This window comes from Manacus candei, unplaced genomic scaffold, assembly GCF_025592945.1.
Source record: "Manacus candei isolate 608988 ecotype Guabito, Panama unplaced genomic scaffold, ASM2559294v1 h1tg000057l, whole genome shotgun sequence".
In the NCBI taxonomy this organism is placed as follows: Eukaryota; Metazoa; Chordata; class Aves; order Passeriformes; family Pipridae; genus Manacus; species Manacus candei.
In genome coordinates this window covers 12,308,218-12,440,871 of record NW_026138105.1, presented here as the reverse complement: position 1 = coordinate 12,440,871, position 132,654 = coordinate 12,308,218, and the positions used below count along the sequence as shown (strand labels likewise).

The following is a 132,654-nucleotide window of genomic DNA, read 5'->3' as shown; positions in this document are numbered from 1 at the left end:
CTTGCTGCTCCCCAGCTAGAGCTCTCCCAGGCTCCACTCCAGGTCCCTTCCTGGAGAGGCTGGGACTCCCCAGCTGGCTGTGCCCCCATCCCTTGCAGCACAGGATGGTGTGTAAAGACAGTCAGCCCCAGGCACCATGTTCCTTACAGTCCTGCAAGTCTGGAAGAAGCAGTACCTGAACAGGTGCCACAGGAATTTCAGGGAGACGGGGGTGGGACCATGTCACGCTGTAGCCAAGCACCCCGGATGGCGTGGAGCTTGCAGCCATGGGGAGGAAGCAGAGCTGGCCAGATGCAGCCCTCAGATAAGGTGGTCACACTGCTCCTTGCACAAGCCAAGCTACACAGCACAGCTAAACCCTGGCCTCCAAACCACAGCTCAGCTGCTGCGAGATCAAGATCTACGAGAGGAGGCACTAACATTTGAGAGAAAAGGTAGTGTCCAAGCTGACAACATCTTGTATTCTCTTGCTTAACTTCTTCAAGTCCTTGCCCTGCAGCAGGACCCTGGGGCAGCAATAACCCTCTGTGTGTGAGATCTGCCCGTGGTTAGAGCCTGGTGAAGAGCTGCTGGCACAGCTGACTGCCAAACTCTGTATGTGCCACCTCACTGGCCTCTCGGAGCACTGAACCCCTCACAAACCTTACCTTCCAGCAGGGCATCCCAGCTGCCTCCTTGTGCCACCACTCAAGGAATTTGAGCCCAGCAAAGACCCTCCTGAGGCTCCATCATGGACACTCACCATGGGACCAGCTTGCTGTATTTTCTCCTTGGGCTCTTGCTGACCAGGAAGCCAATAACAGGGTCAGTAACTGCATCCAAGGCTCTTCCAAGGAAAATTATCAAAGAGGCATGGAATGGCTCCAGCCAGGGGGGAAAGGGAAATCACAGCTTGAAAGGAAATTCTAACAAAACGCTGTGAAGCAGCAGCATGATGCAACTCACTCCAGCCAGCATTTCATCTGCATTCCCTGGAGATCCCTCCAAGTGTTGAAATGGCCCAGAAACATCTCCACCACCAATGTTTACATCATGTGATTTTGATCCAGTTTGAATGTCTATTTCCAATAAGCATTCCAAGGGCTTTGAAACACCCACCAAACTCTACCCTTGCCCCAGACTGCTGAGCCCCTTTGCAGATACCCCCATCTCACATGGCCACTCACCTGCGCAACATCCAACAGGAAGATTTGGAGGAAAAACCCCAGGGTGTTGCCTGTCATCTGGTAGGGAATGCCCCAGCAGCAGAGCAAACCTCTGTGCAGAGAGCAGCCCTGGCTTCTCCTGCAGCTGAAACTCCAGGGAATGATCCAACCTGAGAAATGATATGAACCTCTGACTGACAGCTAAACCCCATCTGCTGCTTATCCCTGATTTAAACTCTGAGTCATGTCATAACTCCCCATGACAAACACAGCTGTCATTGGCTGGACATTGCTCCACCTGACACCCACAAACAAGGTGGTCATGGCAGTTGGGGTGCTGTGGGGTGCTTCCCCAACTGCTGGCAATCCCGGTGGTTCAGGGTGCAGTGCTTCCCTCCCTCAGGCTCTGCCTGGATCCCCAGGTCCTGCTCAGTGGTGTTCCATGTTCATAAGCCCGTGGGATCTCTTGCAGAGTGGCTCCAAGGGGCCAGGCAGGCCAGCAGCCTCTCTTCCTGCTCCAGCCCACCATCTGTGGGTGGTGAGGCCCTGGCACAGGTTGTCCAGGGAAGCTGTGGCTGCCCCATCCCTGGAAGTGTCCAAGGCCAGGTTGGCCAGGGCTTGGAACAACCTGGTCTGGTGGAAGGTGTCCCTGCACATGGCAGAGGGATTGGAACAAGAAAAGCTTTAAGATCCCTTCCAACCCAAACCACTCTGTGATTCCATGATCCCACACCCACTCCTCCACCAGCCAAAGCCCCAAGGCAAGTGCTGATCAGTGAGCATCTGTCTCATTTGCTCCTCTTAGGCTTGTCTTGTCACCAAGGTCACACCCCTGGTGTTTCCCCTGTTCTCCTCAAGGCATGTTTGCAGGAGATGAGAGGCTGCTAATGCATGAGACACGGATCTAACTGAGGCACAGTGCTCTGCTGAGCTGCTCTAACACTGTCCTTTTCCCGTTCTACTGAGCCACAATCCAGCGCTTCAAGTTCTGTAACATTAAAAAGTACAAATTGCATTCGGCTTAAAGTGACTGTAATGGAGACAGTGAGGAGAGAGACTGCAAAGGCCAGAGCCCAGGGGATTTCTATAGATCAGCAGGGGAGGCACAAGGAACGTTTCAGTGTGCAGGAAAAGGGCTGATGGCAAAGCCTCTGTTTTATTTGGATGTGGTTTGCTTTAGTAAACACCACACCAAGCCTCAAGTATCTGGCAAGTTCCCAGAAGCAACCTACAGCACTGACTTCCCCACAGCCCCAAAACGAACTTGCTGTCTAGCATGATACACCTCAGCATCAGACAAGACCAGGAGTATCCTGAGGGATACAGGGTGAGGCCACAGAGAGAGTGGACAGCCCGTCCAGGCTCAGCTTTCCACTGGAACAGCACGTGGCCTTGGCTGACACTCTCCTACGAGCAGACTTGTCCCGAGGCCATTCTGTCAGGACAGGGCAACCAGTGGAGGGGTCACAGTGCAGATCAGGGCTGACCTTCTCTCTTAGCACAGGTTGCCGTCGATGATGCTCACGGCTAACAGGCTCATCAGCATCTTGAGTTCCCGGTCACATCATGTATTGGCTTTCCCAATTCCCAAGCAGCTCCAGTGCAGCTCAGAGCGCAGCAGATGGGCTCTGTCCTGCACCCAAAAAATCCACTGCCTCTCTGGAAAAACATGGAAGGCTCCCTTGCCCAGCAGGGCAGATGGCTGTCCCAGGCACCTGGTCCAGACAGGACTGTAAAGGACTGTGAGCTCTTCCAGAAGAGCCCTGCAGAGAGCGAGGAGGGATGAACACTTGGCATGGGGCAGCTGCACGAGAGGCTGGACGGAGGAACAGGCTGCAGTGTCACATGGACAGCTGGGGAACCAGGAAATCAAGTCAAGAAATGCCTCACATTCCCACTTGCCCTCATCTCTGGTGGGGTGAGGGGGCAACCTGCCAGTTCTCTGGCCTGCCTGGGCTGGGGACAGCTCGCTGTGCTGTCAACACCAGTCAAGGTGACAGCTACCCTGGAGGGATGACAGACCTTCATTGCAATGGTACTAGGGAGCCGTGTACAAAATCATGGGCACAATCCCAAAAAGCAGCATTCCAGAAGGCACTGAGTGAGTGTCCCTCGCAGTGATTAGCAATAACTCCTCCACAGCCCATGCCACAGAAAAAGCACTGATGCTGCCATGCCCACCAGGTTGGAGGGTCCAGCTTCTCCCTGCACACCCAGGAGAGCAGAGCACCTACTTTCCCAGTGCCAGCTAAGCTCAGCAGCCTGATCCTGCCTCTCAGCTTCTGGTCTCAGTTTGCTTTTTGCCTTTTACAGCACAGCGAGGGTCAGGTCCCTTGTATTCCAAATTGCAGGCATTCAGTCTAAAAAGCTTTGTCCCACGGGGATGGCTGAGGCATTAGGCTTGCACCACCGAGAAGCACTTACTCACACAACATCTTATTTCCACAGCAGTTCTGTTTCTAAAATTACAAAGGCATTTCTCTGGGCTGTACGGTTTTGTGGTAGCTTTTGTTCCCTTGATGCTCTCAGCAGGTAGGACAGCGCTCTGCACGGCTCTGCCCCTTTCACTTGAAAGTCAGCACCAACCCCACAACGGCAGAGCCTTTCTTTAACAATGTGTTCTCGAGCCTGAGTCATAAACACTTCAAACCACCCCCACAGCCTGCGGCTCGAGCCGGGCAGGCTCCGCGTGGGTGAGCGCGCTCGCGAGGGTGAGCTGCACGTGTGAAACTGCGCTTCTGCATGTGAGAAAGCAGCACCCTGGGACACTGATCTTACCTCTCTGCAGACCACTCTCCCCTGTCGGAGAGCCCCTTGGGTCGGCCTGTGCAGCTCAGTGTCTTTGTCACCGCTCAGAAGTGTGACAGCAGACGTGACCATGTCCTGCAGCAGCACGTGGCAGGGAAGCAGAGCCTTCCTCACCCAGGGTGAGGAAGATGTTGCCTTTGCACATCAAGGAGTGTACTGGAGATATGAGTGGATCAGAGCTGGCTGGAGATTTGACAAGGGAAGGTACAACACCTGCAGGGCCCCAGGAGGAGCTGAGGGAGGGAATGTGACCTGCCCTGCAAGACCCTGTCAGAGCTCACAGGGCAGCAAGTACTTGGGGCAGTAGTTCCCAGACTCTCTACAGTCAAGTGGAGAATCCGCTGCTCTTCAAAGGTCAAGCTGTGTCCAGTGTTTCTTCCCCAGCCCACACTGCTCCCACAGTGAGATCTTATGGATGTGGGGAAGAAGTCCTTTGCCTGAGCTCCAGAGCATAGGAGGTGTGGGATACATTTTCCTTTATTAAGCCAGATCTGCAATTACCAGCCTCGTTCAGTCTGTGAGCTCCTGAGGGATCTCAACAATGCAGACCCCACATGGTACATTTCAGCCTGGTGACAAGAAATGTGCTTTTCAGTCCCCTTTCACAGACCCTTCATAGCCCAGAGCACCCAGCAGTCTCAGCATCACGAACCAAGAATTACTCCTGCATGAAGGGCGGTGGGAGCCCAGTTCCTTGGCGCTGGCAGTGTGGGAGCAGCAGCGTTCCCAAGGCAGCAGCACTCACAGCTCGCAGCCAGCACTGCTATGAACGCTGGGCTAAGCAAAGCAGAGGGAGAAATCGGATTCAGAGGACAGAAAGCACAGGAAAAGGCTGGCAGGGAGTGATGGCACCATCGCTCTGCCCGCTAATGATCTGTTTGGCACGTCTGGTCCCATTGGGCAGCTCTTTAAAAGCAGATCCTGCCTCGATCTCTGACATCTGCAGCAGCCAGGGCACAAGAGGAGAGGCAAAACCCTCTCCTTGCTCCCACTGGGAACGTTAAATCTGTGTTAGTGTCTCTGTACCACCCCTATACCCAAGGTGAAGTGAGCACCCTTTCTGCAAAGTTCATCACAATGTGTCATCTTCAGCTCAGCCTTACCTTGTCCAGTGGGGGTTAATCTAAACCATCCAAATTTCCCCGGCTGAGTCAGAACTTGGTTAATAAGCCACAGTGCAACTGAGTCAGTGGCATCTCTCCTCACTGCTGTTTTACTGACATCCCAGATAACAAATATCACTCACGCTGGACCACAGGCAGTGCAGTGGGATCCAGCATATCTACGCATACACATCTATAAGAAAGCAAAATACATCTCTCCCCACCCAAGGGGAAAGGGCAAACTCAAAAGGAAATATCAAATCCTGATTTATTTTTTTTTTCCTAAACTGTTTTGTAGCCACTCACCACACAATTACATTTGGACTGACACAAGGTACTTTGGAAATTGTACTCAGCACTTAATCTTCCGGCTCTTTGGCACTCATTTACTCCCCAGGTGCACTGAGCTGCATTTTCTGCTCACAGACAGGAAAGCCAAGGGCTGACCAGCAGTCACCTCCCGGGAGTAGCTGAGTAGCTCTGGCTCCCTGGCTAATTCAGTGCACAATTATCTCCGACACAGGGAGGCTTTATTTCTGCCCTGCTCGGCTTTCTTCTGCCCTGCTCGGCTCCTCCCAAAGCCTCTGCCGTGCTCTCAGTGCCTCACAGGAGGCAGCGTCACCCGCTGGGGCTCGGCAGGATGTCACGATTGCTAGAGCAGCATGGGGAGCTCACAGCCCCCCTCTGCATGACAGCAGGGCTCAGCTTGGTGCTGGAAGGGCAGATTTTGGTGAAAAGCACCAATCCTACTGTTAATCACTGCTGCACACTGTGTGACTCGCTGCAAACAGTGAGCTTTCCAGTAACACCATGTGCCAAGGCCTGAAATCTAACCAAGGGCCTGGAGCCAAAGGACGATGCCTCTTCCATCACTAACTGATCTTTTGCCTTCACTTAGTTAAAAGTAGGTTTGGAAAAGAAATGGGAAAGCACTCAGAAGACACAGCAGCTACATCCCTTGTTCTGTTGCAAATATGCAGCAAAAGGCTCAGAGAAAACAAAGCTCTGCAGCTTAAGAAACAAAGTCATGTTGGAGTTTCTGACTGCGAAGGAAAGGTCCCTTCCCCAGCACCCTCTTCTCCACAGCAGAACCATGGCATCTTACCTGCCCAGAGCCCAGGAATGTGTGATACCAACAGCTCCAACCCAAGCCATGCTGGCTGAACAGCTTTCTCAGGGCACTGGGACCTACAGATGGCCTGCTCAGGCAAGGGAGCCCCACTGAAAAAAAAAATTAAAGTAAAAAGAAGTCTAGAGCCAGCAAATGGGAATTTGCAAGTGGCAGCATTTGGATGTGTTCAACCAGCAAGTCCTCCAAAGACTTACCTCTCCTTGACTGCTCTAGGCATGGCCAGAGGCTCTCAGATTCCCTTTAGCACAGCTCCCTTCTCTTGGTGGAACAGGAGTCAGGACTTCGATCGCCACCAAAATGGAGGAGGCAGGAGAGGAGCTCTTGTAGGCCCCATAAGCCATTAAAGAGTTAATTTAAGGAGGAGTCATGAAATGTACCTGACTTGTAGCTGCTGTTGTGCCCACTGGAATTTTTTACTCCCTGTCTCTTGTTGCTGCTTCCATTTATCTGCCAGCTGGGCTACCCGAGTTTTGAGTCAAAAAAAAAGCCAACTAAAACTGACTGCTTTGTACTGTTAACGTTGTTTTACCTGAACAGGCAGCTGAAGGTACAACTACACCTAGAAATGGGTGTTCCTATACCAGGATCACTAAAACACCACATGGCCCTTGGGTAACAGAACCTCCTGAGGAAAACAGAGCACCGAGCATGCAAGAAACATGGACCAGGAAACATCCCACAGCAGAAGCAGCATTAGAGAGGGGGAGGTAAAGTTCCCAGGAAATGGTGTGAATGCTATCAGAAAACACAGGAACTCAACCTTAGCAACAAGGACATGTGAAAAAAGAGGAAACAAAGAACTGCACGCGAAGGAAAAAAATCCCAGGAAGTCCTACAATTACCCATCTGAGGGCGAGAAAACTATTAAAATACAGTAATTGGAGAAAAACAGTAAGATACAGTGAAAGACATGAGCTCCAGATAGGACAGCACAACAGAAATTGAAAAGAAGTGATTTTTCACACGAGATGTGGAGCACTTTCTTAACACTGGGGTGTGAAAGGCCAGGAACACAGGCACAACTTCCTCTTGGGGAAATGATCAGAGAAAAAAAGGAAAATTTTGCAGGGAAACACTTCTCCAGGCAAAGAAGGAGAACAAAGACACTTTTTTATGAGCATAAATGCCAGTTTTAGAAAAGCCCAATCTCAGCTTATGTTAGAACACAGAAATGGAATGACAAAGGAAAGAGATCTTACTAGAGGGAAAGTCAAATAAACTCAGTAACAACCATCAAAAACTACAGGAGTGTCAGAAATAAGGATTTAAGTACTGCAGGGGCACAACACCAAATAGAATCATGGAATCAAGGACTGGTTTGGCTTGGAAGAGACCTTAAAGCTCATCTCGTTCCAAACCCCTGCCATAGGCAAGGACACTTTCCACTAGATCAGGTTGCTCCAAGCCCTGTCCAGCCTGGCCTTGAACATTTCCAGGGATGGGGCTGCACAAGTGACAAGGAAGGTGATTTTCTTTAGCAAATCAAAGCATCTCTTTCCACCATTGCCTTTTTTCTGCTCTGGTGTATTACCCCTTCCCCATTAATTTGCCTGACTGTCATTTTTGCTTTATAGCTTATTTTATATTGGAACACTCCACCAGCTCACAGGAGACAGTGTAATACAGGACATTGCACGTACATCACTCTCAGTTGGTTCCACAGGCTCTTTTGTCAGCTTTGGAAGAAGACAGGTCTGTCCTGGTCACTGATCTTGCAGTCCATCCTGCAGGCAGCGGGACAGAGCTGACCTGCTCAACCAGGAGATAAGCACTGCTCATGACTTACAAAAAACAAGGAGAGAACCAGAGGCAGAAGGAGCCAGCAGCGGTGTCCCAGGGTGCTCCCGGTCACACTAGAGCACAAGGTGCAGTTCCCACAGAGAGCAGGATCTGGCAGAGCTCCTCAGAGGAGCCTTCGAGGTGGAGAGCGGCTTCTCCGCAGCACTGCCACCCTCCGGCTCCAGGGAAAATTCCCTCTTCCTGGCAAAGAAACGCTCCTGAGCCCCTGGATTTATCCCTTTTCCCTCCCAGCAGCAAGGAGAGAACTGGCAGCAAACCTGGATGTGAAAGTTCCCATCAGTGAGCAGAACCTGCACAGCAAAACCTTAGGATCAGCAGCTGGAGGAGTTGCTGTCTGGCTGCCAACACTCCCTGAATTTGTAGGCACCAGTGTGGCCAGTTCATCCAAAGACCACGGACACCAGCTGGCCACCACCTGTGCTCTGATGCCACTGGCTAACAAAGGCAGAAGCAGGAGACAAATAACTGGCACCCTTTCTGTTGGATAAACTTTCTCTCTGGGTCTCGGGGTGCATCCTATCCAGCATTCCAGAAGACATTGTCCCAGGTCCCCAGAATGGCACCTGTGAAGATCCTCGTACAAGAACTCCTCTGAGTAACTTCTCACAAGGCAGCTGTGACTGTTTTGCTCCGAGGGAAACCCCCTTTTCTCAGTTCTCTCTGTACTGGTTCCCACAGGTTACTCACTGATCATAACAAATACCAGCAAGTGACAGGCAGGTGAACCCCAAACTCACCTGTCAGAAAAAATAATCTTTAAAAGTGCTGCTGAGAGGTTAAGCCTCATTTAGCTAAAGACAGCTCAGCACAGGAAGCCTACTCACAGAGCAGCCCGAAGATGAGACACCCTCACAAACATCATCCAAAATCAGAGCCCAGATGGCAGCCAGTTAGAAAGGGTCAAACACTGTTTTCCTATTTTGTGGGCTTTTAATGGCATTTTTCACAATAATTTACAAATTGGTTGTTACACACATTGTATGTCTATTCTGTAAAGAAAAATGTGAGTTAATTCAGCTCTCAGTCGAGAAACTGCTGTAAAAATGACCTTGCCGAGGGCTGGTCTCTGCTCCCGCTGGTTTGTTACTACAGGCAGCCAAGCGAGTTCCTCACGCTGAACCCGCCCAACCTGCCAGCCCCTCCCCTGCACCCAGAGCTCCCTCTGCTCACACCAAGGTGAGGACCTGGAAGCTTCCCAGTGCTGAGGGGGGTGGACTCACAGTGCGGGGCTCAGGATGCGGAGGGAGAGCTCCAGCCCTTGGCAGGGCAGGAGCGTGGCCTCTCCCAGGGACCCTGCTCCCAGGGAGCTGGTGGCTGCAGCCCACGGCTCAGCTCTGGGCTCTGCTTGTAAGCCCAGGATGAGGACAGAAGCAGCACAATATTCTAGCCTCGTGTCTGGGCATAAGGACCCACAGGATTCTGTTCAAGGGAGAGAAAGATATCGAGACCTGAGCCCAAAACACAAACAGAACAGACCAAAGCTGGAGAACTCCAGGTGTTCAGCTATGTTAGTCCTCAGCAGAGGAGAGGAAATACATCAAATACAGCCTTGCGTTTTTCCACCTGAGCTGTTGCCATCATCTCAATAATTCACCTCTTAGGATATAACTTGCTTTCCAGTTAGACTCTGTTTGTCTCTTACTTCCAGTCAGTTCAAGCTGATTCAGCTTTGTACCTTCTTGGAAAGAAGAAGTCAGCAGCAGGGTTTCTCAGAGAAATGCAATACAGCAAATTAAACCTGCAGCCGGTCTGGCCTGCCAGGGAAAGCACAGGCAGAGCAGGTGGGGACTGCAATGAATGCCCCAAGAGTTCAGCTGAGGGAAGGAAAGTCAGGGCTTTCTCTCCGGAAAAGCCTGGGAAGTGTTAAACCTTGCACCTCAGATGCTGGAGTTTTCCCCACACTGAGCTCTTTCACAAAGACTTCCCCCATAAGGCTTTTACAGAAGTGTAACCACTATCCTGACAATCAGATCACCAATTCTCGGATAGTTTATATTTAATGTGCGGAAAAAAAAAGGGAGTACTTTGCAGCAGTCCCTGGAGGGAAGAGCAAAAGGACTGTGGTGAGCAGTAAACAGACAGAAACTGCTCCCTGAAGCTCCCTTCCCCTCGCCTTCCACCTCTCTCTGAGTGCAGTAACTCAATCCACAAAGGTAACTGAACTCTCCTGGGAGAATCTGGGGCACAACAGGCTGCAGCTCCTTTCAAAACGGATTCGTTTCGTTTTATTTATTTTAAAGTCCACTGATCATCATCACAAAAAAAAAAAAAAAACCCATCGGAAATGCAACTAAAGAGAAAAAAAGTCCAACCAAGACCTAAGAACCCAGAGCTACGAGCAGATGTGGGCCCGTGTGGCACCACGCGGGAGGGGACGGCCCCGTGCGCCGCGCCAGGCGTGTGGCCACAGCTGGGGTCCTCTATGTCAACCGCTGAACGATGACAGCGTTGAGCAGGTTGGCTTCCTTCAGGGTCTGGTTCTCGTCAGTCAGCTCTTTATTGGGGAAGGTGGTCATGAGGACGAAACTGGTGGCAGCCATCGCTGGCCGAGCATCTACTATGAAGAGCCGGATGTCACGGATCCTGTCCAAAGGGATCAAACACACAAGGGTGATCCTGTTACTGAACAGCTTCTACAAAGGTGTGCAGCCTGTGCTGCATCTGCTTCCCAGCTCACGTCACAGGCCACAGCCAGACTATATTCTGATTTAACCTGCTCCTCTGTGGGCTCCCGTTTAGTGAAATAACAGCAGCTCAGTGTTCTTTGTCTGTGTTGTCAGGAGGTTATTCGAAACTGAAAGCTTCCAAACCCTTAATGATGAACAGATTTAAAGAACTGTTTGACACTTGCTGCTCTGAGTGATTGAGCTTGTCACACACAGCAGAACCCAGAGGATTTCGGCTCCCCTGAGCAGCCACACAGTGACACGGGATCCACTTCCTGAACTCAGTCATAGACAAAGGCTTTTGTAAGTCTTTGCCCTGGGCTTGACTCTTATAGAAACTGGAGGAATGAACATAAACCTCAAATCAGGGAGGTGAGAAGGACTTTAGGAGAGCAGTCTGAGGAAGCAGTGGGGTATCTAAGCCAGCTCTGCTTGTCCAAGGGAACAGAACTGTGGTAAGAACATCCCTTCGTGCTCCACTCAGCACAGGGAACAGTCCCGTAGAGAAGTCTAAACTGAGGCAGAATAACTGAACAGGTTTCTAATTATCTGTGAGTTTCTAAAGCCCTTAAAAGAGATTCAGTTTTTTATAGGTGACATCAAGGAAAGTGTTGCTGATAACACTGACCCTCCCAGATGTGGTATCACTGGCTATAATCTATCCCTATTTGGAAAGCAAATCCTATCCAACAGTTAACAACTGCCTTAAAACCCCACAATAATTCTATTCCTCCTCATCTATACAGAAGGATCCCCAGAGCTCCCTTTGGCAGGCAACCAGGATTTTAACACCTGCTCCACCTGTGTCCAGTCTGCAGTGCCACGCAGCCCTTCCTGGTGTTTCCTGCTCATACCTGTGACTGTGGTTAAACTTCTGGACCAGTCGCCCACCGTCAGCGAGCCGGATCTGGATGTTGGTGACGGGCTCCGACTCATTGATCGCGATGGCGGAACTGGCTTTGGCTTCGTTCTCTGCCTGCTGGGCTGGTGAGCTGGTGCCCATCACCTGGGGCACGGTGCTGGCAACAGGGGAACACAAGGGGAGCTGTTAAAAACCAAACTCACCTGGCTGCAGGGAGCCAGGATCAGCCAGCCAGCTCATCGCCTGCCAGGCCCAACTACCAGGGCTGCTAGACAGGAGACACCAAGCAAGCTGGAAGTAAGAATTTATTAGTCAGCCAGTCAGCAGGAACTTGTCTAGAAATTCACCTCTACCATCTCCTTTGGTACCATGTCACAGGCCCTTACATCCTCACGGGAACAAGGGCAGTGTGACTTGGAAACACTGCTCCTACGTGTTCTATGGGAGTTCCAAACCAGGGACCCGCCTCCCGCTAGGGAGAGGCTGAGCCACCCCACAGTACATGCCAGTGAGCCTCGTTTCCTTAGAGGAACACCTCCCATCCCACAGGCACCCAGTGCCTTTCCTTCAGAAAGATGAATCAAAAGGCTCCACCTAGCAAGGCTCTCGAGTGACTCTCTCCCATCACACACAGAGCAAAGCAGCGCCGCCGTCTTCTCACCTGCCCAGCTTCTGTCCTTCTCCAGTAAAAGCCTTGAAGACACTTTTAGGTTTCACATACTCCTCATCCCGGTGATCCTCCATATCCAGGTTCACCTGTCCTCCCCGTGCTAACCTGCGCAGCTCGGCCGGGACTTCCCTGCAAAGACAGAGTCCTAAGGCAGCTGCCTGAAGCAGCAAGGCAGGAAAGTGTGGAGAAAAAGCCCCAGACCTTTGGATTTTCAGGAATTGCAGTGTGCCCCTTGCTTAATTAATAGGGCAGACACACACCTCCCCCACTGACACACACAAATTAAAGGCTACTTTTCCCTGTCACCTGGAGTGATGTCATGCATCAGAAATCTCACCCCAAATATGAACACCTCTTTGTTCACTTCACACAAACCCCACACAAACCAAAGCCACTCCCTGTTTACCTGAACCAAATGTTCCATATGAAGAATAATTAATTTCTTACAAGAAAGCTCAGGTGAAATGTGCCAGATTCAGCAGCCTGGATTCCAAAAACACTTGTGTTTCAGAAAACAGATGCTCTTTTTCTTCCCTCTCACTACGTACCCTCTGCGGATATCATCGAGGAACTGGGCATTGGATGGATCCTGGTAGCTCCTCAGCTCTCCACTATCCAGACTGAATCCACTCTTCCAGAGCTTCAGTACAACATGCACCTGCAGCAGCCCCCAAACAACAATCAGCCTCACTGAGCATCTTGGTGACAACAAAAATCGATGCAAAATGAAAAGTTCCTACTGGGCAGAGGAGCTTTCGGGTGCAGAAAACACTCCAGCCAGGTTCCTCTGGGCTGAGGGAAAAAACCCAAAGCACTGGCTATGTATGTAATGGTCAGGTGTCAATTCCTAGAAGGTGGCACCACAGTCCCCTTTTAGGCAAATATGGCTGAAGAGCCAGGAGTGTGCTGGGTGAGGAGCCTAAACCAGGCTCCCACCACGGCCTAGAAGCACGTTTGGCCATAAACCAAGCACGAGGGAACCTCACACTGATGCTGGCAGCTCCACAGCTCTCCAGTGGATAAAGAAAAGTTAATTGCCCAGTGCTCTTCACACATTATTGCACTTCTAAGGAATGCTCATATTCTTAATTAACAGTTCATCAGAAAACTGCTTACCCAAGACCAATCATCTATTTTCTACTCAGAAATCCCACAGGAAGCAGGATTTACCATATTTCTGTCCTTGTGAATTTCTGTCAAGCTTTGTAACTCTCAGGGGTGGCAAGCTCTGTAGCTAGAGCAGAGAAATCCCTTGGGTCACATCTACAGACTTGTGCAGACATACTCACATCCTGAGCAGAGTTCTGCCTCCTCTCTCCTGCCACGTAAGCCGACTCCTCCTCGGGAGTAGCCCCAAGGCGATACCCTCCCCCTGCAAAAGGCTGGAAGAGAGAAGCAGGCAAAGGGTTACAGAACCACACAAACCCAAGAGAGCTGCTCCCCTTCCCCACCACCCCTGTGGATGAACAGGGGCTTCATGGCATCAGCAACATCTATTGCCCTGCAGGCACAGTGACAGCTTCAGCAAGTTCATAAATACGGCACAAGAGAGCGGCTTTTCTTGCTACTGTGACACACAAAATAGAGCTGCACTGAGAGAGGAGTCCAGACTTAGTTGTCAAGGTAATTCCAGGCTCCTCAGTGCCAAACAGCTGGCATGATGGAGCCTTAACTGAAACAGGGAACAGAAGGAAGAACTCAGCCCTCCTCACCTTCGGCTTGCTTGTCTCGCCACCGCCCTTGGTCGTCCGATCGACGGCCACCGCGCCGTGTTCCTTGGCTCCCTTGAACAGATCCTCCACCAGCTCGTTGGGACTCTTCTTCCTCGGAGGGCCCACGATCTGCTGGCCACTTCTCTCCGAGCCACCAGCATAAAACCTAACAGAAAGCACCCGGCCCCTGGTCAGACTGGACCCACTGCCTCTCCAGGACCCAGCGGTTTGACATCAGGATTCACTTGTCCGTATTTGTGCACTCAGTGAAACACCTTGGAATCACAAATACTGGATACTACCAGCGTGTCTCCCACTGCCGCCACCTGCAAGTTCCTGTACTGCAGAGACCTTCTTTTTATGTCAATTACTGTAAGATTACCTGTGGATCAATAGCAATAAAGTGGCCACAAGTCTCAGACCTGGCAAGAGGAACAGCCCAGAGGGACAAGCCCTGTTTTAAACACCAGTACCAGCTCAATCACCCGGCTCAACAAGGCTTCCAGCAAGCCTCTGACCCATCAGAGAAACAACCAACTGGAATTCTGAGGGAAGGCACACAGTCATGCCACACAAAGGACGGATCTCAGCTGGAAGCAATGGATGCACAGTCAGTGAAGTGCAATTAAGCACTTCTGGAAGATTGGGTTTATTAGCTTCCAGATGGCCTGTAACACACACAGAGCGAGCTCCCAGCTGCCTGCAGACCACGGTCCATCCAGGCTGAGCCACCCCTTCAGAGACATCAGTTCCATTCCATTTACTTTGCCTGTCAACCTTAAGGGTATTTAACTACTTACAGCTGACATCGTAGGAGACTTTCCCACTAGTATTCCATGTTCCTGTTTTTCTTTCCACTTCCACATGCCAGTACAGTACCCTTAAGCAGCACTTCAAAAAGAAACCAAACTAAACAACCCAAAACCAAAACCTCAACAAAAATAAAACCGAAAACCTCAAGCAGAAAGAAAACAAATCTCTGCATTATTCCCACATTTCCATTCTCTATGGACATAAATGAGGATCTGGGCTGTTTCCTGTTCTTAACTCAGGGCTTCCATACCCTACTTTAGGCTTTCTCTCAGCGCTGAGAGCTGGTGCTTACACAGCTGAGCACGTGCTTGTGCACAGGCTTTGCACTGACAAACCCCTGTCAAACCGCAGATGCTTCACTACAGGAACTTTATAGAGACACGAACTTGATCTTAAAAAAACTGAACACAAGCAGCAAGTCCTCCCAAAAGGGCCGGGATAAACACCCAGGGTTTGAGTCTCTAGCTAGAAACTTACCGCTGTCCCTCCTCCTCTTCATCATCCTCCTCCTGCGCATGCACAAGGTCTCTGAACGAGGTTACTCGATGGTCACTGCAAAGATCCAGCAAGAAGAATGTTGGGACACAGTCCAAACTAAAACATTCCCAGATAAAACATTCCACACTGAAACAGTCAACACTGAAACAGGCTCCTTCTGCAAGGTGGACTGTTTACCAATGCCTGAACCGAGAGCATTTCTCTTCAAGATACAGCCAGCAACTCCTCTTTAAAACTGGGCAGCATTCCCTGACTTCACAGGGATTTGGTAAGGCAAAACTCACTTCTTATTTTGTAAAATGCTTGACTTGATCAGCTCAGGTCTCACACAAAACCAGAAAATGTTCTTCCTGCAGAGACATGGTCTGCTCAAATGAAAGTATCATGAACTGACTGTCTTTAACCTCAAAAGACTAACCAAGTTTTTCCTGAGCAATGAGCCGAGCTTTCCTAACTGATCTCTGGCTCAGTTGTGCAATAACACCCGTGCTGGTGACGTACAAATGCTCAGGCTTTCACAATTTCTAGAGAGCCAAATGAGGTGAAGCAAATCTAAACACAGAGCTACTCCCGAAAACTAACACACATCAGTGCTTTATAGAGAGTTTGTGTTTTCACAGTTTCCACTGTCAGGTTTCCAGGATGGACCTGGAGCTCACTTCTCACCTGGCTCCAGTGCCTCTGGATATGGAGCTGGGGGTGGGCTGGGGCAGGGTCAGGATGTCCTCATCACCCCCGTCCTCGTAGAAACTGGCGAGGGCAATCTGCAAAGGGAAACCAGCAAAGCTTGTCAGGATGGGAGTAAACACTCCAGAGAAAGAGCAAAACCCACATAAACATCCCAGCTGAACCATCTGCCACGCTGGACCTCTCAAGGCACCTCTCACTAAAGACACTTCATGCCATTTCCCCTTTGCAGGTCCTGGCAAAGACAAGGCCTTGGCAGGCTCTGCTGTTTGGCTGTGTCACGGCAGGGCACTCCCTGCTGCAGGGATGTCACCTTCCCTGCCAGGGAATGCCAGGGCTCTTCTTCTGCAGCACTGACACAAGGGCTATGCCAAAACTACTGCCCTGAAACAGCTGCTTTTGCGCCACCCACAAGCAGAGGTTAACACAGCCAGATCCTTCGAGAAGGACCAGGGACAGGGGCAGGTCAGAGTAGTGGGTGGCTCCTCCACGGTCTGGGGGCTCTGGGGCCGCCGCTGGCAACACCAACAGCACAGCGCTGACAACCTCGCCAGCATTACAGGAGAACCCACACAAACCCGGCACACCCCAGACCCACCGCCCCTCACCGCGCGGGAGAAAACGAACGAGACAACCGAGACGGGCCTCGGCCCCAGCCAGGCCACGGTCCCGCCGCAAGGGCTGAGCCCGGCGACGGGCGGGGGCGAGGCCTGAGCCTGCGGGACGCCGAGCTCCGGCCCAGCGCTGTCCCCCGGCCAACGCCGCGGCGGCGCCAAGCCCCGCAGCGGAGCGAGCGGAGGGCAGCGGCGGAGGTACCTGGAGGTCCCAGCCCGAAGACTCGAGGAAGAACCGCGCTCGCTCCTCCTCGGTGCCGGTCACGGCCACGAACTCCCTCAGCGCCTCCTCCCTGTCCGCCATCTTGCCGCGGTGCAGCGCCCAAACCCCGCCGGGCCGGCCCGCCCCGCCCCCGCGTGCGCCGCCAAACCCGCCCGCCCGGAAACACCCGCGGCGGCGAGCGGGGTCCGGCCCGCGCACAGCGGCCTCTGGCGGCCGGGAGGAGCCGGTGCGCCGGGAACAGGGAACAGGGAACCGGGAACCGGGAACCGGGAACCGGGAACCGGGAACCGGGAACCGGGAACCGGGAACCGGGATGGGCAGCACTGAGCACCGGGAACCGGGAATCGGGAACAGGGATGGGCAGCACTGAGCACCGGGAACCGGGATGGGCAGCACTGAGCACCGGGAACGGACACTGAAAACTGGACACTGAGCCCTGGGAATCAGGCACCGAGTACTGAGCACTGGACTCTGGGAACTGGGCCCTGAGCACTGGGTACTGAGCCGCGGGAACTGGGCACCGGGAGTCAAGCACAGGGAACCAGGCATGGGGGACCAGGATGGGCAGCACTGAGCACCAGGCACCGGGCACTGAGCACTGGGCATGGGGTTGGGCAGCACCAGGCACAAGGCATCAGGCACCCGGCACTGGGATGGGCAGCACCAAACACTGGGATGGGCAGCACCAAGCCCTGGAGGAGGGCAGGTGGATGGGTCACAGACAGGGTTGGGTGCCCAGGACTGACAGCACAGAACAACCCAGGGCATCCTCTGCATCCTGGTGCATTTATTTCCATGCTCACACGACATGGCTGGTGGTGGCCAAGCCCTGGGACCCGCCTTGAGGAACAGTGGGACAGGTCAGCATCCTCAGCGCTTCCTTCTTTGTGCGCTTGAAGAGGAAGAAGAGGAGCCCACTGAGGATTCCCTTCTCCAGCAGCATGCCAAGCCACAGGAGGAGGAGGCTGGATGAAAGGTTCACACCTGCAGTGGGGACAGAGGATGTGAGCAACCAGGTCGCAAGGAAAGGCATTCCTGGCCCCAGAAGGAGCCTTTTCTGGGACTTTGAGCTTTCTCAGGGGGTTACACCATACAGCCACCCTGGCAGGCACCCCACCCAGCTTTGACGCACCACTATTTATCTGGGACCACTTGCTTGGTCCCTTCTGGCTGGCGATCTGGATGGCTGACTGGTTGACAGGGGCCTGATCATCATGTACCACCAGGCAGGTGAACACAGACCCATTCCTCTCCTCTGTTGCTTGCACCTCCACCTGGCTCCTCAGCTCCAACAAGCCCTGGCGCAACAGCGATGGCCGGGAGTCGTTCTGCACCTTCATCTTCATCCCGTTCTCCAGCCAGGAAACAGCCACATTCGCTGGGTAAAAGCCCTTCACGTGGCAGGTGAATTTCACGGTCTTGTTCAGCTCAATGGGGCTCGTCTGGTCAGGGCTCACATCCACACTGGGGGAAACTGGGAAGAGAGGCAGCGCCTGGTGTCTGACATCCCTGGCTCTGCTGCCCACAGGGTGCCCTGTCCCCACCCCATGACCCACTGTACCCACTCCAGGACCCCCAGCCCCACAGGAGCAGGACACCCCAGCACAAGTGCCCCAGCCCTCACCTCTCAGGACTCTGTTGAGCTGGTACATCCCCCGCAGCAGGGTCTCTGACGCAGAGTGCTGCACCTCACAGATGAGCCGTGAGGGGACGTCACCCTCCCCTAGGACCACTGTCACACTGCTGGACATGTTGTAGGATTTCTCCCGCCATTCAGTGACCTGGGGCAGCTGAGATGAGATGGAGGCCCTGTCCTTGAACCATTTCACGCTGATGTCTTTGGGAAAGAACCCTCCAGCCGTGCAGTTGAAAGCCACTGATTGCCCCGGCCCCGGGTGGTGTCTCCCATGGGTCGGTGGTGCAGAGCTGGGCCAGGGGCCCCGGTGCTCCGGCCCTGCACCGAACCGGGGAGGTCGCAGAGCCCGTCCGGTTCCCTGTTCGGAGTCCAGTGCAGCCCCTCGGGGCCGGGCGACCCGGGGGTGATGCCCGTCAGGGGTTATGCCCGTCAGGGGTGATGCCCGACGGGGCTGATGCCCGACGCGAGTGATGCGCGGCTCTGCCGGGCAGGCATCAAAGCGTTAACCACCGCTCGCCTCCGTTTCCTGTCCTGCTTCTCCTTTTCCTTCCCAAAGTTTGGGCAGAGCCCATGGCCGCGGCGGCAGCTCCGCTCCAGTCCGGGCAGCGCAGCCCCGTTCAGCGGCAGCTCTCGGGTGAGTCGGGAGTGGAGCCCCCGAGCCCCCCGCTCCCCTGCCCCGTCCCACACCGGTCATTAATGCGAGCGGGCGCCAAAGATAAGCACCGGGCGGGGGGGTTCCTTCCGCGACCACCTTTTGGTGGCAAAGCGTCCCCGGGGCTGCAGAGCCCAGCTCCGGAGAAGAGCACAGCCGAGTCGAGCCCAGCCGAGCGGGTGCCGAGCACACCGGGGGATTTGGGCAGGAGAGGTCTGGGGGCAGGAGGGGTTTGGGAATGAAGGGGTTTGGGAAAAGGGGAGATTTGGGGACTGGAAGGGTTTTGGGGTGCAAGAGGGATTTGAGGACAAGGAGTGTGGGAGCTGTGCTGGACTCCGGGGCTGCACATCCCTGCCCAGAGCCAGCTCCTGGTTGGCTCCTGGCTGCGAACCCCAATTCCTCATGGAGCCCCAGTAATCCTGACTTGTATGGAACAGAGCCAGGGCGTTAACGTTTAACAGCACTCGGTTGTTTTTCCTGGCAGGAATTCCCCTTGGCTCCCTCTGTACCTCTCTGGCCTCCAGGCACCTGCAGCACCTCCTGCAAATGACACGACAGGGTGTAGATTTATCAAATCATGGAATCACAGAACCATTTAGCTTGGAAAAGATCTCAGAATCCTCAGGTCCAACCATTCCCCCAGCACTGCCAAGGCCATCACTAAACCATGTCCCCAACTGCCACATCTGTATGTCATTTAAATCCCTCCAGGGATGGTAACCCCACCACTGCCCTGGGCAACCTGCTCATTTTTCAGATTTGCCCCTTGTTCATTTTGAACTCGGCTTCCCCTCTCCCAGTGCCTGCACTTTGCCTGTACCACATCCCAGGATATCTCTCAGCTGCTCTGCCTGTGAGCCAGCCCTCGCCTCACCCCATCACTCACCCCCAAACCCTCCTGTTGCTGTGCCCAGGTACAGGTGCTCGGGGGGGTCAGGACTTCAAGCTGCACCAGCCCCAGGACAAGGTGTCGGTGACAGTGGGGAAGATGCTCACCCTGGGCTGCACCGTGTCTGGATCCAGTGAACCTGGTCCTGTGAAGTGGCTGAAGGGCTGGGGCAGTGGGAACAGGACCATCTATGCGGACACGGGCTCTGCTCCCCGTGTGACGAGAGCCGTGAGTAGATCCGACACAGACTTCACCATCCACATCAGGGATGTTCAGCCCGAGGATGTCGGCACCTATTACTGCGTGAAGTTCACCAAGTCCCTGACTGGTGAGGATGAGGTGTTTCAGCGTGGAACTGGCACAGAGGTGTCTGTGCTTGGTGAGTGCAGCCCAGCAGGATGCTGCTCCCAGGGGCCCCATCCCACAGCCCCCACCCTACCTGCAGCAAGGTCCCACACTGCTCTGCACCCACCACCTTCTCCTGCTCTACCTCTGTCTCCACAGAGGCAGCTGTGGTTCCCAGCATGGTGGCTGCAGTTGTGGTGCTCTGCTTCCTCCTTGTCCTCGGCCTCCTCGTCGCCCTTTGCCTGTACAGGAGGAAGCGCCAAGGCAGGGTGGGCAGCCCGTGCCCAGCCGGGCCAGCAGCCGTGGGCAGCTTCCCGCCCACCTCTCTGCAGTGCTGTGCAGGGACCCCCAGCACCCGCAGGTTTGTACCCACCACCTCTTCCTTCTGCACCCTGAGGTGAGCAAACTGCCTTATCCACCTGCTTTATGCTGGTTTTTTTTAACTCTCTGGAGCAATAATTTGCCCCAGAAAAGGTCCTTTACTGTGCTGTGCTGCTTCTCTCTGTGTTTCACAGAAGTGCCTGGTGGGGAGCACCCAGCACCAGGGAGCTCCCTGCAGCCCCTCACTGCGGTGTCTGAGCCCAGCCCAGGAGCACAGACAGCACGTTGTCCCTCTCTGCCTTCAGCATGGGCATCCTGCTGAAATTCGGGAGGGGAATTGAGGGAGGCTGTGCTGGGTGGGAGGGGACCCAGATTCCTTTAGTTCTAATGGTTGTCCTTCCCTCTGCAGTGAAGTTCTGGATGCAGAGAGCTCCCACCTGCCCAGCCAGGTAAGAGCGATCTGTGAATAGGGGGAAGTGCATCCCATTCCAATGCCCCGGCTTGCTGTAACTCTGCAAGTCTCTGGGACCAAGGGGGACCTCGGGTGGGCAGCAGCTGCCTGCATCTGGTCCCAGCACAGTCTGCACTGCAGCACGGGGCCACCTCTGCAGCCGTATCACCACCAGCCTGGCTTGAACCTGGTTCTTGGTGTTGCCCTGTGTGAGGCCAGGAGTTGGACTCGATGATCCCTGTGGGTCCCTTCCAACCCAGGGGATATCCTGTGATTCCGTGAAATAAGGTTGGGGTTATTTTTGCAAGATTTTTGCTGTGGCATCATCCCCCATTTGTGTGCACTTCTGCAGCAGAGCAGCAAGGAGGAGAACGACATCCACTACGCCGACCTGCAGGCCCTGCCCACGGCCCCCCGGCGCGGCAGGAGCGCGGGCACAGCCTGCACGGAGTACGCCAGCCTCAGGGTAGCTGCCAAGTGATGCATGGCACCACGGCCTGTGCGGCCAAGCCGTGGTGGGGAGGAAGCAGGGATGTTTCTGCAGGGCACAGTAAAGAAGAAGTGGAGCTGTTTACGTGGCGCACCCCGGTCTCAGCTCAGCGCGCCATTCTCAGAGCCAAGCTTCCTCCTGTTTATTCCCATCTCAGGGCTGGACCTGCTGTGCCAGGGCTGGGCAGCAGCTCTCCCAGGACCCAGCAGCCATCTCAACCACTGGATCAGACCACGAGGCCAAGCATCTCTGCGCTGTGCAAGGTGTTTGGTGCTGATGACGCCAGGGGGGCCTCATGCTTGCCTGTGCCCACCAGCACAGGCCTCCACTGGCCCTTTCCCAGCTCACAGGTCCATAATTTGTGTTATCTTGTCACCACCCTCATTAAAGCCATCAAACAACCATGCTGTCCAGTTTTACTGTGCTCAGGGCAAGAGCAATAGCGCCAGTCCTGCAGGATCCTGGGGGGATCACATGAGGCCTTCAGAAACCCCCGTGGCGGGAGGGGCTGAGGCCAAAACGGGCTTTCCAGGCAGAGGAACCTGCTGCCACTGCTGCCTGTGACCTCAGAAGCTGCTGCACTTGCTAGTTTTCAGATTTATCTACTTTTTCCCGTGAAATCAGAAAAGAGAAGTGAAACAAGACTGCGCAGCCCCGGGGAGTGTGGCTGGCAGGGAGATCCTCGTGAGGACAGAATTGTCACAGGGGGGAGAAGAGCTACAACGGAAATTTATTTGCATGACTGAATAAGAGTCCCCTCCTCTGGGGACGTGTCCTGGGGACAGTTTGGGGTCAGTTCTTTCTCAGAGACAGTTCGGGAACGCTCAGCACCCTGTGGGCATGGTGATGGGGGGTGGAGTTTGCCAGGGCAGGGATCCAGTGCCTGTCCTCAACCTGGCCCCCTCAGCATGGGGCTATGGGGTGGGAGTGCCAGACCGAAGCTTTCCCCAGTGCTGGATCCTCAGTGGAGCCATGACAATGCCACGGATCATTTCCCAGCCAAGGCAGTGGCTGCTCTGAGCAGGACAAGGGTTGCCCGGGCTCTGCACAGGGACGACACCAAAACTGGCGGAAATCTCACATCAAGGCTGTGAACAGGAATATTTAAAATATGTGGGTGAGACCGAAACCGGGGATAGACCTCGAGGACCAGGGGAAATGAAATTCAAGGGGATTTAGAGCTTTTTAAGTACTGGGCTGGATCAGGAGTGGGGAAATCCAGTTTGATAGGAGCATATGCAAAGCAGGGAGCGAGCAGAGCACGGTGGAGCGCTCTGCACCTAGGAAAGGGCCCAGGTCTGCGGCTTACTGCCCAGGGGAGGGATTTGGTGGTTATTAAAGGAAAATCCTTTAAGCCACCAGCCCGGGGTGTGCCGGCAGTGAAAGCACAAACAAGCGCCCGAGCACGGACACAAGGTAGGAGCTCGCTGGGGAGCACCTCGCTCGGGGGGCAGAGCCTCACTCAGGGGGTAGCACCTTCCTCAGGGGACAACACCTGGCTTGGGGGGCAACACCTCGCTTGGGGGCAGTGTCAGGCACTGCTGGGGTCATGGATTCACTGGGGTGTTTTCCTGGTGCCGCTGGTTGTCACATCCCACTGAGTCACCCGCTGGGTACTTGAGCAAGACGAGAGGGGTGTGTGGGAGGTCGGGAGCTGCCATGGCTGGGGGGCACAGGGCAACGCTGGGGTTTGAGGCTGGCACCCACCAGGCTCCTCCTGCCACAGCCAGGGCTGAGTGAAGGTGGCAGAGGCTTCACTTCAGTATGGAGCTGAGGTGGTGCCTGGATGGGTGGTGGGAGAGGCTTGGTGTCCCAGGGGGGAGACCAAGCTCCAAACAGGTTTTGGACTGTGTCCTGCTGCTGAACCCTGTGCACGGACACCCCAGGGTGGTATTGTGCCAGGTTTAGCTGCGCTTTTCCTCTGCGTGATGTGTGAGCCCAGTGCCAGGACCCCATGGGATGGCAAAGTCAAGAAAAAGGGCTGGGCTGCACTGGGATGTGTGTCTGGGTGGCCAGGGGATGCTCAGGGACTGCTCCGACGGACGTCTGATCTGGGAGGTGGGAATTTTCTCCTGGAGGTGCCAGTGCCAGAGGGCTGTCAGGGCCTGCCAGGGTGGTGCTGTGTGCTGTGCTGTGCTGTGCTGTGCTGTGCTGTGCTGTGCTGTGCTGTGCTGTGCTGGGGAGCCAGTGTGGGAGGCATGGGCTGTGCCAGGAGCCAAGGGGGAGCATGACAGAAAACATGGAATAACAGAGAGCAATTAGTCTGGAGAGAGTGGCTGATGGAGGGGGCTGGTCCTTGCAGCAAGGGGAGGGCAGCAGTAGTTTAATTAATGCTGAGGAAGAGCGTGGTCTCAGCTAGTGTGTGGGCTGGCTGAAACAGGGGGCTGCAGGCATTTCCCTGGTGTCCTGGGGGACAGGAGAGAGCTGACTGCACTCATGGGGAGTGGGACAATTCTTAGCTGTGCTGAAGCCAGGGCTGGGCAAGAAGAAAAAGGGAGAGACAGGGATAAATGCTTCATGCCCTGCCCCGGGACGCTCCGGCTCCACGATGAGCAGAGATCCTCCACGGTGGCAGTGTCTGTCACAGGAATAGGTGCCTGAGGGACATCGTCTCCTGGAGCCAGTGTTGCTCCAACTGGTCCCCTCCAGTGGCTGACAGGGAAGTGGCTCCAGCCAAGGGCCTGGTTTGTGGCTCTCTCTGTCCAAGACACCCTTGCACCCCTGCTCTGTCCCCATCCCCATTTCCATCCCTGTCCTTTCCACCATGTAACTGTGGTGGGCACAAGCCCATCCCCAGGGAGAGACAGGCTGATCCATTTGCACACCAGCATCCCCCAAAAGGCCATGGGTCCAAGAGCATCTGATGTCACAGGAACCCCACAGGGCCCCCACAATGCCACAAGCACCCTGTGATGCCAGGGGAACCCTGTGCTACCAAAAGAACCAGGCAATGCCATGGGGATGGTGTGCCAGGACACAGCAGGGAGCAGCAGAAGGAGCTGAAGGAGCAGCCAGCTGCCTTGAGGGGCTTGGAGAGAAGGGAGAGGGTCTCGGAGACACTTTGATTGTCCCCAAAAAATGCCCCAAGGGTTTCGCTTATGCCCACTGTCATCCCTGGGTTGGGCTCCTGACAGGAGAGGGAACAGGAAGGAGAAGCTCTGGAATGTTGCACGGTCAGAACCTTCTCTCTCCGATTCCAAACCTGTTAGCTCACCCCTTTGCAGCTCCCGGTTTCTCAGGCTTTTCCTTGGAAAGGAACAAAGCCAAAGTAAAACGGTGACATGCTTTACACTGGTCCTGATTTATTTCACGTCTTACTACTGAATCTTATTCCCCGGTTTCACGGTTGTTGTGGATTTTCACCAAAGGGGATGAACAGGTCTGGGATTTGGGGTTGTCATAGGAACTGTTTCAGTGCCACAGCCTCACTGACAGCCTCGTCCCCTCCAGGGTTCCTGATGGAGTGAGGGCCCTCACCAGCCCAGTGGGGGTTTCTCCAGCCCCCCAGGCACAGTCCCAGTGACAGCCAGGGTATGAGGCAGCCACCCCAGAGCACTGGGACACCGGGGTGTTTGGGGAGGAGGTGGACTCCTGGGCACTGCCTGGCCCTGCCCACAAAGCAAACTGGAACCCCCAGACTGCAGTCCAGAGCTCTAAGTTGAGAAGAAGAGGAGGTGTTTGGAAGATGCTGCTTGTCCCTGTGGATTTTCTGGTGTCTAGTAGGAGGCTGTGCCATTGCAGTTATTGATAGTGGGAACCTCTCTGCCAGACCTGGAATCATTTTCATTTAATCCATGGAGCTGAAGGGGCTTGGGGTGGATGGGGGGCTGCCCTCTGACCATTCCTCACCTCTTCTATCACAGGCAGAGGGGGCAGGCAGTGAAAATGAAAATGTCACATCCTTTGTACCCAACACTCCTTTGGCCCGTGCGGTCCTTCACTGTGGGACGCCATGAGGCCAAGACTGGCAGTGATTAAAAAGGGGTTTCCAGGGCCGTGGGACAAACAGGAACATCCAGTGCTTAAGAAAGACTCACTTTGTGCTTTCGATGTTGGACGGGACATTGGTCAGGGACAATCGCCCTCTGGAGCCAGCACGGGGAGGGCGGATCCAGCTGCAATGCTGGGTCTTGCCAGTGCCTGCGTGAGGGTTCCAGGGTGGGCAGGAGGGGCTTTCCTGCCTGCACTGGGGTGCCAAGGGCTCTTCATGCTGGATCAGCTGTTGGTGGCACACTGGAGTGGTCCTGGTGCCCCCCACAGCCACATGTACGTTGTACCCCTAGTGAGCTGTGCACGCTCCTGGGGACACTCCAGGGAGAAGTGTTCAGGGTAGGGAAAACCTTTGGAGAGCTCCCTGTCCCGAGGGCAGGATGTTGTGGGGTCCCTGGAGCTCCCCACTGCTCCAGGGAGCGACCTTAAAGTGCGGCTGTGCTTGGCCGTGGCCCCAGCGCTGGCAGCCCCCGAGCCCGGCACAAGTGTCCCTCTGCGGAGAAGTGCAGGGAAAGGGAAAAATATTGAGAGAGGCAGGAGAAGGGAGAAAGCAGGCGCTGCGGGAGGCAGCACGGCGCGGGCTGAAAGCTCCCTCTCAGCGGGCTTTTGTTCGCCCCGGACGTGCCCAGTGCTGCTGCCAGCCCGGAGGGGCTGTGCTGGCGCCGGTGGCTCCGGGCGATCCCGGAGCTCCGCAGCCTTGCCGGCGCCTCAGCCCAGCGACGTGCCCGTGGGCAGGATGCGGGGACCCCCATCACCCCGCCGGGCTCGGCCCCTCGTCGCCGGCCCTTGGGGGGGGCAGCGCTCGGACCCACAGCGCGCTCCCGAAAATAATTCCTTCTGACAGATCCATTTCTTCCGCATGGTTCAGGCTTAATTTTATAATGGTATCAGTAGCTATGGCAACGTGTAAAAATAACGGATCCCCGAGCCCGGCAAATTCTCCGTAAACAGCTCCCGTCTCCCAGAGCCCGGCCGGTTGGGCATCACCCCTAGCCCACGGCTACCGCGGCCGCTGCAGTTAGTGGTTGGGTTGGGATTCACGCGATGACTAATTAGCAGCGTTAACTGCTTACGCTTTGGGATGATGATTCCATCAGCTAATCCTTGGGGCTAGGCTGAGCTAATTGGGTGGATATCGTTAACTCTGGCGGTCAGAGCTGCTGTTACAGGGCTGCAGCGCAGCGGAGGCTGGAGCATCTCTCCCGCGGTTCCATCCTGGCACCCCAGACCCAGCACGGGGCTGGCAGTCGTGGGGGGCCGGGCACGGCTCAGCCCCCGCGGTGTCACCGGGCCACCGGCCCCATGCACACCTACAACCTGTCCCAGAGCCGTCCATCCACGCGTGTGCACAGGTGTGAACACGCACACCAATGCAAACACACGCAGGACAGGTTTCCCGCATGCAAGAACCCCCTCAGCAGACATCAGCTGGTGCCAGCATCTGCTGCAGCTCAGAGGTCTCTGGTCACCACCGTGAGTGGATAATCCCAGGCAATATTTTCTAAACCTGTTAGACATCACACAGACCCTCTAAATCCCTGATCCCCCTCTGAGGCTATGGTGGGATGGCAGCACTTGGCAGCTCGGATTTGCAGCTCCTTATCAGGGCCAGCCCCTTGGAGCGACGCAGTCACCGGGAGCATGGTAGATCCTGCAGAGCCGGAATTAATCCTCCAGCTTTTTATTGCCTTTCAACTTCAATAAAAAAAAAAAAAAAAAAAAAAAGGACAAACCAACACAAATCCCTTGGAGAAGCATTTTTCTCCACCCAGCTCCCAGCAGCAGGACCAGAATGGCCCCAGCTCCACAGAGCTGAGAGTGCTGGGTCAGGCAGTGCCTGGTCTCAATAGGGCCAAAATAAGGAGTCAAGAGCTCTGGCATGAGGCCCCTGAGCCTTGTGGCTGCTGTGGGGACAGTGTGGAGATGGCCACCACAGGGACAGCCCAGCAGCAGGGCTGGGGATGGTGCTGGGGACTGGTCAGCACTCCCCTCCAGGGTTCGGTCCAGCTGTTTTGGGGGGCACATCCCCCCTGCATCCTGGTGTAATTGCCATTCCCTTTGTGAGGCATTGGATCCTCCACTGTCACAAATGACCCCAGGGAAGCTCCTGCTGCCAGACCCTTGGTAATAATAGTAAAGGTAACATGGGGTTGTACCGGGTCTCCTGCACCCCCTGTGCCGTGTCTCAGCCCTCCATGGGGCATCTCCCCAGCTCCAGTGGCACGAGTGTCCATGTGCTGACATCCCACAGTGCAAATTCCCCCACTGAGCCTGCATTTCAGCGTCTCCCAGCGAGGGCTCTGCCGAGCAGGAAGCGATGGGCTGAGGTGGCTGAACATGATCAATCCCCCACGTTAGCAGTTCTATTTCCACCCGCAGCTGCCGCAGGACTCTCAGGCAGCGCAGCCTCGATGAGCTCCAGCCGCCGGCCCGGCAGTGCAGCGTTATCTGCTGCTGCAGCCTCGGATGAGCTTTCATGATAACGATTTGCAATCAACAGAGAACTTGGAGAGGATGCAGAAAAAAAAAAACCAAAAACAAACTAAACCAAAAAAACTGAAGAAGCCAGAAGAAAACTGAGATGATATCACACCTCCCTTGGCCAGGCTCCTTGCCCCACCACAGCCCTGGTGGTATGGCCATGGGGAGACCAGGGTCTTCTCCAGCATTGCCCCATGGGGCTGCCTGTGTGCTGGGGGATCTGGGTACTGGCACTGCCACCACATCCCCACGGGCCAGAGCAGTGCAGAGCTTCCCCCTCTGGAGCAGGGAGGGAGGCTTTGGCTCAAACAGCTCCCAGAAACCTATCAATGATTAACACCCAGCTCTGAAATGTTCCTGCATGGCTGGAGCTCCCTGCCTGCCCCTGCCTGCCATCCCCTCCCCTCCCTGCCACTTTCTCCTCCACAGCAGCACTGCTTCCCAGGCTGGGAAAGGGTCCTGAGGCCACCACCATGGCACTGTGGCTGCCTGTGGCTCTGGACCCCACCAGAGCTGAGGCGAGCTTGGTTGTGCCCCCCAGACAGCACAGATTTCCCTACAGCCCCTGAATTTTGCAACCACTGGCACAAGGGATGCAGGGCTGGGGCCACCCTGTAACCCCAATGAGCTGCCCTGGGTGGGGGCTGTCTTGTGCCCTGATCATCAGTTACAGCTGGAAAATATCCTGGAGTCCAACCATTCCCCCAGTGCTGCAGAGCCACCACTCAGCCATGTTCCCACATCTGCACGTTCTTTGAACACTTTCAGGGATGGTGGCTCCACCACTTCCTGGGCAGCACCACACATGTTGCAGACCCACAGTGAGCAAACTTTCCTCCAGAGCAAGGGGGAGGATCCTGCCTGCGAGCAAAGGTTGGCAGAGCCCTCCCAGCGCTCAGGGCACCTCATTGGACACAGGCACTGGCACTGCCAGCTCTGTCCTTCCCAGCTGACCCTGTGGACGGGTTTTCCCAGCCTGTCAGCAGTTTCACCCTAAACCCCCTCATCCCAGGTCAGCCAGGGCCGCTTCCAGGCCAGGCACAGGATATAAACCACCTTTCCTGCTCTGACACAGCCATGAGGAATTCCCCCAGAGCGTGCTGGGCTCCATTAAGGAAGCCTGGCCAAGTCACCCGGTTTGCAGCATCCTGTAGGGCACTGCTGCCGGGTGGGAGCAGCCTGGGAGCACAGCATGGCCTGGGATGGGTGAGCTGCACTGTGGATACAGTCCCTGCTGTAGCCCATGGGCTTCCCTGCTTGCTTGGCAGACAGTGGTGGATGGTCTGACAGTGGTAGACATTCTGATGTTGGTGAGTGGTGGTCTGACACTGTCCAGGCTCTGCTGCCACTGCTGAAGTCCAGGGTGACAGCGTGTGAATGCCATGAGGGCACTTGGAGCATCACTCCAACCCCAGCAAAGCCCAGCGTGGGCAGGCAGTGCCACATCCCTCCTTCCTCCTCTCTGAAAGTCATTTCAGAGGCTTGGAGGGAACCAGCTGATCCCAGCAGTACAGGGGATTAATTCAGTGGCAGAGGGACACTTAAATTAAGTGGGCTGTGATTCAGAGCCCTGCTCCCTAAGGAGGAGACAGGAACGGGCAGCAGGTCTGGCCAGTGTGCACAGAGGGGAAAATCCCCCTTGCCAGGGAGCACCTCACCTCCTCCCCACTTGCACCCCACGCCTCCCTTGCACCAACAGGGCCTGAGAGCTCTGAAAAGCACGTGAGAGAGTTGAAATAACTCAGCTGTAACTCCTAAATCACCCAATAAAAGCTTGACCAAAACAATTACAGGTAGTTCCTGTGAAATCCCCAAAAGGTGAGGGGCAAAGCCCATGCACGGGCGGCTCACACAGCATCCCCCACAGCCCAGCCCCACCTTTCTCCTGGCAATCACAGCCATAACAAAGCCCCTGCAGCTCATCATTCTCCCGAGGGCCTCTCCCATATAAAGGGATGATTGGGTGCCCCTATCCCCAGCTGCATAGTGTTCATGGTGTGGGTGCTGTGACAGGAGTATGAGGAGACAGGTAGGATACATCCCCCTGCTTCTTAAATCAGTGTTTGGAGGGCTCTGTGTGTTTCTTCCATGGGTCATGGTCCATGTAAACAGTTCACAGGTCACTTCCTTCCATCCCCACAGTAACATATTGCTTGTTATAAGTTAACATCAGATAAACTAATTTAAGCTCCCCCTGTACTGGATGTCTTGGATTAAATTGGCATGGTACCTAATGAAGCTGAAGCTCCATTTGTTGTGCTGGAAGCCCTAAATATCAGCAGTGTAATTGGTGCTCCCAACTTCAGGAGACATTTGTGTGTTTTTCCTCCAAGCTAAAAGCCCTCTGTGAGCTCTGATTGAAGCCTGAGGGGTGGTGAGGAGAAGCAGAGGGGCTGTAGGATGTGTCCACTTGGTTCTTAAGCTGGGGGGCTCTTGAAATTTGGGATTGGAGCTGGAGGATGGATGGGGTGAACGTGCCCAGCCCCGTGCATGTGCTGGGGAGGCTGTGCTGGCTTGTGGGTACCAGAGCAGACCTCGTGTAGGCTTGGTGCTCTGATGTGGTCCCACATGGTGTTTTGTTGTGGTGAGCTGCGAAAGCAGCACCTCTCAGGGTGCTGGGGCTGGGCTGGGGCCTGTCTGGGACTGGGACTGGGCCAGGATACACCTGGGTGGCTCTGAGCTTGCCTGGGGCAGTGAGTCCCAGCAGCCCCACGTGCCTCGATGGGGGTGTGCACTGTTCTTTGTGTTTATCGTGGAATCATTGAGGTTGGGAAATACTTCTAAGATCATTGAGTCATTATGATGGAGGGCTCCCACGGGTGTTGGTTGCTCGCTGGTGCTTGGGCACAGCTCTGTGCTCACAGCTCCAGAACTGCACTGCTGGATACTGAGTTTGGGGTGTTTTCCAGGCTGATGTCCAAAGTATTGGTGTTTTTTTCCCTTTATCACTGAGCTGGTTTGGGTTTTGAGTCTGGACTGAGCCCTCTGGGACAGCTGCTGTGCCCTGATATGATGTGGTCAGTCAAGCTATTGGTACCCTTCCCACTGTGCCATCCCATGCTGGAGTGGGGATCTTGAGGGAGAAATTCCCAGGCAGGGAACGGAACTGCATTCACCTCCATTGTTTATGAAATGTGGCTCATTAACAGGCCCGGGTTTGGCTCTGCAGGGCAGGAACTGGAACCTTTTCTGTCTCCATCCCCTGTGAATCCCCTCCAGATGAGTGAGCCACCGCTGTCCCCAGGGGCCATTGGGGCTGGGAGAGGATCAGACAGGCAGGTGCTTAAGGGATGAAAGAACAGTCTGGGCAAAACCAGTGCTGCAAGACTTTCCACTGGGATCACCCTGGCAAGGCTGTAATTGTCCCTGTTGGATGCTGACGGGTGCTGCTGCCCTGGCTGGGGGGTCCCTGTGTGGGGAAGGATCCTCACCCTTTCCTGGGGAGGGGACAGATTCTGCCGCCCATCTGGAAATGGGGGAATGCAAAAGCATGTTGAGCCTCTGGCCCCAGGTGGGAGCAGGGAAGGAGAGCAGAGCCCTGCCTTCCCAGCCACCCCCCAGCACCCAAACCTGTGGGGGTGGCTGAGCCCAGCCCAGTCCCACCACACGGAGCACATGCCTTCCCCAAACGGGTGCTGGCAGCGTGACGCGAGTTCCTCGCTGCGCCTCAAAGCTGTGAAAATCAACTTATTCTTGAAAAGCTCCCCTGGAACGCCGCCCCATCCCCATGCTGGCTGCTGCCTGGCTCCCAGGGCCAGGGAGAGCCAGACACCGGAATCCTCCAGGGTCTCTGGAATCCCCCCTGGGGGAGCAGTGGTTTTGAGCTGGAGCACTAAGACGCTGCAAAGCGAGCGCAGCCCGTGTGCCCGCTGGCAGCACGGAGAGCCTGGCAGTGCTGCCCGCCCTGCCAAGCAGCACCACAGCCTCCTGCTCGCCGTGGGTGTTCGGTGCAGAAGGATGATGGTGATGGCAGCGTTGCACTCCCAAAATTCTGCGTTCTCCTTCCATCTCGGGCGCTCAAGGAGCTGAACGCTCCTCTCCCTGAGGCTCCCTGGCTGACACGGGGCAGGTGCTGCCCTACTGGGGTGCACCCTCCAAACCCCCTGTGCTGGAGCAGGGCCCTTGCAATGCCGAGTGGAAGGGCCGTGGGCAGGAGGGGAGGCAGCTGAGCCTGCCCATATGCTTCCTAATGGGGAGCAATAGCAGCTCTTCCCGGGAAGCTCGCGCCGCACCATCTGCTCCGCGCCGTACCTTCTCTTGCAGAGCTTTTTTTAAGCTCTAACTTCCCTTCCCGAGTGCTCTGCTGCCTGTGTGCAGGCTGGCTCTGCTCTGCAATCGCCTCAAAACAGGTTGTCTGAACCTTCAACGCTGAGCAGAACAGCCCAGACAGGCTGAAGGCAGCCAGGCCCCAGGAACTGTGCTTCCATGTAAAAATAACCAGGAAAGGTGGCTGTGAATGGCTGCAGCGTGTCCCTGGTGCTTCCCCTCCTGCTGGGAACCCCCTTGCCCCAAGGGTCCCTCCTTCCGGACTCTGGCCCACTAAGATGCACTGCCCATCATGGGGTAGCTGCACAAACTGCTGCTAATCCCAGGGAATATCCTGAGTTGGAAGGGACCAACAAGGATTGAGTCCACTCCTGGCCCTGCACAGGGCAGCTCCACCAATCCCACCCTGTGCCTGAGAGCATTGTCCAGATGCTCCTTGAGCTCTGTTAGGCTGGTGCTGTGACCATTTCCCTGGGGAGCCTGTTCAGTGCCCAACCATCCTCTGGATGAAGAATTTTTCCTAATATCCAACCTAAACTTCCCTGACACAGCTTCACGCTGTTCCCTCTAGTTCTGTCGCTGGTCACCAGAGAGTAGAACTCAGCACATGCCCCTCTGCTTCCTCTTGGGAAGGAACCTGTGGACTATGGGGATGTGTCTCCATGTTCCATCCCTGTGCAAGGCAATTAACCCCATGTGCAAAAGGCCAAATCTGAGGGCTCCCCTGGGTCCCTGCTCCTTGCTCCCACTCTGACCAGCTATGTGAAGGGAAATGATGGTTGCACTGGGCTTCTCAGGAGCAGCACTGGCCACTGATGCTCCTCCAGTGGGAGCAGCACTGGCTGCAGCCCTTGAGTGCATCCTCCACTGCTGGTGAGTCCCAGAAGAAGGTGAGTGCAGATGCCTGGGGAGCTGCTCCTAGCTCCCAGCAGCGCTAAATTAAGGCTGGATGTGCCCCGTGGGCGTAGCTGGGGCCGAGGGGGAGGCTGGTGGGGCCGGGGATGCGCGGGCGGACGCCGTGCGCAGATTGATGGTGCCAAGTCACTTCAGATATCTCGGCTGTGTGTTTGTGCGAGGCTCTAAATAAAGCCGACAGCCCCGGCGGCTGCCTGGAGAGGGAGAGAGGGAGGGAGGGGGGAGCCGGCAGCCGGTCCCCCAGCACGGCACCTGGTGCTGCCCTCAGGGACCTGGCCCGGAGCAGGAGAGCGGTCGGTGTGATCTGTGCTGCTGGGGGTGCTGCGGGTGATGCTGGGTGGGCTGGGAGCTCCTGCTCCGCACAGCGTCTACCTCACCCCTGGCAGGGCAGAGGGGACAGCAGGGTGGTGCTGGGAGCTGCCAGCATTGTATCTGCATCCCAGGTACCTGTCCTGGCCTTGCTGAAGTGCCCACAGGCAGTTGTAGAAGCTGTGACAGGTGCAGGCAATGGAGAATGTGTCCTTGTGCCTTCTCTGGGAAGGACTTTTTGACAGGGAGAAGCAGGGCAGTGCAGGGACACGCATCCCATGGATGCTGACACCAAAACACCCTCCTCCTCAGCCCTGTCTACCATTACAGCTGCCTTGTCCTCAGGCTCTCGGCCCTCCCTGCCACAGGCTCCTGCTGAGGGGACATCAAGGGGATGTCCCCATGCTCCCTGTGTGCTGTGCAGGAATTTCCTCTCCCTCCCCATCCACCCTCCAACTGCCTGTGCTGCACCAGTGTCCCCCCTTTGCTCTGACCCTCGCGGGCCAAGCTGATCCATCCCTGTGACACTTGCAAAACACCACCCGTGCCTCTGGCACGGGCTTTCATGGCTCAGCCTTGGGTGGTCCCTTGGGTGGTCCCTGGACACTTCGGACCCCCAAGGCTGTGTGCTGCTTGTGCCTCTGCTATAGGCTGTCCTGACCCAGCCCCAGGTGGTCCCCTGGGTGGTCCCTGGGTTTCGGGACCCCCGAGGCTGTGCCCCTGCACCCCAATCCCAGCGCAGGGATGCTGGGCTGTGGCCGTGCCGAAACAGTGGTCACACTGGCAGCCTGTGGAGCGTTAGAGGATCCCTATCCCCCTCTCCGCAGCCCTGGGGCTACTGAACCGTCTTTGATCCGCTCCGGCGGAGCGGGACGGGGCACCCCGGGGCTCCTGGCGGGCGGTCCCGGGGGTCCCTTCCCAGCCCACCTTAAGGCAGCCGCACACCGGGGTGACCGGAGAACTCTGCCCCGGGGCGGGCGGGGCTGGTTTCGCCCCCGCCACCGGGGGGAAGCGGCGCTAAACCGCGGCTGCTGAGAGCCAGGAGGGGTTCTCGAGACCGGGGCCAGCCCCGTCCCTCCCCGGTACCACGGCAACGGCGGCGGGAGGCGGCGCGGCGGCGGAGGGGAGGCGGCTCCGCGCGGCACCGGGGCACGCGCCCGCCCGGGGCCCCGCCGCGGCGGCCCCGTCAGCCGAGCCGAGCCCGGCCCGGTGCCCACGGGCGGCGGCGGGGCCGCGGGTGCGGGTCCGTGTCGGTGCGTGGCGTGTGCGCTGCCCGCCCGCCGCGGAGCGGCGAGGGGGGGGGAAGGAGGGGGAGCCCGGCCTCCTTCCTCATTTTGGGGCTGAGAACAGCGATTTGCTTCGCCAGCTGCAGTTCTCATTTTTTTTTTTAATTATTTTTTTTTCCCTTCATATCAAATCCAGCCGCCGAGCCGGGCGCGGGGCCGCGCTGTGAAGCCGCGGGCTCCGCTCCCCGCACCGATGGAGCTGCATCCCCGGGATCCCGGCCGCACCGCCTGGGCACTGCCCTGCCTGCTGCTGCTCGCCCTGCCCGGTAAGCCATGGCTCCTGCCTGCCTCCCTGATCCTCTCCTTGCCCTATTCCCCCTTTTCCCTCCCACCCTGCTCTGCTGCTCTGTCCTGTACTCCCCTTTCCCATCCTGCTTCTTTCCTCTGCTTTGCCCTGTTTTCCCTTTTTTTTCCACCCTGCTCCTCTCTCCTCTGCCCTGTTTTCCCCCTTTCCCTCCCATCCAGCTTCTCTCCCTGCTTTGCCCTGTTTTCTCCCTTTCCCTCCCACCCTGCTGCCTTGCTCTGTCCTGTTCCCTGTTCCTGCCTTTCCCACGCTGCTCCTCTCCTCTGCTTTGCCCTGTTTTCCCCCTTTTTCCACCCTGCTCCTCTCTCTTCTGCCCTTTCCCCCCCCTTCTCTCCCTGTCCTGTCCTCCCTTTTCCCCCATCCTCTCCTCTCCCTGCTCCCGCACACCTCCGGTACGCGACATGACGCCGTCTCTCCGCGCACGGCTGGTTTGACCTTTCCCGGGATGACCTAGAGCGCGGCGATGGCCGAGGGGCTCCCGCGGGGCCCTCGCTCGGCGGCTCCTCTCAAACCAAACTTCAAGGCAGGCAGGCAGACATTCCCCTTCCCAGCGAGACAGGGAATTCTGCAGGGGCATGAAGAGGCATGTTGTTCCCACCCATTTGAGAGCACCCCCTGCCAGCTATGGGAGAGGCAAATCTCAGCAAGCAGCCCAAATTCCCTCTTGGAGATGGTGGTGGAGCAGGCATGGGGAGGCTCTGGTGAGTGCTGCCTGTCTCCTCTGCCAGGAACTTGTTTTTCTTGCTACCCCCCTGTGGGCTCTTTCTCTACCCAACTGTTGTGTGCCCATCCACGGGCACCACCCAGCGCTGGGCTACCTTGGCCTCAGGGTTCCCCAGCCCTCCCCAGGGCTCATATCTCCTCCAGTCCCCCATAAATGCTGGGGACACAGCCAGTCAGAGTGTGCCGCTCCCCATCTGTTTCCCTTCCCCTCTCGGCAGCGGGAAGTCTCTGGTCCCACCAGGAACGAAGCCCTGTGGTGGCTGCTGCTTTCAAGGATGTCTCCTTTCTAGGATGTTTCATTTCGGGTGTTAATTGCGAAGGAATCGCTCTCCTTCCTGCCAGTGGAGGGACAAGGTTCTTGGGGCAAACCTTGGGCAATACTGGTACAATTCCAGGAGCATGTTGCTGCTGAGCTTTTTGCCTGGTCTGTCCAACTCGCACCCTTCCCAGCCGGATCCCACTACAAACAGCACAGCCCAGGCTCCATGGGGGAAAACCACCTTCTCCCAAGCCCACTGGAAATATTTACCATCAAAGCTTTACTTGAGCGAAGAGTTGGATGCAAACTTGGGCAGAAAGCAAATGCTTTCAGCACAACACGCCTTGCTTTGAGTCGCCTGATCACAACTGAGAAGTGCTGGCCCCAAACTGAAAACTCTGGCTGCTGAGAGCCAAGAAGACTTTGGCGGTGAGTGCGACTTCCCAGTGAGAGAAAGAATGGCTCCAGCAAAGCTCCTGAGCTTAATGAAATGTGGCCTTGGAGTAAGAACCCCGTTTTTTCAAGCCAGCCATGGGAAAAGAGCCACCCTGGGGCAGAAAGCCCTGGGTTGTGGGGTGGTTCACATCCCTTATTTCAAGTGCAAGCGTGCAGGATGGTTTTTTTTTTCCCCCATATGGTGAATCCCTCCTGGGCCATGGCTCAAACTAAGCTGAACTCCAGCAGAGCTGGCCCAGGCTCCTGCTGCCAGCTGCTCCAAAAGCTTCTGCAGAAGCAAAGAGGAAAGGAAAAGGTCCTGCAGGAGACCTTCCTGTAGGGCAAAGGCATTGAGATCCTGGGAAGCCAAACAGCAAAGTCCTGTTGTGAAACCTGCGCCCTGCAGAGCCCTTCCGTGTCTCCATAGAGGGTTTCAGCTGCGCTTCCCAGAGCCTCTTCCAAAGGGGAATTCTGCTTGATTCTGGGGCTCTGGCTCTTGGGATGAATTTCTGCTGATGCTGGAGGAAGACAGCCTGGAAATGGTGGCTGTGTGTGAGCCGAGGCTTCCTCTGATGTCACAGATGTAAAACACAGCCTTTACTACAGCCCTCCCTGAGCGCCCCGGGATCCGCTCGGGGCTTGACAGCTATCCCTGGGGCTCTCCTTGGCTTCCCCAAACAGCAGATTCCAGGCCTTTTATAGGCAGCACCTGTTAGTTTCCGCCACCAGCAGCACTGCTGCAGGTGAAATTCCAGCAGGATTATTTTGGGGTTCTCTTGCCCATCGGCCTGTTCCTTCACTGAGTGACCGTGGGGCTTCGGATGCCGGTGACCAGCTGCACGTTGTTTCTGGAGCACACAGCCATCCCAGAGCTCCTTATCCGGCTCCTTCAGAGGAAAAAAATCTATTTTTATCGGGAAGCATCTAAGCAGCCTCTCCTGAATTAAACCCCGGCCTCTTGCAATCTGTTCAGTATCGAATACTTCAAAAGGTGGAATATAGAAAAAAATGTGTCACCGACACGGAAAACTTGCACTGCAGTGAGAACTGGGATTATTTTGCTCCCAAATTAAACTGAATAACGGGAGGGAGGAAGGCTCTGCCAGATCGAGCTCCTGCCTTTGCTCTGGGCTTGGAAGTGCTTTGGGTCTGCACTGCAAGGGTGCTCCCACCTACATGGGAACTGTCAGGTGATGCTTTTCAGGGCTCTAAAACCCTTGGCTAATTCTGGAGTGTAGGATAGAGCAGATTACAGGGTCAGAGCACCTAAATGCCCCATGATCTTGGAGGCGAGAGGATCGCGCTCCCATTCCAGGTAGTTTGAAATCCAAGTCGAAGAAAATAGTGTCATTTGGTGGCAGGTGGGAGGCAGGTTTGCCCTGAAAGAGTGAAAAATTGTGGTGTCCCATGTGCTTGTGGCATAGAGACTCCCAGCATCCCACTCCTAGTGCACAAGCCTGTTGTGAGCTGCTGGGAGGGGGCTCAGATGGGCTCCTGGTCCCGCAGTTCTTGAGTTGAGAGCCCTGAAAGGGGAAGGAGGAGGGGAGGCATCTGCTGCATGCAAGGAGAAGCTGCGTTCAGGGGGAAAGAGGAAAGGAGCTTTGGTGGAAACTTTGCATTTTCTAACTTGCGTGTTCTGGGGTTTTCTACCAACTTCCCCTTTGTGTTTTCCCATCCAGGGGGTGAGGGCATTGCTGGGTGCTGCTGCAGGGGATTGAGATGGTTCTGAGCAGGTGGGGGCTCATCTTGGTCCTGATGTAGGGTGTTGGGTGCAGGCAAGAGGAGGAGAAGCCAGGTCTGACCGGGGACTCCTGCTCCTGGGCTGAGAGGTGTGAGTGGGTCCTGCGGAGGTGTTACTGTGGTGGGTCATGGCTGGAGCTCGTGTCGTAGATCAGCAAACCCTGAACGGGGTGGTCTGAGCAGAGATGGGGGGAGTCTCTGAAGTGATGGCTCGGAACAGAACACATGGACAAATACCCCAAAGCCCCATTTTAATCCTGTCCGAGAGGCTGCCTGGAGCCACGCGGTGTTTTGTGCTGTGACCAGTGAAGCCTCAGGGGCAGGCAGCCCTGCCGGCAGCGCGAAGCCCTTTGTTCCCGATTCCTCTGGGAGCAGCAGCAATCAGGAAAGCACCTCGCAGCCTGTCGCTGGACAACAGCACGCTCTGTGCCTGCTAATCCCTGGGCACAGGAGGCAGACAGGGTGCTCGCACGCCGCTGCCCGGCGAGGAGGGAACGTGGGCTGGGTGACGTGGAATGCATACAGACCATCCACGTTCCTGCAAATCTGGGCTCTGGGAGAGGTGTGCCTGCTGCCTGCAGGTATAAATCCCTGTATCTCAGGAAGGCAGGACCCTCATGCCAAGGCAGTGGGGAGCCCGTGCTGCCCACCAGGTGTGGCAGCCAGCCACGGGCAGGGCACCTGGCCACGCTCAGCTCAGTGTCCCAGTGCTCACGCGGATGTTCCTCTGAGACCCATCACTGCAAACAAGAAATGAGCTTTGGGGTTGAGCGATGCCCACCCTGACCATGCTCTGGTATCAGGGGTCAGCTCTGGGGCCCCAATGTAGGCACTTCCTCAGCTCAGCCCCTCGGCACACCGCCTGCCTTGTGGGGAGATGGAGAGATGGAGAGAGGGAGGATGAAGAGGAGGCACTCAGCTTGCTCAGGTTGGGCTAAGCAGGGCGGCACAGTCAGTTGCCCCTGGTGCAGGGGACCCTAAACAGGACATGAGGGGTCACCACCCCCCAGAAGTTGCTTTTACAGCAGATTGCAGAGGGGAGCAGTGAGCAACATGCTCATCACGGGGCACAGAGCCCGTGTGGTGGGGGGGGGGCCTGACCCCCTGCTCCTGTGGGCACACACAGGGCACAGGGCCCTTGCTGTACTGCAGTGCTACCTGCTAATGGTTTTCTCAGTTTGGTGGAGTGAGCACTTGGCATTGTGACCCCCCAGGTGCATGTAGGGGCTGGGGGATCTGTGCAGTTGTTGGCTGGGGGTGCCAGTCCCGGTGCCCATGGCAGCCCAGTCCCTGCCTGCGTCACATCCTCATGTAGGGGCTCATCAAGAGGCGGATGATGTGATGGTGCTTCTGTGCTTTCAAACTTCCTCCGTGTGTTTCTCAACCGCTTCTTGTGGAAGGTCTGGGGGCAGCAGGCGATGGGGAAGCTCAGGAGATGCAGAAGTTCAGGAGATGCCACAGCAGCAGATCCGGCAGTGTGTGCCCTGTGTCAGCACCATGCTCAGAACAAGGAGTGCACGAGGCCTCTGCTCCAGGGCTGCTCCCCGTGATTTGGGTGTCACTTGAGAAGCCCAGGGTCACCTCACAGATGGCCAGACTGCCACTGCTTGGATGCAAGACCCAGTCTCAGACTGAACGACACATCTGGACGAGACACAAACCAGCTCCATCCTTCTGTGTTTGTTTTATGGAAAAAACATGTTCTGGTGTCAAGTGCTGCTGCCACGTTAACCCTGATGTGCCTTTGAAGGGAAACACCGAGGGCTGAAGGTTTTGGCTGGGGATGTTGTGGACTAAAAAAGCAAAAAGACTAACTGAAGGAGTCTGGAGATACTGCTTGTGGTAATTCTGACCACTGGGATCGAGTAATTCCACACATTGAGGAACAGCAGGAACATCTGTGGGTACGGCACATACCGCTGAGAGTCAGGAGGGATTAACAGCTGCCAAAAATTAGCTCTGGTCTCTGTGGGAGCCAGCTGTGGCCTGAGGAGTCAGAGCAGCTTGTCCTACTGTGGGTCCTCCTGGGAGCATCCAGCCGGAGATTGTGTCCCAAAGGCAGCTTTGGCAGGAGTCACTGCCCTGGGTTTCCCTGAAAGGAGGTTGTAGCCAAGTTGGGGTCATTCTTCTCTCCTGAGTAACAAGTGACAGCTCAAGAAGAGATGGCTCCAAGTTGCACCAGTGGAGGTTTAGTTTGGATACTGGGGAAAATTTTTTCACTAAAAGGGTGGTCAAACCCTGGCACAGGCTGCCCAGGGCAGTAGTGGGGTCACTATCTCTGAAGGGATTTAAAAGACATGGAGATGAGGCACTTGGGGATATGGTTTAGTCATGGGCTTGGTAGTGTTCCATTAATGGTTGTACTCAGTGATCTTAGAGGACTTTTCCAACCTAAGGGATTCTGTGATTCCATGATTCTGGTATGAGGGATGTGGGGTGTGCTGGTCCATGTGCTCCCCACACTGCTCAGTGTTACCTTCTCAAAGGCAATAGTCTCTGTGTGACCATGACACCAGTTCTGGGTGCCACTCCAGCTCTGGGGCTGCAGTGGTGAGCCCTGCTGTCAGCAGGTGGATCTGACTGGTTTCCTCGCTTCTTTCCTCATGTGGCTTAAAAATGTTGTGACCAGTTTTGAAATCTTACCGAATTTGTTTGCAATAACTCTACTGGCATGGGAAGCACTGACAAAATTAACCCCTGGGTAACCCATGGATGTGTAGTGGGGATCATCTGGGACGTGTCTGTCTGCGGGAGGTGAGGCGCGGGCAGCTGGATTAGGGAGCATTGGTGTGGAGATGCTCTGAGATGGCTCCTTGTGGTTGATGCTGAGCAGGAATGGTGCCTGCTTGGCTGGCACTGGTGATGGGGGTGGCTGTGCTCCACTGGCATCACCAGGGCTGGGATTCCATACAGAAATGGGAAAGATTCAGGGCAGAAAACATGGTGTCACACCAGTGAGAGGCACTCTTTGGAGTGCCTTGTTTTGTGCCCTTGTTTCTCCTGGCTGACAAAGCCAGGTGGCCGTGGAGGCAGCCCAGAGGCGTGGGCAGCTGGGATTTGCTCCATGATTTAGCCAAACAGAGCATGGCAGGCACTCACTGAGCAAAGCTCCATTCGGCTCTGCTGCTGAGCACTGTGGGCACAGCACTGTGCCCATAACCACACCCTCTGCCCTAGGCTCCCTGGCATGGGGACAGCCCTGTGACCCATGGTCCCTGCTAACACAACGGGGTGCTCAGCATGTCCCAGGACTGGGAGAACAATGGGGCATCTGGATGTGCAGTACCAGCTGAGACTCAGTCTGGTTTTTCCCCAGGTGCAGGTGCCCAGGGGGGTCAGGACTTCAAGGTGCACCAGCCCCAGGACAAAGTGTCGGTGAAAGCGGGGGAGACGCTCACCCTGAACTGCACCATCTCTGGATACAGTGAAATTGGTCCTGTGAAGTGGCTGAAGGGCTGGGGCAGTGGGAACAGGACCATCTATGCGGACACGGGCTCTGCTCCCCGTGTGACGAGAGCCGTGAGTGGATCCGACACAGACTTCACCATCCACATCAGGGATGTTCAGCCCGAGGATGTCGGCACCTATTACTGTGTGAAGTTCACCAAGTCCCTGAGCGGTGGAGATGTGGTGTTTCGGCGTGGAACTGGCACAGAGGTGTCTGTGCTTGGTGAGTGGGGGATCCCAGAGCAGCTCCTGGGGGGAGCCAGCCCAGCCCAGCCCAGCCCAGTGGGCTTTGCTCAGGGTGAGCAGGGATGGGGAGGGGGCTTTTGGGGCTGGTCCCAGGAGAGGATGCCATGGGCCATCCCTATGCTCTGCTCCCTGCAAACCTGGGGCTGGGCAGGGGGACAGAGTCTGACAGCCCTGTGCTTCTCCCCACAGCCCAACCCTCCCCCCCGATCGTGTCTGGGCCCAACCAGAGAGCGGGGCCGGGGCAATCAGTGGCTTTCAACTGCACGGCTGGAGGGTTCTTTCCCAAAGACATCAGCGTGAAATGGTTCAAGGACAGGGCCCCCATCTCATCTCAGCTGCCCCAGGTCACTGAATGGCGGGAGAAATCCTACAACATGTCCAGCAGTGTGACAGTGGTCCTAGGGGAGGGTGACGTCCCCTCACGGCTCATCTGTGAGGTGCAGCACTCCGCGTCAGAGACCCTGCTGCGGGGGATGTACCAGCTCAACAGAGTCCTGAGAGGTGAGGGCTGGGGCGCTTGTGCTGGGGTGTCCTGCTCCTGTGGGGCTGGGGGTCCTGGAGTGGGTACAGTGGGTCATGGGGTGGGGACAGGGCACCCTGCGGGCAGCAGAGCCAGGGATGTCAGACACCAGGCGCTGCCTCTCTTCCCAGTTTCCCCCAGTGTGGATGTGAGCCCTGACCAGATGAGCCCCATTGAGCTGAACAAGACTGTGAAATTCACCTGCCACGTGAAGGGCTTTTACCCAGCAAATGTGGCTGTTTCCTGGCTGGAGAACGGGATGAAGATGAAGGTGCAGAACAACTCCCGGCCATCGCTGTTGCACCAGGGCTTGTTGGAGCTGAGGAGCCAGGTGGAGGTGCAAGCAACAGAGGAGAGGAATGGGTCTGTGTTCACCTGCCTGGTGGTACATGATGATCAGGCCCCTGTCAACCAGTCAGCCATCCTGTGGATCGCCAGCCCGGATGAGAAGGGACCAAGCAAGTGGTCCCAGATAAATAGTGGTGCGTCAAAGCTGGGTGGGGTGCCTGCCAGGGTGGCTGTATGGTGTAACCCCCTGAGAAAGCTCAAAGTCCCATCAAAATCTGGTTGAAGGACCAAATCTCTGTACCAGGGGGATGGAGGGTGTGATAGTGGCCAGCATCGAGCTGTCCTCCTTGGGACTTCATGTGTAACTGGGCCAACCCCAGCTGTGAGTCTGCAGGGACTGGTGGTACCAGGTTCTTGTGCCAAGGTGACCTTTTCATTGATGTTTCAGGCAATTTGCTCATCTATGTTGTGGTGGCTGTGGTCTGCTTGGTGCTGGCCCTGCTGGTGGCTGCAATTCTGTACCTCATCCGGACAAAGCAGATCAAGGGTAAGGGAGCTGAGTGTGTGGCAGGGAGGCAGCTGCTCCCAAGCTCCTCCTTTCTCTCTCTCACATTAGTGCTTGGGCAATTCCTGGTGGCTCCTGCCCGGTGGGATGACGGATAGAGGTGACCTGGCTATTTGCAGGCAGCAGAGAAAGCTCTGCTTGGTCTGACCCCTGCCCTCTCCTGCAGGGAATGGAGTGAAACTCCAGGGAAATGTAGGCACTTGCCTCTGAGAAGAGATGTGTCCTTGCCCTTGTAGCAGTCTCTGCTCCATGCCTGGGGAAATGTGGGAGGTTATGTTGTTTCCTGGATTATTTCTTTCCTAAACTACTTTTCTTCCAGCAGGTAAAAGCTCACCAACTGCCAGGTGAGTGCAGATCTCCTCTAGTCACTGGGTATCCTGTGGGCACTCCAACCGGGACACCTCTAGCCACAGAGTCCCTCAGGATTGGGACAGAGCTGGATCCCCAAAACTTGTGAAAGGGAAGGCAGGAGCATGGGCTCTGCCCATCTCCCTGGCTGGGGTTCTGCTCCCATGGTGATTTTTGGCTTGTGGTGGGGCTGAGCAGGCATGTGGGAGCTGGTCTCTGGCCAGCAGAGAGGCAGCTGGACCAGCACATGAGCAAACACTCAGGACCCATCCTGCTGGGTGCAGCTGCAAGGTCCTCAGTTTGCATCTGACCTCCCCAGCTGCTCCATCACCAGGGAAGAGGCAACAGGGCACTCAGTCTGTCTGTCTGGTTTTTTTCCCCCTTCCAGGTTACATGAACCGGAGAAGAGCAGTGAGGCCACGATGCAGGTGGGTCCATTCACTCTGGGACTGTGGAGGGAGAGTGGCTGAGAGACACCAGAGATGGGAGTGGAGGGTGGTGGTTCCCCTGTGACACATCTCAGTGTCTCCAGTGGAGGGTGGTGGTTCCCCAGTGAAACCTCTTGGTGTCTCCACACTGTGGCTGGAGATGGAAGAGAAGCTGCCCCAGGAATGGGGTAGCCACTTCCCAGCATCTTTTCTGCCTTCGCTGTCCCTCCTCCTCCTCCTCCCAGTAAAGTCTGGGTTTGTGCTGCCTGGAGAACCAGCTGTGCGATAGCCAGCCAGGCTATTTGTGGAGTTATTTTGCATTTGGTGACGCAGCTGCGAGCTAAATCGTGATCAGCAGCAATCTGTCCATCCCACCCAGGCTCTGCCAGCTCCCTCGTGGGCATCGCTGGGCAGGCTGGCCCTGCTGGGACAGGGTGATGGAGTGGCTTCAGTGGTGGCTCTGGCATTGTGGCAGTGGCTCTGAAGCCCATCCCTACCAGGGCAGGGTGACAGGGTGGCTCATGATTTGAAGCTGTAGCATGGGGTAGGGCATGACTGCAGGATGGTGGCTGCTGGCATTGTTCCCCCGGTACAAGCAGGGAGACTGAGGTGTCCCGAGACAAGCTGCAGTGGGATTGATTCCAGCATGGAGCTGTGGGTTGGTGAGTGGGTGATGGGTACAGGGAGGTCTTCGCTTGTCCTCCCAGAGGAGGAACTCTTGGTGTCTCGCACAGGAATCCGACCCCAACAACCTGACCTATGCAGACCTGAACTTCGACAAGGAGAGGAAGACCATCCGCCGCATGGTGGAGATGGGCCAGCAGTCGGAGTACGCCTGCATCCAGACCAGCCAGGCACCCAATGGTGACGACAACCTCACCTACGCCGACCTGGACATGGTGCACCTCAGCAAGGCGCCCAAGCGGCCGGCCCCGCGCCCCGAGGAGGCCAGCTCCGAGTACGCCAGCGTCCAGATCCCCAGGAAGTGAGCAGTGGCTGCTGGGACTCCCTGTCCCGTGGGGGGTAGCTCTGCTCCTCCCTGGGAGGGTTCTCTTGGAAGCACTGGGAGTGATGTGAAGATGTGCTGCGGTACCTGTGTTTTAGGATGGAAGTGGAACCCGCGATACTGTGGGGGGTCATCTCCCATCCACAGAGACCTGATTTTTGGGGCCAGCTTGGTCTTAGGGCTGCCCACTCCATCCCCTCAGGACCCCCCCTGGGAGTCGTTCAGCCTCAGTGTGCCGGGTTTGCCCACGAGCAGGTTCAACCAGCGGAGCAGCAGCTCCTTGGAAAGCTCCAGCTGGACTGAGGGGAGAGGTACAGTGCCTCTACACCAGCTCTCATGGGGATGCCACTGCCTGGCCCACGGCTCCCCGGGACCAGCAGGGCCCCCCACACTGCCTTCTGGGGCTCTGCCACCACGCCTGGACACCACACTCTGGCTTTAAAGGAAGGACCGAAGTGTCCGCCTCTCTTCCCAAGTGTCCCTTCTGCGGGACCTCGGTCTCGCCCCAAGGCCAAGAGGCTGGAAGGCCATCGAGCCGAGCCCCCACCCTGCTGTCCAGGGGGGCTCCAGGTCTGGCTCCCCAGCACCAAGTATCCTTCTCATCATCATCATCTTCCTCTGCACAGCCTTGCCCTGCACCGGGACCCACCAGCACTGCCCCAGGCTTGTACAAAGCATGCGGGGTCCCCCCAGCCTGGCTCCCCCCCCGGGAGCTCCCCGCAGGTACCATGTAACATGTTTTGACTGTTTGACATGTAACTGTTAATTTTTAGAGCTGAACCCCCCGATGTTTTTGTGTTGTACGTGGGTGTACTGCTGTGTACTTAACACTAGAATAAGATGTGCGAGATTAAGACCGAGGCCTCAGTAAAAAGACCCTCCAACCCCTACAGAGTTTATAAGAGACTTACATGCCCCAACCCCCAGCTCTATTTTGGGGGCCAGGCAGGCTCCCTCCAGGCCACTCGTGGGGACAAATGTCTTCCATGTGCCCCCTCTCTGGGCCAACATGCAGGTTCTTGCCCTGTGTTGGCTCCTGCAGCAGAGGAAATGTGTGGGGCTGCCCCCCTGGCTGCTGGCAGGGGGCTGGGGGAAGTTGGGGGTGCTTTGGGAGCAATGTGACTGCTTGTACAGACTTTTTTTTGTTGTTTCTTTTTTTTTTTCTTTTTGCTTGCAAGATATTTTTATAATAAAAGTGAAAAGTCCTGTGCTGCTCCCGCACATCAGCGTGTCCCTGTGCTCAGGGAGGCCACCTTGTCACCTGCACTGGGCGTGCAGGGTGGGGTTGGGGGTCTGTGTGTCCTGCAGCAAAAAGGAAAGGGAGGGGGTTTATCCTGCACAGCCCTGCAATGTGCTGTGGGAAGAGGAAGGCAGGAGGCTGAGCCTGGGATTGGGGCTCTTGTGCTGGTGCTCCCCTGGGCAGCATGAGGGAGGGCAGCAGTGGACATGGGCAAGGACGGGTTGGGGTCTGGCCCTGCTGCAGCTTTAGGTGCTCCCTGTTCCCTGGGAGCTGAACTGGAGCTGGGGTGCCCAAAGTGGGGTGCAGGCAGGGCTGGGTGCTGGCTGCAACCTGTGCTGTGGGTGAGCTGAGCATGCCAGTGCTCTGCAGTGACCTCCTCCCTTTCCCACCCTGGAGCTGGCAGCCTGGCCATGTCTGGGACACAAGATGTGTCTCACGGGAGCCAGGAACTGTAGTGTGAGGTTATGAAGAAGTTCAAAAGGGAAGTTGCTGACCAGGCTGGGCTTCCTCAGTACTGTGCTGCTGCTGGTGGGGTCACATGTGAGCACTATAGGGGCAGTGTGCCCACTCCACTTGGCATGACTGCCTTTGCTGGAGCAGCAGCCACGATTCCCAAGGGAGCCTCCCCTGAGTGCTGCTGCAGGAGGTACCCTGCCAGCACCCTGCATGCCCCTACACCATGCTGAGCATGCCTACCTTACCCTTGCTCAGCTGGGGTGCCCTGTCACCCCCGGGACATGGCTCCAAGAAGGCATGGGGTCCCACGTTCCCTTTGACACCCATGGCACAGGAAGGGGACCACTGTGTGCTGCCTGCAGGTCTCGCAGGTGGCACCACTGACACCCAGCCCAGCCCCAAACTTGGGGGGTCCCTTCATGCCAAGGGCTTGCTCTGCCCCATGGAGAATGCTCAGCACCCGGTGTGGCTTCGGCTTCATTGGCATCTGCCTTTTATTGACTGCAGGGGGAGCTGGGTATCGGGATGTGGGGCTGGCCCTGCCTCTGGGGTTGTTCTTGGAGGGGCAGCCCAGGGGCACCGGGAGGGTGCTGGGATGGGTGGGACACGGTGAGCATCTCGAGGGGAGTCAGGGTTGGGTTCAGCACCGCTTGAGCACCCAGTGACAGGGCTGTGGTGCCACCAGCCACCTCTGCCCATGGCCATGGGAGCTACCTCCCTGATCCTTCCTGGTGCTCAGAGGCCGCTGCCCTGTACATCAGCTATGATGATTTCCAGACCCTGCTGCTACACTTTAGCAGCCACAGGAGAACGGAGGATACATGTTTCCAGCAGTTTGCCCCCAGGAGCCCTAGGGCTGGACCACGGCCACACCGCCAGCAGCCAGAGGGGTGGCACTGTCCCCTCCATGCACAGAGTTCCTAAGGGATGGGCAGGTGAACCAGAGAGGGACAACTGGGGATGGGACCCATGGTTCACTGGGGGAATGAGGCAGGGATGACACCAGCCACGCCGGGCTGGGCAGGGGACGGGGCTGGGGATGACGGAGCAGTCGGGGCTGGCAGAGTGGGGACCGTGGTGCTGTCATCCCACACCTGGCTCTATAGGTCCAAGACCTCCCCTGAGTAGGCGCTGGGGTCCTCCTCAGACCGCGTGATCACCTTGAACTGCCGCCGCAGGAAGCCCCCGTAGCGCTTCTGATTGTCCCACTTGAGCTTGGGCCGGATGCGGCGCATGAAGCCGCCGTAACGCTTGTGCAGCTGCGCCAGCTCCTGCCCCTCGGGCCCGGCACTCGTAGGCTCCTCGCTCCCCTCACCTGCTGGCCCCAGCCCCGGGTAGTCCTCGGGGGCTGCCCGCTCCTCTGGCTTGTGGCCGAAGCCCACGAACTTCTTGGTGAGGCCGCCCTTGCTGTGGGCGTTCTCGCGGAGCAGGGACAGCAGCTTCCCCTTGGACATCTTCTTCATGAAGCCCCCATAGCGCTTGGCCGGTGCCAGTGGCTGCTCCCCGGGACCCAACTCCTGCTCCAGCTCTGCCTCGTTCTCCTCCACCTCCAGTGGTGACGGGTCTGTCCCTTCAACCAGGGCCACCAGCGGGGCCAGGAGTGCCAGTGCCTTCCTGCACATCTCCCACTCAGGGCCAGGTGGCAAGGAGCCCTGGCATTCCCATAGACACATCTGCAAAATAGCAGCCACAGCGGCCCCAGGTACTCAGGGTGACCTTCCACCCCACCTTGGGAATGCCCCCACCCCAAGCCCAGGGGTCCATGCCCACCATGCTGCACAGCTCAGTGAGGAGCCAAAACTTGCACATCCCCAGCACCCCGGGGTGCCTATGACCACCCCCCCAGGTGCCACCATGCACCCACAACACCCCATTGCCATGACCACCCCGCTCACATCTGCACAGGGCCAGCACTCACCAGGGGCCGGACGCTGCTCTCGGTGCCGTGGGTCTGGGCAGCGCAGAGGGAACACTGGGTGACACAGTCAGCAGATGCCACCGCAGCCAGGGACAGGCAGAGTGCCAGTGCCAGTGCCCACCGTGCCATCTCGCCCTGCAGCCACTGCCTGGGGAAGGGGAGACAGCACAGAGCCCATCATCCTCCCTGTGCTGGCTCTGGGAGACCCATCACTGCTCTGTGGGCTCCAGGCACCCACCACCTCCACCTGTGAGCTGCTCCTGGGGACACACACAGGGACCTGTGCCTGTGCCCCTCTCTGAGGGAGTTACCTCCAGGCACTGCTCCTGGGTTCCAGGCCAGGAGAGAGGGGACAGGAGTGACTGGCAAGGACACTACAGGATGCAATCCCTTACCCCTGCCTGGTTCCTGGCACAAGCCCTGAGCCACAGCCAGGCCCTCAGGGCCACCAAGGTCACTGGGGGGCAGAGCCACCATCGCATCCATCCGACTCCATCCCCTCTCTCCTCTCTATCCCTCTTATCATAACATTAGAAAGAAAAGTGCCTTTTTTCTCTAGTGCTGTGTTTCTCTGTGATACTGCGATTGCCACATCTGTGTGGTGTGGAGGGATGAATCACCAGCTCTTCCCGTTGGCCTTGGGGAATAGAACCACAGCAAATGGAGCCGTGATGGGAAGGAGATGGGGTGATGCCATCACTCAGTATGGACTCACCCCAGGCTGCTGTACCCCACACCAGTGCAGCCTCATCTCTCCTCCCTCCCACCCACCAACTCTGCTGGGCTGGTGCATCAGGAGGGAGGGGGGAAAAATCCGGATTTTGGCTTCAAGCCTACCTTCAAGCCCTGATTGCTGTCCTGCAGCCGCCTGGGAGCTGTGACGGAGCCTCTGGCATCCGTGGATGAGGCCAGGGAGGGCTGAGAGAGGGGCTCAGCTGAGAGAGGGGCTCTCCAGGTGGCAGTGCTCAGCCAGACCCTGGATGAGGCTGGAGGGGCCGGTGCCAACCCCTGCTCAGGATCACGGTGCCACCAGGACCACGATGGCCCCGGGAGTAAGAGCCAACCCCAAAGGGGTGTGCTGGCTGCAAACCCCTGCCTGCCTCCGTGGCTGCTTTTATTTGGGGTGGGAAGGCATGACCCAGAGGGATCTGTTACACATTAATGACGCATATTAGAGACTATTGTGTTCTCCAGCAGTAGCTGCTAATGCACTGTAATTGGTACTGATGAAGAAATGTTAATGCCACAGTATTAATTCATGCTAGATTAAAATTTAATTTGAATTATCTGCACCATCGTGTGTCGAGCTGTCTGCATTCCTCGGCTGCGCTGCCACCGGCTCCGTGCATCCCCCCCAGTGCCCTGGCAGCAGGGCAGGGACCACAATGAGCATGGTCGGACCTCACCCAGCCCTCACTGCGGAGACACAGGGACAGTCCCCTTTCGCCTCGGAGCCACCGAGACAGCACCGAGGAGCGAGGACCCGCCGGCCGCACAGGTAGGTGCCAGCTGCAGCACCGGGAGGAATGAAGCTCCCAAAAATAGCTACCAGCTGCTTCCCAGCAGCCCCACTGGGAACATTTTTTTCCCCTTTTTTTCCACCTGCTTCCCCTCCCTTGCCCTGCCGTGCTCCTCTGCTGCCGATGTGGGTGACGCCAGAGTAGCGGGAATGTTCACTCCGTGCCGGGAACAAGCTGCCAGTGAGAGTGGCACTGCACAGCTCAGTCCCCTGGCACTCTGAACACGGTGTGTCCCATCCCTGTCCTGCCGCTGCAGAAGGAGGATTTCATGGCACTCAGGGGATGCAGCTCTCCAGGCACAGCGTGTCCAAGGACACCCCGAGACACCCCACAGCAAATGTACTGTGTCCAGGTGGGTCCAGGCAGTGCTCTGCCTGCTCCTGAGGATGGGAGGGGGGACTGGAAAAATGGGAGCAGGAAAACGGGAGGAAAACAATGGGCTTTGGACAATAGAGAAAAGAAGCAGCAGGGGGGGAAGAAGCAAAAAGAACACAAAGGGAGGAAGAAGAAAAGCAGAGTTCCAGCTCAATCCTGCGTTACCTGGAGGAGCCCAAGGCTCCGGAGCCACCCCTCCTGCAGGAACACCTCATCAGGATTGTGGCAGGGTCTGGAAATGCCAGCATTGGGTCCCAGCCACTGTGGCCACTCTCTGTTCTACCTGTGCCAGGTGCCTGCCAGGATCCTCTCCTGCCCTGCCCCATTTCCACTTGAGTCTCCAGAGCTCAGGCTCTGCTTGTGTTTGAAAAGCCACAAACTGCATCCATCCACTCCAGGGGCCAGTTATAGACCTTGTGACCCAAGGAGGGATGGGGAATCAGGATGGAGTGTGCCAAGCAGCAGACACCAACCCTCTCTTGATTAACCTGTGATTATTCCTAATGAGGGAAACGAACAGCAACCCCAGACTGACCAGATCCCTCCTCCCACACAGGTATAACTACGCAGGTTTGGACCCTGCAGGTATTCCTAGTGGAGAAGAAGAATCAACCTTCCAGCTGTTCCTTTCCTCACTGCTGAAATTTACCTGGACAAGGCTTCTCAAAAAAGCTGGTAACTTTTGGAACAGAATTGCTCAAAACCCACTGCTGTGGCCACCACTGCTGCTTAAGCCAAGCAGTGGGGAGAAAGAAACGCCCCATCCTCTCTCCCCGCTCCCTTTGCCCCTCTGAGCCCTGGGTGACCCTGCTGCCAGTGTGGCAGACATGGCATCAGCACAGAAATCAACCCCAACAGAGCTCTGGACAGTGGTTCATGGGCTATGAAAAACCACTTGAAGGACAAGAGGAGCACCTGCAGCCAGGTGGGAGCCCCTTCAAAATAACACAAGCCCAACCACGAGCTGCTCTTAGCACTGCAGCTCAGGGTGTGTTTTTAAACAGCCACTTTTAGGGGAGCAGGAGCAATCCCCAGCTGTGCCCATGCCATGGGAGCAGGATGACAACCCCAATAGACCTACCTGTGCCGAGCACCCACTTCGCCAAGTCAGGACAGGTCGTGGGTGATGGGTGTCCCTCCACGGGCGTCAGGCTGAGCCAGTCATCGGTGGCAGTGGCAAGGCCACACTGGCGAGTGGCCCCACAGTTCTGCCCGGGTTGCCAACCGGACTCGCCGTCCGCTGGCTCCCACCCCGCTTTTATGGCCACGGAGTCTCCTCCTGCGGCGGGGCCCGGCTGTGCGCGGCGGCAGAGCCAATCGGGGCGAGGGAAGCTGTGAATAATCAGCCCCTCAGCATCCTCGCCACCTCCCGAGCTCGCTCGCCTGCACCGCCGAGGCCTCCCCGCAGCCGCCCGGCCGCCCCTGGGGCCGGGGTGCACGTCCCACCGCGGCGGCTGCATCACTCAGGGACCTCCGTCGGGGCCAGCCTTTGGTCCTCGGGGCCGAAACGCGTGCTCTGAACAAGGGAGGCGGCTGGGGACCGGGATGGGGTCCATCCTCTCCCACAGCTGTGTGCCAGAGGAGTTTGGCTGCTGGGGATGCGAATCCCCTTGGCCACCAAATTCAAATCCTGCCCAAGAAGGATGAGAGAGTGAAGCCCTCTGACCTCCTCCTACCCCACTCCCCAGGCTGGGAAGAGGCACTGTTCCGTGGAGATGCCAGGGAGAGGAGTGAGCCCATTCAAAGCTGCTGGAAAGGGAGAGAGGGTCTTCATGCCCTAGGAAAGGCTGGATGCCCCCAACCCACCCAGCCTGGCTGCCGTTGGGCGAAAAAACCCTCACATGGAAACCTCCCATCTCTACAAAATCAAGGCTCAGACCCCACTGAGCTTCCCCCCAAGTCCACATCCCCCACACCCCTCCCTCCTCATGGGAGCAAATCCAGAGATGAGCTGAAGGGGCAGGGGGAGCTGTGTGGGGCGACAGAGACACCCCACTTTCCCTGCTCAGCCCTGATTCCTGTTCTCTCACATTTCCGAGTCTGATTTCGTGGTGAGGGAGGGCAGCACTGGGCAATGACAGGCACACCCCGAGCCCGTGCACCACCGTCCCACTGCACCGTGTCACAACAGAGGTGTGGGATGGGGGTCCATGGCACAGACCCTGTGAGGCCAGGCCAGCCTGCCCCGGCCCCACAGCCCGGTGGGCGCAGACACGTCCCCTGTGCCGCCGGCAGCGCAGCCCATCCTCTTGCCTTGAAGATGGAGCTATTTTTATCGGAGCTCAAGAGGGATGTTTCCCAGCAACCTGCCGTTCTCCCAGCTTGAACACCAGCTGCTGGACCTGGTGCCCCCTGCTCAGCTCTCCCAGCACTGGTGAGGGATGTGGAGGCAATTGGCACAGCCAGGACCCAGCAGCCACAGCAGCCTGGGCATGTGGTCCTCCATCCCCTAGGCTGGTGGTCACCTCCACTGGCACCCATGTTTGCTCCCCAAAAGCAGATGGGACTCCACAGCTTTTGTTTGGAGGTGAATTTTAACTCATCTGGGCTGGGGCTGTGCCTGCACAGAGGGACCAAGGGAGCAGCGCATGGGGTGGGGGGCAAGGGCAGAGCATCCTGCATCCCCTCCAGGGCCAACGGAGGAACCCACCCTGGGTGCTACAGTGAGGGGGAATGGAGCTAAGGCCCCGTGGAGCACACAAGCAGAGAGCAGCCACAGCCTCCCCTCACTGTGTTGGGTTGTGCTGGTCTGTGCAGGCACAGAACAAAGCTGAGAACAAAACACAGCTGCAAACCACCACTGACACCTTGGGCGAGGGGCTGTGGGCAGCCCCCTGGCAGTTTAATCCTTGCTGCTGGGGACTGGCTGTCCTGCAGGCACTGCAAATGTGGTGCAGAGGACCATTTCTGCACCAAATCCATTATTTAGATATGTATATACATATATTTATGTATGCACCCAGCAGCCTGGGGTGCAGCCACCTCCCCGCGCAGGGTAGTTGCACCGGAGGGAGATGTGTTCCTAGGGATGGAGCAAACCCCATGGACACAGAGGGAAAAGTCGTTTGGAATAAGGTTCCTTCCCTTTGCTCCAGGTGGGAAGTCGAGTTACTCCTGTCCCCAGAGCAAAGTGTCACAGGTGTGCTGAGCTGGGAGAGGGTCCAGGCAGGCGTGGGGGGTGACAGGGTCCCCCAGGAGAGAAGCTGGGATCCAGCCCACCCACCAGCAACTCTAATTGATATTCATCTGTCTCTTCCTAATGGGAAAGTGTCTCTGAGTCACACTGACATTTCCCTGGGACAATGGTAATTAAGCACCTGGGTAAGAAGAATGTGCGGTAATAGAAAAGTTAACTTTTCTTAACTACATGAGTGAAAGGCGGGTTCGGCGAGGAGGGGGCCGAGCGTGCCAGGCACTCGCGGAAGAAGGTGGGAGTTTAATGGCAGCTCACGTCACACGGCGCTGCCACTCTGCCCCTGCGCCCCCAGTATCCCCCCGGGGACCCTGCCCCGAACCAGGCAGGGCGCTCGGCCCCCCATCCCGGGATGGGGTAAATTGTCCCTGCAGGCTGGGACAAGCTCTGCCGTCCGCCGGGGCTGTCCCCGAGCAGCGGGACCGTGACCCAGCGCTGCCGGCGGGACTGGCAGTGGATCCTCCAGCACGGTCAGCTTTATCCCATTCAGCGGGGCAGGGCTTTTCCAGAAACTCCTAAAACATTCACACTCCTGCCTGGCCCTGCAGGAGATGCATTTTGAGGAACACTGGGAGAAATGCGGGATGAGCTTCTGCTCCAAACCTCCCGCGGGAGCTGCACCATCTCCCACCGCCCGTGACAGCGCCGAAGTGAACCCCAGGCGACTGCACCGGCAAAGAGGGCACCGGAGCAGGGAGCGGGCACACGGTGACCTCCCTGCGTGGGCAGGAGGCATAAGGGCCACTCGACGGCGGTGCGAGAAGCGGCGCCCACGCGAACGCGGCGAGTCACGGCGCTGACGAGCGGCACCGGGGACGCGGCGCCCGCAGCCCCCCCCGGGGAGGTGAAGTGGCTCCATTTAAAAGCAAATTGAGGTCAAACCACTCGCAGGAGCTGCAGCCGCCGTGTCACCGCGGGGCAGCCCCGCGCTGGAGCCACCGGTGGCTCCGGGGGTCGCCGTCCCCTCCCCGCGGGGACCGGCGTGACGCAGCCCGGAGCTGCCGGGGCTGCGTGATCGCAGCGGCACATGGCTCAGCAGCGAGGCGAGATATCAGGGAATTTCGAGAGCTCCTCCGTGAACAGGCTCTGCAGACGATCTCCTTGACCGGTGCCAACGGCACCGCGCGAGGGGCAGGAAAACGCGGCTGGAAAAGTACCTGTTACGCGGTTTCGTCGCCATTCTCCCCCCTCCCGTCCCCCCCCGAAATCCACGGAGAGCGGGACGGCGGCGTGGAAAGCCTCGATCCCAGGAGGCTGCCAGCCCCCAGCACCGCCAGGATCAGGATGAGACCCCAGCTGTGAAGAGCAGTTTGGGGGCGGTGCGTGGGACCGGGACCCCCGCGTGGCCACGCGGCCATCTCACACTCCCTGCTCGCGGGAGAAATGCGGCCCCGCGGGGAGCCAGGACCAAATCCCGGGGGACACGGCCATCCCGGAGGGACACACTGCAGCCCCGGCGTGGGGCAGTCGCCGCGTCCCGCTCTCGGCGATGGATGCACGTCCCACACACGGACACCCGGTGGGTGCCGCGCCGCCCCACGCCAGCCTGGGCTGCCCCAGAAAACCCCGGTCCCGGCCCGCAGGGCAGCAGGGCGATGCCTCCTGTGATCGTGGCTACTTTCCGGGGAACTTCGAGCTGAAATCTCCCGGTGATCGCCGGGAGCGGGGTCGGACCGTCACCAGCGGGGCCCCCAAATGTGAAAACGCCCCCGGCGTGCCGAGCATCCAACACCGCACGGCCACCGCTGGCGCACCGGGGATTCACCCGGTCCCGGGGATTCACCGGGTGCCGGGGCATCACCCCCTCCCCGGGGAATCACCTCCCTGACGGCATCACCCTTTCCCCGGGGCATCACTCCCAGGTGTATCGCTCCGCTCCCCGGTATACCGAGCACCCAGCACCGCACGGCTACTGCCGGCACGGCGTCTCCCGGGAATTCACGGGTTCCCGGGACACCGGCGCCTCCCAAGGCGCCACTCGCCGGGCGGCATCACACCCGACCGTCCCCGGTGCACCAGATCCCTTCCACCGCACGGCCACCGCCGGTGCACGGGGCCCCTCCCGGGACATCGCCCGACCCGGGGCGGTGGGAGGGGGCGGGTGGGGGCGGGTCACCCCCCGCCGTTACATAAGGGGTTACGTCAGGGCGCGCGGCCCCGCTCTTATCCCGCCGCCGCCGCCGCCCCGCCCCGCCCGTTCACACGACGCCGCGCAGCGCCCGGCCCGGAACCCCCCGCCGCCGCCGCGCCCCAGGTGAGCCCCGCGGGGCAGTCCCGAGCTCCCGCCGCGCCCGGAGGGGCGGGAGGGCCGGGCGGGGGGACCCGGGGCGGCCCCCATGACCGGCCTGTTTACACCGGCGCGGCGCGTACCACCGCGGCGCGGCAGCGGGGGGGGCCGGCCGCCGCGCTGAGCCACCTCCCCCCGCCCGCCGAGCCGCGCTGGCGGCGCCGCGCCCCGGCGGCCGCGCGCGGGGCCGCAAACCCGGACGCCCCGCTCCGAGACCCGGGGTGGCGGCGGCGAGGAGAGGCCGACCCCCAGGGCGGCGGCGGGCGCCGCCGCCGCCACCCCCCGGCGCGGCGGTGGTTCGGCCCGCGCGGCCGCGATTGGCCGGGCGCTTAAAGGGGCCGGCAGCGCGCGCTTTTCCGCCCCGCGGCGCGGCCGCGGCCCCGGCGCGTGCCCCCGCGCGTGCCCCCTCGCCCGCGCGGCGCTGCCCGACACGCGGGGCGGGCGGGGGGGGGGGACATGGACGGCGGCCGCCGCGGGACACAAAGGGCGGCGGCGGCGGCGGCGGGGAGGCGGCGGCGGGCGTTGCGGCGCGGGGCCATGGCGGCGGCCGCGGTGGGGCCGGGCATCGGCGGCGGCGCCGGCGGCCCGCGGTACAGCCTGCTGGCCGAGATCGGCCGCGGCGCCTACGGCGTGGTGTACGAGGCGGTGTCGGGCCGCAGCGGAGCGCGGCTGGCGGTGAAGCGGATCCGCTGCGACGCCCCCGAGAACGTGGAGCTGGCGCTGGCCGAGTTCTGGGCCCTAACGAGCCTCCGGCGGCAGCACCCGAACGTGGTGCGGTTCGAGGAGTGCGTGCTGCAGCGGCACGGCCTGGGGCAGCGCATGAGCCACGGCAACAAGCGCAGCCAGCTCTACCTGCGCCTCGTCGAGACCTCCCTCAAAGGTACCGACCCCCCTCCTGGGGCACCCTCGGGGCTGCTCCCGCGCCCAGGGCCTCCGGGGCCCCTGTCCCCGGCACCTCTGTCACACCCCCCCCTCCCTTTCCCTGAGCACCTGCATTTACACCCTCCCTGGTGTCATCAGTGTCCCCCCCAAGTCCTCCTGCCCACCCCCTGTCACCCCACCCCCAGGTTTTATCCCCCTTGGGATACACCATGCAGGACACCCTGGTGTTTTCCCCCTTCCCATGGGACACCCTTCTCCAGCACCTCCTCCCCAGGCACTGCTGCTGCCCTCCCTTGCTCCCCATCACCCCCTTGCTCAAATCCTTCAATGGCAGTGCCTGCTCTCAGGAGCACCCAGAGCTCCCCTCAGCTCTCATAACACCCCTCCCTCCACTTTAACTCACTGTTTTTCCAGCATAACCACCCCTGGGCTCCCCCCACTGTGCCGTTGGGCACCCCATCAACCCTGCCAGCCCTGGGGTTCCCTCTGGGGTACCTGCTCCAGGCCTGCTCCCTGCTGTTCCCATCACTCACCTCCATCCTGTCCCTGCAGGCTCCCCTACAAGGTCTCTCTGCTGCCCCTCTTTGGTGCCACCCACCCTGAGCACACCTGGAGGATCCCTGTTCTGGGCCCTGTCCCCCCATGCCCTGCCCTTAGGTTCTGCCTGTGTATCCTCTCTACCCTTTCCTGTGTGCTGCTCCCAGTGACACCCTTCACTAAGCCCACACCCATGTCTTGCAGCCCCATGCAAGGGGGGGTCCTGCAGCACCCCAGCCCCATCCCCTTCTTCTGAGGGACCCTGTTGCCACCTCCAGGCTCAGACCCAGCCCTGGGGGACATCCTTGTGTGGTGACCCCAGCCTTTCCCTGCACTCTGTGCCAGCACTGACCTCGTCCTCCTCCCTTGCACCCCAAATCCTGGGGTTCCCTCTGCTACCACAGCCCACACACATCCCTTGGGGACCTTCACAGCCTCTGCCCCAGTCACACCAAGGGGACATCTCCCCATCTCTGCCTGATGTCCCATCTCTGAGCACCCCAAGGCTGCAGCCTGTTAGGGTGCCCTGCCTGCTCCCTCGAACTCTCGTGGCTTTGGGACTGTCCCCATTTCCCCTCAGTGCTGGCTCTGTGGGAACAGCCCAGGAGAAGCATCAATGCCTGTAGCCTGGGCTGACACCCCCATTTTCCCCTGGGGTCCCTCAGCAGCATCACGGGGCTGTCAGGGGTCACCTTCTCCTGTCACAGCCGATGGCTGTGATAGTGACATCTCCAAAATGCTCCCTCCCTCTGCTCTCTTGGCTGCTTGTCAGACGCAGCTTTGCCAACGTGCCGTGAAGATGTGGAAAAATACTGGAGCCCTCGATGCCCCCTGGGCCCCCCAGCCTTCTGTGGGCAGAGCCAGCTCACCCCAGTCCCTCTGCCCCAAATTTGTGTGCCAGGGCTCCTGTCTGCTCCTCAGGGGCTCAGTCTCTCAGTGCCCCCCAGCTGAACTCCCGGCATCAGCAGCCCCCAAACCCTATGCCAGGCACAGAGTTCATGTGAGGCTGCTGAGACCCATCCTCTGAGCAAACCTGTGGCTCTGACTGCCCCTGCCTTCCCTGTCCCCTCTGTATTTCTGGGAGGGACATGTCCAGACCTGCCTTGCTCTCCCCATGCAGCCCAGCTCCTGGTCTCCCTTCACACAGCCACCCAAGGGAGGCTCCCCGGGAAGGGCAGTGTCCGAATTCCTGTGCAGCCTGGACTCCGGGCTCCCTGGGAAAGGAGCCAACTCTTCCCTTCGAGTGTGTGTCCAGCTGTAGCAGGTCAAGCTCTTTTGGCAGGTACAGGGGTGGGTTCCTACACCCCCTCTGTCATGTTGCACACCCCGAGGAGAGGTAGCTTGGCTTTGGGAAAACTCTTGGGCAGCTGTAGGTGCCTCATCTCCAGGTGGGGAGGGAGCCCCATAGATGCCCCCATCTCTAGGTGGGGATTGAACTCCCAGGGAGGGCTTTGCCTGCCCCAGTCCTGCTGCAGCCGCGGGCTGAACAGGAGCAGTTTGACTCCCCAAACCAGAGCACATTCCCCCCTCCATCTGCCCTCCTCCTGCCTGCCCTGGGGGCTGCGCTGTGCTGGGGCAGCCTGTGCTCGCTGCCTTCCCGAGCCTTGGGTCCAGATAGACACGGATAAATATTTCCAAAGCAAAAGCCAGAGCTGGAGGAGCCCCCCCAGGTCTCCTGCTCCCGTTCCCCGTGCGCAGCAGTGCCGGGGCTGCCGCGGTGGCCGTGGAGCTGTGCTGCCGTGCCATTCTGCACGACTGCAGCTGGGCTATTTACGGGCCAGCGCAGATGCTGTGCCAACGTGCTGGGCTCAGGGCACGTTGAGGATTAATCCAAGACCTTCTGAATTGGGAGCACAACTGTCGGGACACCCGGGCAATGTTGGGTCTCAGCTACAGCAGGGGAACCTGAACCTTTATCATTTTAACGAGATGTGGAGTGATTAAATTTAAGGGCAGGGTGTAAAAAGGAAGCTGAAAGCCCAGCACTGAGCTGGAGGAGAGGCACAGACCAGTGCAATGTGCTCAGAGCCCTGATACAGGAGCACCTCCAGGGCACCATGTGCCCCTCTTGCTCCTAACCTATAGCAGTAACAGAGCTCCCTTAAGTGAACAGGTATAAGGTGTTGCTTCCTGGCGTGTCACCTGTGGGGCCACCAACTTGCCACCAGCACTCAGCCTCACTTGTGGGCTGCCCTGGCATCACCCATGTGTGTTGCCATCATTCCAAGCACCCGGCTCGGTGCTGCCAGCTCCCATCTCTCTGGCACAGCCTCTTTGCACAGAGGGAGTCAGAGGTTACACGTGGTAGGCGCTGTGATGCTGCTTCTGCTCTCCCTAGATTTTTGTTTTCCCTCTGAAGCCAAGCAAGTTAGCATGCTGCTAATGAGCTCCCAGGATAGGTGAGGGGGGGGGGGCTGCTGGAAGGATGGAGGATGAGTGTGTGCCATCCTGGGTTTGGGCAGGGAGCTGGTTTGGTGATGGAGAACAGGTCTGGCCTGTCATCAGCTCTTGGCTGCTTGGCTTCAGCTTGCTAACATCTCATCTTTAGGAAGCAGCTTGCCAGCTCTTTATGTTTAAAGCTGTTTGTTTTGAAGGCAGGAAGATGATTTAACAACTAAAACACTTTTAGATTATAGAAAGAAAATGAGGAAATATTACTTTTGGCTTAAGCCTCTCCTAGCAGCGCTCCACCCAAACTGAAGTGCCTGGTGCTTGCAGTTACTGGTGGGTCGCTGTCCTCCTCACACTTGCTGAGGTTCAGGGGCCAAGTTTTAAATCAGAGCCTTCGTTATGCTAAAAACAAACCTTGGCTTGTCAGAGGCAACAGGTCCTGGCTGCTGCTGAGCCAGTGTTTGAGCCACGTCCTGTGGGAAGGGGCTGTCGGCAGCACTGTGTGGATGCTCCCACCTGGCTGTGTGTGAGGGGAGCGAGGCTCTGCTGTGCTCCCTGTCACGGCTTGATTCCCAGCAGAGAAGAGCCAGACCCTCCTGCTCCCCAGGTTGGGGCTGTATGGATGCAGAGGGGAGCAGGAAAGCCAAACCCTGTGTCCTGCTGTGATGTCACTGGATTTAGCAAAGTGTGGTGGTGGCAGTGGTGTGAGCTGGGGCTGTCGTGGCTGTGCCAAGGGCTCTGCTCCCAGGACAAGCAGCCTTTGCTGCAGTTTCCATGCTGTCATGCCAAAGGGTGGCTCACACCAGAGAAGCTGCTTTTCCTAGTCAGCATTTTGGTCTCCAGAGCCAAGCCTGTCCTGTGCTGCTCCCACTTGGCCCTTGGGCTTGCAAGCTGATCCCTCCTCCAGCCAAATGAGACCCCCAAAGTGCACCCAGTGCCTTGAGTATCTCCAGCCTGTTCTTCCATTCCCTAGATTTAACCTTCAGACCTAATCTCAGCAGAAGATTGCTGAGGGCAGAGAGGTGCAGCCAAATCCTTGTGTTGTGCAGCTTTCCATTTCCATAGCAGTAGCCATGGATACAGACTGTTTGTGCAAATAACTGATATTCCCACCCACACCGATCACTGACCAGTGCAGCCCAGAGCTGGGTGTCCCTGGTAGTCCTTGGCTTTACCTGCTGCTGGAAGTTTTTAGCTTTCCCAGATGCTCTCTAGGGCTTTGCTCAAACAAAACTCAACTTTGTCAAATGGGTGGAGTTACTTAACTGCTTTCAAAACACTGGAGTTTGGCTGTGGGATTTGTTAACAGTGGCAGAGGTGAGTGGTGTCCTCCAGTTTCTCCCTTATGGTGCTTGAGGGTAAAAAAACCTAGTTTCTAGAGTAAAATGATGCTCTGGTGGTGTGTGCAGGCTCTGCCTGTCGCCTGGGTGCTCTATGGAAGAGACCTGAGGTCTGGCAGTGGGGTTTGCATCTTGGCACCAGCTAGTGGGGCGAGGTCTGCCAGTGCTCCCTGGGGCACCCTGGCATCCCCAGGGAGCACCAGTGGTAGACCTGGCCCCATTAGCTGATGTGATTCTGCTGTGTTTTCCACTCATCTAATTTATGTGCAGAAGAGTCCTTTTCTTGGCAGGAGGTTTATGGAGTAAAACCTAGATTTAATGAATCGACCCTGAGATGCTCTGAGCTTGAAGAGCTCACTTTGATGTCTGGTGAAGGGAGAAGCTGCTTGGGGTATAATATTGAGTAGTAGCAACAGTAACAGTCACCAGCGTGGCTGAGATTACACTCAGCAGGCATGGTTTGCTGCTTGGACCTCCACTTTCATCTCATTAAAGAGTTGTTGGCACTTAATGAAAGCTGGATGAAGTGGCAGAGCTCCCCCAGCACAAATGGAGCTAAACACACAAATTTGACCTGGGAACACCCCGTGGGCTGCAGGGCTTGGACACTGGTGTGACCACTCTTAGTGAGGTTGCACTGGCTCAGTTCAGGGCTGTCGGTTACTCCCCACGTGCAGTTCCAGTAAATTGTGCAGAGTGAGCCAGCCTTTGCCTCCTGCAGCAGAGCTCAGGTGGGAGAGGAGGTGTTCACACAGAACTGACTTTTTTTCCTCCTGTAGACTTGCTGCTAATTGTGCCTTTAGCCTCTGTCCCTTGGCTGTCAGCCTGGGGAGAATGGCCTGATGGTGGGACTGGAGCAGAGGTGTTCTCAGTGCCACTCGCTGCACTTTGCTGGGAAGAGGTCCCTTGAGCTGGCTCCCAGGCAGTGGCTTGGATAAATGGGGTGCTGGTGCATGGTGCTCAACGGGATCCCAAGGCACTTGAAGCCACAGCAGTGCCACTGATAGTGCCCTGCAGTGTGACAGGTCCCGGTCACGTTCCTGTATCCACATAAACCAGACCCGTGCCTTATCCGCCCTGGGTTAGGATAGACTTTGTAATGTGCCTGAAAAACCCACTCTCTTATCCCTCTTGGTTAGGTGAGAGGATCCTGGGCTATGCAGAGGAGCCTTGCTACCTGTGGTTCGTCATGGAGTTCTGTGAAGGGGGAGACCTCAACCAGTACGTGCTCTCCCGAAGACCCGACCCGGCGACCAACAAGAGCTTCATGCTGCAGCTGACCAGCGCCATTGCCTTCCTGCACAAGAACCACATCGTCCACCGGGACCTGAAACCAGACAACATCCTGATAACAGAGAAGTCTGGCACCCCTGTGCTCAAGGTGGCCGACTTCGGGCTGAGCAAGGTCTGTGCTGGCCTGACTGCTCGGGGCAAGGAGGGTGGGCACGAGAACAAAAATGTGAATGTGAACAAGTACTGGCTGTCCTCGGCCTGTGGCTCTGATTTCTACATGGCGCCCGAGGTCTGGGAAGGACACTACACTGCCAAGGCTGACATCTTCGCCCTCGGCATCATCATCTGGGCCATGATTGAGAGGATCACTTTCATTGATGCCGAGACCAAGAAGGAGCTGCTGGGGACCTACATCAAGCAGGGGACCGAGATTGTGCCCGTTGGGGAAGCGCTGCTAGAAAACCCAAAGATGGAGCTGCACATCCCTCAGAAACGCAGGACTTCCATGTCTGAGGGGATCAAGCAGCTCTTGAAAGACATGTTGGCTGCTAACCCACAGGATCGACCTGATGCCTTTGAGCTTGAAACCAGAATGGACCAGGTTACATGTGCTGCTTAAATTCAGGGCAGGGCACTGCTGTGCTTTGCAGCTGGGTAAGTGATTCACACATTTGGTCTTAATCTGTCTGCTATACTGGCCCCATAGTGCACTTTGTAGTGACACAAAGGAGTCTTATGTTCCCGGAGCTATTTCTGTAGTGACTCATCAGCGCAGTGCTTCTGAGGTTGTTTTCACCTATTCTACTGCAAAAATAGCAAAACTAAAGTAGAGGTGGGAAATAGAATTAGCAACTGTATGTCCTGCCACTGCCCAAAGGCCCAGTGGAGCTGGAAAGGCTGGGCAGGAGTCCTGCTCTTCACAGGTTCTTCACAGGCTCTTCACAGGTTCTGAGACAGGCTGGGGTGTGGCAGAGAGACCTGTGAGTACCTGGTATAATATATGGGGGCGTCTGTCTCCCCCAGGGGCAGGGAGGGAGCTGCCAGTTCTGCCTCTGCTATGTGGTGTAATTTCTGTGATCAGTGTTGGGAGCACCTCACTGTCTGGCACCATCCCCCTCCCCTGTGGCACTTGGACAGGGCACCTCGGGGCTCAGCTGGCTCTGTCAGCAGGCACCAAGTGGCACATCTGCCTCAGCACGAAGCTGTTTCCTTTCACCTACGAGGCACGTGGGTCTGTCTTGTGGCTCTGTTTCATTTCCCTGTTAAGGGCAGGACTTCCCTTTGGTGTGAACTTCAGTGGCTCAAACCCAGGAGATGCTTTGGCCTCCAGCATCTGTGTTTGTAGACCTGTGTCTGCTCAGGAAGGAAGTTTACAAAACAGCAGTGCTCAGACTGAGCTCTGCTCTGTTCAAGATTCCCCTCCCTTCTCCCCCTAGCTAAATAGTCTCAAGCTCAGAGGTCCTGATCCTGAGACCTGGGTGGTCACACGTGGTCTGGAAGGATCCCCAGGGACGTGGGGTAACTGGCCCTGTCATTAACCAGTGACACAGAAGGACTGGGAGGTGTTGCCTACATGGCAAAGCTGTCTGTAAACAGGAGCTGTTACTAGGGATTTTCCCAGCCAAGCATTTCAATGGAACTGAGGAATTACAGATTACCAGGGGTGAGGCTGATCTCTTCCTACCCCAGGTCCTTTCTCAGGCTCATGCAGAGCTGCCTGCCTGTCAGTGATCACAGGAGACCTCTGACAGCCTGCCTGTTAGGTGCTGGCATTGCAGCCTGGCCCCCCAGCACCTACCTCACCCCAAAACCACACAGAGCCAGCTGGACTGGAGCAGACCATGGATACAAGAGGGCAAAGAGGGAGGAAATGGCTTCCCTGGCCAGCACTCACCAGCCCTCAGCTGATGGCTGTGTGCCTGACCTGCTCCGAGAGGGAGCCTCCAGCAACAGGTAGTGGGGAAGGTGAGGCTGTTTTGGCAGATTTTGTTAAAACCCCTCATTGCTGCCCACCTGAGTGTTCCTGAGCTTATGGAAAACAATGTGCTGCCTATCCCCCCCTCTACGTGTGCCCAGGTACACTCTGTGCTGTATGTAGAAAAATAAGGATATGGAAATGGAAAGACCCATTGGGTGGGTCTCGTTCTGTCACTGTTAGTTTGTCCAAACTTGTGCACGGACCATCCCCTTTGCACCATCCCACAGCACAAAATATTTAACACCCTTGAGGTCTCAAGTGGAGGTAACTGATTCAAGCACTGCTGCCTGGGGCTTGATACTGGTCCCAGTGCAAGTGTGGGGCTGGGGATTAGTGTGAGAGGAGTGAATCTGCAGAAATGTGAGCCCTTAAGAAGGGTGTGCTCCAGCCCCGGGGCAAGAGCAGACACTCACCCAACCTTGTGCCCCGGGGGTGAGGCATGGGGGCCGGTCCGGGGTGGGAGCAGCTCTGCCGAGGGTCAGGCTGGGCTGTGCCATCTGGGCTTGCTCTGTGCTGACATGATGCTGCTGAGTTATGCAACCAGCCCCTGCCCTCCGGGGAAAATTCATCCTGCGCAGATCTGCGGAATAGTACATGAAGGGATAACAAACACCGAGGGGACAGTCCTACCCTGCGGCTGTTTGCTCAGTCCCAGCTGCCTCCTGCAACCACCCCCCCTCCATCCGTGATGCTGCACCGATCGCTCCGTGGTGACACAGCTGCAGCAGCCATGGATGCTCTTACATAACCCAGCCTGGCACACGGAGCGTGGTCGCTTGGCCCACATAGAGCCCAGCACCAGCCATATGTTCCCTGCAAGCCCAGAGCGTTCCTCTGCCTCACTCGTGGGGCACCAGAGTATTTGGTGGGCTTTGCTATGGGGATTTTCTAATGCCTGGTGTAGTAGTGCATTCAAATCAACCTTCCTCTGGCTGCTGTTAAATGCTGTTAAATGCAAATCTTAAATTGGAAACCTGCTTGAGAAGCTTAAAATGGGATTTAGAGCAGGGCCTGAATTCTGCTCTCAGGTAATTTTAGTTGACCGAGAAACTCACGTAACCCCTTCCAACTTATTTGTGGCCACTGGCGTGTAGCTTGGTCATGCAGTGAGTTCTTCCCCAGGATAGTTCAGACCTGCTCAGCCTTGGTTCATGTCATAACCTGGAAAACTGTAACCCTCCCTGACCCAGGCAATCGGATTTTTGCTTATTCTTTGCTATGCCACTGACCTCTTCAGATTTCGCTTCGTGTCTCAGCAGCTTTGCCTTTAGTTCTGCCAGGGATGCTGCACGCACCTGCCAGCTCCACGCTCCACTGCTCTTCCAAAATGCAGATAGGAAATGTCAGTTCTCAGAGAGGAAAGTGTTTCTGGCTTGATTTGTGCTGGACGCTGGGGGTGCTTGAGGTGGAGATGATTCCTTATCTCCTCGCCCTCCTCCCCAGCACTGCCGGTGGCCCTGGGGCAGTGCTTCCAGCAGAGGTGGGCAACGTTTTCCTGGGGAAAACAAAGGTATTCTCTTTCTCATTTGAATACTGTGCTTCCCCACCTTGGGCAGAAGTTTATAAACAGCCTGAGATCTTCTGCAGAAGTTTATTTAAAGCCAAGTTTATCTACAGATCTCTATAGCTGTTTCCAAAGCCTTTTGGGCAAAGAGGACAAAAGCCTTTCTGGTACAGTTAGGGAGTGGCTGGGTTGTGCTGGGTACCTGCTAATGTATCTTTTGATTGCTAGCCCAACACTGACTGCTATGCTTTTAAGAAACTTTATAGTTTTGATTCACACAGGACATCAAACTGCAATGGTTGTGATCAGTGTAGAAGGCAGCTTGTTTTGGCAGATTGTATTCCATGATATTTTCACTGTGGATGAAACAGTTGGTCTGATGTTGGGGTGGATGCTCAAGATGACTGGCAGGAATCTCTGCAGGCTGCTGCAGCATCTTGGGGGCTACTGTCAGCAGGAGGGTGTCTGACAACTGAGGGCAGTCTGGTTCTCTCCAGCACTCCTCTGTCACTGGGTTTGGTCATTCCAGTTTCGGCTGAAAGTAGCTGTTTGCATTTGCATTGTTCTGCTCTTTGCATTTCCAACGTGCACCGGGAGGTGATGCTGAACAAGCTCATCTGCTCACCCTGCATGACGGTGTCTGTCTGGCCAGAGCTCCCTGGTGCTGTGCCCAGCCACTCCCAGCCCGCTGATAAACTGCTGCCCTATGGAATTTCGGAGCTGGAGGACAGAGAGGTACCGGGGACACAGCAGCAGCTCTGATAGCTGTTGGTGATCAGGGGTGCTGCATCAAGTTACATCTTGTCTGTTAGTACCACTCAGCTCAAGTTTTACCCACTGGCCAGTCTAAGGACAGCAATTTCATTCCTGAAACAATGTTGGTTTTGACTTTGGACTGTTTCCAATGTGGTTTGTGGATCTTGGCAAGGACAAAAGCCATGGGACAGTAGAAGCAAAGTCGGTTCCTCTTCTCGGCCATAGCAGCAGGTGCAGCATCACAAGGCCACCCCAAAGTTTGGTGATACTCTTCTTGGCAGTATTGATTCTACCTGGGGTGAAATTAAGCCCTGCAGGTGAATTGGATCGTGTCACCTGTGGCCAGATGTATTAGTGTTTGTGTTTGTTCACTGTCAGCCCTGCTTTGCCTTCTAGGGGAGACTGCTGCAGTTGGATTTAAATTGCTCCCAAAGAATGCATCACAAATATAGGTACAGAGCGTGAGAAAGGGCTCAGGAGATAAATCAGACTCTCAGCCCCCTTCCCTGGTACTCTGTGTTCCCACACGGGGGCAGATATTGTGGTTAGCACGAGAAGGTGATGGGTTATCTCTCCCTCCCCTGCACTGAGTCCTCTCTGCCGTGCAGACCCCATTGCCAACTCCCCTCTCTGCGAGACCCACGCATTGGTGTCACCTTTGCATGCTGGGTGAGGACTCCATGGGCTGCTGGTTCACGTCCTGCTGATGCTGAATGAACATTCGAGCTGATTAAAACTATAAGTGGCATCAGAGGAGGGATTAAAAGCTCTTGAACAAGCTCCTGCAACAACGTGCGTCAGTGGGGTCTCAGAGCCGTGAGCTCAGGGCTACTCAAGCAAGAGCCCTCCCTGAAAATGCTCCTACTCCAGGGAAGCACAAACAGAAACAGTGCCCTACTTGCTAATGAAGCTGCATAACAGGAGAAATCTTCCAGAAAAATCCTTGTGTGTTTGCCCCTGACCTGATGTCTGGGTGCCTCTCGCCTCCTCAAACAGAAGGGGTTTTTTTCTGATGGCAGCCTGCAAAAGTGGCATCTCTTGGTTGACCTCTCCTGAAAAGGAGTGGGCCCATGACCCTGCCTTCTGCTCTGAGCAGCCTGTCCCTTTAGAAATGGTTCCTCAGGCATGGATTTCTTTAATGAGATTTCCTAGGGCTAAGGGATTGGAGTAATTTGCTGGGCAGTGGCATTTTTTCTGCAGTAGGTCTCTCCTGCTGCTCTCTCGGTGTCTCTGCAGAGCCTGTGGTCCTATCCCTGATGGGGGGGGACCTGCCCCTGATGAAGGGGGGAGCTAAATCCAGCCCCCAATTTTTTTCCATATAACTTGAGCTCGGAGGTCAAGTTTGAGGAAAAATTAAACTGATGTTAACTCCTGGAAAATTACCACCCCTGTGTAGCATGAGGGAGGGGTGACAAAGTGAGACTTTCATGGAACTGCCACCACTGCTTCCCAGCACAACTGCTACCCTTGGCTCTGCTGGTCCCTCCTCTGGAGTTTGGGGCATCCTGAAGGGTGTATTTCCAGTACAGAAGTGACATCATGTGCGTGTGTCCTGTTCCTTTCCTGGGTCCAGCTCTGCTGCTGTGTGGGATGTCTGCAGGCAGTTTTCTGGGTTGCAAACGAATTGGATGGAAAATGCTGGTGGCTTATGTGTGGAGTTGAGGATTTCTGCATCCCTAAGCGGAGAGGATGGGTGGGTGCAGTGCCAGGGCTGTGGATGAATGGGTACAGCACCCCTGCTTCTACAAGGACCATGGGGGATGCTGAGTGTCAGGGCTTTGGCCAGAACAGGGATTGGGGCAGCAAATACCTGCCTGCTCTTCCCTAAAATTCTTGGTGCTTAGCATCTCTGTGGGCTGAGCTGTGAACCCATCCTGCTCTGCTTCCAGTTGTACCAACCTGGATTTTAGCCACCCCTTGCAGAGCCACTTGAGATGCCCAAGCTGCTGCTGACACACCGGGCGAGCGGTGCAGGGCATCCCAGGATCACAGCTTGTTCCGCCTTTCCTGGTGCAGCACAGGGAGCCAGCGCTCACGGATGCATTACATGGATGCTCAAGGCCAGGCTCTGCCATGGTAACACTTGTCCTTGTTCCAGCAGGGCTGTTGCTGCAGGGAGCCCTGTGGGATGGGGCGACGCTCAGCCCCCAGTCAGCCCACCCCAGCTCAGCCCCTGCGCTGGGGCAGCTGGATGTGTGCTGACCTTGAGAGTGTGCTCCATGCACTGCTGAGTCCCTCTGGGAAAGAACTGACTGTAAACTGAGCCCAGTTCCTATCTGGATCGATAGCAAAAGCACTGTGAGGTAGAGAGATGTGGCAGCACCTGTTTTGGACTAACTGGGGTCAGTGGGCAGGCAGTGGAAGTGGTGTCCTACACCCTTTCCATCCAGCAGTGACAATGAAGTTACAGTGTAGTAACTGGAACAAATCACTGACAAACCTGACCTGTCTTTCTCCTCTCTTGTTTTCTCTTACAGATTTATTTACCAGGGACCCATAATCTCCGTTATTTACATGCAACGAGGAAGTCAAAGATAAGGGAAGATGATAATACAGAAGATCTCTGGCAATGTGAAATCTTTGGGTGTTACTTTATTGTGTCGGGAAGGGGTGTTGTGGGGGTGTGGGAGGGGGATGCAGGGGCCTGTGGAAGAGCACAAGCTGGCAGCTGTCACACTGATGAGACCTTTAAACAACATCCAGAGAGTGGAGCTGCCCTTGCCCAGCCCTCCCCACATCCCCTGTGCTGCCATTTGACTCTGTAGATGTTTCTAGAGATGTGGTTCCATAAGGAGGTGGCCTGGCACTGAGGTGTGCTGCCAGGCACCAGCTCTGAGTCCAGCTGGGCACAATTTTGGGTTGAAAGCTATTGATTTAGCCTAGGGAAAATGGAAGCAAAGTGATAGCGAGGTTTGCACTGGGAGTGCAGTGCTTTAGGAAAAAATCTTGAATCACATGTTGCAAGCAGCTAAATAATAATAATTTCATAGCCAGGCAGCTCCTGAATAGGTGGGTGCTGCCCAGGCTGTGAGCAGTTGACATTAGGATAGAGTAGGATAAACAAGCTGGAAAGCCATTTGGCAAGGCATATCTGCTGCTGTGGTGGGCAGACCTCTGCTCTCCCTGAGCTGGATTTCACTATGATGTTTGGTACTCTCTGTACAGAGGTAACTGTGGAGCTGCTGAGTACATTTTCAGGTGGACATCACCTGCATACAAGAGAAACACAAAGCAGTCCATTGCTCTGATCCATTTAATGCTGAGCTCTAGTTTTTAGGAACAATGCTGGGGAGAGGAGGAGGTTTGGCCTGAGTGGCTCATGGGCTGGATTCTTGCCTCTCATGGGAAAATTTTCCCTGCTAGCTAATGATCTCCAGGAAGCAAAAGGCAGTGCTGCTGTTCAGGGTGGGTTACAGTACAGTACAGCTCAGGTAAGGAGGTTGGAACCTCAGGCTGAGCAGTTAATACTCGATTTCCTTGCCTGTAGTTAAACTCCTATTCTGGGGCTGCCCCCATGTTGATGATCTTTAGACTTTGCTCACTGTAAATGCAATGTAAAGCACCACCTCTTCTCCACCCTGCAGCTTCTGAACCACCTAAAATGTTTCTCACCAGGTTAAATCACCCAGCAGTGGTTTGAGGAGAGGGCTGACCTGACCCAGCAATGCTCCCAAGCTGCTGGGGTGCTCAGCCTGGAGATGGCCATGGCCATGGGCAGGAGGGGATCCCCTTGAGCCCCCTGGCTGTGGGAACTGCTCCTTGCCTGTGTGCAGGCTGCAGCTTTCCTGTGTCATCACTGGAAGGTTCCTAACTGGCAGCACCTCTGTGTATCTCCTCAGCGTACTTTGCTGACCTCATGGGAATGAATGGAAATGGAGGAAATTCAGGTGGGCTAAGGCAGAGCTAGAGCAGAGAAAGGAGGGAGGGGCTTCTTTCTTCTTTTACATCTATTCCAGGACACAAAGCTAAGGCTGTGGCTGCAGGAAGGCCAAGTCCCTCTTAGGAGGACCAGGAGGCTCCAGACCATCTGTCTGTGACTTGTGAAGGTTCAGACAGCACAGATTCAGCGCCAAGCCCTTGTTCTCACACTGCTTTTGTGTTTCTCCCTAGGGATGCTTCTGTAGGGTGCAGCCAGGTGAGACTCTCCTGCAGCTCTCTGTGTTGCACCCCTGAGGAGGTGGAGAGCGAACCCTGTAGCTCACAAGTGCAGTGTTAGTGCCCTGATCACTGGCCCCATCCTTCCTCCACCTGGCAGAGCCTTTGCTCCTGACTGTTACAACTGTTCTAACCGAACCCTGGCCTGAACGGGTGCAATAAGAGGGTTTTGTCCTCCCAGCCCTGCTCACAGGGCTTTCCCTGCTGGAATGGCACCTCAGCAGGTGTCTCATTGCCGTTGAAGGGAGCTTCCTAGCAGCAGGAATACCAAACCTGAAAGGCGGGAGGTGAGGATGGAAGGCACTGAGTGGGGTTGCTCCCTGGGACCATTGCCTCCAGCCAGCTGCCAGCTTCCTGCTCCTCTCTGGGGACAGGAATGAGCCCGGCAGGCCCTGGGAGGGTCAGTCCTCTTGGTCCACTGCTGTTTCAGGCCATGTTCAAACCACACGTCTCCACCTCAGCTTTTGAATTGCAGATGTGTTTTTAAAGCAGCTTGATGTTAGTGAGCTAGACCGTAGTGCCTTACTTAGGATTTAGCAAACACTTCCCAGGAGGAGTCCTAGGGCTGCTAGCCTTTGGCCAACGTGGATGTTTCCCTGATTAGTTTGTCCTTTTAAGAGCATTTCTCCCTGATGATTTTGCTGCTGTTTGTGCTCAACTCCCCAGACTATACAGGAACTTGCCTTGTGTTTACAGTTCCCCACATCTCTCCTCCCAGTTACTTTGGTCCAGACCAGCACTCCCTCTAGAACAAGCTGGGAACAGGGAACAGTCAAACCTGCATGTGCTGTGGGATAGAGGATGTTTAGGCTTCTCTTGCCAGGTGGGTCTATCTGACCTCACCTGCCTAAACTCCTGCAGGCTGAACTTCACCCTCTGCTGTGGATGTTCTTGGCATTAGGATGTGCCGCTGGGAAAACCCGAGCTTAAGAAAGCAACACCAAGCCTGCAGCCAGCCTGGGCCAGGCTGGCTCTGTCTTTTGTGGCTGCAGTGAAGCTGGGCATCCAGGTAGGGGGTACCTGGTCAGTGTGGGGGGAGCCAAGGCCCCTGTTGCAGAACCCTGTCGCCCTCTGGGCTCATGCGGCCCCAGCCGGTGCCCACGCCAGGGGAGTGATTGTATGAAACTGTTTACTTCTGACTTTGCTGTTTACAAGAGGGATGTGGGGTGGGTGGGGGGAACAAGCCAAGCCTCAGGAGGATTGGGAAACATGTTATCTGCACCAGCCTGCAGCAAGGCTGACACCACCGGCATCATGCAGGTGTCACGGGGATTTCCCGGCCAGCTTTGGTCCATGGGGAGAAAAGCAGAGGTGGCTCTAGCCTAGAGGGGTTAGATTAGCTTCCCCATATCCCCTTGCTGCCGTGTTTGAGGTTCAGCAGTGCTAGTGACAGATAAGAGTTACCCCTGTGGTCTTCCTTTACTCCTCAGGACCCAGCTCCTTCACATATCACAGGCTCCCGGAGCCTTTCTGGAGCAATAAGATGTAAAACGAGCATTACCATCGTCGTGGAAATCCTCCGTTGTGTGCGGTGTCTGTCTCCTCCGTGTGCAGTTCGAGTCTGGGTTTAAGCCTGCCAAGCATCATGGGACAGCTGCTTCAGGGCACAAACTGGGATTCGTTTCCCTGGGCTTTCTGCTGGTCAGGAGAACAGGGAAACCCGTTGCTGCTTTCCTTCCTCGCCACAGGCCTCTGCTGCCTGAGCCTCACACTAGAGCTGCGTGGGGCGAGGGGGCTCCTGTTCCCCTTTTTGGCGATGCTGACATGGGATGGGTGTGTGGTGCTCAGTGCTGTGCCGGCTCGGCCGTGCCGCAGGAGCAGGCTGTGGGCTTTACTCCACTCTTCACAGCCCTCCCCATCCCATCAGCCGGGGCAGCATTTGGAAAGCAGAGCCCCCGGTCCCTCGGCAGCAGGATGCAGCCAACGCTCCTGCCCCTGGCTCCCTCACCCAGGAGCTGTCACTGGCATGGGGAGAGCTGTGCCAGCAGCTCCTGTGCTCCTCTGCTGGTTACAGGCACATCCCACAGTGTGACCCTTAATGTCCAAAAGCGTTTCACACTCCAGGGTGTCTGAGGTGGTGGGTGCAGCTGGGAGGGAAGCACAGAGAGCTGCTCTCTTCCAGCTGTGACCTGCCACATTATTTCTCTGTAGCCTGCCTGTAGTGCTTTTAGCTTTGAGAGTGATGTCTAGGCCGCTGGAAGAGCTCATGGGCCACATAGGAGTGCTTGCTGATCCCCATCCTGGCACCTTTCCCCTTCCCAGCAGCTGCCCAGCCCACCATGGGCCTTCAGCTCATTCACCCAGCAAAACGCAGCAGCTCTGCAGGGATGAGCAGCTTCACTGCCACACCACTGGGGTGCTGGCTGACCCCCAGGACAGGCACCCTGCCCCAGCCCTGCTGTGGACTCCTGGTCCCCACAGCCCCTGTGCTGAGCTAGCAAGAGCAGAAGGCTTAAACCCAGACTCCAAACTCAAGATAATATTAGTAAATGAATCTGTATTTTTCTTTTTTTTTCTTTTTTTTTTCTTTTTTTTTTTTTTTTTGCACAGAAGCTGGTAATCTAGGACCTATGTGTGAACAACTTTATATAAATATTTTTTGTACTTGGTTTACTTGGGTTTGGTATGAGATGTTCTATTTAAGTTCTTTGAACACTGTGGATCCCCTGATGTGTATGAATGGCAGAGGCTTTGTAAATTAAGGGACGTTTGTGTGAATAAAGCTATTTGATGGGGTTGAAAAGCCACACACAACTTGAAACATGAGCTCTGTGTGTTTGTCCTCTGCTGTGCTGGCAGCAGTGGGGTTGGAAGGGTGTCCCCTGGCAGCAGTGGACAGACCAAGGCCCTGAAGCAGCTCTGACTCTATCCCAAAGGGCAGGTCCAGCTAATCCTGGTCTGGGGTAGCTGGACTGACCCCAGGGCTTAGGGCACTAAACCAAGGCATGGTAGCCAGTGCCAACCAGAACGTGGCTCTCTGGCACGCGGCACTTGTGGCCCTTTATCCTCGCCCTGGATTAGGATTAGCCCCGTTCTTGTTGCAGACACCCAACTAGGCCACAGCGATTAATGGGACAGGGAACCTCTGCCTGACTGAAAACACCTCCCCATCCTGCCCCTTCTTTCCCGTCTGGCCACTTCCCCAGCAGCCCCGTTTGGGAGCCAGAGAGGATAAGCAGCCCTTCGCCCAGTTGGCTTTCTGTTCTTGTCGTGGCTACAAACCCACCAAGGAAAATGCCCAGCAGAACTGCTGCTTTATTAGCCACACTTTCTCCCTTTGCACAGATACTCTGCCCCAAATCCCAGATGCACAGACCAAATCTGAGCTGGTCACATCAGCTGGGATCCCCCGTAGCCCCATTTCCAGCCGGGACTCCCAGTGCCGCAATCGACATCCATGATGGGAAAAGCACCACAAGGCTGAGCTGCATCCTGCAGCTGTTTTCCTGTGGGTGATGTCCACAGGTGTTGAGCAGCTTGGGGCTACCCTGGGTGGGACACACGGTGTCCTGTGGGACACAGGATGTCCCGGCACGTGGGGCCACACGGCCCTGCTCGCCAGCCCTTGTGTAACGGCCCCGCAGCCTCGCGCGACCCAAGGCAGCGGCAGCGCCCGCGCTGGGACGTGCAGGGCAGCCCGTCCTCCCCTGCCACCCCCCCTGTGGCAGCCCCAGCACCGCCGGCCGCACGGCCCTGGGCTCCCCCCGCGCACCCGTCAGCATTGTGCTCCCTAATCGCGGCCGACAGGCACCGAAAACGGATGTTCTCAGCCCAGTGGGGCCGCAGTGAGGCTGGTCGACCCCAGCTGGAGTGATGGCCCTGCTCACCAGCCGGCAAGGGGGGCCCAAGCCGTGTTTCCCCTGGGCCCCCCACCTTCCAGCTGGTTGCTCAAACATCTCCCCCCAGTCCTGCCAAGAGCATCCTGGCTGCAGGCAGAGAAGGGGCCAGGTTAGCTCCAGTCACACTGGCCCCTGGTGTGAACATGCTCCAACATTGTCCCTGTCCTGGCGTCAAATGCAGCTGCAGAGAGCGGCTGTGCTACACTGCTGTGCCCCACCAAATGCAGCCACCCCAAAAATCTCTGTCTCAAATGCTGCTGCACCTCCAAGACTTGTTTAAGCTACACCAGTGACGAGGATCATGTTGCCAATCTCCAGGTTCATGGCATCCCACACTTCTCTGTGAGCAGACACACATGTGAGCGCCATGGCCTCTGGCTCCCAGCTCATCCCTTGCAAATGGGGTGAAACTGAACCCCAGCAGGAGCTTGGGATGGGAGCCCGGGTCGCTTTGCACGTGTGCTGCCGTGCTGCAGGTGAGGAGCTGGTAAGGGCAGGTGACCACACTGCACAGCTGACAACCAAAAAGTGTCATTAGCGAGAGATGTTGGTGTCAGTCACCAGGAGAGATGTTTCACTCTGGATTTGCTCTCTGGAGACCTGCTATTTCGCATGCAAAGAGGTTTACTGAACTCCACAAAGGTGCTTCAAGTACTTGACAGCTGACAGAAGTACCCTGGCAGCCACCACCTGCCCTGTGCTCCTCAGGGACCAGGGGGGCACGTGCTGGTGCAGAACTGCACGTGGGAAAGGCCACAGCCAGGCAGCAGGGCCAGGGTGGGAAAGGCAACCACCATGGCCACGAGGCCAATCACAGTCCTGAGCACCAGCACCAATCTCACCCCAGAGGGATTTAACATCAGAGCAGAGGCAAGATGCTGCCGCCATGGCTTCTCTCTCTCTCTCCCCTGCTTGCACACAGGAACATTTTTCAAGAGCCTCCTCTCCACAAAGACTGTGTTTTACAGCTGAAGCACTAAGTCATTCAGCACAAAACATAAGTCCATATTTCTTTTAAGATCTCTTGAGCTCCTCAAGCAGCAGCCACTTCAGCAGCCCTCGCTGGGCCAGAGTGACATCCGCTGCTGCCTGAGCTGGTGGGAGGAGAACAAGGTCCATTGTATTGGCACAGGACATTCATCCGCCTCATCCCTGCATTGATGAATTGCTCCACTTTACCCGTGTCAGGCTCCAGCACAGCAGAGGATGAACAGCTAAAGCTGCACTAAGCCCACACACTCCATTGAGCTGGGAGATGACTCAGATGCAGGTGGAGGTGACGGTGAACACAAGGGACGAAGCTGAGCGAGCAGGGGCTCTGCTCTCCCCATGGACCACCACACTGAGAGGCAGCAGCCTGGACCCTTCTCACCCTCTGTCCCCCTGTTTGGTGGCAGGACAGTCACAGTGGTCCTTGGTACAGGGACAGCCCAGCCTTGGTGCTCTGCCACACAGTGGACAAGGCCATGGATGGCACCAAGATGTCACTTATTAAATACCTTTTATCCCAATTCACACAGTATCCCAACAGCTCTCCAGCATCAGCTCAAGAGAGCCTGCATGAGGAGCAGTGCAGCCCCCAGTGTGTGCGGGATGGCCCTGGCTACCCCGTCCCTCCTCCTACAGAGCCCCAGGTGGCCTTTGGGATGCCAGTCCTGCCAGGGGGATCCTGGGGACAGAGCAGGGGGAGCAGCATCGCCCAAACCACCTCCTGATTCCAACCAAGGCTTTGGAAAAGGTAATTTTTGCCTTTTATATGCCTTGAATGCAGGGTGCCCACTCCACCTGCACCCCACCTGACTCTCCCCACAGCAGGGACCGCACGTGGCAGAGGCAGCAGCTTCACCCAGAGCCACTTCAGGTCAGTCTCAGTTCCATGAACAAAAGCTGCTTCTCCAGCTCGTTTCCTGACAGAGCTAATGGCCTGTGCCCCTCTGGGGACCCAGTACTTGCTGAGAGGCAGTAAGGGAAGGAATTAAAAACTTATTTCCTCTGCCAGAGATAAGATCTTTAAACAAGCTTCTCAGCCAAGAACTTTAATTTTTAAAATTTTTTTTACAGGTTTTGCAAGGGAATCTTATTCTCCAGAATTGCATCCGCCTCCAACCTCACTTAGAGCTGCCAAAGCCTGCACTTCCCCTGGGACCAGCCTGCAAGAGGCAGAGATGGATGGGATGACACGGGCATGATTTTACCCTTCTGTCCTGCTGCCGGAGCCGGGGGCTGTCAGGATTCCCAGAGGACGCCCCTGCTCTGGCCCTACACTGTGGCTCCACCAGCCCCCCTTGATCAGCCCCCCAGACCATAGCCATGGGTGCCACAGCCCCTGCCCCAGCACTGGGGCTGGATGAGGCCCCAGGGTGAGCACCCCTGTGAGCAGCAGAGCCTGGCACATCCCTCCAAGCTCCAACTCTGCTCCCTCCACACGGATCCAGCCCCACAGTCACTCCTGTTTAACCCAAGAAGGGCCAGTGCCTGTGGTCTTACAAAAGGTGCTCATGCCCCCTCTGTAAAGCCTTCTGGGAATCAGTGAGGGCACTAAACTGGCCATGCAGGGTCCACCTCCCCTTCTCACAAACCCAAGAAGGTCGTTGTCTCACCATAAGCCTCAATCCCTCCTTGTGACACAGACTTGTCCCAGTACTGGCCCTGTGTCTGAGGAACATGGATAAATGTTCCCCAGGTCACTGTAGTCTTCAGTGGCAAGAAATAAAAGCCATGCTTGTGCCCTGGGGGTTTGCAGCCTCCCCTTCCTTGGAGCCTGTTGTGGGATCAAATGCTTTGGGCTGATTCATCCATGTGAGATGGAGAGCTAACAGACCATGGCTCTGGAGGAGCAGATTGTGTGGGTCTGGGCTCAGACCAGGGAAGATTTTTGCCCCAAAACAGCCTCCAAATCCCCAAATTTATTGGCCTGCTGTATCAAACGGCCACTCCAAACTCTGGCAGGTCCAGGCTTTGGGGCTCCCTCCTTGGGTGCCATTAGTGGGTGTAATGAGCTGGAGATAATTGCTGCCTCAGGGACACAATTAACTCCTTCTTGCCCTGGTCCAGCTGGGGCTTTTGCATCTCAGGAGAGCAATTCCTCCCCTCTCCCCCCCCTCCTCCGTTCCTTAGAAAACTTCCATCCCTCTTTCTTCTCAAAGTGAGCCTCTGAATCACAGTCTGACGAACACCACGAGTTCACTGATGTGTGGTGATGATTTAGATTTGGAATTTATCTGGAATGTATAATTTATTTCAGGTATCTGAGGCACCAGTGAAACTGGGAGCAAGCAGTGAGTAAATCAGTCATACCCTTGTGATGATGGGGATTGCAGCCTTTATATTGCTCTGAGAATCCTGCTCCCACAGAGCCAGGTGAGCATGATGAGGGATGGGTACTTTTTGGGGCTGCAGGGACACAGTCAGGGACCCTGGAGGAGGTGGTGATGGTGGAAGACTTTAAAGACAGTGCTGCTCTGAGGACACAACCTCGCTCAGAAAGGTCAGTGTTGAACAGCCCTTTGCCCTGGGACAGGGATCACTTTGAACCTGGTGCTGCTCAAACAGCTGCTCCAAACCTGGCATCCACCTTCATCCACCAGGAAGCAGCAGAAGAGGAACCAGGCATGGAGTTCACCCCCATCCCTGCCCCTGTTTTGCCTTTGCAGCAAATCACTGTTTCAGAAATGCAGATGTGAAATATGAAGACAGAAATTGCCAGCGACTTTTAATTTGGGTTCTGCCAATTTTTCTGTTCCAGCTATTGATTTTCCATAAAGATTAATCCCTGCTCCCAACCCGCTCTGACAGGCACTATCTGGGTGTTTTGCTTACCCCGAGTGAGGAAATATATGTTTTATTAAGTGTCAGAGCTCGCTAATGAGAAGAGGGAAGAAAATCAATTGTCTGCTTATATCTTGATCTCAGACAGGACTAACAAGTTATTTTGATGCTGTGGACAGGACAGCCAGAGTGACAAACAGAGTGACAGCAGCTGTCAGCTCTGCCACAGAGGCAGCTCAGCTGATGAGAGGGAAGGCAAAAGGGTACGTGGTGTTCAATGCTTCAGACACATTTGTATGTGTGTTAATTCAAAGAGATTCATTGAATTGATCCCTGATGCAAAATGACGGAAAACACTAAAATTTCAGCTGCAGACTCTAAGTGGGTTTATGAGGAGGCAAGGTTAGCTGGACCTCCACAGGTCTCTTCTCATACCCTCAGACCACCAAGGCTGAGGGAAAAGGACTCCTCCAGTTCCCAGGACACGCAATCTGAACAACAGGATCGAGATCCATGACATGAGCATGAACATTAATTTCCTGCAGAAATTTGGGATTATCACTGAATACTGATCTCCACTGCCCCCCCCCCCCCCCCAAGCAAGGCCATCAACCTGCTTTCAAACATATTTGGTATCTCTCTTGGCTGTTAGCAAATCACACCTGACAATTGTATAGTTAATCTCTTGGCAGCTGTGAAATGAAATGGTAAGCTCTGGTTGCCTTGAGAGGATGCACTGATTTCTTAAAATGACAGATCACCTCCTCCCTTGGTATTCAAGCAGGAGCTTAGGGCTGGCGTTATGGATCCTACCTATCATTCAATTAAAAAAGCTCAGGAGAGATGCACCAGATAAGCACACCAGACAGCATTAAGGCTAAGCTCTGACCCAAAGATTTAATAGCAGGGAGTACAAGGGCACCTTCAGCCCAGGACGCCTGTCCAGTTTGCTGATGAACTCACCAGTTGTGGCATGGAGCTTGCCATCGTGAATCAGACAAGCCACTCTCTTCTCCACAGTAACACAGCTGACTGGGCGGCTGGGTCCCACAGGAAAACAGAGAAGGAAAATCACTTCATCCCCAGAAGGAAGTTTGCTGCACTTAATGGAGCAGTTTATATCCAATTTCATCATAGCCCTTTAATAAGGATTATGTATTTAAGTTAACAAAACTTCTGACAGTGTGAAACAGTCTCAGTCTCGCTGTGGAGAGCAAAGTGCTGGTGTCTGGCCTCAGATGGACTCTGCAAGATTTGCCCTCAAAAAGCAAAAAAAGCCCTTACTCACAACACACCATAAAGCCCAGAAGGTCCTGTTCATACCCCAGAACCATTCCTGCTTTCTGAGACTTGGATTAGATATTAGGGAGAAATTCTTTCCTTTGAGGGTGGTGAGACCCTGGCACAGGTTGCCCAGAGAAGCTGTGGCTGCCCCATCCCTGGAAGTGTTCAAGGCCAGGTTGGACGGGGCTTGGAGCAACCTGGTCTAGTGGAAAGTGTCCCTGCTCATGGCAGAGGGTTGGAATGAGATGAGCTTTAAGGTCCCTTCCAACCCAAACCATTCTACGATTCTACAATTCCATGGTTCCATCGCCCTATGTTTCCAGCTTCCCTGGTTCCACGATGCCATTGTGATGCAGCAGTGGGCACAACCTGTGTCATCGTTTTCAGAGCCACAGCAGACACCTCCTGCTGAACAGGCAGAGCAGACATGCTCTCCTCACGAAGCCCGGTGTCCCCGGTGCCCCCGGTGTCCCCGGTGTCCCCGGTGCCCCCGGTGTCCCCGAGCCAGCAGCCCGCGAAGGAGAAGGTACGAGGGACCAGAACGGGCGGCTGCGAAGGAGGTTACTGGGATTTACTGCCATCGCCGCCTGCGGCGGGGGCGTGGAACGGGGAGGAGCTTTAAGGTTCTTCCAACCCCAAACCATTCTGGGATCCTGCGAATTGCGGAGGGGGAACGTGTGGAGGACTTTGAGGCTGGTCCTGGGCCGCTCCAGCCGCAGCTCCCCGGGCCCGGGGGGTCGCCATGGCAACGGCGGCGGCCTGCGGGGCTGCGGGGCGGGCAGGGCCGGGCCGCGGGTCCATCCGGCCGGGCCGCACCGGGACCGGGGCACCTGCACACACCTCCGGGGGCATGACGAGGTGGGTCGGGGCTCAGGGGGAAACCCCCCTGCGTGCCACTTCGACCCCTCTTGGGTGAACACAGAGCCCCTTCCTTGGGTGACAGCACCACCACTCCCCCCCCCTCCCGCCCCCAGGCTGCAAGCATAGCAATACTGCAGGGAATACAGCCAGCCATTCCTGGCAGGAAAAAAGAAAAATATGTATGTAAAAACAGCAAGGGAAAACAAGCACAATGACAGCTCGATCTGTGGGCAAACAAACTTCTCCGGAGAGCCAAATCCCTCCAAGAGCGGGGAATGTCACCTGGCACATGTGCTGGCACTGCTGCTCCCTACGGGATGCCAGGAGCTGGCACTGCCTTGGTTTAGGTGGAGGTTTTTTTGGGGAAAGAAAAGAAGCGAAAAGGAAATACAGCTTGTTTTGTGTTTTTTTTAGATGACAGCTCTCTTGGAGAGAAATAGTTGCAAATGAGTGACTTAGTATATAAACCATGGTGCAGCTCGGGGCCAGACAGCTACAAGGTTTACAAACGCTTGGAATTTCTATGAGGAAATGTTATTAGCTCTGTTATGAATTTAGCAAAAATGAGGCTAAAGAAAATGTGTTTGTCAAGCAGGTGTCACCATCTAGCTTTTACAGAGCATGGAAGAATTAAGATCTCACATGTTAGATCTTACTTTCAAAATTCTGTATCAATTTCATTTTCAAATTAAGTGTGTTCAGCCTGTGAAAACCACTTCAGTGTCCAGCTGAGCTCTCATTACAGTATCACTGGCAACAGGGACACAGGCATTTATTTAGCTAATTGTTGTTTGTGGTACATAAACTGTGTGAGCCACAGGTACTTCAGCTAAAGCACAACAGAGAAACACCTTCCACCTTGGCTCAGAGGGCACCACCAGCCAGGGCACATCTTTGCCAATAAATGAAGTATAAAATCATCCCAGACTGTTTTGGGTTGGAAGGGACCTCAAAGATCATCTCATTCCAACCCCCCTGCCATGGGCAGGGACAACTTCCACTAGCCCAGGTTGCTCCAAGTCCTGTCCAACCTGGCCTTGGACACTTCCAGGGATGGGGCAGTCACAGCTTCTCTGGGCAACCTGTGCCAGGGCCTCCCCACCGTCACAGGGAAGAATTTCTCCCTAATATCTAATCTAACCCTGCCTCCTGTCAGTGTGAAGCCATTCCCCTTGTCCTGTCACTCCAGGCCCTGGTAAACAGCTAAGATTAAGCCAGCAGATATAGTGCTACAAGAATCCCTGTGTAAACATCCTGACATCAAACTGTTTGCAGGTGCTTTACATGTGTTTCATTCTCTTACTGTACATTGTTCATAGACTGCGGGCATTCTACAGGAAAGCATCATGATCTGGGATAATGCAAAATAAAACCAAAGAAAGGGAAAGCAGTACATCACTGAAAACATAGTCAGGTTATGACTGCCAATCCACCGTTGAAGGTGGAAGTGCAAGGAAAACGCTGTAATTCCCCTTGGAAGCTGTCATGAGGTGACAGTGTTGCTCTGCCTGCTGCACACCACCTCGTGTGGGGGCAGAGGGTTAATTTGAATCACCAAGGTGATTATGTAGCTGTAGGAACTGGCTGAGAAGATGGGTCTCAAACCTCAACAGCCTGGCAGATTACAAAGAGAGAAAAATAGACATCTCCAGAGAGGCAGAAGAATGGAAAGAAATTGCTTACAGGAGTACAAAGGCAGCTAATTAGAATGAAACAGAAGATAATAAGATAGGGAGAAATTTTGGCAGAGTGTCTCAGAGAATAGTTCCTGTCAGTGAATATATTAAGGAGAGGTAGAACCTCTCAAAGGGAGGGATAGAAGGATGCCATGGTTGGAATACATATAAGTAGAAAATATAAAATATGAGAAACCACACAACTGTAAAGGAAAATTCCTCTGGAACTACATCTAGTCTAGCAGGTCTTTTCCATCTACATAAGCTAAGCTTTAATTAAGAGAGAAGAGTCACAGCCATGATTATACTCCCTCAGAGCTGCTTTTCTTTCGGTTCTTAATGTTATTATTGCTGCTTTCCTACACAGCACCCGAGCTTTGGAAGCATGGCTAAGGTTTTCAATGAGACTGAAACCAGTTCGGAGAGTACGGCGACCAGAGAAGGGCAAGACAATGCCACCGTGCAGCAGTACATGAGAAATAAAAACCTTGTTCTGGATTTCCTTCGCAATGAGCTGAACCCTCGCCTCCTCCGGTACCACTGGAACAGACTTAATCTTCTGAAGAAGTGTTACTTTTACTTGAAGATTGAGCCCAGACACCTGTGCGTGAGAGACCCGAACAACATGATGATTTGCGCTGACATCTTGCAAATCGCAAACCCCTGCCAACTCCAGAAGATTAAGAAGATAGGAAAAAACCAGACTGAAATCCAGCTGGCACTTTTAACTGGGCTGTTGGAACAGCTGGATCGAGGACGAAAGGAGCTGAGCCATTACGTAGAGACCTGTGACATGGCAACTTTCCTCTCCCAATGGGACTTGACTATAAAGAAAGTGCTCAAGCTCTCTGTGCTTTTCAGTAAACTCATTGCCTTGGAAGAGCCAAGAAAGCTCCATGTCAAGCACAGTTTGGTGTCACAGGTAATTCTTGGAGGTGCTGTACACCCTCACATTAGTCTTTCTCTATATACAAAGAAGCCACCGATTTTTGATCGGAGAGAGTCATTTGCATCCCAGAACTGGGCCCAGCTCAAGTGGATTAATGAAAATCAAGAGTCACACCTCGAACGATGGCAACTGGAGATTAAGTTAATGACAGATGACAGTCAGACAGAACCAGGATACAGTCGGATTCAGGAAGTCATCTCCAACCCATGCGTAATCCATCACCTGCAGCCTGGCAGATCATACGAGTTCAGAGTTAAAAGATCTGACACTCACACACTTGTCTACTCACAGTGGCACGACCGCCTTGTATTGCAGACAAAAACTGTCCCTGTTGAAGACACCAACAGCAGCACCAACGGCAGCACCAACAGCAGCACCAACGGCAGCACCAACGGCAACACCAATGGCAGCACCAACGGCAACACCAACAGCAGCACCACCAGCAGCACCAACGGCAGCTTCGGGTTTACAAGGCGGCTCACCAGAACATCTTCCTCATTGTAATGGTTTGGAAAAGATGAATAATCAAAATAAATTGTTTAAACATTTTGCACAAAATTGAACTCGTTCTGTTTTCAACAGCAATTTTACAAGCGCCTTCCCCAAATCCCTCCAGTCAAACAGTAACCCATTCCAAATTTCTCACACAAAAGAACATCCTTAGGAAGCATTTGGGGCTCGACGCTTGTATCCCACTGCCAGAACCAACAGGTGGGAGCAGCCAGAAGCAGAAAATCTTGCAGGACACCTCTGAGGCAGAGCACAGGAGACAGAAGCACCTCCACCATGCAGTGCTTTCCATACACCACAGGATGCTGGTGCCAGCTCCTTGCAATGATGTTTTGGGTTTTTTACCCCAAGTTATTGTCCTTCTTCCAAAATACCTGAACTGAACCCTACAAAATACCTGAATTGAACCCTGAGCTCTTCAAATCACCCACCCAAACTTATCTCCATCACTGGTTCCTCTCACCCTCTACACCCTGTGCTTTATAGGTACCTAAGCATGAATTCATGCTCATCCCTCTATAACTGCATGAAAAGATCACTCTTATTAAAAGAAACCAGCCAAATCCCAACAATGAATAACCCCAAGCTCCCCAGCAAACAGGGAAGGGTAATACATCCACACAACCAATATGCAGAAAATTATCTTCTCTGCCAAGAACTGCAGGTAATGTTCATTTTCTTTTTTACCATTTGGTTCAGTCCAAACAGAGCTGTCCCCACATAGATTCTAAACAAACCATCACATAAACAGACCTTTTAGTAATAAAATTTATTATTTAAATAAATTCAGATTATTTTTACAATTATGGCTTAAATATCAAAAAAGGAATGTTGAGGTTCATTCTTATAAACAGCCAAAGCAGGTAAAAATATTTGTATCCAAAAGGTCATTTGAGGTTTGCTGCAAGTCACAGACGTACAAAAGATAAAAACCTGCTGCATTTCAAGTTCCTTAATTCACACTTCATGACACTTGACGTTTCATTTCTATTTTTTTAAAAAACCCCATCAATTTATTGCAGTAAATTGATTGTCCTACATAGATCTGTCCAAGTCCTCAGAAACAGTCCAGCTGGCCAAGGAGAGGATTCCTGGAACCACATGGCCCACCCCAGGCTGACACCAGGCACACCACTGGCTCCCTGCACCCTTGTTCAATTTGTGCTCAAGCTCCACCTAATGCCAAAGAAATTAAGTTAATCCTGATGGATGAACAGACATTTGTGTCCTGCAACCATGTGCTTTTGGCTGTGACTGTGGAGAACACAGAGCCTGTGACTGGACAGATGCCCTGGGCACCATGCTGCCAGGTGTTCCCACTGAGATTCCCAAAGGTTTGGTATTTTAAGAACATTTGCTTGAATGTAAAATTCTTTCAAAAGTTAATTCAGAGCTCTGTGTGCAAATGAAACCAAACCAATTTGGATTTTTTTTCCTCTATTGATTTCTATGATTCTCTCCATGAGCACAAGGACAAAAACATAATATTCAACTGTCACTACAGTCTATAAAAAGTTTAATTGCACTTCCTGATATCCCTGACTATTCCATGTCCAGCTCTCCAGGAACCTGCTCACAGTGCCAGAAGCACAAGGGTCCAGCCTGGCTGTAACTGCTGCTTGGGTGTATTTTCTAAACACCAGTTATAAAATACATCTTCAGAGGGAAAAAAATAATATGTATATTGTCTTGCAACACAGAAATGACCAAGCAAAGCATTTTAGTCTAGGTTTTGCCTCTGTGGAGTAGGAATAAACATTTTTTTCCCCACTGAGGACAAAGGGAGTTGCTTTATGAGGTCACTCTCTTGGCCAAACCCCCTCCAAGAGCACAGACTAAGCCACTACACGTGGGGTGAGTCTTCTCCCATATGAAATAATGTGTTACATTATGAAGTAACCAGGAAAAAACCCAGGGGAGAAACTCTACACTTACAGGTGATCATGAAAATGAGGTCCACTGGTTCTAAAGGGACCAAGGTAGCTTTGTTAGAACGATGCTGGCCCCATGTTAAAGTAGCTATCCCAAGAATTCCAGCCTCTCCTGCAATTCTCTGCATCATCTTGGAGCTAGATGATTGCATTTCAGTAGTCTGCTGAATGATTCCCAGACAATCTTATTTTGGAATTGCAATAATATTTGCAAAACCAGGCTGGTGCAGAATCTTTTAAGGTCCCATCCTGGATTACTTCAAAGAGGAACAATGAATTTAACATCTTACCAGCATCTTTAGAACCAGCAGGATGTACTTCCTATGGGGTTTTATGCCTCATGGAATCACCAGCCATATGCCTGTTACTATGCTTCAGCAGGACAAGAGTGAGCCTGGGTGGTCTTTGGCATGGAGCTCAAACCCCCCAAAGGCAGATGTGCAGGAAGGTAGTTTAAAACTAGGAAGAGAACAACAAAACTTCTCCATGTGTTCTTTAGCCAAGTCTAACAAAGAGTCATGAGAAGAAACACGGCGTTAAATACAGACTTTTCCTGACACAATGCTTCCTTATTGCACATTCCTCCACACTGGAAAGAGCCACACTGCACTTCGGCTGCAAACAGGATGAAATTCATCCTCCCACAGCGCTGTGAAACCACAGGGACTCACACCAAGGAAAACTTGTGTCCCAACACAGTATAGACTTGGTACTACACCGTGTTTGCATCTCATCTCCGTCCCACACGGACACCTAGAGACAGCCAAGCACGTGGTTTGGGGAGAGCCGAGGCAGGCACTTCATACATTCAGAGTTGAAATGAGATAAAAGACACCCTCCCTCAAAACTATCATGCTTCAGAAAGCAGCTCCATGATTCTCAGAGAGCACCACTTCACCGTGATACATCGCCACCAGCCACACTGGGCAAAAGCAGCCCCTCTGGTGAATCACAGCTTCCAGCTCACAGCAGTTTGGCTACAGAAAATAGAAAAATACATTATACACACATATGCCGTGGTACATTTATCAAATTTCCTTCACCACTCTTAAAATCTCAGGCCATAAGGCTGTGAAACAAATTCACAGAGTTAAAAGTTAATAAATTAGAAGCAGCTTTAAAAAAAAAATATGTGGAGTAGGAAAGAGGGGCTCAACAAGAGATTTCAAATAAATTCTGAACAGTCTAAAACAGGCTGACAAATCCCAGCGTTTCCTGGTAAGAGCAGTCCCCACCTTTCCTTTTTTACCTTTGTGCTGGTGAGGACAACCTCCTTTGTACAAAGAACACGTAAATCTATTTACAAAATCACCTTGGCCTTGGCACTGAAATATTTACATGCTCAGAGAACAACATTTTGGCTGGACAAAGAGTGGTGCATGCATCTCTCTTTGCTTTCTTCCTTCACTTAAAAAAAGAAAAAAAAAAAATAAAAAATGAGAAGTCTTAAAAATCACCCTGGCCTTGGTTTTAAAATGAGAGGCTTTTTTTACTCAGCAGCTTTGGTCCTCCAGGGTAAACAGCATCTTGCTGAGCAGCTCTGCTGTGTGTGGTTGCTCCACCCTGATGAATAGACTGAGTATTTGATCCCCAAAGCGCAACTCCGATGGCTGGACTAAATATTTGGTCCCCAAAAATTGCAGCTGCAGTGGCAGGTAGGATGGGGGGGTTCTGCTGAGCATCTTACAGTTACAAAAACAGTAATGTCATCAATAAAGTCACACGCCCCTCATCCATCTCCAATGCTTTTTGGTTTGCTAATAGCTGAAAGTTCCTGTCCAAGGTTGCACTGATTAAAAACACCCCAAAATGCTGAAGGAGGTGCTGAAGCTCTGAGCTGTCACGGTGCAGGGGAAGCTCCCAGCTCCCCTGCTGCATTTGGCTCCGTGGGTCATTAAAGAACGGAAAGATCTGGTCCTTCCCAAGGCACAGGTAACGCAGCTCTGGCAGAGAGGGCCCATCCTCATCGGATCGCTGTGGTCTTCCTGACACGAATGTCCTGGGCTGCAGCACAGCAGTTGCGCTGGCGGTAATGCTGGAGCAGTCTCTTCCACAAGGGGTTGCATTCCAGGAGGTACCGGTTCCCTGCGGGCACAGTGATGGGGCCAGCGGGTTAGTGGCCAGAGGAGGCTCGGCTGCTACCATCACACAGAAACTTTTGTCTAACATCTCTAGCTAATGGGGCTGGGTCCCTGGCAGGAGCACTTCCAGCTCCCTTCTCCATGCTGTCATATCTGTGAGCAGCTTCCCCACACACCACAGCCTATGCCTGTGCAATTAGGAGAAAAATAAGCAGCCAGATTTTGTTAGGAGAGAGCTCTAGCATGCGAGGGACAGGAACAATGTGGTCCAAACCAAAGGGTGAGAAAAACTAACTATACGTGCTGCACTCAAGCCGTGCATGAGCCCTGCCTTGCCCAGATTGCCCAGTTCCAAAACCACGGACTAAAGAAAGGGCAGAAGAATAAAGCAAGACCATTGGTTGTACTAGTTTGGATCACCACCCCTTTATCCAAGCATCCTGTTCCCCTGCAGGCCTGTGCACCGTCCAAGGAGACCCACCTATGATGCAGAGTCCTTCCTGAGCTCGTGTGATGCCAACATTGACCTGGTTTGGGTCAGTAACAAACCCCAGGTACTTCTTCTGCCAGCTCTTTGTGGGTTTCCTATCAATCTCAGACCGGGGGCAGGAGCGTACAGTCGAGAGGATCACATATTTCCACTCACTTCCTAGAAAGTGGAATCAAACCAGATATTTTTAGAAGGAAGCTTTTGGTCATCCCTCCACCCCACAGGACACTCATTTCTCTACTTCATCCACCTTCTGGGTTTCTCTAGTTTCAGAGACCATCGGACTTCTGGTTGTTGCTCTCCAGAGAGAACATGTTTGGGCAGTTCTCCAATACCCCCATCAGACACAGAATCATAGAATCACAGAGTGGTTTGGGTTGGAAGGGACCTTAAAGACCACTTAGTTCTAACCCCCCTGCCATGGGCAGGGGAACCTTCCACTAGAGATCCTCCACCTTCCTGCCTTAAGCAGCCTCACCCTGCCCAAGCACTCCAGAGGCTTCCAAAAGATTTATTATAGTCACAAATCACCCAGAAATCTGATCTTCCATGGTTGAAATGACCCTGGGGTAGGGTTTGCTCAGAGACTCTATTTGCGAGCAGCTCCTGAGGAAGGTGGGAGGAGACAGACACGCCCCTCCCCTCTCCTGCCCCCTCACCTTGACTCTTCATGATGGTGCAGACAGTCACCCCGCGGACGCCCTCCCTCAGGAGGCTCTTGTTGATCTCGGACACCTGGGCGTTGTAGGGGCTCAGGATGGCGATGCTCTCTGGCCGGATGGTGCCATCTAGTGCCAGCTGCTTGGCGATCCTCACCTGGAGAGACCAGTGTCCTGCTCACCTGGGAAAGGGGCCTGAGGGAACGGCCCCCCAGCATCCTCTCCACGGGGCAGCGATGGTGCCTGCCTTGGGGTCAGGCTGCCCCAGGCCTTCCTCTGCCCAGGGGTGTCCTGGTGTGCTCCAGACCCGGGAGACACCAGGTAGACACTGCACCCTGCTGATCTTTAACCTTACATCTCTGTTGTCCCTCCACAATCCCAAGAGTGACCCAGCACAACACCCTCCCCTCCTGCGTCCCCAGCAATCCCCCAGGACCCTCCTCACCGCCTGCGCCACTTCCTCAGGGTTGGCTTTGGAGTTCTCGTTTCCTTCCTCAGTGGAAATCATAAGGGACTGCTCCTTGCCTTCCACGTGCCCGAAGATGATGGGGCAGCAGCTGTTATCCCTGTGGTGGAGCACACTGGGTCTCCGATGAAGCTGAGGCCACGTTTTCAGCCGCGTTTCATAGAACTCCTGGGATGGGAACTCGCAAATGCCATTGTGCTGGCAGAGAAAAGGAGAGAAACCGAGGTGAACAAAACCCAAGGAACTTCTCAGGCCTGCAGCATCTCTTTGGGCTGGCTTCACCCACTGTGACATTGTGCTGTAGCTGGCTCTGGCATATTCCTAGATGTAATCCTATATCTAGGAAAGGGAAAGCACTAATGGAGAATATGTGATGCTTCAGGCAAGCCCACATTTTCTGTGATGGACAAAAGACAACCCCCTCGAGGGCCTCACCATGCGATATTGTGTATCCAGCATCCACGCCTGTTCCCGGTAGCGCTCAAAGAGAGACGTCTCCATGCCAAGACTCTTGCAAACATCATTGTTAACCACCGGCTTCAGCTGCTTGTGATCCCCGAGCAAAACAACCTGGAAGGAAGAGCAGACACCTCAGCTGCGAGGGTGGTGGCACTCATGAAGGAAATCAGCTCTTTGAAAGGCTGCTTGTACACAGACATTTGTTGCTACTTATTTATGTTACGGTTACAGCAACCTCAGTCAAAGACCACAGTGGCCATGATATAAAGATCCTGTCCCAGAAAATGTGTTCCCATCTGATGGGAGAAAAACAAAAAAATCAGAGAATTCTACAATAGCTTGGGTTGGAAGGGACCTTAAAGATTATCTCATTTCAACCCCCCTGCCATGGGCAGGGACACCTTCCACTAGCCCAGGTTGCTCCAAGTCCCGTACAACCTGGCCTTGAACACTTCCAGGGATGGGGCAGTCACAGCTTCTCTGGGCAACCTGTGCCAGGGCCTTCCCACCCTCACAGCAAAGAATTTCTCCCTAGTATCTAATCTAACCCTGCCCTCTGTCAGTGTGAAGCCATTCCCCCTGTCCTGTCCCTCCAGGCTCTTGTCTAAAGTCCCTCTCCATCTCTCTTGAAGCCCCTTTAGGCACTGGAATGCACTCTAAGGTCTCCCTAGAGTGCATTCTAGAGCCTTCTCTCCAGGCTGAACAGCTCCAGATCTCTCAGCCTGTCTCCACAGCAGAGCTGCTCTAGCCCTCAGAGCATCTTCAGGCCTCCTCTGGACTTGCTCCATCATGTAGTTGAGTCTACTCAGATCTGCTCTATGCTTCTTGTCATGTTAATACTTTGTACTTGGGCCAGAACAATTTTTTGGTGACAGCAATACCCATCCCATAAGGAAGCACAAACCTTAACATGCGGTAAGACTTGGAAGAGCAGCATGGTAAAGGATGGAAGAGGTTCCAGAGCTCTAAGCTGCTGTCCCAGGCACATGTGTTTGGGAAGGACATACCTTCTCAGCACGGTGGTGGCCAACCAAGGGGATGAGGGTCTCGGGCTCCGTGGACATGGCACACTCATCAATGATTATCTGCCTGACATTGAGCTGCTCCAGCATGTTGGAAGATGAGGCAGAGCACGTGCACAGGATGACATCGTGACGCTGCAGCTGATACGTGCGACCACTTGACAGCCACTCTTTGTACCTGGTGGTCGATGCAGAAAACATCGGGTTATGCATAAGGGAAACATCTCCAGATTCCTCTGCAGGAACCAGGCAGAGCCTGTACTTTCCCAAATGATTATGGCTCCCTCCCTAGGATGAGCTAGTGTTCCCAGAAAAGGGCTTTGGATGGACACTGTAGGAAATGTACTTTGTCCTGAACTCAACAGGGCGGGGGCTGCAGGTGGAGGATTCAAGGGTCACAAAGGCATAATAGGACTTCTGGTCCAGATGGACAACAGCACAGAAACGATGTTGAGGCTCTGCACTGTGCCACTAATCTCGAGCTCATCTCTTTTTATCATTATTCTGAACACACAGTTTATTAATCTGTGCTTCAGAGGTGGCACACAGCCAAAGTCAGCCATCTCTCACCAGGGTCTCTTCCTACTCACTTCTGTGTTTCTGCTTCTGTGATCTGGTCTCCATTCCTCATCCGAGCGTCAAAGTGACGGATCTCCTGCCAGAAAGGGCTGGGCGCCCGCCGGATGAGGTGATGCAGGATTATATCGCTGAGTAAAGAGTCAATATGTAAATATTTTCCCCCAACACAGACCCAAGTGATCTATTCTACAGTAAGCAAACCACACCACCTGTCTATGTGGAGAAACCCCACTAGCTAAAAAAGTCACAACCAGATTGTCCCATCATTGTAGATCCAACAGTTCACACTCGAGGACAGAAAATACAACCACTTCCCTTTAGCAGTTGCAAGCAGGAATGAAGTCAGAGACTTTTAGAGCTGTTCCACAAAGAGATGAAAACATCTAGGGACTTTTAAACAACCTGGGTTTCCTGACTAGTGCTACATTAGACTGTACACCTTCACTTGAAAAAATTAATTACAAATTAATTACAACGCAGGTTAGTAGCGCAAAAAAACCTGCATTTGCTCTGGCTTGTTCAGGGCTACTGGTGCAGAAGCCACCTCTCCCCAGCACCCTCATTGCCTGCGGGGCCCTGCCATCCTACCTGAGCTCACGCTTTGGCTTTGTATCCCGCAGGGATTTACGGGAGAGCTGCCGGTTGCTCCCCGGGTACGGGAATTCCATCGCCTCAATGGCCTCCCCATAAACCCTCAGTGGTTTCAGGTTCTTCATCTTCAGCAGCATCTCTGGGGAAGGAGGACAGGTCTGCTCAGACAGCACCAGGCACTGATGGTGCTCATGGCCTGCCTCTCCCCACCCCTCACTCCTCATCCCACCCTCACCGGTCCTCGCCCTGCAGCGCAGGGTCTTCTGTAAGGACCATCCCCACTTTCTGCCCCTCCTGCTCACACCACATGTTCTCCATCCCCCCACCACGAGCCACTTCAGGGGCTTAAAAAACGATAGTTACCAGCAACAACATCAACAGACTTGTTGGATGGGCCACAGTACAAGATGCACTTTCTCTTTTTGGGCTTTTCTTTTTCCAAGCATGGTGTTTCATCCTTCTCAATGCTCTCCTCGTTCAGTTGATGGAACCAGTAGACAATGTGAGTTCCAACAACGGTCTTCCCTGTGCCTAGAAAAACAAGGAGGATGCTGAGAACATTTCAGCAACAACACCCATGCTCTGGATCAGCATCTGCCTCATCAGTCATGAAATAAAATCAAGAACAGAGGGGACTGCCTTGCACAGCTGTGGGTGATGCCAACACACGCTCCCTTCTCCTGGTTCACCGAGGGTCCTATGGAAAGCAGCAGATCAGCTCTCACCTGCCATTCACACCATGGGTTGTCCTGCTGTCCCCCCTTACCTGGTGGGCCTTGGATGAGCGTGAAGGAATCTCTCAGAGCATTCAGGATAGCCTGGTACTGACTCTGGTTAAGCTTCCTGTGGCTGCCAGGGAGATCAAAGGATCTTTGCTTCAGGATTCTGGATTTTGTCACTGTTACAGCAGAGCCAAGAAAACAAATTTAAAGAAGGTTACTGAGGGCAGCACAGAAGTGATTGAACAGGAGGATGCAGCAGGTACTAAGGAGCAGGTACTAAGACCACCTAAAAATAATCCTTGTCCCATGCCAAGATACTCTGCCTGTGAACCTTCTCTGTGAGTCCTGGGGATTACAACCTCAGCAGGGCATCCCAAATTATGTAGCAGCTCCTCTCATCCCCTTGTCAGGGTAACCTCCTGGTGTGGGAGCATCAGTCCCACGGCAAGGGCCCACGGAAGCTGCCAGGGCACCTGCCTGGCCAGAAGCAAGTAGCCACAAGGTAAGAAAGATTAATATTTGCACTTACCTTTCTGAGGAGGTTCGTGGCCAAGGGCGATGCTTTTAGCAAGGTCGGAGGCATATTTCAGCCTCCAAAGTGCCTTTTCTTTCCGTCTGACAGACAAGGAAAAGTAAGAATGAATGGAATGCAGCACAGAATAGCAAAAGTTGTAATACAGCTTTGCACAGCTGCCTTGTTTATACTTTCTCTCTGCTTTGGTGTTGCATTAACTCCTTCCACAAAGAACTTAAACCACAAATAACTTAGACTTATTCTGCTCCTCTGCTTCTGGGACTATTTCTTAACTGACTGAAGAGCTGAGCCTGCAAAGATGTTGAGGGCAAGGAGCACAACTTCTGTCCTAACTTCATTTTATTATGGCCCACCCCCTCTTCGTGGATTAGCTTCCAATTTTTCCTAAAATTCACGGCACAAAAGGAAGCACATTCTGCCCTGAGAAAGCTACAACATCATGGGTGTGTAGCAGCCTCTGCTGTGTATGAGGAAGGGCAAACTAGACATCAGCTCTGATTTAATAAGAGCAGATCTTGCTTTGCAGCAACAACAAAGGGGAATGATTTGGAAATCAGGGAGCACTTCTGCTAAACAAACCCCACTCCAGTGCTTCACATATGACATGTATTGCAGCAACTCAGTAACATAAGAAAAGATGCCCAGGGAAATTTCAGCACCCATCTCCCCAGTCTCAGGGACAACCAGAAGAGCATGAAACCCTCTGGAGAACAAACCTTAGGAGTGCTGCCATCCCCCTGAAGATCCACAGCCCAACAGTATGGTCAGTAAGAGCTGGGTAAAGGCAGGTTTTTCAGGGGATCAGCCACAGTAGAGAGCAAAGCCCATGGGGGTGCAGCAGAGGGGCCCCAGGGGAATGCAGCAGAGGGGCCCTGTGGGAAGCCACTGCTCTGCATGGACAGGTTAACCAGAGCACACTGCTAAGCCCACTTACACATCTGGCAGCATCTTTGGTATCAGCTCCACTGTGAACCTGGCAGAGGGCTGTGAGATCTCCACAGGGATGTTCTCCATAGACATATAGTGGATGTAAAAGTTCATTGTCTGCTGACCAGTCCTGTCTGACTTCTTGTCATCGTCGAACTCCTCAGTGATCCCATGAGCCACCCAGGTGTAGGTATCAGGATCGACCACAAGTTTGTTCTCTGACCTTCCCTTGTCAAGCAAAGTCAGGTTCTGGAGGCCATGGCTAAGGCTTTCCTCATCACTTTGGAGGCTCCCAAGCTTCAGCCCCTCTAAGCGGATGCACAGGTAACAGTTGAAGAAGTCCACTTCAATGGAGCAATCCTCCAACCACTTTTTGTTCAGGATGAAGTTCCCTTGCAGCTGCCCTTTGCTTGTCCTTTGCCTTGCCCACTTTATTTTAACATCATGGAGGACAATCGAGTCGTTCTCGGCCACGGCACACGACGCAGACTCCATGGCACTCATCGGCATCCACACCTTGTTGTACTCCGTCGTGTTCTTGTACCTGTCCTTGGATTGCAGCGTGGCATAGGCAGAGAAGCACTCAATTGGCTTCTCCATGTGCTGCAGGCAGACATCAAAACCCGGCGTCACACACCACAGCTGCACGAAGGGCACCAGGAATCCCCGGCGGACGTCGGTGGTGAGCTGGAACCGCAGCGCGTCGCCGGCGCTCAGCTCCAGGGTCAGCTCCATGTAGTGTGAGCATGGGCTCTTCCGCACCCATCCCACGTGCCGCTGGTACAGCTCCTTGCTCTGCTGCAGGAGGGAGGCAGCCCTCTCAAACTGCTCCTTCCTGATGGCCGTAAGCACGTCTTGCCACGTCTTGGTGCGGAAGAGGGTGACACTCTGGTCACGGAGAGGTCCTTCCCGCAGGCTGTGCTCCTTCGTCTCCGCAGAGTATATCCTCCTCTTCCACGTCAGCCTGATGCTGCTCCGCTGCTGGATGAACACGGGCTGCTCTATCAGCTGAAGGGACCTGTAGTTAATTTTCTGTGGATCCGGAAGACTCTCCTTGTTGAGGGGAAACAGGGCTTTAAAAAACCTGCTCATCTCTTCGATATCCACCACGAAGGCAATCTTCTGCAGGACTTGGCCCTTCAGCTGGGTGGCCATCTGTAGGCAGTGGGCTCTCTTCTCATACATCATCGCCTGGGAATTCTTCCTGTTGAAGTCGTGACAGAGAAAGTCAATGTCATCCACAGAATAGATGAGGGGCTTCTTGCGGAGCACGGAATGAAGGTGCCGCTGGACCACGACATCCACGTATCGGCGGATGGGAGAGGAAGCCCAGGTGTACGAGTCAACATGCAGGGAGTAATGGCCTGCTTTCGACTGGGCAGTGGAGTTGGAGCGGCAGAAATAGGAGCGGCTGAGCAGCCTCCTGAACTCCAGGGCCACGGGAGCCAGCTTTGGGTGGATGTCATCAGTGACGACGAGGTCTAGCATCTTCTGGAAGTCACGGGCACTGGCAGCCGACTGCAGGTGCTCCCAGATGGGGGCCAGAAGACTGAACTCCACATTTTTAGAGGTGTCTTGTCCAGGAGGCACTTCTCCCAGGTGATGTGAGAGATGGATGGACAAAGGAACGATGTGGTTGTACTGGTTTTTCATGTGTGACAGCTGTGTAAGACTTGGCTCACACTGACACCGGAGAGGAGTGACATTTCTGGTCACTTCCTTGTCAGTGAGGAACTCAGCCACGAAACTGTTGAACATGATCATTAACTCCTCTATCATCTGATGGGACCCCCTCTTACCTGGGGAACTTTCCTCATCCAGCCGGTCATAGAAACAGTCCTCCTGCAGCCGAAACTTCCTATGGATCCTGGAGAAGTGATAAGCCACAGCAATGCAGTCCTCCAGGGTATCAAAACGAAGGGTGTTTGCTGCTCCCCTGTAGCAGTCCTTAATGCAGAGCTCTGCCTCTTCATAGGACAGCTGCCTGTCTGAGCGGATCACGGAGATGGTGAAGACTTCCTTTAACATCTGATCAGTGTCCTTTTCTACGGTGACAAACAAGGAGATCACCCGACGATCTTTCTGTGGCAGGAGGCTGCAGACGTCCTGGCTAATGTGGGGTGGGAACATGCCCAGAGGCTCCCGCTTGGGAGCATAGTAGGTGATGCCCCGCTTCTTCGCTTCCAGGTCCAGGGCACAGCCTTTGGGAATGATGCCGGCCACGTCTGCAATGTGGATCCCAATCTCATAGTGACGCCCAAGATCCCTGACACTGATAGCGTCGTCCAAATCCCTGGCACCCTGGGGGTCAACAGTGAAGGTCGGGTAACTCCGACAGTCCTTCAGGGGTTCCTTGGTGAGGTTTAGTTTGCTGTTGGAAGTGTATTTGGCTAACTCCCTGTTGACAGCAGCTGGGTATTTATTCTCCAAACCATACTCCAAGGCAAGGATCTTTAAGCCTTCTTCCAAAGTCAATGCTGCATGCAGGATCTCTGTTACTATTCCCAAAGGGTAGTAAAACCCCTCCCGCCAGGAGATAACCTGGACGCAGAAGAACTGGCACCTCCTCGTCTCCTGGTTGATCTTCTCGCAGCTGACCACCCTGTACTTCCCATTGACAAGTTTGCGGATGGGAACGACATTGGGTTTCTCCTTCAGCCCTGGGACAAATATTTTGGTGACAGTGGGATCGATGGGTATCATCACCCGGGGATCAAACTCGTCCATCATGCAGATGAAGCTCCGTTCTCTCTCGGCGCGCTTTAGGATGCCCACGACCTTCCCCTGCGGGCGGTGGCTGCTGCTGTCGGCCGTGCTGCCCTGCAGGATTTCCACCAGCACCTCGTCCCCAGTGAAGGCCGTCCCACAGTGAACTCTGCCCTTGATCTGAATGTTCATGGCAGGGGAGTCGTTGAGGGTGAAGGCAGAAGCTCTGTCGAACCCCTCTTTGATCAGCTCGCATCTCTTGTACATATTGGGGTGCATGTGCAGATACAGCTGCATCATCTGAGAAGAGAAGCTGGTGTATTCCTGCTTGTCTGCCCACAGGTTTGAAGCCTCAGACTTCACATTCAGCAGCCCTTCTTCAGACACTGTCACCAGCATGTTCTTGCTCTCATCTAAGAGCTCCTGGAGGATGGGATCATCGGGATTCATGCTCTCATCTTCAGAGCTGGAGGAATCTGTGTCGCTGTCCTCCTCATTCCTCTCTGGGCTTCTGCTCCAGCTCTCCTTGTCACACGCAGCCTGTTTGATCTGGGCCATCGTCAGGTTCTCCGGGAAGATGCTCCCCTTGTCGATGCACTGCTGGATGAAGCGCTTCCACACCTTGCTGCACTGGCCGTGGGAGCACAAGGCCACGGCATCCCCCACTGCCACCACCAGCGACTGAGCCCGGGTCATGATGGTGTTGAGCACTCTGGCCTCGTTGAAGAACTCGAGGTGGTGCGAGGCTGAGATGCGCAGGCTCTCGCTGGTGTGGACCGTGCTGATGATGATGACCCGAAACTCCCGCCCTGCACCGGAGGGGACAAGGGAGAAGTCACTCACAGGAATCCAACAGGGAATACCCTGCCTGGCTCTCACCCATCTATGCTGTGTCACGTGGCCATAGACTGATGCAACCCTGCTTGGCTGAAACACAGGAGTCACCCGATGTGAGTAAAGCAGCTCTTGGGGATGGTGAGATCCTCTGGGCACGAGTCAGGATGGACACCACAATGCACCACTGCCCACACACCAGGGAGGGAAGGGCAGTGTGGAGACGAGACAAGGGCACTGGGGCAGTGCAGCCATGTGTGCCCATGGAGTAGCCCTGTGTGCTCAGTGCCACCAGCAGCCCCGCCAGCTGCTCCTTGCAAACACGGGTTTGCTGTGAATCCCAAATTCCCTGAGGGACTGAGGGTCTTGCAGGAACTAGAGCAGTGACCACTCACAAGGACACCTCTCCCCTCGAGAAGAGCTCTGCTGATCACACAAAAAATAACAACCAAAAAGAGGCACCCTGGTGACATCAGAGCTGGGAAGACACTGCAAAAAAAGGGTGTGGGGATCAGAAACACCCCCCAGGGTCAGTTATTCTTACCACGAGGAGTCTCAGCTGCACATTAAAAAAAAAGATAATAATAATAATAAAAACATAGATGAGTCATAAACTAAGTCCTTGAGGACAAAACCAGCCCTATCCCTCCCTCATCATCCAGAGCAGCAGATTCCTCCTCTAGTGAGCTGCTCTGTGATTGGTACCCACAGGCCATCCTGGTTTCAATTCCCTTCTATCACTTGCCTCCCCCACTGGTACTCAGGGCTTCACATGATTCACACATGCCCAAGTCTCTGGGATGGCACTTACAGAATTTTCACCCTCCTACAAAGCAAAATCCATATATTTGAAATGAGTTGACAGTTGGGTGCAGATTTAGTTCAGTGTGAAATCTTATTCACTAAGGAAAAGATGAAATCAAAGAATTGCCAACCAGAAGGGGATGGAAATCAGCCAAAAGATTTCCAGACACTCCATCCTAATCAGTGTTAACGTGGGCTGCAGCAGTGGCAAAGACACGGGGAGGGCAGGGGAGCTCTGCCTGGCAGCACCTCCCAGAGAGGTATTTTTCCACTGTGACAGGCAATATTTTGCATTTTAGCAGGGAGGAAAATGCAAATATGTTGAAAACTCCTCTGCTAACACCCCACTGCCTCTTCCCCCAGCCTGTTACACAGTGGCTGTAGTTGCTATGGACTCTCCCGTTCACCAACATGACTGCAAAAGTTGTCCATGACTAGCACGGAGAAGACCCCAAAACGCGGCCAAGCACAAGACACACACCTGGCAAGTTTTCGTAGTTTTCCACCACCACATCTTGTAGCTGCTTTTTCCTCAGCTCTTGTCTTGTTGCAGAAACCTGATAAGAAAGAAAGAGGCACAACTGAACTCAGCTCAGAAACACCTCCCATCCAACACCGAGGTCCCTCACCCTGCACAGCTGCAGGTTCCTCAAGTTACTTGGCAGCAGCCACACGTCCTGGGCTGACTTCAGGCAGGGCTCCCACTGCCTTGTTGTTAACCTGCCTAGAAGATGCTGAAAGCAGTGTTCAATTGAGCCATCCCACCATGAGGCATCTCTGCTCCGACTACCCAGGACACGTTACCTAAATGGACATTGCCTCAAAAAAACCACTGATGGCATGTGAGACCCCAGATTCCCTATTTTCACTAGCACAAGAGACAGGTTTATCATAAATAGATTAAAAAGCATTTCTTAGGGAATGTTTAGTCATCAGTGCAGGTGTAGCCCCCTCAGGTGGGGAACACAGGTTTCTAGCACACACCTGCATTCCATGGGAGACCACACAGATCTTCTTCAGATCCCGGACACCCCACTCATCTGGCCACCTCTGATAGATCTCCTTCACTTTCTCAATCACTTGTATTATCTCGGAGGCATTGTGCCAAGAAATCATGGAGATATCCCTTTCGGCCACACCAGACACGTGGCAGAACACGAGCGGGTAGATTTCGGGATGGGGTGGGATGTTCCCACTGGCTTGGATAGCGTTGCCATTGCCAATGTAGAAGTGCTTGGAGACAAACTCAATGATGCCTGCAGTGGAACGGTAATTCTCGTTGAAGATGATCCTGCTCTTCATGGCCACTTCATGCCTCTCCCTCTGGTAGAACTGAAAGAGCCGGTTCAGGAGGGTGTGATCAGCAGACTGCCCACCCCCAACACAGAATAGCTTGGGGGTTATCTGCATGTGGTCCCCGGCAAGGACAATCCGGGTCTCAAAGGTGGCGAAGGAGAGCGGAACCAAAGCTTCGCACTCCAGCATCTGCGCAGCCTCGTCGATCATGATGTGGGTGAAGTAGCCTGGGGGAACCTTCAAGTTCTTGGATAACATGGAGGTGGTGATAATGATGTGGTGCTTGTCGATCTCCTGCTGCGTGGGGTGCCGGAAGGAGCGCTGGTCTGGCGAGAGGCAGCAGTACATCTGGGTGATGGGGTCCGTCAGGTTGACGGGCCGGTCGGTGGATATAATCCTCAGGGGAACAGCCCACGGGTGCCCGTTGATCACATAGTTGTGGAAATACTCCCGGATGTAGATGTCAGCTGCACTGGAGGGGAACAGAAGGGAAAAGCATCGAGGAATTGTAGGTGCTGTTCCTAAACTCTGTGACTGTCCTCCCAAAGTGCTCTCAGATCATTCCCCACCACGCACCCAAACTCTCCCCCTGCTCTGGTGACACCACTCTTGTCACAGCAGACATTCACGACCACACAAACAAGCCAGTGTTGGTGTAGCCACCAATTCCCAGCCTCTTTCGAGAGTATGGTATAAAATAGGAGTTGATACTCAAGACTAGGGCATCTCTCAACACCTATATGGAAAAATGTGATGTGCCCAACAAAATCTGTGGCCCTGCTGCTGCCCAGGGCCAAGTGACATGGAGCTCTCCTCTGACAGCATCCCCATCCCTGGGTGAGATGAGATCTGCTGGAGAAGTTTCCGTGCAAGCAACCAGCCTGGAACAGGCTAAGATTAGCAGTCACCATCTATTATGCATTAAAAACTGAGGCAGCATCAGCCTGCAGGATCAGATGTGGACACTCTTTTCAGTGTAACTGCTCTAATTTTAACAGTCTTGGCCTGGTTTCTCTGAAGGCAGATTCAATGGCATTCAGACCAGATCTGCATTTCCTCTCCCCCAAACTCTCCTTGGAAAAGTCAGTAAATTGGCACGTGCACAAAGCAAAATAGTCTTCAAGGACAACTAGAGCACAATATTATCCGAGCACAGTCAGGCAATGGCTTTCTACTTGTTGCAGTACACAGTAAAGGCTGGAAAGAACTCTCTCCAGCCCCATTCTCATTTTATAATGAGGCAGGAATATGTTAAGTGTTCAAGATCAGGTTGGATGGGGCTTGGAGCAATGTGGCCTAGTGGAAGGTGTCCCTGCCCATGGCAGGGGGTTTGGAACAAGATGAGCTGTAAGGTCCCTTCCGAACAAAACCATTCTAGGATTCTATAACTTTATGTTGCCGCTTCCACAAAGACTTCCACCTATGCCTGGCTTCCTCCTAGCAGGAACTGCTAGAGCAGTTTAAGATGTATTCAGTAAAAACTAATCTATTTAAGCAAACAATTGAAGTGCATGCTGAGAAAAGGGCAGCTCAGCTCTGGCTCATACACTTGGGCTCCCCCTCAATCCCCCAAGGAGAGCAATGGACCAGACTGCCCAAACCTCTGGTTGCCTCTTCCCTGCTAACCTGTTTGTGTGAGTGCAGATCAGCACCCGTGTGTTGGGCTGCCTGAGGATCTCCAAGGTGGCCATGGCCAAGGTGAACGTCTTCCCTGTACCAAAAGGCCCATAGATGAGCAGAGGTGGGACCTGCCGGCTCGTGGTCTTCTGGCCTGTGATGAAGGAGATGGCTTGTTTCTGCTTGCTATTCCCTCTCTGTGGTGACCCAAGAGAGTAGGGGATGGTGCAACTGGCAACATCTGGCAGGACCAACTTCTCATCCAACAGGCGGTCCACAGCCTGGTGCCACTGCCGGAACAGCAGCTGGTCGATTTGGAACTGGATCTCCACCTTGTGGGAGGCGTTTGCCTTGAAGTTCAGCTCCAAGCAGCATCTGTTTGGTATCTGTAGCCAGATGGTCTTCTCCGTGGTGGCTTTGTGCTCCACAATAACTTCATAAACCCGGTTGTCTATAGGTGGGTCAGGTGCCAGGAAAGCGGTGGGCACGGACCTGCTCAGCAGGTACCCCTCGTCCGTGTCCGGCGAGAGGTTGTACGGGGTAGGCACTTCAGCAAACAGCTCCCCAGAGACAGCAAACTTCATCCCCATGGAGAGGCTCTGCAGCATGGGGGTCAGGGAGATGAGGACCCGCAGGTTGAGTCTGAAAGGAGGAAACACCCGAATGAAGAGCAGAGAACAGACCCAGCAGCTCATGAGCCCTCCCCAGTGAAAGGGGGATTGCTACCCACACCCAGAGAGGGTCTGCCAGCCCCCCAAGCACAGAGGGACAGAAATCATGCTTCTCACTAATCCACAGCCACAGGATGAGACCCAGCTCTTCCCCTCCTATCACCACCCACTAAGCCATCCTTCTTGGCAGGTTCCCATTTTTCTGGGAAAGCACCCCAGGACCCAACCCAGATGGGACAGAGACCTCAGGAGCAGCAGGCCCCAAGGGTTAACCATGGGCTCATGGTCCTCATCAAGGAGGAACCATCTGGATCCACACCTGGCACTTACTTGGCAATCAGAGCCTGCTCGGCTTCCTCCTCACGGAAGAGGAAGCTGTGCATCTTGTCCCGATAGTTGAGCCGGGTGATGGGAACCACTGCACCACCCTCACTTTGGTAATCCAGCGCAAGAGCAGGAGGTTTGTACTTCGCCAGCAGAGCCATGTCCTCGGCAGTCCTTGGCACGCTGGGAACGATGATCCGGTTACCTCTATCCCACCGCTCAAAGTTGACGAGTCGGCTGCTCTCCTTGCTGCTGGGGACGTGCTGGGGGGTCTCCCTCCTGCCCACCTTCACCTTGATCTTCTGCATGAGGACGGGGCGTTTGCCGAAGTCAAAGACCACCCACTGCTCGAAGACCCCCAGCGTGCAGCATTCCATGCTGACCTCCACCAGCGCCGTGCGGGGCGAGGAGGACACGATGGCCACGTGCTCCCCCCGGAGGTACTGGAGGTCCTGGGAAAGGCCATTCCCCGAGAAGTAGAATTTGACTCCAGGTTCCCTCTTCAGCAGGGCCACGTGCTGCAGAGACATCTGCCATTGAGGAAAAGACAGGGATACAGTGAGGGCAGCCCACGGGAAGAGCCCAGCATCTGGTGAAGTGCTCCAGCAGCACTTCCTAGAGAAATGCCACGTCAGACTCACCATAGCTTATTCCTCATGCAATCTCACAGCAATTATTTTTGAGGTCTCAGAGAACCTCAGGTTTCAGTTTAATATCAATGGAGCCAGTGTGCTGTAAATGGGAAATCTCCTGCATTGGAGGGGACAGGCTCCTGCCCACAACACCCACAAAATCCTGGGCAGAAAAGCAGTTGAATGTGATGATACCTGGGAGGTGTTAAGAGGAGCCAAGTCTACCCCAGCTCCACTGCAGAAGATGGGAGGCACAGTGGCTGCACCCCTCACACACAGCCCCAGTGCAGGCACCACCTGACCTGCTCCTGAATACCCAACACATGTCCTCACTCTGACATCCCCCAAGCCCTGTCCTTCTGCCCCTTGCAGAAATAATAATTAAAAAAGCCCCAACCAAACAAAACCCTCCAAAGGACAAGGACTGCACCCAGCAGCAGGCACTGCCAGCAGCGAACAGCCTCCCCCTGCACAGGGCTGGGCTTACCTGAGCGTGGACCTTGAACCTCCACTGGTATTTCACCCTCCTGTCCTCCAGCTGCACTTGCAGAGGCTGCTCACACACAACTCTGGCACCCTCGACATGCTCAGACATCTGTGGGAGGCATGAGAGGGACTGAAGGCAGTGTCCCAGAGACACACTGCAGAGCCCTCCACGGGGCTTTACACTATATCCTCCCAAGAGGGACCAACAGTACATCCTCACCCACCGCTGCTCCATGTCCCAGTGGGAAGCAGGAGGACCTACGGCACAGCTCGGGTACCCCGAGCAGGCTCTCAAGTTGCCATCTCAAAAGGGGTGAAGGAAGGGGGATGCCACATCCCCTTCTGCATTCCCATTAGGAAGGTGAGCGGTGGGTTCCATTCCCAAGCTCTCACACCAGAAGATTCCTGCACTGGACCAACACGCTCCCACCCTGTGCCCGCCACTCACAATTAACACCTCGTTGGAGCACGTCCGATACTCGGCAATGAGCCGGTCCTGGTAGGACAAGAGCCCGTCCTTCAGGGCTTGCTTCTTTTTCTTGTCGGCAACCTTCACCCTCTGGATCCACTCCTGCAGCTCCTCTTTGGAATGAGCCTTGGTGCAGCTATTCCCCATTTCACACACCTCCGCTCTGTCGGGAGAGAGGTGTCCCAGGTGCCACCCGTGTCCGGTGGCATGGGGGTCCTCAGGGAGCCGGCAGCTGCCTGCTGCCCCTGCCCTCTTCCCCGGTGGACGCCTTACCTGCTGCACAGCGAGAACTTGGTCAGCCCAAGCGGCGGCGCGCGGTGCACCCACTGCACAGAGCCGTCGGCCGAGAGCATCTGCACGTGCTCAACGGAGGAGCAGTGGTTCTCAAAGCTCTCCTGCGAGCTGAAGGTCACCAGGCAGATCCGGCAGTAGAAGTGCACTGGTGTGGGTGCCTCTGGCTCGCCGTTGGTGCTGCAGGTGCCCACGGGCGGCAGCAGGTCGGAGCGCAGCAAGCCCTCCTCCCTCTCGGCCTCCCAGACGGCCATCTCCACGTCACTGTGGGCAAACTGGCAGCGGTGCAGGCCGTGCCTGCAGGGCTGGCCCCGGGAAACGAACCGGCAGTAGTTGAGGGTCGAGATGAACTCAGGGCAGGGCCGGATGGCTGTGTACTGCTGCTTCTTCTGGCTGTCCAGCACCACGTGCACCAGGAGCGGGTCCCAGGCGCGGTGGGACTCGCAGAGCCGCCTGTGGCCACCCACCGAGATGCGCTGGGGGCAGCCGAAAAAACAACGCCTGCAGATCTCCTGGAAGTGCCCCCCGAACTCGCTGGTGATCTCACTGGCAGCGCTGGCAGTGTGGGGGTGACTCCCCAGCTGCGCCTGCAGCACTGCCGCCTTCAGCCAGCGGCGCTCCAGCTGGTGTTCCCTCTCAAAGTTCCAGACCATGGCCTCCTCCACGCTCCAGGCAAAGGTGCACTGGTTCTTGTGCCTGGTGCAGCCCATCCCCATCACGTAGTACCTGCAGACGGCGTAGCGCGCCGGGTTGGGGAAGCCGGGCCGCCGGGACACCTTCCTCCAGGCCGTGCTCCGGTGGCTGCGGCAGCGGGCCAGCAGGATCTCGTACATGCACTTGTGCTCCACCTCCCGCGGGTGGTAGGTGATCTCATTCTCCTTCACGCTGCACTTGGAGCAGACCAGGAGCAGCTCCAGATGCTTCTGGAGGCTGCCCAGCGGCACCCCTGGGCCATTGGCTGTCGGCATCTTTGGTGGTGGCTTGAGCGGAGCAAAATGAGTGTCGGGAAGGTCCTACCAGGCGATGCCAGGGAGAGGAGGTGCCATGGAGCGAGTGGATGTGTCCTAGCTCACTATGTACCTGCCAGCCATTGATGCGAGCTCATGAAGCCTGACAAAGGAACAAGGAACAAGCAACTTAGCAGGAAATATCAGACAGTTTCTGACTGGGTGCACACAGAGGTAACAGCACAGCCAGGAACCCCGCCCAGACACTCTCACACTCGGCACCCCAGCACCTGAGGTCTGCCCCCACCCACTCACCCAGCTCTGCTCCCCCACCACCCCGGGTCCCAGGGGACCGTGTCCCACAGGGATCATGCTGCTGAGTGGTGCTGGCTCTCAGCAGGGCTCAGCCTGGTCCCGTGTGCCACAGCCCGTAGACCATCAGCATTTACCACCCAACATGGCAAAGCAGTGGAGGCTGCCCCAGAGGACCCACCCCGGCCCCCACAGTGGCCACAGAGCTCCCCCCAGACCACAGCCACATTATCCAACTTCCTCTTCCTGCTGCCGGCGCCTCCCCCACCTCGGTTCCCTCCTGCCAACTTTCTCTTTCTTTTTCCTGCTCTCTGCTCTGGGCTGGCTGGGCAGCCCCACAACAAGTGGGAGGAACCCAGCTCCAGCCCCTCAGCCCATCTGCCCTCATGGCACAAAAGATTAATTGGAATTAACTAAGGAAGGAACCACCCTCTTTGCTCCTGGGATGCAGCACCCAAGGCCAGGAGATGGGCATGCGGGAACAGGGACCTGCCAGCATCTCTCCAGCTGGCAGCTCAGTAAACATCCGGCTGGGAGAGCTCAGCCCTGGCGGTGAGGAAAGCAACTGACGGCTCACTGCCCTCTCCGGCCACCAGCTCCGGCATTTGCCATCAGTTTCCTGGGTAACCAGAGGCCAGGAACATCCCTGGGAATGATGCTGCAGGGTTTGGTGGCTGGGCCACGTGGTCAGGGTGAAGGAAACATGCCCAGGCACATCCGTGGGCAGGGTGTGCTGCCAAGCAAAGCCACCAGCCTCATGCCGAGGGCTCCTGACCAGCAGCCACCATGGACCAGCTCTCCAGTGATACTGGGGATGAGACAGATTTACAGCTGAGGTCCAGTGGACAATGGAGGAGGAGGGCAAACCTTGCATTGCTTCTGCAGAAATACTTTTCACTTTTAGTTAAGAATCCTTTTCCCTCCTCTGGGATTAAAGGGGTGCTGGGGGAGGCAGGCAGAGTGTGCTGAAGCTGCCGCTCCAGCTGGAGCTCCAGGTAGCAAACACCAAGCTGGAAGTGGCAGGAGCATCACCCACCCTCCCAGCTCACCCTCAAAGAGGTCCTCACCTCCCATCCCAGTGTCACAGCACCCACCTGCTGCCGAGCCAGGAAGGAACCACCTAATCCTACTTCTCTGTGTGTATCAGGTCGGACACGTGCTCAGTGGATAAACACCAGCCCAGTTTATCTCTCAAGGCCTGGCAGCGAGCCTGGCACTGGGCAGAGCTGCAGGTTTCTGATTTGGAAAGCCGTGGGATTCCGTGGTGGACTCCCACGGCAGCGCTGGCTTGATTTGGGTCACTGTGCCACGGCATCAGCTCTGCACCCAGAGCTAAATCACCCCAACTCATCTCTGTGCCTTCACTTCCAAACCTTTACTTGCAGCACTCAGTGCAGGCTGGCAGTGAAAAAGAGCAGCCCTGACCCAGAATGGGCTGAGGCCAGCAGAGAGCCAGGATATCCCATCCTCTGCCTGTAACAAGGTCACGGCCATTGGACTAAAACTGTTTCTGCAGCCCAGGGGTCGGGAGCTCTTTCTTTGCTCTGATTCTACCACAAAAATAGAAAGGTTGGAGCCATAGCAGAGGTTCTGGTGCTGCCTGATTGCTGACTAATGCAGAGAAAATGCTTTCCACTGAAATGAAATAATTTGGGAAACAATAAAAATACAGGAGAGCACCTATGAAGGCAGGACAGGGCATGGGACACTGTGTCTCCTGCCCAAGGGCATCAAGGGATGCTCTGCTGATCCCCAGCAAGACAGCAATGGCAGCACAGCATTGGCAGGGGCTGCAGACCCTCTGGAGCTGCTTGGAAGCTGCTCCAGTCAAATTGCTCCAGTATCATGAGCTCCTGAAAAACCCACAGACACTGGGAACCTGGGCAGTGGTTTGGGGAGACACAGTTTGCTCCGAGTGCGGCTCTGCAGGACCCTGTGCTGGGCTGTAGGAGGGAAAATCCCTGCACCTGCTCCCTCCTGTGCCAGCCCAGAGAGACCGTTTGCCAAGAGGGAGCATTCCCACTCGGCTTTCCCCAGGAACTGAGTAATGAGCTGAAGCTAAGTGGGACCCCAGGGCAGAGGCAGAGACCCCTGCGGCTGCAGGCTCAGCTTGTCCCGGGAATTTGGCTTGGGCAGGAGGGACATGGGGGGAGATGGTGGCAGCAAGGGGCTGGTGGGGTCAGGCTGTTCCCAAACCTCCACACTGGGAATGCCCGGAGCGGGACCCAGGTCACACTCAGCCTCCAAGAGCCTTTCAGCTCCTCTGAAGCTGGTGGGGGCAGCGCATTCCCAGTGGAATCAGAACTGACATCTGCAGCTTCGGGAACACCTTGGCATCCCTCCGACAGCAGTTTCACCTTCCTTCCTCTGGAAGACTCCTCCTTCAGACCAGCCCTCTGGGAAAGGCACTCACGCTCAGGGTTTGTGCAACATCTGTGCAACATTGAAACTGGTGAAAACTCCAAAATACCTCAGTTACACACACAGGAGAGGATGAAACCCGATCAGTGGCACATGGCTCCGGGGAGAGGGAGCCGAGCTTCCTGGTCCCAGCACGTCCACAGCCACAGAGCCCACAGGAGACACAGTCCCACAGCACTGACAAACCCAGTTAAACGCTTAAGAACTGCCCATAAAAATCTTGCAGGACAGCCAGGTTGCTACCAGAATTCATGCCCAGGCAGGGCATCCCAGCTGTAAAAAACTAAGAGGGAATATTCCACCTTTAAAGGGTCAATTGCCTTGCTGTTTATTTTTTTAAGAAAGCGTTTGACTTTGAGCAAACTGCCAGAACATGCTCTGGGTCTGGAGGTGGGAGGGAAGCGGAAGGGGAAGTGCAAACCCCGCTCAAATTCTCTGCACAGCAAATTAAAGCATTTTTTCTCTCTACAGTCTTATACAAGGAAGAGAAAAAAAAAAAAGGAAAAAAGAAAAAAGCTAGGGGAACTTTTGCAATCCAGGCTGGGGTGGAGGGAAGACTAAGGGCACGAGGAAGCTCAGGGAGGTGTGCTGTAAGACAGCTGTCCCACCAAGAATAAAACTGATGTCAACTGGTGTCTTGGGGCAAAATCCAAATGCCCCAACAAAGGGCATTTGCTGATGGGGAGCAGTATTTACAAACCAGCCACAGACCATGGTTGACAAGCTGACTTTTGGATATTTTAAGGAAAACAACCTTCTTTACACCGGTCCTGAAAAGCCCAGACCAGTGTTTAAAGCCACTCACATCCCGCTGATGGGTGACAACTCACCCTGGCAGATAGAGAGGCTGGTTTATTGTACCCCCAGGTCATGGAGGTTCATGGCCCCATCAGGGTGAGTATCTGCCTCTCTCCCAGTTGCACGGACCCTCCCCGGGCACCGACACAGCCCCACTGCCAGCACAGGTCCAGCCTTGCCACAAAGCAAACCAGACCACACCATCGCTGACAGCATTTCCTCCGCACTCAGGAAGACGCTTTGGGTCAGGGCCGGGCCACGCTGTGTCCGAGCATCGTCCCCGGCAGGCGCCTCGCGGGGCAGCGCTGAGGCCAGAGATAATCACATTTCTCCAGTAATGGCGAGTGGAAGCACGGCCGTGGCAGAGAAATGCTCATCGTGTCCCTGCGTTCTGACGCTCCGCACCCATCCCATCCCACCAGGAGGAAGGCGGTTCTTCACCAGAATCAGCACTTGGTTAATTATTGACAGGATATTAGGCAACGCGTTAGGCTGGAGTAAGCCAAATGCCCCTCGATCAGAGCGAGCGACGTTGATCAGAGTGCTGGGACAGCCCTCTGTGGGGATGGGGACAGGGCACCGCGTGCCTTGAGGGGCTGCAGCCCCGCATCCCAGCTATCAGACCCGGCTGAGCACTGGGGAGTTTTTCCTCAACTACAAGCATTCGGAGCAGCAGTGCGAGACCGTCCCAGCATCCCCAGCAGCCCACGGGTGATTGGTGCAGCCGGGCTGGCCGGGAGGGTTTGGCAACGGTGGAAAAGGAGCTGCCTGGCGGATGCTGCCCGGTGCCACCCCATTGCCCACAGTCCCCCTCCTGGCTGCACCGAAGCCGCACCCCGCCGGTATCTCCCTCCAGTGCAAAACCAGCCTCCAAAGTTCTCGGGGCACCCCTCCAGTTTGTGCAGAGCCCCCAGATACCGGCACCCCGAGATGCTGCATTTGCTTTATCCAACTGTAAGAAGTTCACGCGGAGCTCCCAGATGCTCCGAGCTCAGAGGCGGCAGCAGAGGGGGGAGCTTTCGGCGTTCGCCCACCGGAGGCGGCACTGTGCACCCCTGGGGTTCTCCCCATCCTCGATCCAGAGCTTTGCACCCCAAGATCTGCACCCTGGACATGACCCTCCTCTCCCCATGGCGCGCCAGCCCGGGCACGGACGCTGCGAGCCGAGGCGGGGGCTGAGCGGGATGCGCACCCCGCACGCCCTGCAGCATCCCGCACGCCCTGCAGCACCCCACGGCTCGCTGCGGGGCTGCCGGGGGCACCCTCGGTCCTGCTGCCCCCCAGGGCGCTCCGCAGACCCCCCATCCCCGGAGCTCCCCCACGCTCGAAGCCTCCCCCGCCGCTCTCACCGCCGCCGCCGCCGCCGCCGGGGTGGGGGGCTCAGGGGGACCCGGGGACTCGTCGCCGCCGGCAGTTTCGTTTCTGGGGCCTCCCCGCATTCAAACCGGGGCCGGACTTCGCGGAAATTGCATCACGGCGGCCCCGCCCCGCCCCGCCCGCCGGCACCGCGGGGAGCAGGAGCCGGCACCGGCACCGGGCGGGGGGAACCGGCACCGGCACCGGGGGGAGCAGGAGCCGGCACCGGGACTGGAGGGACCCGCCACCGGGACCGCCACCGGGCGGGGGGAGCCGGCACCGGACAAGAGGGACCGGCATCAGGGCGAGGGGAGCCGGCACCGGGCACCAGGGGGAAGGGGCACCAGGGGGAGTGGGCACCAGCACCGGGGGAAGCAGGAGCCGGTACCGGCACCGGCGGGATAGCATCACCCGCATCCCGCAGCGAACAGGACGCGCGCTCCTGGGGGTACCAGCCTTCCATCCCCGTCCCGCTCCACTCGCTCATCTCCGCGCATCGGGGGCTGAATCTCACCCGGGTCATGACCTCCCCTCTCTCCTGGAGAGAGGGGCCACTCCCGGAGCCGCTGCTCACCCGCGGAGGGTCGGGGATCCCGCGCTCAGCCTCGGTCCAGCGCACGTTGCAGCGGCACCGGCGAGTTATGAGCGAATATCGATTGGCAGCCCCAGTGCCCAGCCCGGCCCCCCCGGCAGCCTTTTAATGGTGCTCGGGAGGGAGGGCGGTGGGGGCAGAGCGCTGCCTTCCTTTCTGTTCATCACTTTCGTTTTCCGTTCGCTTCCCCGCCCGGCCCGGTGCACACGCTGCAGAGATCAGCCTCGAGCCAAAAACAAACCCAAACCCCAAATCCACCCCCGGCAGCAGCAGAGTCTCGTTTGCATCCGGTTTTGTGGGGCAGAACACACAGCCAGGGGCAAGAGCCCGCACCCCGGGTTGTGGCACATGCCACTGCACAAGCACCATAGCCTGATGCTCAGCACCCAGGTGTGGGGCTCCTCAGCACCTGAGGAGTGGGGGATCCTCAGCACCCAGACTGTGGAGGTTCCTCAGCCCCCCAGCATTGCCCCCTGCCACCTCACCAAACCCACCCCACAGCAGCTCAGCACCTCATCCCACCATGAGGCAGCGTCTTCCCCTTGTGTGTTCTGGTGCTGCTGCGAATTTGCGGGTGGTACTCACACATAACTGACAAGCCCCTCAAAACACACACACCCAAGCAAAAACCCCAGGAAGTCCCTGTAACCCACCTCCAGCCCCAGGAACCCACCACAGCAGCATCATCTCACCAGGCTGGGCATGAGGCTTCAGAAAGCCCCGGCCCGTGAAGCGGGTGTTGCACTGGGCCCAGCGCTACAGTCGTGCTCCAGTATTCCCACCTAATGGAATTATCCTCATGCCAGAAGCCAGCTGCAAGCCCTGGAAACAACCAGGGAAAACGAACACACCTCCAGCTACAGGTGGCTGTAAAGATAGCAGGCACCAGAGGCAAAGTCTCCCTGCTGACAGCACCACTGTTCAATCCCTCTGTCAAGCGATGGGCACGTCGTGCTTGGTGGTGCCACCTCAACACAAAGCCAGCCTCAGGCACAGAAAGAGAAGTTTTTCCTCAAAGCAAGTGGGAGGAGGAAACACAGCCCATGGGTCACGCTGGCGACAGCAGAGCAGGGAGGAAGGAGGGACAGGGACTGGTTTCTGGTGTGTTTGTCAACACAGATGGAAGGAGGAAGAAAAACAATGTTTTTGACCTTCCAGCCACTGGGGGCCTCAGGGAGAACCCCTGCCCTGCTCCCATCCAGCAGCACCCTGTGGAGCCCTGGGGGCAAGGGGCTTTCCCACCACTGAGGGGAGTGGGACAGCCCAGGCCTGTGGGCTCTGAACAGATCCCACTGGAACAGTGGGCTGCCATGGGAACGGGGCATTCCTGGCTGGCAAACCCACCCAGTCTGTGCACCAATGCTCTGGTCACTGCTGGACCCGTGGTGGGACAGCCACCCGAACAATGCCACGCTCTGCTCCGTGTACTGTCAGCAGGGAGCACTGGGTGGCTCAGCCCCGCAGCAGGAACTGACCCCCACGGAGCCCCCACACTCGGTGTTCCTGCCCAGGAAAGGGCTTCCCAGCTGACATGAGAACTGTTACAGTTTGGGCAGCACCAGGGCTCCATCCCTGGCTGGGAAGGAGCGATCCTTCCCCTGTGAGGATGCATTCCTGGAGCCAAGCGAGGCCCAGCCCTGGTACCAGGATGTTCCACAGAGATACAGCCTGTCCCTGCTTGGTATTGCCTGCGGGAGGAAATCGTCCCCCTCTGCAGCCCTGACTCTAAACCACAACAAGGGTCTGTGCGACAGCTCAGGCGGGATCAGTGAAAAACAAACAAAATACCTGAAACAACCTTCCCCGTGTGCCCGAGCCAGGACAGGCAGTGCCCAGCTCACCCAGGTGGAGCAGCCCCGGCACTGAGGCTTCACTCTGGTTTTACAGGTGGGAACAAACAGTTCTCACTCTATTACATAAAGCTTCCGGCCCTGCTCAACACATGCAAAGGCGCGAGAAGCCGCGGAGCAGCGCGGGCAGAAGCCGGCTCTGCTGTCCCTCCATCGCTGGCCGCGGGGCGCAGGAAGCCACCGCCGGAGCAGGGAGGAGGCAAAGCTGCGTCACCGCATCCACAGCATTAGGGCGGGGGAGAACCGAAACCCAGGATTTGCCGATTTTAGACAAACAAACACCCAACCCGAAAGCGCTGAGTTTCGGTTTCCATTCCTGCGGCGGCACGGGTGACTGTCACCGAGCGGTTTCTCCACGAAGTCATCGCTGCTGCCCCCCCCCCCCCCGCCCCAGATACGCTGCCCTTTGTGTGCTGCACACCCAGGGCTTGTCCGAGGACAATCTGGGAGGTGGGAGAGCCTTCCCGCGAGGTTGCTGGAGCATCTCCTACCCTGGTAACAGCCCTCACCAGCCCAGAGAGACGCAGTGACTGAGTGGACACTTGTGATTTCTCACAGCCCTCCACTCCCTGGCACCCCCCAGGCATCTGCTAGGCAGGACCATGGCACAGCTCTGCTCCCAACGCTGCCGGTCGGATACCTGGGAAGCAGGAGTCTCTGCTTTTTCCCAAATATCGCAGGCTGCTTCCGTGGATACCTGGAGGAGAAAACGCAAGCAGCCGAGTCTCCATCACCACTCAATCCAGGAAAAAACAGGGACTTGGCGTGAGTCATCCTCAGCCCTTATGTAATTTGTCTCTGGATGTGAGTCCTCCAAAGCCGGCTGTGAGTGGAGCAGCCCCGGGCTCCCAACGGGAGGAGAGGGGAGCATGGCTGAGCACCCAAGGACCCCAGGAAGGCAGCTCCTGGCAGCACCAGGCTGGCAGGGTGGGTTCTGAGGGCCCCAGCCCTGCTGCAGGGACCCCAGGCTCCCACCGCAGGTGGACACACTGGGATCCACTGCAATGATCCAGTTGTGGAGTGCACAACACTCACTGCAGCCCTGGGAGCCCCCTCTGGTGAGTGCAGCCCCCTGGAGAGGGCAGGGCTTGAGGACTCCCCGCTGCAGAGCCCCAGATCTCAGCGCTGTGGGAAGAGCTGATCCACAGGTGGGACGTGCCCCCACGGCCGATGCTTTACCACCCCTGCTGAAACCAGGGCTGCAGGACCAGGAGCTACTGCCACACTCACACGGGACTGTCCCCACGGCCAGGGCATGTTGCTCAAGTCCCCACGGCTGCATCCAGCTCAAGGCCACTCATCCTGACACTAATTTATAAATCTCTGCTTACAGCTTGCTGCAGACAACTTCCTTCTTTGCTTTTCCTTTCCAGCCCTCATCCTCCCATGAGTTTCTGACTCTGCAAGCCCCCAGCTGCCCTCGGCAGGGCGGGGAAGCACCGCGGCACACCCAGGAGCAGCACAGCCATCCCGGGAGTGGAGCACGTCACCGGGGCATCCCTCAGCACCCCAGGTAGTCTCTCGAGAAAAACAGGGTTGCCCCACCAGCACCTTTCTGACTGGCTGCCCCGAGAGCTGCTCAAAGGGAGGGGAGGATTGCACCAGCCCAAATCTGCCTGCAGAGCTTTTATTGCTTGGGGAGCTGTTTACATCCCAAGGAAGCGCCGCTTAGCAGAGCAAAGTACGCCCACGCTGGGAATGCTTTGCCGGTGAGGTGATCTATAGTCTCTAGGGCAGGTAAAGGTGCACGTAGCCAGGGAAGAGCTGCTGCCTCCTGCCTGCTCTGCCCTGGCACTTGCTGCCCACTGCCATATCCCCAGTACTGCCATGCCAACACAGAGCTGCCACAAACCCTGTCCCACCCCACACTCTGATGCCACCTCTCAGATACCATTAAAGAGGAGCCAGGAGATCCCTCCAGCCATCCCCTTTCTGCCTGGATGTCCCCTCTCCCTCAGTCCCTGAATAACCTGGATGAGTTTGTCCAAAGCAGAGATGGCTGGAGCAGGATGCTTAGCCCACAGCTCTTCAGGGCTGGACAAAGGCACCACGGCTTTCCAGCCCTAGCACTGCTGGAGAAAGTTGTCCCTGTGGTGCAGATGGACCTTCACTCACCATCACAGCATGGGAGCAGGGGGATTTGGGCTGGAAACACACCCCAGGTGTGGCTCAGCACTGCTGCTCACGCTGGAGAGGCGAAAGGCAGCTCAGGGTGATCACAAACCTTTATATTTCCTTGGTTTGACATGCTACTGCCGTCCCAAGTACACAGATAAGACTTCAATATCTTAACAGCAGGCAGCTGGGAGGGAAAAGCCTCTGATAAGGCAGAACTCCTCCTCAGTTGCAGCCCTGGCTCAGCCTCTGCTGAAACGAAACAAAATCTAATGCCTCAGAGGAATAGATCACTTTTCCCCATGATTACGTGTCAGAACTCTTCTAAACACAGCTTGGGGACTGGTGGTTATCAGCACTGGGTGCAGCCAGTCCGGCCCAGCCGTGCCAGGGACAACCAGACTTTGGAGCCACGTTTCAGGCTCCTTACACACCCACAGCCGGAGAGAGCACAGAGGACACATATATTTATATCTAATAAAGAGTGTTCCTGTCCTGCCTTAGCCCCCACTTTGCAACCCCAGCTGTTGCACCCAGACACAGAAACACAATAAACCAGCAACACTCTTTCAAAAAAATATTTATTAACTCATTAAAGTGACCTGTCGCTGCTGCTGTTGCCAGATAAAGTTTGGAGAAACCCCAGCACCCCGAGCACCCGACTCCTTCCAGCCGGAGACAGCGTGAGCATCGCTGCGGCCACAGGGCACACGGGGGCCCTGGGATGGGACCTGGTGGGAGCCGCAGCGGGTAGGGCAGCTGAAGGAATCCTGGGGGGAAGGGGGTTGAACACCCCACCACGGAACAGCTGCTCAGATCCGGCGGGGAGGGACCGGCAGCGCCCGGCTCCCGCGGGATGAGGTGCCCAGCGGGATGTGGGGACTGGGGACACCGGGGTCCCCCCTCGTGAGGAAGTGTGAGCTCCTTGGAGCGTGGCCGCTGGGCTCAGCTCTGCACGTTCAGCAGTACGGCTCTGCCATGCAGAATGAGCTTCCCAACCAGGGCTTTGCTTAAAAATCGCCGTTGGCTTAAAAAAAAATCCCAAAGAATGGATTTTTTTTTTTTTTTTTTGAGAAAACTAGAAAAGGACCCTAAATCCTCAGAAGTCACAGCTCTTCCTGGCCCTCTGGGTTTCTCTCTTCCCACTCCTTCCCCCAGTAGACCTGGGCAACTGCCATGACCGCTGTCACAACAGCTCCCACTTGTTTCTGCCACCCAAAAATGCCAGTGTCACCCACAGAACCCAACCTCCCGGGGCCTGCGCCCGCACTGCCACAGAGCCCTTCCTGGTGTCGATGATTGTACATATCCATGGAATCCTTGCTCTTGGCATCCCCTCTCCATCCCTGCAGCCCCTGGGGATGGGGAGCAGCAAGCTCCCCTTATGCCAGACCCCTTGGCAGCTTCACTTGCTCTTCTCCTTTTGCTCCTGCCCACTCTTCCAATGGACATTGCTCTGGCTGAGTCTGCCTATGAGGCAGGGTTGATGAGCCAGAGCAGGATAACTATTCCAAGAGAACAGGGGAGGAAAGCTTTATAAAAAAATAAGCTCTTTTTTTCTTCTCTCCTCCATACAGGGCAGAGCACTTTTGCCTTTCCCTTCTCTGGGCATCCTTCCTCCCCCTTCCTTTCCTCTGACCTGAACCTCCTCACTCCCAACACGAGCCGTTCTGAGTCCTGTTAGCCCGTGCCCCTCGTGACACCACTCCTCGTCCCACAGTGCAGCCAGAGAAGAGGCAGTTCCCCCCAGAGTGGCACAGCCAGCGTCCCTCCAGGCAAGTCCCCCCTCTCACTTCTGCTCGGCCTCGTCGGCCACTGCAGTCACCTCGATGGCGGCGGCAGCGTGCTCGTCCCCGGCGGCCTCGGCGGCACCAGACGGGACAGTCACAACCGTGCTCCCTCCAGGAGCTATTTGTGTCACATTCTGGATGGTCGTGCCGAGTCCTGGCAGCGTCAGGAGCTGGAAGGGGCTCACCACCTTCACCACTGTGCTGCCGTCCTGGACCGCGGCCGTGCTCAGCACCGTCAGGTTGGAAGCGTCCGGGTGGATCTCCACCGTGCTGGGGAAGGTGGAGCCGGCGGAGGCCAGCACCGTGTACCCTCCCAGCAGTGGGGAGGCCGGGGAGCTGGCAGCGGGGGGCTGGGTCGGGCTCTTCCCCAGCACTGAGGGCGGGAGGGCCGAGACCACTTTGCCGAGAGGGAGGTTGGCAATCTGGGAGACTGGCACGCCAGGGGTGACTGTGAGCTGTGTCGGCTGGGACAGGACCTGGGAGGTGATGGCAGCTGGTCCGGAGGTGGCCCTGGTCAGCCTGGGACGTTTCAGAGGTGTGGGGACGGAGACAGGAGTGAGGGTCATCAGGACATTGTTGAGATGCTGCGATTTGTGCTTGAGCTCCTTCGCTCGCTTGCGGTGCTCGTCACACTGCTGCTCCAGAGCTGGAGAGAGAAGAGGTTTGGCTCAGCCTGGATCCTGGACAAGCTTCCCAGGGACTTGGCAATGCCTGGAGCCAGTCCCATCAGGGCTGGTTTAGCAAACACCAGCTTTAACACAAACCCCACTTTCTTAGCCCAAAAGAGAAGGCAGCAATGACCAGTGTCACACCGGCCTGAGGACATACCTGCCAAATCCCGTGTGTACTGCTCCCTCGAGCGATCCATCTGGCACTTGTGGCTGGCCAGGACCTTCTTGACCAGATCCAGCATACCAAAGTTCTGGACTACGTTGTTGAGTAAAACAGCATCTTAAAAAACAAGACACAGACCTTTGAGGAAGCAAAATTCCCCATGCAAGCTACTTACGGCTTGGAAAAAGCCACACGACAGCAAACACGTCCAGCTGAGACAGCCAAAATCTGCAGGAGGGTAACGCAAGAGGCTGGGGAAGAGGAGAAGGCAGAAGCCATGAGAAAGGGCAAGAGGTCTCCAGTGCGTAAACAGTCCTCTCCTGCCTAGCAGGGGTGATAAGAAATCTGCTGGCACAGTAGCTGCTTGCTGTATCGTTATTCCAATGGCCCAGATTCCACCTCAGTTCCCAAGCCAAGCACTTGTCCAGACCCAAAGCCAGCAGAGAGGAAGCCCCAGGCACAGGGAATTGGAGAACTGAGGTCACCTGAAGTGTCCCTGAGCACAGCCAAGAGCCTGCCCAGGGAGCAGCCAGAAATGGGATTTGTTATGATGAGCTACATTCCTATAGTGCCATCCATATATCCCCAAGGAGAAATAAACCCACAAGCCCCTCTCCCAAGATGACTGAGCCCCGTGCCCAGGTCCTTACCCCCGAGCTGCAGAGGGGGATCCTGTGCTCGCTGCTGCAAGCCCTTCATGGTCTCCACCAACTCCTGATGGAACTCGTGGATCACTTCTTCCAGGAGACCAGTGTCTTTCAGACCTTGCCAAAAAGCAAAGGTGTCATCTGCAGAAAGAGAAAGCAAGGAGAATCTTAAAATCCTCAGCGGGGGTTTAATGGCCATCTGCTGTGGGTTTGCTGCAGACAACCCCTGCAGGGGTGCAGTCCTGCTGGGCTGGAGGTCAGGGGGCTGGGGCAAGACCCCTGGGCCCAAAGGAAGGGCAGCCAGGGAAGGACATGCTCTCCCAATCTCTGTCCCACACAAACAGGACACTGATGCTACAGAAAAGCCCAGTACTCAGAGCACACCAAGGAAAAAGAATGATTTTATGACCCCTCTGATAGATTTTTTTTTTTTTTTAAACCCCTAGAGCCACATTTGGCCGTGGCTTTGACATCTTAATGCTTGGAAACAACTTCTTCCCCAGGTGATGCTGCAGCCAAGCCCACACACCGGTGGGATATAACACCACACTTTGCTCCGTAAGCAGCAACAGAATAATCCCAGTGGAGATTCATGCAAGGCTGATCTGGCAAGAGGGTCCTTCCTGCTCCTCATCCCTCCTATTTCCCTGTTTCCCCACATCTCCTTCACCCAGCTGGGCCAAGCCTGGCAGGATTCTCAAGCCATACCTCCAATGCTGGTGCTCCAATCACTGGCATCCTCGCATGTTTCTATGGTTATTGTAGCCGGGGATCCATTCACTGCAACCAATAGCAAAAAAGAAAAGAAAAAAAAAATTCCCAAGTCCTGATTTTTCCCCTGTATTTTCACGGGCTGTTTCCAAGGGAAGCACTCCCTTGCTGCACTTCCATGACTGCTCCTTTTTATTGGACGGGATCACTTTTGTTTGAATCCAACTCTCAACACCAAACAGAGGGAGACGCCCAAGTGGTTGCTGTGCCAGCTGTACTTATTTTTCCACATTGGAGTGCAATCCCCAGGGATTACTCCTGCAACCCTTGCAGCACAAGAACACATGCTCAAAAGCAGCATTTCCCTCCCATTTTCCCCTGCAAACACACCAGTACTGCTAAGGGCAAAAGTCAAACAGATTTAGTCTGATTTTTCTGGCAGCCCTTTTTACCCAGCCACCATTTGTCTGGAGGGTTTCTAAAGCCTCGAAGGGGAGAGCAGCCCCCAGCTGTGCAGGGATGCAGGAGGGCTCCCTCCCTCCCTCCAGCTCTGCCAAATCTCAGCGGTTTTGTTACCATAGAGCCAAGGAACCGGCGTCATTCAAGCCGTGCGCAGGAGCGGGATGGATGGGAATCTGGCCAGAGCCCCACGGAGCTGTGCAGAGTGTTTGGAATGCTCAGCTGCTGCCATTAAATCCAATCACTCTGCTCCTTTACTCCACAGCCCTCGGGGCTCTGGTTATTCCAGCACAGCTCAGTGGCATGGGAAGTGTCTCCCATCGGTGAGCTGATGTCCATGTTTATCAGGAGGGCTTGGAACAGGCTGTGCTGTGCATTGGCATCACCTTCCCCACCTCAACACCAGGATGTGGTGCCATGGGAACTCTGGAGAGCCAGACAAGGGGCTTACCCTGTCCCACAGCACCACTAGGAGCTTGGGACATGGGGAACTTTGGGGGCTGTTCTTCATGCTCAGATGGAAAAGTTGTTATGAAATATAGAAGTATTCCAAAATTAGAAAGTTTTCCAATAAAACAGCCACCTGTAATTACAGGTCAAGTTCATAAAATCAGAGAATGGTTTGGACTGGGAGTGACCTCAAAGCTCATCTCATTCCACCTCTCTGCCATGTGCAGGGACACCTTCCACTAGACCAGGTTGCTCCAAGCCCCGTCCAACCTGGCCTTGAACACTTCCAGGGACAGGGCAGCCACAGCTTCTCTGAGCAACCTGTGCCAGGGCCTCACCACCCTCACAGGGAAGAATTTCTTCCCAACAGCCAATCTAAACCTACCCTTTTTCAGCTCAAAGCCATTAAGTTCAGGGCTACAGCTATATAGCCCCATCACTTTTAAGATCTACATTCACAAGTGCAGATAAAAAAGTAATCTGCTGTGTCCCCCAGTTCTCTTTAATCTTTCATCAGACCAACCTGATAAGTGAGCCTTAAATAAAATCCCCTAAATTATTCCAGAAGAAGTCAGGTTAGAGCTGAGAGGAGAAGGGACTCCTACCCAGGCACCCTGTGCAGCAGGAGAAGCCAAGCTGATCCCTATGGACACAGCCCGACCAGCAGTGAGGACAGAAGGGAACTTCATCAAACAACAGATTAATTGCAGTCCTCTGCTTCAGCTGCCTGGTTTTGGGAAAGGCAGGAGGCCAGAAGGGAAGCTCCAGCCCTAAGGGACCTTGGTTACGTAGCATGGTTCCTGTGCTTTGATGTGAGGAATGGCTGGACGTACCATCGGCAGAGGCGGGAGTCAGAGGGATGTATTCCGTCGATGTCTGGCTGGTCAGGGACACCCTGGCTCCAGTCAGGTCGATTTTGGTGCTCCGGCACGTGTTGGAACACACCTTCGTGTGCTGGTAGAAATCCAGCTCTCCTGAGTCCATGATCTTCCTGAAAGAGGAGGAGCAAGCACAGGGACAGGCACGTCAGCAAGAGCCAAGAGCTCCGAGATGCAGCTCCTGGCAGCCTTCACACCAAACTTCTCAGAGGCAACAGGAGCCTTTACTGGAGCTGATGAAGTCGTTTGCTGTGGGAGGAAGGGGAGGAGAAAGTCCCTCTCTGGTCGCACCAGCACATCCCCTCAGAAGCTGCAGCTTCCAGCAGAAGGGCCAGCTCAAGTCTCAGTTCAGGGTGAGACCGCAGGGAGCCTCTTCCTTCCTTCCCTTTCTGACTCTACACCTCAAAAAAAGATGGGGCATAACCCTATTCATAAACTAAAATCAGATCTCTCATCTCAAGCAAAGGGGGTGGCAACACTGGCATTTGGGATCTTCCCAGTCTAAGCACATTGTCTCCGAAGCATCCCCAAGCCTTCCTGGCCAACAACTCCCTGAGCTTCCCAAGGATTCCCAGCTTCCATGGGCTGCTGGGCTTGCCTTCACACATTCCTCCTCTAGTTGTTTTTTTTTTTTCCCCTCAAAGCCCTGCCTTGTCAAAGCCTAAGCCTATTATGCAAAATCTACGTGGAGGAAAAGCTGCTTAAGAGGAATATGGGAGAGGCCTGCATTGAAGCAGAAGAATATAGGGAGAGGCAATGTCACCCTGTGAAAAGAGTACAAAGCCACTGACAATTCCTGGAGAAAGAGGTGATGCTTTTTTATCCTGCCCAAAGGCAGAGACAGACTTTAATTAAATCACAGTCTCAGGCTGGTGTTCAGGAAGACCATAGAGGAATTGAATTACTGTAGTTAAGACTAGACAAGATAAATGCTTGCATAAAGAATCTCTCTTTTTTTTTTTTTTTTACCAAGTGATGTCAAGCAGACATGCTGCAGCCAGAGCATTAGTGATGACCAGACCAATTCCATCTGGTGGGTCATACTGGGAACCCACAGACAGCATGGCCTGACCACCAGTGACCATTAAAATTTCCAGTGTCCTTACACCAGCTGGGATCTCAGTGTGGTTCAAGTCCTAAAATGACCAGAGAAATATTTCTTGCCCCAAATTATTCCCTAGGCACAAGGACAGAGCAAAGCCATTGGACTGACCACATTTGGGGCCAGGTTGTCATTAAAACAAATGTTTAGTGGTTCATTTGCTCCCTCAGCAGGAAAACAACTGTGCCAAAGGCTCTGTTCTGCCCCACCACTATTCCCTGAGAAAGAAGTGTCCACAGATAAAAAGGAAGAGACTCACCGGAGCATGATCCCGTTCATCCGGATCGCCCGCTTCCAATCCTTCAGGGTGGACTTGCCTGCCAAGTGGACAAACTCCTTGGGGCTAATTAGGTGATCATCGAACTGCAGAAGGCAGAGGTGCAACATCATTGCCACAAGCTGTAAATAACCCAGGGGTGCCCTGCCAGCAGGGTTCAGCCGCGGAGCCCGGCGGCATTTCCTGGTGCCCAGCAGTGGGTGCAGCTGCACCGCAGCCTCCACGTGCCATTTAACGCCACCAAACCAGATGGCTGGCACATACTTCCCACCCCAGAGAACCCTGGCCAAGTTAAAAAGATTAAAGCCAAACATGGATGGTTAGTTAACAGCTGCTCAGAGCCAAGGGCTTGGGGTCTGTGTGAGTTTGGAAGTGCCCAGCCCAGGCAGGACAGTTGGGAAAAAGCACCCGGAGCTTGTGCAAAGCATCATTAACAGCAGGGAGCTGCTCACACTCCCACTAACAGTGGGCTCAGCAAAAGCTGGGCTGCACCAGTAACATTTGGGTCCAGGGACATGTTAAGGCCCACAGGAGAGAGGGAAGAAGCCCATTTGTGGGATCAAAGACCATTTGGTCTTTGGACCTCCTGCTCCCGAGCCCAACCATTGGTATCAGTGGAACCTCTGGCCTCTCTCGCAGCACACACCCACTTCTACTGAAAACCAGCTTCAGGCAGCTGGCACACACCTTGCCAACTCTTTCCCTTTCTTTTATTGCCCTACACACCCAGCCATGACTGAACACACGTGCTGACCTAACAGCAAACTGCAGAATCACAGAATTATAAAGTCGTTAAGGTTGGCAAAGACCTCCAAGTTCCTCAAGTCCAGCTGCGAACAGGCAGCTCTCTAAAGTGTTACCTTACAGACCATCTCAAAGGATTTCCCAAACCCAGGGCTCCGCCTCTCCATGCCCACATTGACCAACACAGAGCAACACCACCATGAGTGCATGAGAAACTGCTTCTCTTAACAAGGACATGGGCTTCAGTGCAGAGGATGGATTTTAGGTGGCAGCAACATTACTTGCAGCAGTACCTGTACTCTGCCTTAGGGATGGAGAAGACCATCTCTCCTAGGAAAGGTAAGGACCATCCTTTGGGAGCCCTCTTGCAGCAGAGCCCAAGGAGACTCTCCCTTAGCAGGGTATTGTTTAGGCCATGTACAAATGCCAGCAATGACTCACTTACAGTGCATTAGTGAATTCATGAAAATTTTAACCATGAGCTACCCAGGACATAGTAGGAGCTCTTCAGTAGGTCCCCACTTCTCCAACTATCAACTTTCCAACTGAGCAGATACTGGAAGTGCCCAAATTTCTCAAAATTTTCAATAACACGTTTAGTTGAGGCAGCATCTCTCCAGCCAGAACTGCTTGACTTGGTCAAGACCAATATCAGGTACCACAGTACCAGGAAAATTTCCTCCTTTCCCAACAAGATGTGGTTTTGATGCAGCTACCACAGCTCATCACAACCAGGACAGGCCAGGTGAGCCCACAACACAGGCATGAGCCCAGAGATGGGCTCTCTGCTCTCACCTGCACACACTTCACATTGATCCCAGGGCACACAAACTTCCTCCAGATGAGGTTGGCTTTGCTGTCCCCACAGGTGATGGGGTAGACAATCTCTGCCTCCAAACTGTCCTCATCTTCAGCCATCTTCACTTCTCACAGGGATCAGAGGAAGAGACAGATCAAAAAGAAACATGAGCCACAGCCCTCCATTCACCTCCCCGAGGCACACATGCAGTGAAAAGCAGTTTTGAAACTCAGGAATGAAAAAAGAGTAGATGTTGCATGGTGGAGTGTATTGGGGTTTGTGGCCACCACTCACTTGCACTTTGCTACTAAAGCATCCAAACACCCAAACTTCTCAGGCAAAACAGCCCAGGTAGATTTATGCCAACTGAGCTGCAGCTGAGCACGTGGAATCTAAGAAGTCAGTGGTCTCACTCTTGATAAAAAAAGAAATGAATGATGCTATTTGGGTGCAGACACCCTTGGTTTTAGACTAAACCTGGCTTTAAGTCAACTCCATCCCAGCTGGTCACAGTGTTTCCTCCCTATATTCACTTTTACCTGTAACCAAAGCCAGTGAGTTTGCTGCAAAACTGACACTGCCATGGCAGGCTGGAAGGGCAGAAGCCAGGGATGGCCAGGCAGAGGGACTCATCCCGCACCAGGAGAGGGCAGCAGCAGCCCAGCCAGGCACTGCCAGCTCCCTCCTGATCACCCAACCCTCTGCTGCCCACTGGGCTCCCCTGGATGCTGGGAGAGCATCCCTGGTACCCCTGGGAGAGCATCCCCAAGGCCAACAGGAGAACATCCCTGGTACCCCGGTGGCTCCACACAGCAGTGCCCAGACTTTCTCAGCCAGCACCAGAGCACGGTTGTGCCATGGTGGGGGTAGTGGAGCTGGCACAGCTCAACCAAGGGGCTATGGAAGGAGCTGACCTACCTAGAACCGCTTCCTTCAGGTGTGTGGAGGCCGTGAAAGCAGCAGCAGCTGCAGCAGCTGCATTTTCAGTCTCCAGAGTGTCTTCGTTTATGTCACCGCTGGAAAGAGAGTCAGAGACATCCTTAAGCCATGTGGCTGTGCCACCCCCACGCCCAATGCCCTGTGGAGACATTGCCTCAGAAGTCCCTCAGACCACATTTTCTCACAAGAGCTAAAAGTCAGCTCTGGGTTTGGGAGGCTCAACTCCATTTTTCCATGTGGAGATGAAGAGCCCCACAGCAGGCAGGCCCCTGTCAGCAGCCTGGCTGGCTCTGCCTTGCCTCCCCTTTAATCCCAGCCCCATGGAGCTGCCTCCAGCCCAGCCCATGCTGGAGAGCTGGCGTGGAGGGATGCTGTCAGCACAGCCCCTTGCTCAGAACTCACTGCCAGCTTCTGGCAGCTCTGCCTGAGATTTCCCCAGGAAAAACATGTGTGAAACATGCTGCTGCTGTCTGGGCAAAGGACTGGCTGAATCCCCTGGTATGCAGGATGCTCGTGGGAGCGGGGCCTCAAGGAGCCGCAGAGACACTGTAAAGAAGTTTGACAAATCCCAACAGCAGATCTGTGAGCAGAGATGACATGAGACAGACCCTCACAATCTGATCTCTGAGCCTCTTAGAACCTGATATACCCATGATATCCACTAATAGCTAGATATCCAGCTGCTTCCATCCTTCTCACACTGGAGATCTCTGCCTTCTCTTAGTGTTTTGCCCGCAGTCACACAGTGGGTCCTGCACAGCACCCACACCCTTGTTGTTCTCACGTCCCAGCTCTCACTGTGGCATACAGAGCCTCAAGCCCCTTCAATGAGCTTTGGTGCACACTCTCAGGGAACAGGCATTTGGAGCTGTGATCAGGGACATGTTCCTCACCCCCTCAACTGGTACCCCCATCTGGTACCCCTACAGATCTGACCTGTGCATCACAGCCAGTGCTCAGCAGGGACCATTCCTAATGGGTTTTCATTAAACCACAAAATGGTTTGGGTTGGAAGAGACCTTAAAGACCATCTCATTCCAACCTCTCTGCCACAGGCAGGGACACCTTCCACTATCCCAGGTTGCTCCAAGCCTTGTCTGACTTGTGCTTGAACACTTCCAAGGATGGGGCAGCCACAGCTTCTCTGGGCAACCTGAGCCGGTGCCTCTCCACCCTCACAGGGCAGGATTTCTTCCTAAAATCTCATCTAAATCTACCTTCCTTTTAAGCTGTATGTTTGGTAGTGTTATTGAAGATGAGTAATTGCTGCATCAAGCTTGTCCCGCAGGGGAAGGGGGGGGAAATACAATTAGTTTTTCACTTTGGCATATAAACTTTCTAGGAAGACTGTATGGAGAAAACAAACCTGAAATCTACCCCAGTTTGGTATCATGGGTGAATTAAAAGATGGTCCTAATGACTCACTGCCAACCGCATTTTCCACCTGCGGTGCCACGGGGACAAGGAAATTCAAGAGCAACTGGTTTTTCCATCCTGATTCCTAACACACAGCTCCAGGGTGGAACTGCAGCTTCAAAGCATCCCTCCCCTTGGCAGCTGCAGGGCAGGTACCTGTGGGGAGCAGCACAGAGATAAGGAAAGTGTGGGCGGCAGCTCGGCCTCACCGGGTGAGTAACTTGGAGATGCTGCTCCAGAGAAGAGAGAGATGGAGGCAGATCCAGCTGTGACAGAAAGGGGATGGATGTCACAGTGCCTCTGCACCTCCCAGAGACCAACAGCCCAGAGACCTGGGAGGGGAAGGAGATGGGTAACACAAAAGAACTCAAAAAGGCAAACTCTTTCCTAAGGCATCTGCACACAGGTGAGTATTAGAGAAGTGGCAGTCTGACAGAAGAACAGAAGAACCGTAACCTGTTTATTTTTCATGAATTTGCTGCTGGCTTCTTGCATTTCTCCAGGTACATTTGGAGAAAAGTATGTACCACTTCAGCAGGGTGCCAAAGGCAGCAGCCACCTCTGGTGTGCACAGCCCAGCACCCCCACAGCTCTGACCCTGACCTGCCTCCACCTGCCACCAGATCAAGAATCAACACCAACTTACCCAGAAGAAACCCCTGCAGCAGAAAGTCAGCACCTGAAACAGAGCTTCCTCCAGGACTCCATCGCATTCGCACCGCTCCGAAAAATGACCGAAAGGCACGACTGGATGGGGAGGAATAACCCAGCCCACGCCTTAAACCCCCAGAGGAAAACAAACCAACTCCAAGCTTGTACTAAAAATTCAAGCCACTGAAGTCTGTGTCTGCCATGGAGATATAACTGGGGAGGAGATAAAACCACAAGAAAAGGCGAGCGTCTCCACACTGCTTCTACCATCCCATTCCAGAGGCAGAGGCAAGAGAAAACACAAACATCTTCCAAGCCCCAGCAGTGCAACCCCCCAAGCCAGTCCTGCCTTTGCTGGTTACCATGACGAAGCCCAGGGAGGATGGTTCTCATCTTCCTCCCCAGGAGGATCCATAAACCAGATGGGAGGAAGAGAAGAAAGCACGTGTGGATAACACAGCAGGCCAGCATCTCCTTTCTCCTCTCTCCTGCCTCGCCTGGGAACTTGAGAGAGAAAAGTCTCCCCCCAAAAACCTTGAGCTGGGGCTGATGATCAAAAATACAACTACCTTGTCAGAGCACCAAGCATAGACCCCTTCTAATCGCAGACCAAAGTGAAAAGCTTCTTGCTCATTATTATTTTCCCATTTCCCTCTGCCTTTTCCTTAAGAACACACAGACTAATTAAGCTGTTAACAATTGGTTGCATAGGGAGTTTTTTTAATAGCAAATCCATACCCAAAGGAGCACTAGAAAAAGGCACCAGACCCCAAGCTGAGCTTGGTTTAAGTGCCACACAAGGCAAGTTGAAGGAGTGGTGACCGAGCCAACACCGAGGGATCTCAGCCCATGCCTGCAGTCACTCTCTTGATGCCAGCTGGGGCTACAGAGGGAAAGGGAGAGGAAGCCAGCACCCCTGTGGGAGTAGAGCCCCATGAAGGCAACCATCCAAAGCCATGAAGAGACTGTGGGTGGCTCATGCTGCCACCCTCCACCAGCTCCACTGCCCTGCTCGGCAAGGAGAGTCAGGCAGGTTTTGCTCCATGACCCCAAAATCTACATCCTTTCCATGGACCCACTACCATCTCCAAGCAGGGGGGAGCCAGGAGTCTGCTCAGCAGCCCTTCTCCAGAGAGCTGCATGGAAAACCCTCAGGTTTTCCTCTTTGTGCCTGCCAAGTTATCTCTGCTCGTAGCTGCGACTAAATGAAAATGTTCCTCCCTCTGCTGTGCAGAGCTGTCCCGCTCCTGACCATCCAGGGGACACTGGGAGGGTGAGAAAAGGTTTCCAAGCTAAAACAGGAGGGAAACTAAGAGCGAAAAGAAACCAAACTGACTGAGCCAAACTCTGCTGTGATCCATGTTCCCAGACAACACGCACGTGGATCTGCAGACGCTCAGAGCCACTTTACAACCAGGAACCATCCTGCATCCAAGAGCAGGCATATCCCAGGTTTCACGTCTGGCTGCTTCTCCACTGAGGAAGCCAAGGAAGTCACCATGGGACAGAAAGCAAGAGGAGTGGAACCCTTCTTCCCCACCATCAGCCACTCTTCTGGGAATGGAGAAGGCTTTTGGAAGCACTCACAGACTCAGGATGTGGAGGAGCTGGGCAGATCCTGCCCATCCCAGCACTGACAGCTCTTGCCTCTGCCTGTGTCCCTGTCCCTTCTCTACCAGAAATTCATCTGTAAATGGGTTTTATCCCATTGGATTGGAGCAGCACAAAGGGAATGCACTGTCCCCTTCTGCCCTGCCCAAAGCCCCAGGGCACTGACACAAAGACATGTTTGAGAAAAGGAGACAAACACCTCCTTCTTATGGAGACGAATAAACAGCCACTCACCACCTACTTATTTCAAATACAGGGACTTCTGAATCAGACAAACCTGCCTAGATCCAGCTCCAGGTGTTAATCTGGATTTTCTGCCCACCAAAAGAGCAAAGCACAAAAATGGCTCTGGGCACCATCCCATGAAAAACAAAGAAATAAAGCAAAGAGCCCATCACCACATGGTACCAGCCAGGCTCCTTGGCCATGGCCCATCTGCCACTGAACAGGCCAGATCTGAACCAACAGCCTTAAATCCGAAATTCCAACAAAAAAGGCAGAAATTAGGCAAAGCAACAGCACTTGGACAACCAGACACGTTCACTCTGGGTTTTTTGAGCAGTGCCTCCCCGTTCAGCACTGTGTGGTTTCAAGGCCACCTCTCACTCCCATTGCTGGCAGTGCAGGTTCCTGCAGAGCTTGGCTGAAAAACAGCCCCAAACTCACCCACCTTCAGGGAAGGGAAGCCCAGCTGCATCACCCTCACCGTGCTGCAGCCAGACTCATCCCTTGGAGGTACGCAGCTCAGTGAAGCAATTGTGAAATAAATAGCAGACAAACATTGATTTAGCTCCTGGTGTCCTGTTCCAACCGGATTTGTGCCCATTCCAACATCCACATCCACTCAGAAAAGGATATTTTGGGTTGGGGTTTTGGGTTTTTTTTAGTTTTTTAAGATATAAATAAATAAATAAATAAATAAATAAATAAAAAGGCTTTATTGCTTTTTACTCTGGGTAGCACCAGCTCAAAACCACCAGTGGTAACTCAGCTTTAACAGAAAAAACAGTGGAGCCTGCTCTGCAAGTTCAGAGCTGCAGAGCCCTGGGTATGGTCCTGGGGTGTCAGCGAGGCCCTAACGAGGCACCAGGGACTCACGGGAGGGAGCAGTGGGGGATTAAATCCCAGCCCAGCTGACTACACCAACGGGTGGGAGAGTTTCCAGCACATCCCCTCAGTGTGCACCAACCCTGTCTCTTACCCGTGCTGGGACAGGTTGGTGGTGACCAGCACTGTCTTCACCTCCTCCATGCCCCCGCCGTCCACGGCGCCGTCAGGCGTCGTCACCACCACCACCTCCTCCATGTGGACGCTGACGTCCGGTGTCGCCATCCCAGCAGGAGCGGGAGAGCCCTGGGTCACCAGCTGCCTGTGAAGAAACGAGGGGAAGCCCCGTGTCAGAAGGTCTCCCTGATAGCCTGGGTCACGGAAGGAACATCGGTGTGGTGGGACAAGGGGCTGCAAGGACCACGTGTTCCTACGGAGAGTGGACGAGCAAATCCCCAAGTGATCCTTCCCAGGAGGAGGGATGAGGGGAGGCTCAACCCAACACACACCCTGCAGGCTGGGTGAGAGTGATGGGCGGGGGTGGGACTGAGGTGCAGGAGATGAAGGGCAGAGTATGAGAGAGCTCAAAAAAAAAAAAAATGGTCCTGGCATCCACCGAAAACTCTGTGAAGATACATTTGGCAACGCACCTTAACACTGAGTATTTCAAACTATCTCAGAAGGATTTCATGCTGCCAGAGGAGCTCATCACTGTATCCTTCATGGCAAAAACAGGGACTCTTCCTTCCTCCAAAGTCACACACACAAAATTCAAATTAAAAAAGCATGTCAAGCCCACAGAAACAAAGTGACATCTGGAAACTATTTAAAAGTGTGCATTTCTAATAAATCAGCAATAGATGTAAGACAGCACTCCCTCTCCAGCTCTCTTGGAGCCCCTTTAGGCACTGGAAGGTTCTCTAAGGTCTTCCCAGAGCCTTCTCTTCTCCAAGCCAAACACTCCCAGCTCTCCCAGCCTGTCTCCATAGCAGAGATGCTCCGGCACTCAGAACATGTCCATGGCCTCCTGTGGACTCACTCCAGCAGCTCCACATCCTTCTGATGTTGGAGGCCCTAGAGCTGGAGGCAGCACTGCAGGAGGGGTTGCAGCAGAGCAGAGCAGAGGGAGAGAATCCCCTCCCTTGCCCTGCTGCCCACAGTACTGGAGATCAGCCCACGTCCAGGTATGGAGAAGTCAGTGCCAACAAAGCAAGTTGTTCAAGCTCAGACCCCTATGAAGTCCTTCAAGCAGTGGCACAAAGCACGGCAGAGATGCCACTTGGCTCTCACCACTTCCCCAGGGCATGGCTGGAGCAGTGCCCTGACCCAACGCGTCCGATGTGACTTCTGTACACCCTGCAGAAACCCACAGGGACACCACAACGTGATCTTCACCTCCACGGAGCCCATGGATTTATCCAAGGTGGACTGGCCCCTCCATGCCAGCCCAGCACGAAGCCACCAACAGAAGCACTTTAGTTTTCACAGCAGTGCAATTACTCAGCTGCATTCGGCTCAACTACTCCCATTTTTGTTATCACTCTATCTCCACATTTGTCCTTCACTTCAGGGTAAAGCCCCTCCTGCAGCATTAGCATCAAACACAATGGCCTCTGCACCAGCACCTGGCTTTGGGATGCTACGGACATCCTGCCCAGCATCATGGGATTGAACTCCACATGTGCTTCTCAAATGCCTTCAGGGAAGAACTGGCATGCAATAGAGAAAAACTGAGCTGAAAACACAATTAATCTAAAAAGTGACTAAAATCACAGCAGCAGCGGGGTGCAATGGGGTGGTTGAGGGGGATGAGGGGCATAGGGGAGCACCCCAGCTCTGCCAGGGCTCAGGGTGTCCACGTACATCCCTCCTGGTGCACCTCACAGGGTGATGAGGGTGTATCGAGGGCTGCGGGAAAGATCTGGGGTGAGGTGGGGAAAAAAATACAAAAAGGAAAAAGAAAAAAGCATTGCACAACTGGGAGGGCAGGGAAGGATTTTTGGGGTGCAGCATCGGGAGGGTAGAGAGCAGGGAGAGGGTTGCATGGGGGGACACCACTGGGGACAGCAATCAAGGGGGTGCACAGAGGGAGGGGGTGAAGGTGGGGGTGCAGAGAGGGTACTTGGGGGTGCACAGTGAGGGAGGTGCATGAGGTGGGCTGCAGGAGAGCACAGAGAGAGGGGGAGCGCAGGGAGAGGGCTTCAAAGGGGTTACAAAAGAGTGCACAGGGGGTGCATGGAGATGTGGCTTCACAGAGGGGCGAGATGCAATGAAGCACCAGGGGTACTACGGGAGGTGGGCTGCATGGAGGGGGGGGCACAGGGGGCTGCGGCTGCACGGGGTAGGGGGGTACACGCGGGAGGGGGGGCTGCGCAGAGGAGGTGCACGGAGGGGGTCTGCCCGGAAGAGGGTTGCAGGAGGGTGGAGAGCGGCTTCCCAGGAAGCAGGGGGGACACGGAACGCAGCACGGGGGGTGGAAAGAGGGGGCCGGAGAGGGAGTGCACGGGGGGGGGGGCTGCGGCTGCACAGCGCGGGGGGACAGGATGCACGCGGGGGAGGCTGTGCCGAGTGGGGTGCACGGGGGGGGCGCTGCCGGGGGGTGCACGGGGGTCCCCCAGCGGCGGGTCGGGCGGGGGGTCGCGGGCGGGCAGGGGGTGCCCCGTGTGTCCGTGTGTGTCCCGCCCCAACCCCCCGATGCGGGCGCGGGGCGGAGGGGGGGGCGCGTGGGCGCGCTCCCGCTGGCAGGGAGGAGGAGGAGGAGGAGGAGGAGGAAGAGGGGGAGGAGGAGGAGGCGGGGGGGCCGCGGGGCGGGCGGGCGGCCGGGCGCTGCCGCCGCCGCCGCCGCTGCCGTAACGTCCTGACGCTCCGCAGGGACCCGGGCGGCGCGTGCGGCGGAGGCCCCGCGGCGGGCGAGGGCGGAGGCCGCGCCGGGGCCGCTTACCTCGGGCCGGGGGTGCCGCGGCCCCCCCCGGTGGGGCTCGGGGCGCGGGCGGTGCGGGGCGCGGCGGTGGGCGCGGGCAGGGCGGCGGCGGGGCCGGGGGGGAGCGGGGTCCGCCGCGCGGCTCCGGGGCCCGCGCGCAGGCGCACGGCCCGCACCGGCTGCCGAGACTTATTTGGCGCGGGCGCCGCGGCCCGCGCTCCCCGTGAAATAGGGACCGGGCGAGGCGCCCGTGCGCCTGCGCGTCCGACCGGGCCGGGGGGAGGGAGGGAAGGAAGGCGGAGGGCGGTCGGCGCGCGCCGCTGGTGGGGTCCGTGCGCGTGGGGTCCTGAGGGGGATCCCCCCCTGTGTCCTCTGTGCCCCGGTCCGTGTCCCCCCCATGCCCCGTGTGCCTCCGTGTGTGTCCCCTGTGTGTCCCCTGTGACCCCTGTATCCTCCGTGTGACCCCAGTGACACGTGTCCCACCTGTGTGTCCCCTCTGTATGTCCCCTGTGCCTTGTGTGACCCCAGTGACCTGTGTCCCCCCGTGTGTCCCCTGTGTATGTCATCTGTGCCTCATGTGTCCCCTGTGTCTCCCCCGTGTGTCCCCAGTGCCCCATGTCCCCTGTGTGCCCCTCCGTGTCTCCTGTCTGTCCCCTGCCCCATACCCTGCA

At 55.4% G+C, this 132,654-nt stretch overlaps 9 protein-coding genes across 35 annotated transcripts; 4 read left to right on the top strand and 5 right to left on the bottom strand.

Annotated features, from left to right (window-relative positions):
* Positions 1-10,190: 10,190 nt before the first annotated feature.
* Positions 10,191-16,864, bottom strand: NSFL1C (NSFL1 cofactor). The gene is made up of 9 exons (XM_051802958.1): positions 16,713-16,864; positions 15,876-15,973; positions 15,189-15,263; positions 13,899-14,064; positions 13,476-13,568; positions 12,735-12,844; positions 12,178-12,315; positions 11,509-11,673; positions 10,191-10,571 (listed from the first exon to the last, which is right to left on the bottom strand). The coding sequence occupies exons 1-9, from the start codon at positions 16,812-16,814 to the stop codon at positions 10,409-10,411; spliced, it is 1,110 nt and encodes a 369-aa protein (XP_051658918.1). The 5' UTR covers positions 16,815-16,864; the 3' UTR covers positions 10,191-10,408.
* A 635-nt stretch (positions 16,865-17,499) lies between these two features.
* On the bottom strand, positions 17,500-18,941 carry LOC127478162 (tyrosine-protein phosphatase non-receptor type substrate 1-like). Its single transcript, XM_051803423.1, has 4 exons — positions 18,887-18,941; positions 18,358-18,687; positions 17,866-18,207; positions 17,500-17,717 (listed from the first exon to the last, which is right to left on the bottom strand). The coding sequence occupies exons 1-4, from the start codon at positions 18,939-18,941 to the stop codon at positions 17,533-17,535; spliced, it is 912 nt and encodes a 303-aa protein (XP_051659383.1). The 3' UTR covers positions 17,500-17,532.
* On the top strand, positions 18,871-21,913 carry LOC127477902 (signal-regulatory protein beta-2-like). 2 transcript variants are annotated; one of them, XM_051802978.1, is made up of 5 exons: positions 18,871-19,003; positions 19,936-20,289; positions 20,415-20,616; positions 20,986-21,025; positions 21,383-21,913. In XM_051802978.1, the coding sequence occupies exons 1-5, from the start codon at positions 18,940-18,942 to the stop codon at positions 21,506-21,508; spliced, it is 786 nt and encodes a 261-aa protein (XP_051658938.1). In that variant the 5' UTR covers positions 18,871-18,939; the 3' UTR covers positions 21,509-21,913. The 2 variants fall into 2 exon arrangements, with proteins under 2 accessions (XP_051658938.1, XP_051658937.1); XM_051802977.1 differs by having other exon boundaries at positions 21,380-21,913.
* Positions 21,914-22,496: 583 nt separating this feature from the next.
* LOC127477873 (tyrosine-protein phosphatase non-receptor type substrate 1-like) lies at positions 22,497-46,294 on the top strand. Of its 10 annotated transcripts, none has more exons than XM_051802915.1 (9): positions 22,497-22,634; positions 34,901-35,030; positions 41,542-41,895; positions 42,108-42,419; positions 42,570-42,920; positions 43,175-43,273; positions 43,614-43,635; positions 44,028-44,067; positions 44,802-46,294. In XM_051802915.1, exons 1-9 carry the CDS (start codon positions 22,629-22,631, stop codon positions 45,054-45,056), a joined length of 1,569 nt encoding a protein of 522 aa, XP_051658875.1. In that variant the 5' UTR covers positions 22,497-22,628; the 3' UTR covers positions 45,057-46,294. The 10 variants fall into 10 exon arrangements, with proteins under 10 accessions (XP_051658875.1, XP_051658874.1, XP_051658881.1 ...); XM_051802914.1 differs by having other exon boundaries at positions 43,611-43,635; XM_051802921.1 differs by having other exon boundaries at positions 22,518-22,630; positions 43,611-43,635.
* Positions 46,295-47,262: 968 nt separating this feature from the next.
* Positions 47,263-48,999, bottom strand: PDYN (prodynorphin). Its single transcript, XM_051802984.1, has 2 exons — positions 48,688-48,999; positions 47,263-48,442 (listed from the first exon to the last, which is right to left on the bottom strand). The coding sequence occupies exons 1-2, from the start codon at positions 48,814-48,816 to the stop codon at positions 47,870-47,872; spliced, it is 702 nt and encodes a 233-aa protein (XP_051658944.1). The 5' UTR covers positions 48,817-48,999; the 3' UTR covers positions 47,263-47,869.
* A 7,504-nt stretch (positions 49,000-56,503) lies between these two features.
* Positions 56,504-73,599, top strand: STK35 (serine/threonine kinase 35). Its single transcript, XM_051802979.1, has 3 exons — positions 56,504-56,942; positions 62,352-63,099; positions 69,161-73,599. The coding sequence occupies exons 1-2, from the start codon at positions 56,519-56,521 to the stop codon at positions 63,062-63,064; spliced, it is 1,137 nt and encodes a 378-aa protein (XP_051658939.1). The 5' UTR covers positions 56,504-56,518; the 3' UTR covers positions 63,065-63,099; positions 69,161-73,599.
* Positions 73,600-80,093: 6,494 nt separating this feature from the next.
* On the top strand, positions 80,094-83,786 carry FNDC11 (fibronectin type III domain containing 11). 2 transcript variants are annotated; one of them, XM_051802954.1, is made up of 2 exons: positions 80,094-80,255; positions 82,634-83,786. In XM_051802954.1, exons 1-2 carry the CDS (start codon positions 80,157-80,159, stop codon positions 83,717-83,719), a joined length of 1,185 nt encoding a protein of 394 aa, XP_051658914.1. In that variant the 5' UTR covers positions 80,094-80,156; the 3' UTR covers positions 83,720-83,786. The 2 variants fall into 2 exon arrangements, with proteins under 2 accessions (XP_051658914.1, XP_051658915.1); XM_051802955.1 differs by lacking the exon at positions 80,094-80,255 and adding an exon at positions 80,491-80,587 and having other exon boundaries at positions 82,634-83,785.
* A 3,282-nt stretch (positions 83,787-87,068) lies between these two features.
* HELZ2 (helicase with zinc finger 2) lies at positions 87,069-114,929 on the bottom strand. Of its 12 annotated transcripts, none has more exons than XM_051802848.1 (20): positions 114,709-114,929; positions 104,300-105,427; positions 104,006-104,189; positions 103,559-103,666; positions 102,446-102,969; positions 101,454-102,086; positions 99,516-100,299; positions 99,013-99,088; positions 94,195-97,702; positions 93,255-93,340; positions 92,770-92,901; positions 92,367-92,534; positions 92,001-92,142; positions 91,424-91,540; positions 90,819-91,011; positions 89,788-89,922; positions 89,332-89,550; positions 88,887-89,043; positions 88,219-88,386; positions 87,069-87,741 (listed from the first exon to the last, which is right to left on the bottom strand). In XM_051802848.1, the coding sequence occupies exons 2-20, from the start codon at positions 105,283-105,285 to the stop codon at positions 87,620-87,622; spliced, it is 8,442 nt and encodes a 2,813-aa protein (XP_051658808.1). In that variant the 5' UTR covers positions 105,286-105,427; positions 114,709-114,929; the 3' UTR covers positions 87,069-87,619. The 12 variants fall into 12 exon arrangements, with proteins under 12 accessions (XP_051658808.1, XP_051658818.1, XP_051658814.1 ...); XM_051802858.1 differs by lacking the exon at positions 114,709-114,929 and adding an exon at positions 114,564-114,671; XM_051802854.1 differs by lacking the exon at positions 114,709-114,929 and adding an exon at positions 113,925-113,966.
* Positions 114,930-115,301: 372 nt separating this feature from the next.
* On the bottom strand, positions 115,302-132,107 carry GMEB2 (glucocorticoid modulatory element binding protein 2). 5 transcript variants are annotated; one of them, XM_051802925.1, is made up of 11 exons: positions 130,927-131,464; positions 130,689-130,772; positions 129,218-129,385; positions 124,318-124,415; positions 123,396-123,526; positions 121,839-121,942; positions 120,433-120,590; positions 118,688-118,759; positions 117,983-118,120; positions 117,327-117,449; positions 115,302-117,144 (listed from the first exon to the last, which is right to left on the bottom strand). In XM_051802925.1, exons 3-11 carry the CDS (start codon positions 129,346-129,348, stop codon positions 116,498-116,500), a joined length of 1,602 nt encoding a protein of 533 aa, XP_051658885.1. In that variant the 5' UTR covers positions 129,349-129,385; positions 130,689-130,772; positions 130,927-131,464; the 3' UTR covers positions 115,302-116,497. The 5 variants fall into 5 exon arrangements, with proteins under 5 accessions (XP_051658885.1, XP_051658886.1, XP_051658883.1 ...); XM_051802926.1 differs by lacking the exons at positions 130,689-130,772; positions 130,927-131,464 and adding an exon at positions 132,005-132,107; XM_051802923.1 differs by having other exon boundaries at positions 130,689-131,464.
* Positions 132,108-132,654: the final 547 nt, after the last annotated feature.

Coding starts and splice junctions, on each gene's coding strand:
- GMEB2 (XM_051802926.1), bottom strand. CDS start 129,348: ATGGCGACACCGGACGTCAGCGTCCACATGGAGGAGGTGGTGGTGGTG. Junction 118,760..120,432: donor GACTCCCGCCTCTGCCGATG/GTACGTCCAGCC, acceptor TATTGGTTGCAG/TGAATGGATCCCCGGCTACA. Junction 117,450..117,982: donor TCCCCCTCTGCAGCTCGGGG/GTAAGGACCTGG, acceptor TTGTTTTTTAAG/ATGCTGTTTTACTCAACAAC.
- HELZ2 (XM_051802848.1), bottom strand. CDS start 105,285: ATGCCGACAGCCAATGGCCCAGGGGTGCCGCTGGGCAGCCTCCAGAAG. Junction 92,902..93,254: donor CCACGAACCTCCTCAGAAAG/GTAAGTGCAAAT, acceptor CTGCTGTAACAG/TGACAAAATCCAGAATCCTG. Junction 91,012..91,423: donor ACAGAAGCAGAAACACAGAA/GTGAGTAGGAAG, acceptor ATCGACCACCAG/GTACAAAGAGTGGCTGTCAA.
- STK35 (XM_051802979.1), top strand. CDS start 56,519: ATGGACGGCGGCCGCCGCGGGACACAAAGGGCGGCGGCGGCGGCGGCG. Junction 56,943..62,351: donor CGTCGAGACCTCCCTCAAAG/GTACCGACCCCC, acceptor CCTCTTGGTTAG/GTGAGAGGATCCTGGGCTAT.
- FNDC11 (XM_051802954.1), top strand. CDS start 80,157: ATGCTCTCCTCACGAAGCCCGGTGTCCCCGGTGCCCCCGGTGTCCCCG. Junction 80,256..82,633: donor AGCAGCCCGCGAAGGAGAAG/GTACGAGGGACC, acceptor TTTCCTACACAG/CACCCGAGCTTTGGAAGCAT.
- LOC127477902 (XM_051802977.1), top strand. CDS start 18,940: ATGGCCGCGGCGGCAGCTCCGCTCCAGTCCGGGCAGCGCAGCCCCGTT. Junction 19,004..19,935: donor CGTTCAGCGGCAGCTCTCGG/GTGAGTCGGGAG, acceptor TGCTGTGCCCAG/GTACAGGTGCTCGGGGGGGT. Junction 20,617..20,985: donor GGGACCCCCAGCACCCGCAG/GTTTGTACCCAC, acceptor TTCCCTCTGCAG/TGAAGTTCTGGATGCAGAGA.
- LOC127477873 (XM_051802911.1), top strand. CDS start 35,532: ATGGCCGAGGGGCTCCCGCGGGGCCCTCGCTCGGCGGCTCCTCTCAAA. Junction 42,420..42,569: donor GCTCAACAGAGTCCTGAGAG/GTGAGGGCTGGG, acceptor CTCTCTTCCCAG/TTTCCCCCAGTGTGGATGTG. Junction 43,274..43,610: donor CCGGACAAAGCAGATCAAGG/GTAAGGGAGCTG, acceptor CTTTTCTTCCAG/CAGGTAAAAGCTCACCAACT.
- LOC127478162 (XM_051803423.1), bottom strand. CDS start 18,941: ATGGGCTCTGCCCAAACTTTGGGAAGGAAAAGGAGAAGCAGGACAGGA. Junction 18,688..18,886: donor AAGCAGGACAGGAAACGGAG/GCGAGCGGTGGT, acceptor GGTTCGGTGCAG/GGCCGGAGCACCGGGGCCCC. Junction 18,208..18,357: donor GCTCAACAGAGTCCTGAGAG/GTGAGGGCTGGG, acceptor CTCTCTTCCCAG/TTTCCCCCAGTGTGGATGTG.
- PDYN (XM_051802984.1), bottom strand. CDS start 48,816: ATGGCACGGTGGGCACTGGCACTGGCACTCTGCCTGTCCCTGGCTGCG. Junction 48,443..48,687: donor AGAGCAGCGTCCGGCCCCTG/GTGAGTGCTGGC, acceptor GCTATTTTGCAG/ATGTGTCTATGGGAATGCCA.
- NSFL1C (XM_051802958.1), bottom strand. CDS start 16,814: ATGGCGGACAGGGAGGAGGCGCTGAGGGAGTTCGTGGCCGTGACCGGC. Junction 15,974..16,712: donor CTTCGGGCTGGGACCTCCAG/GTACCTCCGCCG, acceptor TTCCCTTTGCAG/ATTGCCCTCGCCAGTTTCTA. Junction 13,569..13,898: donor GCGAGACAAGCAAGCCGAAG/GTGAGGAGGGCT, acceptor TCTCTCTTCCAG/CCTTTTGCAGGGGGAGGGTA.